The following is a 144,179-nucleotide window of genomic DNA, read 5'->3' as shown; positions in this document are numbered from 1 at the left end:
ATATAGTTGTGTGAATTAGTACTGAATGAAATTGTAAACCTTTCACCCTGACATTTTTGAAAGACATGACTTCATCCATTTAAATATGATTCTTTAAAATGAAGTACAGAACAACTTTTAAAAAGTTCTCTAAAAAAACCTGAAAAAACAACTTGTAAGTTATACATGACATTTCAGCTGTATTTGTATGGAGAAAATCAAGAACAAGGACTGTCCTTGCTACCTCCACACTACAGCTGCTGCTGAGACTATAATAGAACACAGAGAAGTGCCCCATCTGACATGCAAGTCAGATCCCATCAGCAACTTTGTGTGGTATCAAACAGAAGGCAGCTACTCAGGGAGGAACTCCAAGCATGGCATCTCTTGAGCAGGTTTTGTACTTCGTGCCTGTTCTTTTGTGAAAAGCAGCACTGAAAGCATGAACATGGCAAGTAAAAGGAATTGTGAGAACAGAAAGAACAAAGAAACATGCAAGTTTCACCCAAATGGCAACAAGTTACTGCATATCGAACTCATTTGAAACTATTTCTTTCAATTATGCTCAAATTTGAAATATGTTTAGAGAAAACTCTGCAGTGCATTAAAAGACTAAGCTTAATTAATAACACGGCACATCTTAAAGGGATGCTTACCATTGTTATCCTGCCCTATCTCAATCAAAAAGGTGATTAAGGTAAGTTGTCTAATATAAAAGTAAAACCCATGCAATCAATTACAATAATTCATACTCTTCTCTTTCTACCAATCTAAGGTGTTACACCGTATCTTCAAAATTTTAATTAATTTAAATCGAAAGATCCAACTTCTCAGGATAATTCATTTAGAATACACTGACTAGTTTCAAAAATACTTCAGGTCAACACTAGAGCACAAAATCAGACTACCACAAGTAGTACACTTAGAAACCTATTTATGCCAACTGATTAAGACAACAGATCTGATGCCAAAACATGGCTAATCAGAGTGCCAAGGTACAAGACACTGCTCAACAATACAGAAAAGTAACTGCAGTTGTCCTAATATGTTCACAGATTTTTCCCAAAGGAATAACTTGAACAGGAGAACCAGTTACTACAAAAACTTCTGACCAAGGAAGAAAGACGGTACTTTGAAGTGCTCATCTGGATTTCTTCACCTCCCACTTCTCTGATGCCATGGTTTCAATCTGGTGCCATGATTGAAAGTATAGGCACAATATCAGATAATGATTGAAATATGCAGAAGTAAAAAAATTATCTAGAGGAAACTGATCAGTTATGATTCCTTTTTTCAGGCCAAAGTGGGGAAAAGCCAAATAACTTCAGAACAGTACTTAAAACAGACAATCACTGATGTTTCATCAGAGAACAGTTTCATAAGAACAATTCTGGTAGCAAAAGTAATTTAAAAGGTGCCTACTTCTCCCCAAATACTTATTTTCTGCTTTATTCTACACACTTTATGTTGGTTATGTCAATGTGACTACTTGGGATGATGCTGCAAACTGAACCAGTGGAGTGACTCGGAGAGGGAAGAGGAGGGAGGAAACAGCTGTTTTTTCTTAACCCTGATCATGACATATTTTATTTAAAAGGAAGCTGCATAGTAATAGTAGATGGTAGGTTCATAAATACAATATTTCCTTTAAAACGGCATGTATCGTTGCTATTCAGACACTCTTCCAGTCAATTTATTTTCTGTTGAAGGTTTCCAAGGGAGTCTGAGGTTCTGATCTGGTAAACAATTTCAAAGTGCCACACCTACGGAATGAGAGAAAGCTCAGAAGACAATGAGAGGCAGTTTCTTTAGGTGAGAATATCCACTGAGTCGTGGAGAGGCAGGAAGCATATTCAAGTCAGTGTGCCTTTCACCACTCAAAAAAATGAGGGAAACTTCCACCGCAGCACCCGAAAAATGCAATCTGCTCCCTTGTTGGTTCTAGGCAACGTTAAATGAAATACAGGAGCACCTCTGCTGCCACAAAGGGTGCTATGCTATGACTTTTTCCAGGTAACTTTATGGCATCTATCCTCACAGGCATAATAATTGTGTAGCTGCAACGATCTCTCCATAGAGGAGCTCAGCTACCCATGAGTCATGCAGTGAGAGCTCTGAAGAAACAAGTAGCTCTCTAAACCACATCCTCATATACTACTACCAGGAAAGAAGACATCCCTCTCATTCGAGTTATTTGAGAGCAAGTAAGAAAGAAGAAAAAGTTCTTTGTTTTAGAATAGAATTTAAAATATTTTTCTTAAGTAAATTAAGGGAAAAAAGTGACATGATTACAAGTTTTAATTAAGCATAATTTTAAAATTAATACAGTCTGAAAAAAAGTGCAAACTAAAAGGAGAATTCCCTCCCCTTGATACCTGTTTCCAAAAAATGTGCCTGAAATTTAAGAAAACTTTTCCCCTCTTGTTATTTTCATGAAAAGGGAAAAAACATTCCCCAGTTTCACTAGCTTATTTACTTATTAAACACATTAATATTAAAAATTAATATTAATTAAAATAAAAAATAGAAACACATTAAAATAAAAAAAAATCAAATATAAAATTTGTGGCAGACTGGAACTTCTAAATGTAAAATCAGCACAAACAAAACTAGTTCTAAAGATGTTGAATAAGTGTTTTGTAACAGTAGCTATATCCAGACACTACGTTTTCAGGAAACCATGGAACATTTTCCACCAATAACACTTATATAAAAAAAAAAAAAAAAAAGAAAAAAAAAAAAAAAAAAAAAAAAAAAAAGGAATACATTATTCTATTTTTTCTGGATTTCACATAGATTACCTGTTTTCCAGTATAAACAAAGGCAACAGAATTTAAAGCTATCCTATTTACAACTATCCCAAAAGGAAAGCTTAAGTGTTTGCAGGATTTACTTCCCTACAGGAACAACAATTTTGGAGTATGTGCCTGGGTAGCTCTGTAACTGTAGCACCCTCTGCTGCTCTTTTAGTTCTAAAACATATAACTCTATACTCAACCAAGTAGAAAATAAAATGAATATGTGTTGAACACGTTGTTCCTTGAACATGGTTATATTATTAACTAATCCTACCTGCAGTCTACAAGAAAATGTTTTGCTATTACATATAACGTATTTGCAATTTTATACTACTTGAGCATTCTGGAATATCTTGTTTCTATGTTAACAGCAGGTAGATACTAGATGAAAGTCCCAAAACATGCTGTATTTCATTTCTTAAAATTCTCCTTTACATACTCTGTAGCTTGCCTAGGCTGGTGGCAATTAGTGAAGAGGCTTATATTTTGGACCTTGATCATTTCACTTAATTTAAAATTATTACTTCAGGAACATAGTCATACAAGCACTTCAGTCATAACTGCCTTCTCCCACTTGAAAAGGCAAGGGAAGGTGATAATCTCAAAAGCTCATCCTTGTAGAATTTTCCTTAATTTTTGGACAGTTTCTTTCTGCAAGAATGAGCGTGGCATGTGGCTCCTGGGGCCAACTTGTGCTATCCCACAAAACTACCACTGAACCTTCTGCCTGCGATCCATCAGTTCTTTTAAAGGACTATCTTAGGACTAGAGATGGTGTCAGGATGAACCATCTTTTTAACAGATGGCATATTGTTGTCGAAAATCAACAGACTAATCCTTTCCTTCATTCCAGTCCTCTTTTCCCTGCCTCCTGTTTTTGCATAGAATTAAAGCTGAATGAAGTGCATTTAGCATTGCATCCTGTCTGTGTGGAGAATCCATTTAGAGTTGTCATGTGGAAACCACTCTCTCACAAACAGGAGAGGAACAGGAGAGGAAAGAAATTTCACATTTTTCTGGGACAGTGAAAACTAACTGCAAATCATAGTGTGGATTTTCATTTACAGAAGCAATCCTACAATGAAAATGCAAAATCTTTTCGAAAAGGACAGAATACAAGTGTGGGTACCAAGTTTGAACAAGACACTGTACAGAGGCAATTTTCAGAGTTAACACTTGGGACCCTGCAATACACCATTTACAGCTACTGCAGCTGGCTCCACTTTTGTTCTGAAGTCTTACTGGGATAAGGCAGTGCCTTTGGAAGCAGTCATGAGTATTCCTCAAAAGCTGCTTATTGATATTTTATATAATGCTGCCAGCTAGTGGCACATCTTGTACTGAGTAGATACCTACTGGGAGTTTAGAGAAAAGTGGTATTAACTAGATTTGCTCTACCACTTTTCTTTTGATGGTGTATGGTGATGTGGATGTTAAAGACAATACGAAGAGAGATCAAAATGTGAAACAGAAAGACCATAGAAATGCTCCATGAAAGAGCTTGTTTGAACAGAAAATACTTACTAGAAGAAACAAAAAAACTCCCCCCAAAACCACACAAACCATGTTGTTTGAAGAAAATTATGTTTAAAAAGGATGTAATACGCAATGTGTTTCAGTTTTTACAACACCTAATCTTTTTAATACACAATTCTTTCATAATCTAATATTCATTAGCAAAACATTAATCTTGCTGATAAATTTGCTGTATTGCAGCCAAAACAAACACATAGAAAACTAAAATATTTACCTCTTTTCTGACAACTCAGTCCAAATAGTTTAAGTGAAGTTTAGTGCACAGCACTGGCTAGGCAGTGTCCCAAAAGAACACTGAAGTCTGTAATTTTTCAATGTGTCCCCTCGCAGAGCACGCTGTGGTGATAGTATGTTCAGTACTGGGTAGCTCTGTTAGTATTAGGTATTAGAAGAAATAATCTGATACTGTTAAAGACCAGTTTAGAAATATTTGGAGCTTTTTAAGAGTAGGTTATGATTTGATAATACAAAGTTCTTACAGAACACTACAGCAATTGTAAAAAACATTCAACCTACTTTTAGAAATAAAACAGTAGTTACCTTAGGGGGGAAAGGAGGCGACCCCCCCTGTCATTTCCACAGTGGGTTAACACAAAGAGAGTCAAAAAATACACAGGAAAAGGTCAAAGAAAGAGACAATTCAAATCAAGTGATAATGGGAGTGCACAAAAATTCAGTCAGGTATGAGCCAAATAGAGTAGCTCAGTAAACACATGGCTGGGGAAACTTTACTATGGTGGTGTGACAGACGCATAGTTACTCTGGCTTGGACACTGAGAACATTTATTCCATACAGGTGGTTGCAAAAAAGTATGATTATTACTCTCCAAGCTAATACTGCATGCTGCCAGAAGATAACAATTATACCATTACCCTTACAGAGTGTAATCTAGAGTGCATAGCAAAATAGGCATAAATCATCAATACAGACATTTAAAAATGGGGAGCAGTGAATCTGGAAATGACTTAGCAAACACTGTATACACTGGCAGAGCATGAACCCTCAAAGAAATACTGAATCCAAAAGGACAAATGTGAATCTTTGTATATACAAACAACCAGTAAGAAGAAGTACAAATGTCATATTACGCCTCTGTTAGCACCGGTGGTGTGCCTATTAGAGTGTAAGTCTTGTTCTACCATCTGCAATCAATAAGAAAGTAGCTGAAAAACTGGAAGAAGTTAACAAAAGAGCTGACAACACACCTATCAATAGGAAAGCATATGAAAACTTTAGTGGAGTAAATTATTTGTGTTAACAGGGAAATTTGTGTAGAGTGAGCACAATCTAAGCACTCACACAAAGAACAAAGATTAAGAGATCACGCTAACAGAGTAAAGGTACACTGTCCTGATTCACTGTGTGAAGCACTTCTAAACACACACACAAAATATTTTCTCTGCTATTCAAAATAAATACCCAAGTTGTGATCTAATTAACTAATATAACAACATTTTTTCTGGATCCAAAGCCCTAGTTTTTTTCCTTAATTATTTTGCTTATTGAGAACAGTTTATGAAAATAACATAGCTTCTTATAGAATTCTCTCTTACAGATCCTCTCCTGAGAATCCACAACATTAAATCTCTCTAAATGCCTCCCATAATTTAAGCAAAGCATTTTTCTTCCAGATCGTAAGATGTTTTTATCATCCAGCTCATTATGCCTACACCTGTAGCCAAAGTCAACCATAATCACAAATGTGAATTTTCTTTCTTAGCCTTAATATTATTAGTTTGAATATTCATATAACCCTTAGATATAATTTTCATTCAGAAATTAGAGAACAAATTTCTCTTTGGTAACAGATACAGAATATATCTGAAGTATTTTGTGGCAAGACCACTGAATTATCTTCAATGTTCGGAACTGAATGAAGGCTAACAAATTTTAAAAAGAAAAGCATATAGTTTATGACTATTTTTTTCTTTTGAAGGCAAAAGTTCATTAAATGAATTGACCTTTTTGCAAATGAAAAGCCAGTATTTATTGAAACATAGCTTTGGTACACTGAGACTGCAGTTTTGAGATGAAACATGTATATATCAGAACAGTTTCTGTATCTTTGCTCTGATAAGGAGAAACATATGTGCACATTTCTTGAGTATCTGACAAACTTTACCAACTTTATTCTATCAGTTTGTTTGAAAACAAATCAATCTGAAAGATAAAGCAGAATAATCAAATAAGAATGATATGTATATAATTCTATAATAGTAATTACTCATCACATCAAAAGTATTTCAATATTATTGCTCAGCTTAATTTCCACAGTCTACCACAATTTTATAATTCAAGTCCATTAACAGCACAGATAATTTTTTTAATAAGTATACTGAAGCAGAGCCATAGTGGGTCAGACACTGATGGCCCACTTACAGCTCATCTTGTCTCAGGTTAATGCAGCCAGTAACTGATGCTTAGACAAGAGTGAAAGATCAGGACAAACATATCATCCTACTGCCCCATTAATTCTCCTAAGACCCAGCATTTCCTAAGCCATAAGTGATGTCTTCAATGGCCACAGTTAATTTTTTTTGCACAATTTTTTTCCCCTTTGCTTTTTTGAACTCATTTCATGTTTTAGGAACCCCACCATTCTGTGGAGAGCAATTTCACAACTTGAATGTGCGTCTTCTTTTGTGTTTCTGTGATTTGAGTTTGTCCACTCCAAGCTGGAAGTGCCATTGTTTGCTTCCCATGGTCTTGCACTGTTGTTCCCCACATAGCCACTGCTGGCCACTGGCCAACACAAATCAATGGGCTAAACTAATTTTTTTGTCCAACCCAGTTCAGCTGCTCTAATGTTCCCACCACAGTCACAGAACCAAAAATAACCTGCACTGGGATGACTTGAGGGTGTATCCACACAAACAACTGTGCAATGTAAAACTGTAACACATAAAAAAGGTTATGGTACCTCTGACCACAATTATGGAGTTTCTCAGCTAAAAGAAATGGTTATTGAGGGCTCATACAGAAATATTTTACACTGATGCATTTAGATGTCTATCAACATAATACTGTAGCTAAATAGACAGTGACTTACAGACATTCCCTGTATTGTCAAAACTTGTAAGAACATCTTTAACATTTAAGAGACCATTGTGAAATCTGGAAGGAAACATAAAAGAAAACATAAATTGTGATTTTACCAAGATGTAAACAATTAAAAAAAACAAACAAACATCTTGTCTCTTCACTCCCTTCTCATCAACCTGATCACAGTGAACTAACAAACAGGTACTACTGTAGCCACCAGGGGGAAAACAAGGGGACAAACACTAGTTTTCAAAGTCCCATCACTGAAAATCCATGAATCGGGAATGTGTTTCTCGGAAACTAATATCAAGAGGAAAACATTTCTACGGAGCATCAAATTTTGTTTTGTTCTGGAAGTCACATATAGGAAATAAAGAATTTTGGTAAAGCTTTATCAGTAGCTTTATTTCTTTGAGGAGGAAAACCAAAGGTCTATTTTTAAACAGCAGCTGTACACACATTCTTATTTTCTCCCACAAAATCAAGAACACTTAATTAAATTAATGTGAACAATGAAATTGATTAATGTGTTCAGTGAACTAACTGCATTTTCTTTGGTTTTACATTTGCATAACCCAAGTGAAATAAACATTCAAAACTGGGGATAATAAATTCATTAACTAAATTTCACACATCAACTGCAGATTTTAGAATACAGTGAGCAAAGCACTGACAGCAGGAGAAAGAATATACATAAAATTGAAATAAAAATTCAAATGTTATAGATGTCAGGCCAGATGAATTCACATTCACACACACACAAAGCATCTAAATTCCTTTCACCTGCTGCAAGCTAATCTAGGCCCAAAATAAAAAATATTAAAATCTTTTACTTCACAACAATCAGATTATATAGTTGTTTCACAAAGGCATTTAAAAATCTAAAAAGAATTCAGCAAGGCAGGAAAATACAAAAACACAGGTTTTTAACAGCACTTCAAATATAGCTTCTAAGGCTGTTAAGGAACATGCTAATTTGATATACCAAAAAAAATTAATAAATCCAACAATTCTAGCACCTACAAAATTAGTTCTCATTCTCTCGTTTTGTTTCCTGAAGGAAATTTGTTGTAAGAATGGAAAAAAACCCAAAAACAAAACAAACAAACAAAAACAAACAAATAAAACCCCCACAACAATCTTTTTGCAAATAAGAAATTGTATATTTATTTTAAAATTCAATATTTATAGCTTCTGATAAGCATAAACATTAAATAAACATTAACAGGTTAAATTTTGAGAAGCACCAAACAGCAACTAGATTAATTCTTAAAAAAATGAAAATCAAACGGAAATCAAGTTAACAAACTGAAATGAGCTCATAAACAGGGGCAACAAAATATATGAAAGATGTTACAGAAGATTCAACTGGATATTAATGCTCTTCTCCCAGCTACATAAAAACAAACCAAAAACACATTTCCTCAGTGCAGTGGAAGCCTACAAGAATTCTGATGGTTCATGAGGATTTTAAATGCACTTTTTCTTCCTCTTTTTTGCAAGTTTGTTTTCAATCAAATTGGACAATGATGCACCATGGCTAGTTCAAGGGAAGTGATAAGAAAGCAGACAGGATCTGTAGTTCTACCAACCACAGACGTTGCCCTTTAAATTGTCCCCTGCTGAATCCTAAGCATCCTACAAACTCTGTAACTGTGCAAATGTCTGAGGCACTTAGGGTCTCTCAGACAGCTGTGAATGTCTCATCTCTAAATGAATGTAAGATGGGGGAAAGAACATGATGACAAAGAGAAGAAATATTTTAATCTTTGTTGGCATGTCTTGGGATAGCATGCTTTGGTTTTGGCTTTTTCCCCCTCAATTTCTTTATGTACAGAGTTCATATATAAAGGAGATTTATCATGTAACTCTCCAAGTGAAGCAAACAAAGGTAAGGATAAAATATTTAGTAATCCAGTATCAGGAGTTCAAGAGAAGGCTAGAAAGAAATTAAAACAGAAGTAAGTGAATTGTCGTGATCTAGAAAAGCATACAATTTGCATGCTTCAGGGTCAAAGGGTAGACAAACACAAAAAGGAGAAATGATAAAACCATACTTTGCAGGTCTAAGTACAAACACGACACACTCCAACCTTTGCTCTCTTGGCCTCTAGAGGCACTTTGCACCGACAGCCTTCCCTGGCTCCCTGCAATATTCAAAGTCTCTAACTCTGTCTCAGCAACAACCTTCTTGCTTTCACAAATATAATTCATGATAGTCACAGAAGTGAGGCATAATTTAATAGCAAGAAGCATCCAGATTTGCTATCGGGCACATCCTCTTCTCCTCAGTCTTCCAAAAGCCCACTCCACAGTCATTATGAAATGGGACAGGGTTTGAATTCAACAACTATGTCCTTTAGTCTGATCAGCTTATGAAACCTTCACTGAACAAAAGAAGGAGCAAGCCTGATCTCCTAGAATGAGAGGAATAGCCACTATCCCAACAGCGAGGATAGCAAATCCACTCTCATTTACTCCAAAGCTCACATCTCAGGTCCAAACTATATTATCTTTATGGATGATGTTAGAACTACTCCACATGAACATCATCAACAGTGAGTCTTCTGGAGTCAATTAGCACGATAGGAAAATATCTCTTTGTATTGGGTCTGGCTGAGACGGAGTTCACTTCCCCACAGCAGTGCTTCCTCACATTGCTATGCTTTGCATTGGTAGCTGCAAAGGTGTTGATAACACACCAGTGTTTTGGCTACTGCTGAGCACAGCACCAACACTGTAACATTCCTTCCCCAACTGAGGGCAGGATTCTGGGAGGGCACAAAACCAGGCCAGCTGACCCAAATTAACCAAAGGGTTATTCTGTACCACATGACATCAGCTCAGATATAAAAGATAAGGAAAGGAGCAGGAAGAGGAGGCACTCATTATTTACATTTGCCTGCTGAGCAACTGCTATGCATGCTGAAGCCCTGCTTCCAGGGAAGTGGCTGGACATCGCTTACTAATGGGAAGTGGCAAATAAACCTTGTTATTCTCCTCTTCACTTTGCGCAAACTTTCTCTTTTCCTTCAGTAAACTGCCTTATCTCAACCTACAAGTCATTTTCCATCTTATTTGTCTCCCCTGTCCATCTGGGAAGGAGAATGATAGAGTGGTGGCTTGGTGGGCACACAGTGTCCAGTCAAGGTCAACACACCACACTCTTCCTGCTGATAAAGCTTTAGTCTATTCCAGGCTAAAGAAGAGGCATGTAAATCCACCGGTAACCACTTAACAGTTATGGAACCCAAACCATGATGAATTGATCATGAGGTCTGTTGCAAATAAGTTTTAGGACTACAGGAAGAAACATGCCAACAGCTGATCTACTTGTGAAAGGAAGAGCTCACAGAAACACACTTCCAAACAGCAATAGCCACATGTTTCTCCATTTGGAGGTCTGTATTTGTAAAGCCTCCAGACAAACTCTGCACCAGCTATTCCTCAATTCTTTTCCATCCCAGACCTTACCTGCAGACTAAAAGTTACTGGCACCTGTAAACACAGGTATTCTCTAACTCCAAATTCTGCCATAAGTATCATATTACTAATCCTGCACCTATAAACCACAGCTTCTAGTTTGGAATCCACTGTTCTGAACACCTTCTCAGCAGTTCTGTAACAGCTGCTGCTCCGCTGTCCGATCCCATCAGCTGCTCCTCCATTAGCAAGCCCAGAGAAAACTGCTGGGATATGACAGATCTCATTTCTGTGGCTGCCTGTCATAATCACAGCTTTCCACAGTACCGCTAACAAACTGCCCACAGAGAGTCTGTAAGTGGAATGTGCACTGAATTATGGAAGTCAAGGAAAGGAACCACAGAAGCTTGTGGTTAAACCCCAAACCCAAATTCCCATAAATTTCCACAGGCATTTCAAAATACAAAGGAATATTAGTACTCAGTGTTTCAGAATATGTGATGGATGTTGTACAGTTCAAAGAAGTTCAAAGCTGTGATTGCTGAGATCAACAAAGTGCTTCAAACAAGCACAGGTAAGCATCATGGAGAAAGTGAACTTCAGGACAGCATGGTTAATCTGATTCACAGTGTTCTTATAAATCTTCAAGGTACAATGGGCAAAAAATTCTGAGTTATAGAAGACAAATCTAGGAACGAGAAACTAATTCAACTCATGTTTCTCCTGATTCAAAACAAAGCAAAATTCCTTAATCTAGACTACATATAAATCCACTTTGGATGTATAAATAAAATCGGAGAAAGATAGAGTGAGTTCAGTCTTTGAAATACATTAATGTTCCCTGTCCAATTCAGGCAACACAAGTGGTAGACTTTAACATCTATTTAAGAATAGCCACAGACAGTAGAATAAAAAGAGCCTTCAATAGCTCCCTATTAAGGTATGGTTTTCATCAACCATTATGAAACAAAACTAAGTTTGTCCTTTTATATTATTCTTAACTGAGTAAGCAAAAATAATACAAGTAACTACATGCCTATACAAAACCTTAAAAACCTACAAAAACTAAGACAGAATACATTTCCTCATAATATGGGAAAGAAAAAAAACCAAACCAAACCCACAACACATCACCATACACTATTAACCTACACAGAAACTAAAAGTACAATTTTGGTGACAAATGAAAGACAGGATAAAGGTAAAAAAGTTACTATTAAGAGTACTTTACAAAAAGACTTGGTGAGTATCACCATCAAATGTCACAGTGGCCCACTAAGAACCTCAAATCTATCTACAAACTTTACTATCTGATCAGATGCTTTTCCTGGGCCAGAGCACAGCAGAATAAGTCAATTCCTCTTTCAGTCCAGTTCTAGACTGCAGCTTAATACAGTAAGAAACCAAAACAATGCTTCTTTGACTACAAATTCTTGTTACAAATACACGTCTTGGGCAATATGATGGAACAGCCATAGCTTGATCAGTGAATGAATGAAATATGTTGGCAAATCACTTTTTCTTTCCTCAATTTCCCACTCCTGTGGCCAAGCCTTTGTGCTGCTAAACCCACACATTGACTCTTAGCATCCAATAAGTGGAAGAGAGCAATTTTATCACATCCACACAAACTGTCCATAAGAAGTAGGCAATATTCCTTTAACATCTGCTTCCCTTCACTTATTTTAGGTCTATTCCTAAAATAAAAAGCCATTGAAATTTCAAAATGTTTTTAGCAGAAATATCCAAGAGGAATAGCCAATGGAACTCAGTCCAAAACCATCTTCTAACATACTACTTGCCACAGACAAATAATATGCCCCATATTTCTAAACCAAAGGTCTGAAATCATCTAATAATTTCTTTCATGTTTTTATCTAAAGGTTCATTCATATTCAGAATAAAGCCATGACATCTTGCAAAGTACACTTAACACTCTTTACAAAGATTGAACCCTTCCTGTAAGCTGCTGATATTGTTCTTTTCAGTTCTGCACTTTTCTATTGGAAACAGCAAATGACTGATCAATGGAAAATATTTTAACACAGAAACAACTTATTTCCTCTCTATTTTCTTAAAATGAGCCTACAATTTAAAAGTAAATCCATATCCTGAAACAGAAAATTTGAAGATATTGATTGCTCCTTTTTAAACTCTAATAAAAGAATAATTTTCCTGTCTAAAAGACAGGCACAATCTCTCCAGGGAGACACTGCATCTTTATAATCTATAATCACTTCAGTGCTAAAACTATTCATAACAAATTTAAATTTAAAAGCATATTCCTGATTAAGAATAGAAAGATTTAGAAGTGTAATATTAAATAAATATTTTTAAATAGCTCTACTTAATATATCTTCCTTTTCCTAAGGAAACACATATTCAACACACGCATAATTTTTTAACAGTAAAGTGAAATACCTCTAAAGTTAAATAGAACTTGGAAAAAAGCTAACAAATACACATAAAAGTTGTATGAACAAAGAATATTTTGATGGAGAACAGATCCAGGAGGTCACATAATCCAGTAGATGCCCAGAGCCTGGATCACAGGACCACAGAATTCCAGCCACTCCAGCCAGTATATCAACTTCACCAGTAGCCCAACTTAAATGCCTCTGTGCCAGTGTACATAGCACAGGGAATAAACCAGAGTTAAAGATGTGTCTGCAGGGCTGTGATATTACTGGCACCACACACAGATGTGGTGGGACGGCTTCTAGGAGTGGAGAGTTGGAATGGAAAGATACAGGCTCTAGAGGAAGGACAGATGGGGAAGATGAGGAGGCAGTGATGCCATCTATGTCAAGTTGGGAGTCCATAGAGCTCGACATAGGGATGGATGAGACCACCTGGGGATGGATGAGAAGCTATCCTCATCCTCCAAGAGCTTATGGGTCAGGGATTAAAGAGAGGGCAGGGACAGATGGTTTTATAGTGGAGGTCTGCTACAGGCTGCCTGGTTAGGCAGACCAAGTAGATGAAGCCCTCCACAGACAGACAGGAGCAGCCTCTCATTCACAAGCCCTGGTCCTCATGGGGAATTTCAACCACATCCATATCTGTTGGAGGGACAACAGAGAGGGCATAAAAAATTCAGGATGCTCCTGAAATGCTTCCTTCTCCAAGAGAAGCCAGTAAGAGATGGACTATGTTCTCCCCATGGACTATGCTAGACTTTGTTCTCTCCAACAAGGAGGGGCTGGTGGGGAATGTGAATCTCAAGTGAAGTCTTGGCTGTGGTGGAGTTGGAGATCCTTCGGGCAGCAAGAAAAAGGCACAACAAGGTCACTACCCTGGACTTCTGGAAAGCAGACTTTATCTGGTGCTGGGACCAGTGCTGTTTATGATCTGTGATGGTGACAAGGACAGTGGGGTCAAGTGCATCCTACGCAAGTTTGCCAATGACACCAAGCTGTGTAGTGTCATTGACACACTGGAGGGAAGGGATGCCATTCAGTAGATCCTTGACAGGCTTGAGAAGTGGCCACATGCAAACCTCATGAAGTTCAACAAGGCCAACTACAAGGTCCTGCACCCGGGTCAGAGCAATCTCAAGCACAAATACAGGCTGAGCAGAAAATGGACTGGGATCAGCCCTGAGGAGAAGGACTTAGGGGTGTTGGTTGACAAGAAGCTCTATATGGTCCAGCTGTGTGCACTTGCAGCCCAGAAGGCCAATAGTACCCAGGGTTACATCGAAAGCAGCATGACCAGCAAGTCAAGGGAGGTGATTCTGCTCCTCTACTTGGCTGTGGTGTGACCCATCCAGCTCTGGGGTCGTCAGCACAGGAAAGACATGGACCTGTTGGAGTGAGTCCAGAGGAGGGCCAGCGAGGTGATGAAAGGGTTGGAGCACCTCTCACATGAAGACAAGCTGAGAGAGTTGGGATTGTTCAGTATGGAGAAGAGTAGGCTCCAGGGAGACCTTGAGCAATATTCCAGTACTTAAACAGGCTACTTTTGACAAGGGCATGTGTGATTGGAGAAGGAGGAATGGCCTTAAGCCGAAAGAAAGGCGATTTATATTAGATATTGGGAAGAAATTCTTTACTGTGAGGGTAGTGAGGCAGTGGGACAGGTTGCCCAGAGAAGCTGTGGATGCCACATCCTTGGAAGTGTTCAAGGTCAGGTTGGACAGGGCTCTGAGTAACCTGGTCTAGTGGAAGGTGTCTCTGCCCATGGCAGGGGGCTGTAACTAGATGATCTCTAAGGTCCCTTCCAACACAAACAATTCTATGATTCTGTGATGACATCTGTAATGAAAATACCTTTTTCCACATCAAACTCACAAGAAATTTTACTGAAAAGGAGGTCTGTATTTTCACCTGCAGATTAGATTACTCCAGTTTACTCTATCCAACTCTGAATGTGAAACCTGCAAAAAGATTCCAGCTTGGACTGAACACATCTACACTCTCCATGCTAGACTAATATAAACATTCAGCCTGATTCCCAGGATGACTTCATGGCAATTCAGGGATTTGTTTTTTTAACTAACGCTAATTGCAAACAACACTAGAGAGCAATTTCATGTACTTAGCCACTCAATTCACACCATCAAGGCAAAGACTTAGTGTGTAGGAATATCAGGTATTGTACAAATCCAAATGAGGAAAGACTAATTGAATGAGATTCTGGATTATAAACACAAGAAATTAAATTTTGAAACACCTTTCACTGCTAACTCCTTTTGATACCCAGAGCTACTGTGAAGCTCCTTAGTATGTATTATAACTTCAGGAGACCATGTGCACAACATGGGTAATGGGTCTGCATTTCATTAAGCACACTAAAAATCACTGTTTAACTAAAAGAGTTACAGGAATTTCTAAAAGGAGTCAATGGTGTTGTCACTTCAAGGATCTAGTCAAAATGGCACATAAATTCAGCTTAAATTTTTGACACAAAAATTGCCTTATATCGGTGCTTCTGACTTCCTGCTTTAGAAGATTTGTTATTAAGAATGGTCCAAAAAACAAACTAGTGACAGAAAAATATGGCATGATCCCAAATGTGGATCCAACCTGAATCTGATTAGAAAAATAGCAGCTTACTAAAACAACAAAGTTCAGAAAAGCATGCACATGACTGGTAGTTCCTCTCAAAGCTTCTATTTGCCTGACAAAGCGGTTCCAAGTCCCTCTGGAGCAGTAATTCCAGCTAGGTCATAGCATATCTGAATATACAATTTGATCGGTTTTGATAGCCCTTGAACTGATATAGCTTGACCTTTATACTCTTTGCCAAAAGCCACTACCAACCTTATGAACTTTCCTAAGTATTTAGTCTTGTCAAGATGTTATCTGACAACCCTTTTAACATCCAACATATGCAATGAGCTCTTCCGAGAAGATGCTAATGCATAAGGAAAACATATGTAGATGAAAATTCAAAAGCACTTTTGTCAAGATTTTAGAGGGGCCATAGCAACATTTTTTTCCCCTCACAAAAAAGATACATAAAGGTTCAACTATGCAAGCACACTGTTCTGGATTTACCTGACTGAAGTTATGGTTAATAATGTGCTCCTGCTATCTTGTTAAAATTGTTTCTACTGTTTAATATTATTATAAATAATATTTTGTCAACGGAAGGAGAAAAATTAAAGGAAAACTGTCAGACATTCAGAAAACCCTTAAGCTTCCAAGACATGATAAGTTTCCAAAGATCCAAGAACACTTAGTCCAAGACCTCTCCTCTTCTAGATATGTTAGTTTTCAGCAATAAGAACTGTTGCTTTGTTACGTATGTTAAACTGTTATGCTTATCACCTTAAATTACTGCTTCTTCAAAAACAGAAAAGAAACTTTATTTAACACAGACTCAAGGTAAAAAGCATTTTGTTGCAGGCTATTTATACTTTGTTCCTGGAAAATACACAGAGAGTATTTTCTCCTTCCTTTCTTCACCATCCTGGAATATTCTGAAAGAATAAGTGTACTCTATCTATTGCCACTGCCTTAGAATGGAAAAAACATTTTAATACAGAAGGGTGAGTTCTGATAATTATTCCTAAAACAATCAGTGATTACCATTTTTCTAGGTCACTGAATATCTTCTGGAAAGGAACAAAATGCAGGAAAAAATGAAATAAAAATCCCCACCAGGAGACAATGCCCCTACTCTTTGCAATATTCAGTTTTTGAAAGGCAGTGTGAGTCTGCTGCAGCACAGAAACTGTGCATTTCCATTGGACACAATCAAAGGAACACAATAAAGGAATGCATAAACAAACACACTTGTTTGCAGTCTACAGGCTGAGCTGTGTCCGATTATCAATGAAACCACAATTAGGCAAATACATAATTCAAAATGAAATGGTGACATAGGAAGTGGTGGAAACAGAAGCACACAACTATCAGGGGCAGAGCAAGATCAGTCTGACACTCCCTTTGCTTTTGCACAGCCAGCACAGGTAGCTCATCTCCTAACTTTAAAACTCCAGAACTAATAAATCAACCAAGTGACACCAAGTGTTGCAAACCGCGGCAGTGAACTAAGGAGACTGACTGAAGGAGTTCAGGACTGCAGTGCAAAGGACTGCAGCCTTGTTCAGCCCAAATCCTACCTAAACAGTGTACATTTCCTATCACCAGGGTGCCTCTGAAAACCTAAAAACCAAGAAATACACTGCACAAAGAGATTATGTAGGCTGTGAGCAGTTGAATTAGTACATAGATCATTACCCAAAAGATTTTAGGACTTTATTAATAACATCAATGTCATTAAAATTTTTATTAAGACTACACATAAATGTGTTCAGGTTCTTCTACATCCTGTTTAAATCTGAAGAATGTAAACACAGAAAGTTATTAAAAATATAAAATAAATGTTTATATTTGCATTTTGGTTTAGCTACAATCACTAGTATTTTCAGTGAAGCTCTGCCACTTCAGTGAAATGTACCAGAGGAAAAAAAAAGAAAAAAAAATCAGACAAGCTGCTTCCTGTAACAAACAACTAAAAATAACATCTAACAGTTTATTTGTAAACCATGCCGTAGTTATAAAAAACACTGGAAGAAGGACTAATGAGTTTTATATTTGAGGCCCACTCAAGATCTTAGAAAGTACTTAAAACTCCAACAATGCTTACCTTAAGGACACACTATACTCAGGATAAAAGATGCTTTTATATTGAACCCAAGTCCCGGTTTCCTCTTCCATATTCTGGTCTTCTACTGAAAAGAGATTGAACGATGCAAACCTTCTTACAGATACTTGTTGGAGATGCACATCTTTCAAGTGCTTTTTCTTCAGAACCTTTGGAATGAGGAACAAATTAAACATTAAGAATAAAACTTCAAAGAAAAGAACAAACACAGGCCTATTTAAGTGAAGAGGCAAACCATAATGGCTGTGCTATCAGCTAATAGTTATGAAAAACTACTCCAAGTATGTCAAGCCTGAACAAAATAACAATGGTATTAATGGTAAGGGTCAAGGGAATGGGTTATGAATTATGTCTCAATAACTGTAAAGCAAATGTACTGTGTTCAGAAGTACACAAAGATGGGTTTTTAACTCTTGCTCTAACAGACCCATGCAAAAATTAGAGAGGCAAACTGGGTTCTCCCCATCCTCTCATTTCACAAAGTTTCACAGTCCAAGCAGTGCCCTCACCAAGAAACTTCCGTGCCACTCACTGTCCCTACAGAGGAGTGGGGAGAGGGAAAATGAAGCGAGAGTATCATCTATAGAATTTAAACAGCTAAACCCAAAACATGATCCTCGGGTGTCTGAGTACTGTGTTTCCCTGGCAGACCACTTCCTACCTTACAAGTCGTCTTCGAAGTACTACATATGTGAGCAGAACAATCGTGTTTGCTATGCTGTTAGCTCCTAGCAGCAGGTTTGAGGCATCAGGCTTCCTGTTTGGAACCCTTGGCAGGTCTCAGCATATGAAAGGCACAGGCATTTTCAACAAAGTATGAAAAATGGCTGTGTGCTGTCCACACTACTTGTTCTTCTGTGACACATGAAAAAAATACATGCATGAAGGAAATGGCAAAAATATCAAAACAGGAGAACCAAATGTAAAGACCAGCAAAACTGAGGCCTTCATGTAATAGCAGCAGGCCTGGAAAGAAAATAGACCATTTTTACAACTAAGGAAAACCTCCAAAACCTAATTTTCAGAAAAGCGTGTTGTTTGGGGGCTTCTTTAAAGCAATGGCAAGCCAAACATACATACAGGGAGTAACCTAATGCATGCCTATTTCTCTAACTTTGTTGCTAAAAACTACAGACTGGGTAATGCCATCAGCTGCACAGACTGGCAGAACTCAAAAAACAGCATTAGAGAATTTACTCTGGTCATTTTCAAATGCATTTTCAAATGAATAGCTAACTTCCCTTAGCACTGATTCAAAGCAAAAAGTCTTTTCCTTGATTCTGACAGGCTACCTTGGAAAATGTTGGCAAACTTCAAACTCACTACATACATAAAACATTTTATTGATAAAGAACACATAGGTAATTATGCAAACCCCTGGTTCTTTATGCTAGCTTCATAGGATACCTCATAAAAGGGCTTTTTTCTTAATTAAATCAGCGAGCATGCACTCAAGCATCCTTACCATAGTAAATCAATTTGTGTGAGCATTGAATGAAAGCAAATTCAATATATAAACACACCACAGAACCGATTTCACGTAAGCCACTATTATAAGCAGTATGAAATGTGTTTTTAAAAGCACTGTAAGAAACACTTTGACAGTGCTCCTTTAAAGATAGATATAAAGGGAGGTTGATACCTTCTTCCAATCCATAGATATATCTGAGCACTTCTATAGTAAAGAGTGCAGAACTCATTTTTACTTCAGATGTACCAGTAAGATTAAATTGATCCTTGCTCATTGCACCGTACAAAAATCAAAAGAAAAGCTAAAGAACATGGGAAAACCCAGGGAATCTGCAGAGGAAAAGGTCACAGATACATGTAGTTTGAGGAAGAAACAGAAGCCTTCTCCCCAGATACCTACACGCACCCTTCCACAATCCCATTCTGTTGCTATGAAAAGCTTCTTGTGATTTTTAAGAGACAGGCATATGCCAAAGGCAGTATATATTGAAAACAAGTAACAGCTAGTACAGCCACATAGCCCATCTTACACAATCTGCTAGAACAGGAACCTACAAAGACAAACCTGATTTTCCTACCAGTAACTTTGACATTTCCTGCTTTAGAGTATAATAAAACAGGATTTGGTCCTGTTGAACAGAACTGGCAAATCTACAAACCAAAACCACATACCAAGTGCAATATTGATGCCCTCAGGCCTCTCAGTCCATTACCCAACTGCAGCCAGGTGGCCCTTTCAACCCACTGCTGCCACTCCACCTTCTCAGGGAAAGCTGTGGATGGGCAGCTCCAGGTGCCCGTCTGCAGAGAACTAAACATTGGAGTTAGGGCTGTAAATATCACACCCCATAACAATAACAACTAATTAAGCTGATCTGGGTTTTTTAAGCCTTTACACATACACATGCAAAGGAATCCTTTCCAGCCTTGCATAGCTCCTAAAAGGTCTAAAACAGTGTGGAAGGCTGGAGCTCAGAAGCTGCTGGCACCACAGCACAGGTGTCACCACTTGCTCCTTCTTCCTCCTTGCCCTCCTCCAGGCATGGCCCCGCCAGCCTCACCGAAGTGCAATTTTCACTGCCAGGTGAGTGGGGTCTTGCTCCAGTTCCCCATGAAAGGCAATTTGGGGAACAGGGAGCAAAGAACAGGAATGAAACAACCAGCCACAGCAGCATCGATGGAAAGTGTCAAACCCGAAAATCCCAAGGAAGTGCCCTCAGGCTATGAGGTCCCTTCCCTTAACATTGGCCACAGACTGTTTTGGGGATCAACTACAGGCACACTTTAGAATCACAGAATGTCCTGAGTTGGAAGGGACCCATCTCTTGGCTCTGTGCAGGACTCACGAAGAATCCTGAGGGCATTGTCCAAATGCTTCTTGAACTCAGCCAGGCTTGGTGCTGTGACCACTTCCCTGGGGAGCCTGTTCCAGTGCCCAACGACCCTTTGGGCAAAGAGCCTTTTCCCAATATCCAACCCAAACCTCCCCTGACTCAGCTCCATGCGGCTTCCTCGAGTCCTGTCACTGCTCACGAAAGAGAGCGGTGCCTGCCCCTCCGCTCCCCTTCTCTTCAGAGAGCCATGGGCGCGTATATACACGTACGTATCTTTATTATGACCACATTTTCCAGGCAGAGGGCTGCAAACCTCTTTGCAAACCCCCCGCACTGTTGCCGGCAATCCACCCCCCAGAGGTGCGGACAGCGCTCCGCAGCCCCGCGGCAAGGCCAGCGCTCCAGGGCCACAGCCCGGCCCTGCGCTCCCTCGGGCCGCGCCGCCCCCCCGGCCATGCCGGCAGCCCCTCCCTCCCGCGGGCTCCCCCTACCTGTCCGAGCAGCCGCCAGCGCGCTCGGGCCGCCCCCGCACCTCTCGCCTCGCACTTGTCCGCGGCGGGGCGGCGCGAGGAGCTGGCAGTCTCGGCCATGCCCCAGCGGGAGCGCCTGGAGCTGGCGCGGCGGGAGGGAGCGCTGGCCGAGCCGGCGGGGCCGCGCCACCGAGCATCCAGCGGCTGCGGGACCGGCCGGGCTAGGGATGGAGCGGGAGGAGGGGGGCGGCCATCTTTGATAGGGGCAGTGCTCGGCCGGTCTCCAAGCGGCCGAGGAGTTCCGCGCTTTTCAGGCCCGACACCGCGGGGGCGGGAGCGCGCCTCAAGACAAGTCGCCTGTGGGCTCCGCGCCTGGGCACGGGACTGTGCGTGGCATGGCAGCTACCCGAGAAAGCCGCGCCGGGAGCCGGGCCAGCCCGCCCGCCGTGGCTCCGCACCCCCGCGCTGACATCAGCGGCCGAGCTGCTGAAGCGCCCGGCCGCCATGTTTGCTGCGGGCAGCGCCAGCCGGGAGCGCTGCCGCATGCCTGGCATCTTATCCCGGGCAGCCCCGGCGGAGCGGGACCGGGACCGGGAGGAGGAGCGGGAGCGCCATGGCGAGTCCTTGCGCGGGCCGCGGCGGGAGGGACAGCCTTGGTGGGGAGCGGGGCCGCGCCGGCTCCTGCGGCCCCGGCGGGACACGTGGGGCCCGAGCCCGCAGACGGGGTCAGCTCCTGCTGCCGAGGGACCCTCTGGAGAGAGTGTGGTTTTGGCGTTGGATGATGGGGGAGCGGGGGGGATTCGACTTCTCCAAACTCTCCCAGAATTTTGTTCTTCAGCGTTTGAACGTGCGCAGTTGCACTTTTCATTCCCCTCATAGTTTCACCGGAGTTAAACTTGAGCCGCCAGGAACGTGCTGGTTATAATGCAAGTACCAGTTGATAAGAGACAGCCAAAGTTCTACTGTGTCTTCTCATATGATTTACCTAATGAATCAATCTCATTTCTGTCAGAGAGGAAGTTTTACCTGCAGTTTATCTTACGTTTATTTCACACACAGTGTAAATGTTCTGCAGTTCGGGATTTTCAGAGATTTCAGGTTGGCTATCAAGAAATGAAGGCTATGATGTCCTACGTTGGACTGCGAAATCTTCTCCAAGGGCTGAACTTCAGTGTCAAGTACTACTCTAGCATTAACCATCTTCAAACAACGTGTCCTTGTAGTAAAATTAAAGCAAAAAATGCCACATCCTGAACTGTTCAAGATGTACAGGCACACGCAGGACTGCACCACCTGAAAGCATCCTGCCATGGAGATTCTTTTCCTGCAAGGTATGCTGTTTAAGTATAGACTTAATGTCCACAAGCACCTTGGTATATCTCTTAAGGAAGCCAGCCATACTTTTCGAAAGCATGTTGAAGCAGCATAGTTGTCCTGGAGAATTTGATGCAGAGGGATAAATACCAGGATATCAGTTACATTCAAAGACGTGTACTGTTATTAAACTTTCCTGTGCTGCTTTGATGTAAAGCTGCATTTCTGTTGGTCTTCCTGAGTACTTTTTAAAAAACTGGTATCTTCCAGAAATGATCAGGTAAAGTTCAGGAGAAAACTGCAGGGAGGTATCAGCTAGTGTAGTGGCAAAGTATCCAAACTGATGACACCAGACTTAATCACTGTGAGCTGGTTCAAGAAAAAACTTGGTTTTTTCTGTGCTGACCAGTCAGTCATGGTTTACACCATATTAAATATTAAAATATAATATTGATACAATCATGTTCACGTGTTATAAATTATACTTCTAAAGGTACTTGTATTGATTTCTTTATGTAAATAGTGAGCAATTGGATGGTAGTATATCATGCACAAAGTCAGAAAACAATCTGAAATAATTTTAGGTCTTCTGTTCCAGTATTTTTAATATAGATTTTGTTAAATGTATTATAAAAATGTACTGTAGTATGACAGCCTGGAAACTGATTTATATGCATACTGCAAGTGCATAAGTACTGTTTTAAAATACTTTTGGTTTATTTGATCTTAAACATGTTCTCAGATGGATGTGATGTTGTCCTAAAATTGCTTTTATTTGTCACCATAAAGTAAACAGCTCCTAAGTGTGTGTCTTACATGTAAACAGATGTTTCAAGAAGAACATACAAAGTCTGGATGAATGAGAATGTGTGGTTCAGTTTATTCTTTGGCACTTCACTAACACAGTTACAAATGCTGGTCTGTGACACTGGTTCCAGGATATAAACAGATGGTATTTCACCTGAAGGGAAGCTGTGCCTGTTTGCTTTGAAGCAAATGTTTGCAAACTGATTGTTACTGAGATCCTCTGCTATCTACATGTTTCTGGATTACTCTTTTTCCCCAGGCAGGGAGATGTACAGTAACTCTTCAATATATCCCTACTGTCCTACACTGTGACCACCAGCTGTGTATAATATTTCCAGATAAATACCATGGGAACTGTTGAAAACAAAAGGAGGGCAATCATCAAAGTATTCATAAAGAGTGGAACTTGCCAAAATAAGCTGTGGATGCTAAAATTTTACACAGAATCATAGAATCAGCCAGGTTGGAAAAAACCTCTGAGCTCATCAAGTCCAAATGCCGTGGTTAGTAACCATGGCACTCAGTGCCACATCCAGTCTCATCTTAAAAATCTCCAGGGACAGTGAATCCACCAGCTCCCTGGGCAGTCCATTCCAATGTCTGATTAGTCTCTCTGTAAAAAATTTCTTCTGAATATCCAACCTAAACCTCCCCTGGCAGAGCTTAAGACTCTGCCCTCTTGTCCTACTGCTATTGCCTGGGAGAAGAGACCGACCCCCACCTGGCTACAGCCTCGTTTCAGGTAGTTGTAGAGAGCGATGAGGTCTCCCCTGAGCCTCCTCTTCTCAGGCTAAACAACCCCAGCTCCCTCAGCCTCTCCTCGTAGGACTTGTGCTCGAGGAATAAGTATACAGGAAGATCATACAGACATGAGAGAGAGTTTTTAAATATCCAGAAACCACGTTCAGCTCAGGAAATGCCTGAGCTAAAACAGTTGAAGGCTGAGGGAATACCTGTAGAGGAAAATAATCTGGCTTGTGCCATTCTTATGCTTTCCTAAGTGTCTCCTTATGGCCACTCTGAGTTTTTTATTTGGTTGCATCTAGTCTGTGGAATAGTGTTCTCTTAAAACAGTTTTTCCAGTGACTGGGAAGAGGGTGGTACAACTTGGGCATCCTGCAGTTTCTTTACCCTGACCAATTACACAGTTGCTCCAGAGGTTCTCTAAGGGCTTTCACAATTTCTTTGCCTTGTGCTTCCAATTTGATGTACCAGGTAAGAGGGACTTACTGGTCTGAACCAATAACAGAAACTCGTAACTCCTCAGTGATGTGCTTTATGTTCACAGGGAGTTCAGTAAATGGAACAAATGGTTTCTTGTCTACTGGTAATGTTCAGATTTTGGTTCTCATGCATTTGTGAAGACAAACTAGGAACAAACCAACAGTTCTTCATGCAAAGTGAGGATAGGGTATAAAGCACAGGCTGCTTTTTAGGTTTAGACACTATATCATAGTTCATATCATACACTGAATGTTAGAAAATGCTACTCTGTACGATCTCTGTGATGTAGTGTAATATATGTTGTTAAGCTTATTACTTGATCAAGTGAGATTTCACATCATGCAAGAGGAATTAGCATTGTTCTAGCAGTTTTAACACATTTTTAACATTTTTACAATAGAACACAGCTTTGTTGGCAATGAGGTAGCAGTAGTCTGCTCACAGGTCATGGAAAACCAGATCCTTAAACTTATTCCTGATAAAATTGTCGCAGAACAACAGTTCACTGCTCCACTTCATTCTGCACCTTATGAACATTTATATTAAGACTTTTGAGGAAGTGGAGCAAGAACCTGAACAAGGACTCCTAGGTACTGGGACAGAGGTGTGGGTGGTATTGTTGTCTAGGGAAGGAAATGAGAAATTACACTCTAAAGACAGGAAATTATGAAAGAACACCTGTGAAGAAGGGAAAATAATAGAATTCCATAAAAATTAACTAAAACCTAGTTCTAGAAAAAGAACAGATATTTTTACTCATAATCAATTAAGAGCATATATTAATAGTACCCTAAATTTTGAAGAGACCACCTCAATAAATGTATCAAGAAAAGCACATTTGACAATGCCTCTTCAAAAGATCAGGAAGAATTACAATAAAAACATAATATCAACTGTGGTTTTTCTTTTTTGTGGCACATACTATTGTAATAATGCAAAGTTGGTTTGGGGTCTGTAGCTTAGGAAATACTCAATATGTTCGTTTTGATGTACATTGTGCTGGCTTGTAGCCATTGCTGTCTTTCCTCACGTAGCAGGAAGGAACAAGAATCTCCTCCAAAAGGAAGCAAAGTACATCTGTAGTAATGCCAGAGCTTTTGCACAAGAATCTTCTGAAATCAGAGCAGGAAAACTGGAATGACATTTCACCAATATACAAACCCCTGACAAAGAGAATCAAAGAAAAACTGGAAGAATTGCACAACAAGTACACATTCAATTCAGAAAGCCCAAGGGTAAGTGGCAAAAAATACATTTCCCATTGTTAACTGCAAATAAAAAGCAGTGAAGCCATTCCTTCTATAAAATGCTCGTTTACTGATTATTTTATGGTAGAAGTTTTGAATATTTTAGTAATTGTGAGTAGTAGCAGCGTGTGTTTAGAACAGCTTATTCCTGTTATGATAGTGAATTTACCTTAATTTCTCCATAGCCAAAAGCAAGTAAAGATACAATAATCATCTGACTTTTGCATAAAGAATACAAGACGTAAGTTGCAAGAGAATTGCAGTGATCTGAGGCTTTTGTTAAATTTAAAGCAGGTAGAGGAAGCTTTAGTACCCTAACTTTGAAAGAACCTTTGTGATGTGTGCAATTCCTTATTCAGTACCAAATATATGTGCTATATCCTGTCATTTGTATATGGCACAATTCCATTGTACAGAACAATGAATACAAGGATTCTAAGGAAATAGTCTAACTATATGTTGGACTTGAAACATGCTTGTTTTGTATTGCACAGATGAGGTTTGGAGAGAATGTGTACTTTGAAGAGAATGGCTGCATATTTCTTTCAAAAGCAGATGATGGTAAGGGATTTATCTTCCTAATACGGTAGGACTCTTAAAAATGGTATACATGTATCACTTAGTATTCTTTTGTTACATTAAAGCTGAGTTTCTCTGTTTCTCAAAATAACTAAAAATACTTTTATACAATTCTTTAATGCTTGATTAATAATTCTAGAATCCTGAATCTGAAAAGGTGAGGTGAAGAGGGTTAGAGAATAGTATATATTGATACTAAGGCAAGTTGCTGGAGAGGAAAGAGAGAAGTGACTTTTTTTCATAGCCCTGATGCAACATTTTGAAAAGAGAAAAGAACATTCATGCTTTTGTATTTCTGAGGGGGTGGAAAAAAATTACTAATTATATTTATTGAAAACAACCATGCTTTTAGCTATCTGAGCTGTAAACTTCCGTGCGTCTACTAGACGCCAGGATCTATACTTTTAAAATATTTTTAGTAATAACTGCAGGACTTTTTTTTTCTTCTGGAATTGTAATTTTTTGTTTATTTTTATAAAAAAGTTCATTTGCAAATATCTTGTAAGACAGATGTGTGGTGTTGATAAATTCCAGTAGTATGCTTGTGAATGTTGCAGGCAGATTTGTTAAATACAGGCGTTAAAAACCACCGTTCATTTTGGCAGTGTCTTAGTTACAGGATTTTTTGCTCTTTTTTTTTTAATGTAGATGAAGGAAATGTTGACATTTTATTCAGTACTGATGATCTTGGCTTTTCTGATGCCTTTATTCAACGGATCAGAATTTCACCAGATCAGAGATACATGGCCATCAGCTTAAAAAGTGAAAGTTCTGAAGAGGCAACCTGCGTTATTATGAAACTTGGTCATTTTCCTGTTGTGAAAAAAGTAATTCCAAGCGTATTTAGCTTTGGTAAGTTGCTTATAAATATCCTGTGGATCAAACCAGCTTTTAACACAACATTTTTCTTAGTCTACAAATAATATTAAAATTTTTTTTTAAAAAAAGTAGGCAGCATTTAATCCTATAGCTGTCGAATTGTTTCTTATTTACGATTTCTTTCAGACTACACAATTACAAGTTATCTGGTGTGAGTGAAAGGGGCTGCTTTCTTGATACAAATTTTCCTTCATTGTATAAGTAATAATTTATACATGTTAGAACAGTCATGCATATATTTTTTTCTATTGAATTCAATATGCTGCTTTAAAAATTTACTGACATAACTGTTTGTGATATAAAGATTTTTTTGAGAAATGTTCTAGTTGATAAACTATTACAGCTACAAGTGAAGTCATTGATAGCTGTAGACAATTGGCTTTGCTGGAAGAGTGTGCAAGTACTGCCTACTGTTGGGTATTGCCTGGAATTTCAACTGGAGTCTCCGATGTGGATCCCAGTTCAAAGCCCAGTGAAGTCAGCCAGTCTTTCAGAATACATTACAGACCTTTACCTTGCTGTTAAAATAAGCAAAGGTAAACTGAAGTGAATGGGAAATCTTCCTTTTTATAGTATGTTAAAGAATATAGTAGAAAGAGTATAACAGTATGTATACAGCATTCCACATCTTGTATTTTGGGTTATATTGTTGGATGTCATCAAATTTATATAGTACAGTAAGCAATTTGCCTGGGCAGGGCAGAAAACTAAAATCTAGGTAAAACTTCGTAGTTATAAAATTGAAGAGTAGCAAGAATTTAGTGTTGTGTTTGCACAACAGAAGATTAAAATGCCTGTTGAAAACTAAGCCTGCAAACTTGCCAAAGACGTTTTACTCTATACTTGATTTGAACATCTGTCTAGGTCCAGAAGAATCTGGACCAACAGGTCCACAATAGGTGTAGCAGATAATAAGAGTACAAAAGATGACTATCAGAATTGTAGAGATTACAGTCATTTTGTAAATTTAGTCAGGTGTGAGTGAGGTACAGACGTGTCATGAAGTACAGAGGCGCATCAATCATGAGCAAGAGAATTAGATCATATTACCACTTGCAAAGTATGTGCTTGTGTTGAGAGAGCTGCAATAGCAGGGAGAGAAACAGAAGTTCTTGAAAATGTACATCTTGGTTTCTTAAATGCTAGGCTATAGAAGAACTTGGATTTCCCTTCTAAAGGCTTGTCTTCATTGTGAACCCTCAGCTACCTGTGTCCTTCAGAGCCACATTGCTTTTCAGATAGCAAATTGTATGTGTTACTTCAGTGTGGTCCTTCCTCAGGTTTTGTATTGAAAATTAATACTTATATATAAAGCACCATACAATAACTTTTTAAAGCATAAGTGTTAAACATCATTCTGGTGGCTGCAGGAGCAATAGAGAGAGCAGTAATGTGGCTGGATCAGTCAGATTGCTGAACTTCAGAACAACAAGGTTGCTGTATTTGTACATCTCTAATGCTGGTGAACACATATACAGGCATAGAAAACTGGAGAATTTTTATCTCAGCAGTACCCACAGGGCACATGTATCATCTCTTTTCTCTGAATCATTTGTGTGCAGTCACATTCAGCAGTGCAGAGCTTATGCTGCCTTTATTATCTCGCTGACTCCATGTAAACCTCTGTTTCTCTGTTCAGTTTTAAACAGCCATATCTTGTATTTTCCTGTGACCTCCAGAACCCCCACAGGGTCAAGAGCTTCCTGTTACTGGGCCCCATAATATTGTCCTCTGCCTTTTTTTTTTTCAATATGTTGTGAGATTCTTGTTGTGTGGTGTTCAAAGAAACCATGGGGAAAAGGTTTCTGTAGCTTACCCCAGTCCCTGCAGGATGTAGAAGTGCTGTCCTCAGTTCATGTCAGCTGCAGCCCACCATTTACAGCATTGGGTCCAATGTCCATGAACTCCATTTTCTCTCAGTAATAGTATACACTGTTCCAAATTTGATATGCATTTGTCTTTTTTTCCAGAATGGGCTACAAGTGATGTTCTGTATTACACAACTCAGAAGAACCTTAAATGCCAGAATGTGTTTATGACCACTTTCACTAATCAGCAACATACTAAGTTAGTTTATACAGAACAAGATGCAAGGTAATACTTACCTAAAAATATAACAAGTCCTTTATGTATTTTAGAGTGTTTTATATGTAAAATATAACTGGTTCAGAAAACAAAGTGTTCCATATCATATTTCAAATGGTAAAATGCATTTTTAAGTTGTGTTCCATTGTCAGTAGTGCCTTATACAGTCTGTGAATGTGCTCTGTTCTCCTTTTGATATGTGATCAACAGAGATTTAACTTTCCTCTCTTACCTCACGAGTTCAATTGAGTTTATAAATGTCAAGGTCACTCTCAGGTCAGGGTGTCCTTTAATGAATGTGTGACAGTTTCATACAGGGTAAATCAGACAGTAGATTTCATTTTGTTTTCTCTGCTATTGATGTCTGATACATCTTTAAAAAAAACACAGAAGTTCAGGCTAATCTTTGCTCTGGGTAATGGATGAGGAAAATCATTACAGCATTCCCAGAGATAGAACTATTGTTGACTGAATACCCTCTCAATAACCTTTCTTTAAGCAGTGGTTTAGGAAGACAAGAAGGCTCTTTGCTAAACTGAGTGCAGAACTAGTTTTTCAACCATGCGGAGTGTGGTAGATTTATACAGCATTCCATAAATGTTTGTGATTATTCTTAATTCAAGTTACATATTCAATAAAGAAATTTCAATTACACTTTCATCTGCAATTGAAATGGAGTAAATAAGATCCTTTTATTCCAGCTGCATTTGATGCGTAGTTTTGGAAATCAAGTTCCACTGACCTGACTCTTCCCCACAGGGAAACTGTTGCCATAATTCTGAAGGTCACAGTCATTACAGTAAATCTACTAGAAACTTACTCTAAAGGGTCATGTGCTATTGCAGCTCATAGCTGAACTCACTTCTTCATCTGAGATGGCAAGACATTCTTTTGTACTGCCACTGAGCAGTTCCACTCTACATCTCACCAGCTCTTCTATTGCAATCAAGTATATTTTTTAGAAGTGGAAAATTTCTTTACTTCCTTAAAAAATAAAAGCTACAAAGATTAAAAAAAATGGCATATCAAGGTCAGAGGCCTTGGGGAGAAGTGTAACCTGCATTTCAGCTTGACCCTCTTAGAGGTAAGGGTCAGCGGAGCTGAACTGTTGGAATCTCTACTGAATGCAGTGCCACATTCCTGCCAAATTCATGGCTATTAGAGAGGCAGGAAGCTGATTTCTTGTAGACTTTAGATCCCTCTCTGTGCCTGTTCTCCTAAAGATGTCAAGAGGGTGCAATTAGAGGAAACAATAGTACCAAAAAATTGGAGTTCTCCACCTGCAAATAATTAAAGGCACTGAAAATGCTATCTAAAACATCCTTTCCTTCACCGGTCAAATATTCTGAATTCTAGAGATATCATTATTGCAGTCATGTATCTGATCTGTTTGATGCCAGTTATGGTACTCAGTTTCGGGGTGAAATTTGGATCTTTGTGCTGGAGAGCTTTCCTTTTATAGACATCCGGCTTTAAAGACTCAAAATGCCAAAGAAACTGCAGTATCTCAAGATACGACATTTCAGTTAATTAGAATGACTCACAGACAAAACCACGACAAATTTGAATCTGAATTTCAGCCTGAACTTCTCTAATACTAGTGTGCAGTCAGTGGTTATCATTGTTTTCTGTTTCAAAATTTTAGAGGCATTTAAAACCAGTAGATAATTCCTGGTTTCTCAGACAGTTCCAAAACCAGTTCCTAGTTTCCAGCTTTATCACTGCAACACTGTCCATCTTCTGTCATTTTTTTTAAATAGTATTTTTTGTCTTACTTGCTTCAACATTATGTCAGTAGCACATAGACATTTTAGCAATTTATCTGTATAATAGCTCTTTTGTTATTGGTTCCCACATGATGTCCTTTATTAATCTTAATGTAATTATCTATTACTATTTTTAAAAAACTAGAATTACAAGCTCAATAAAAAGTTCTTCATTTTGCCTGAATTTTAAAGCCTATATAGATCAATAAGCTTCCAGTCCACCTCAGTGATGCAGAAACCTGAATTCAGTTGGGCAGCAACTGAAATGCTTTCCTTGCAGATTTCAGGTTCCACACACAAGATTGCAGGTTTTTGAATCCCAGGATAAATGCAACAGAAGTGGGTTTGGGAGTCAGGTAGCCTGAAATTTCTCCAGCCTACTCAGAGGCATGTTGTTTCTTACCTTGCAGGTGGAAGCCCATGATTCTGACACAACATGCATTTTTGAAATACTAATCAAATTTAGGCTCTCTCTTTTTTTTTTTTTTTCCTAATTATTCCCTACAGATTCTTTGTGGACATTTATCTCACAAAAGACAGGCGCTTTCTCACTATCAACAGCAACAGCAAGACAACCTCAGAAGTCTGGCTGGTTGACTGTAGAAATCCTTTTGAGTCACCTGCTCTTGTACAAGCACGAACAAAAGGGGTCATTTACCACATCGAGCATAGAAATGACGAGTTATATATTCTTACTACATATGGAGAACCTGCAGAATATAAGGTAATTCTAACTGATAATTAGAGTCATAGGATTCAGTCAGATCCCTACTGCAGATCATATAGAAATAGTAAGGCTGAATTTTCATTTTGTGCTTCACAGCTTACCAAAATAATTTGAGAATTACACAGAGAGCCATATGGATTGAAAGACTGATAGGACAGGAAGTCTTGCCTGTAGCATGCCAGTTTGATTCTAACTCCTTTGACAGCATCAAGAAATGAGTATGCTTTAACAGTCATTTCCCCTATATTAAAATTTAAGTTGGTGATCTCAGTCTATATAATCAACCTACCTACAGTTCTGCTGGCCATGCTGAAAGCACTTGCTGCATTAAAATCTTTAGATTTAAAATCTATAGATCAATCTTTGAGACTTGATCTTCTTCAAATGTTACTGAATTGTTCTTCCATTTTGCCTAAGTAAAGGGAGTTTAAAAATCTCCAGTTTTAGTCAGGCAAACACCCCCAGTACAAATCAGGTGGTTTTTTTCAATAAAAACATTGTATGAGATCACCGATATGCCTGTACCTCTCATTTGTAACTCTTATTATCACTCATTAATACAAGGTGGTTTATTTTCTTTTTATAGTTGATGAAGGCACCAGTAGCTTCCAGCAGCAAGGAGAACTGGCAGTTAGTTTATGCACTGGAAAAGAAAACAAAGCTAGTAGACTTTGAGATGTTCAGTGATGACTGTATTATGTTCCTGAAGAACGCTGGTCATCTTTATCTAAATGTGATTTCTTTTGTTTCACACTCAGTTCAGTCAATAAAGGTACGTTTTAGTTTGGCTTAAGCAGCATATTTTTCCAGCACTATCTCCTTTTTTTTAACATAGCATTATAACGAAAGCAAAGATAAATTCCAAAAGTAAAAGTGGTTTGAAAACTACAATAGAGCAAAGTTTGTCATTATGACTAATTGTATTTACCTGTGGCTGTTCTTTGGGATTTCATGTGGTGGCTTATTGCAGCATTTAGAAAGTTAAAGAGCAGCTCTCTAATGAGTCAGTTCTTCAACATACTTCAGTCAGGCTCTTTACAACACAGATGATTTCTTATGTAAAATGGGACTGGATTCCCTAAACACTCTACTTAGTTCTACTGGGCCTATTTTTGGTTACGTGCATTGGTGCAAGGAAGGAAGTAAGCCTGGCCCTCGCACAGAAAAAAGATTAGAACGTTCAGAAGACACTGTGCCATAATAAATGGGAAGAGGTGACATTGCAGGACAATTGGTGCAAAGTATTTCTTCTCAAGTTCTGGCTAAATACTTGAGGATTAAAACCCAAGTGACTCAATTCAAACCCATGATTTCTGGAGACCATTCAGACAAAATAATTAATTGATTTGTTTGCCTGAAAAATACAATCTGAACTACTTAGAAGTCTGTTGCAACAAGCTGCCAATGCTGCATTCTATAAAACTGCAATGGAAAAAGGTTTTCAAGAAAGTACACTGTATGGTCTCCAAAATCTTCATTTTTTAAAATGATCACAGTTTATTTATTCAGAAAGGGTCTGCAGTTACTCAGGAGAACTTGGACTTCTGCTGCCATTTCAGAAGTCTCTAGCAACTTAACCCGAGTAAGTAATGGTCTGGCAAAGGGTTTGGCTATGTCCCTGCTGCTCTCAAAGAATGAATCTTGATTTCTTTCATTCTTAGCAGAGTTAAAAACCTTAAATATAATAACAGTAAGTGTCTGAGGGTGAATGTGCCAGAAAGAGGTTTTGTTCTTCACAATGGCTGGCACCAGGAACAAAGTTAAGAGGCAGGGGTTTTCAGCGGCTAGGCATTACTGAGCTAACTCGCAGTAAAAGCATAACAGCTGTCATGGACTTGGCTGTATAACATGTTGAAGTAGAACTGGAAATGCGATGAGAAATAGAGTCTAAAAAATAAAAACCAATGAGGAATGATTTCAAATAATGTTTCAGTTTAAAAAAAAAAAAAAAACACCAGAATCTGCATTAATGCCCATTTTAAACTGAATTTGAATTTGGTTTTCTTTTTTATTTCATTGTTGAACTTCATCCAATGGCCTCAGGAAAAGTTCACCAAAGTCTTTCTCTTTTTGACTCTTTCACGACTGAATTGAAAAGAAACACAGATTGTGCTACCTACAAACTGAAGATAATTAGTTAATATCCAAAGCCTTTTCCTCTGAAGGACACACTAAGCAAAATTTTCAGCAGCAGTGTAAGGGTCTCACTTGAAATGCCGTGTTTTCTCAGCTACCTACGTGGGCCTGTGAATTTGAATTGGAATCTCATCCTGAACATACCACCAGCACTTGCTATTTTCAGCTGTCCTCCCCAGTACACCCCCCTAAACGTTTTGCATATTCATTTAAAGAAAATAATCTCATTGAACAAGCTGTGCAAGAGGTACCAATTATTACGAATTGTCACACTACACGTTTACTAGCTAAAAGCAAGGTAAGAGTTTTTTCAGTCCTTTCCTTTTCCTTTTATTCTTTCCTTCCTCCCCACCCATTTAAAGAAAGTGCATTTGGCAGGGAATAGAGATTAAAAAATGTAAAGAGCAGTTGGTGCTATAGTTACTAAACAGTGGGTGTTTTCTTCAGTGCTATAGAGAAGAACAAGAAAGAGTCGTGATTTTTTTTTCCATTAACCTGGGTACGCCAGAGGAGATAACAGCATACGATGAGTCAAGGATCTTAGTATGGTATAAGTTAGAATTGCTGGTTGATGCACGGTATTGTACTCTGTATAATAAATGAAAAAGATGCTCTGTTGAAAAGAGCTCCCCACAACCAGCTGCACGATCAAGAAGGGAGAGTTTTAACAGCCTGGGTTTTAAAATTTGGAGATGTTAATAAAGAGTTTGTACTGTGGTAAGTGGTAAACTATTTTGTTAATAACATATATTCTTGGTGTTAGAGGGGGAAGGAAGACTCGGGTGCTTTGGTAGTTTAAAAACTCCTCAGGTGTTGCACTTAAATGAATTTATACTCTGCCCACACAGCAGAGGTTCAGTCTCATGCTTTATTTTTCAAGAGTGCTTTGAATATTCTAAGTGAAAAAAAATTACTGTAATCAAAAAAAACACATTTTAAAATAAATAATTGAAGTTTTCATTGCCATGTGTCATTGAGATTTCTGCAGTGTCCCTTATTGTAAAAATACTCCTTTTCCAGGATGAAACTTCGGTGCCAATTACAGTTTTTCATAATATGAATTCTAAAGAACTACACAGGAAACCACTTCTAGTTCATGTATATGGAGCTTATGGCATAGATTTGAACATGAGCTTTAAAGAAGAGAAGCTGATGTTAATTGAAGAGGGTTGGATATTAGCATATTGCCATGTTAGGTAAGTCAAATATAAAAAGGAATTAAGATTTTAATCTGTGGGATATACAGGTATTTCTTGATGAGCAACTGAAGATGTAGAAAAATATTTCATGTAGCTATATGTAATTATTCATCTCTCTATTCATCTATTCATCTCTAGATTTCTTAAATAGTTTGTAACGTAAATTTACCTCAGGGAAAAAGAAGACGAGCACATCCTGCATTTAGGTTTCTTAGATGTGCAGGATGGCTGTACGTAACTTGCAATCGTTTGAAGTCTCATTACCTCTTGTCCCATCTTTGCTCAACAAAAATGCTGACAACATGTTCAAATTGCAGTGACATGTTACCTCCCCCTCTTTCTGAGGGCACTGTGTGCTAGTGATCAGTCTGTGTCTTCTGAAAACCATTTGCCTTCTACACAGCAATAACTAAGCATTTAACCCACATCTCCTGGTCTTTTATTGGCTAAGTCCTCTGTCTCCAGTTTAGCTACACTTCTACCAGTTTTCTAAAACCAGCATGTGCAATAGGTTTGACATTTTCAGGGAGGTAAGCAGGTAAGGAAGACAACAAAAGAATCACTTTAGGGGAGGGGAAGGAAGGAGGGGAAATGCGTAATTGTTTGAAATACCAGTCCCAAAACAAATTCAGCATACAAACATATCTGCTGTACTCAGTGGCAAGCACTGTGCTGTTGTTCCTCCTGCCCCCGAAGTATCTTAAGATGCAAGTCAGTCTTAGATGAAGATGGATTCTTCATCCAAAGATGGCAGACTAATCAGTTAATTAATTTTAAACTTGAAACCAGAAAAGGAGGCTTCAGGTGGCTTAGAACCAAAATTGTGGTTGTGTAGAAATAAATATAAATTCATTCTATAATCCTGTATTACAAAATAAAACATTTCAAGTAGTATTTGAAATTCAAAAACTAGGGGGAAGAAAACCCCAAACCCACCTTTCTAACAGTCTCAGAATTTAAGCTATGCAGAAGACAAATAGTGAGAGTCTGATGTGGAACTGAGACATACTGTTTTACTGTTTTTAATAAATGCTAGTGTTCGTGATGTAAATATTGAAAATGTTTTACATGTTCTAATAGTTTCTTGGATAGAAAGATAATATTGTCTGATTTTGTATTGCCTACAAGGACAGAGTCCTAAAGTGGTGCTTTCCCTGTGAGTTCCAGGACACAAGCACACAAGGGCACAGAGTGCCCTTACAAGAGTTAGTATTTTCACCAATCATCATAGATGGATTTATTTTGTCTTCATGTTGTGTCTTTTAGCCATAAATGAGGGTAAAGATAAAAACAGAGAAAATAAGAGTTAATTAGGAAGGCAAATTATGATTTTGCAACTCTTTGCTGCTCTTTCATTACCTGAAGCTTTGCCGTGAATTATTTTCCAAAGAGACTCAAACTTGAATTTCTTTAAATTTCAGGGGTGGAGGAGAGCTGGGCCTTAGCTGGCACAAAGATGGATGTCAGCATAATAAGCTCAAAGGTCTCTATGACCTGAAGGCTTGCATCATGCTGCTGCACAAACTGGGGTTTTCTCAGCCTAAACACACAGCACTGGCAGCTGCCAGTGCTGGAGGAGTTCTTGCAGGAGCCCTGTGCAACAGTGATCCAGGACTGGTCAGAGCCATGGTTTTACAGGTGAGGTGCTGCAGACCTTTTATGGATTATAACATTAGGCTGTATTTTCTGTTTCGTTCTACCAGTTTCTGAACTCTAAACATTCCAATTCAAAATTCACTTTGCTCTTTTGTTTGAGAACACATTGACTCACCATTCAAGGTCCCCTGTCCTATTTGCCAACTTTTTTTTCTTTTAATGACTTCTAAGGCTCCTTTTGTAGATGTTCTAAATACAATGATGAAAACTCATCTCCCACTGACAATTGAGGAACAAGAAGAATGGGGAAATCCATTAGAAGATGAAAAATGTATGAAGTATATCAAAAGCTATTGTCCATACCAGAATATTAAGCCACAGGTAAAACTATGCTTTCTGTGTGGAATACTACAGTAATAAAGTGTAGTATTGACAACTTTTTGTGGAAAACAAAAACTGGATAACAAATTTAAAAAAAACTCCAATATGAATTATTTCAGTAATAATCTTAGCAATATTTGGAGTCACAAGTGACTACTGAGATTAACCGAATGCCTTGTCCTAAATAATCAGTGTATTTCAAAACATGCTTTTTAGGACTCCCAGGAAGTAACAGATTACTCAGTGGTATAACAAACCTCAACATGCAAAATATCTTCTCCTTTTGTGGGGGCTTTCTGTTGTTTACTGGGTTTTGCAGACTTTGTCACAGAAGGAAGGCAGTATTTTCAACTGATTTAATACCTTCTGAGAGGCAAACACCAAAATGGAAAAGGAGCTATAGCTTTGACATTGTCATCTTAGGGGAAATCTTTCTTTATTTGAAATAATGTGTTAGCTGTGTTGCATAAATTCATTAAGTAAAATCTTACTATTTAAAACCAACTTTTTCTGTGCAGAAAGATAGCAAGATTAAAGCTCAGCTATTGATCTAAGGTGAACCATTCCATGACTACTACTCCCTTTTTTTTTTTTTTTGCAATTATCAGACTTTTGCCAGTGGGAGGAGGATGTTTTTGATGACCTTTTGAGTAGATAATACCCTACTATGAAGTCATACTTCAGACCAAAATGGTTTTTTGCAGTTAGTGATAAAAGTGAGAGTTTTAAAGTAATTATGTAATACATGTTTTTAGATAAAGCCTAATGAGTTGTACAGTAAGAAAAAAATTTGTTACTCTGTGAGAAAAAACAATTGTCAAGTATTTAACTGATTTTTGGTTTTTAATCTCAGTGTTATCCTTCAGTTTTTATCACGGCCTATGAAAATGATCAACGGATACCACTAACAGGAGTCTTACAATATGTTCAGAAACTCAGGAAGGCTGCACTAGATCATGCCAGCAGAACAAATAAGAAAGGTAAGGATAAGAATATTACACATAAATGGAGTTGATTAAACCAAACGTTAATAGTCATGTAATTAAACACCATAGAGATTGACTCCTCCTTAAATGAATTCATTTGTACAACACAATCCCATATTTTTAGCTCCCCAACAGGCTCCGAGATGCAAAAAAATATAAGACTGGGAGCACACGAGTGGGGCTCACTCTTCCTTAGCCCTCAACATACGGCAGCTGTTGGGTGGTGCAAGGTGAACCCTTACCATCAGTCCAGCTACCAACAGGCCAGACTGCAGTTCTCAGCAACACTTGGATAAAATCTTACCTTTGCTGCTCTACTAAAAACTACTTTTCTCACTTTGGTAAAGCTGCAGGTCTTAACCCAAGGCAGAATGACAGCAAGGCCAAGGCACAGGTGCTTTTATACCTGAAATTTAACACTAGCTTTGAGACACTTTACAGCAAAAGGTACATTCAAACCTTACCATTTTCTAGTACTGTCTCATCTGGGGAGAGGTTTTTACCATCAGCATCAAAAGAGATCTTGAATAACTTTTCTAAATTTCATTATGGCAGGTATCTGCAAGCAGCACAACTGTGATGGTTGAGAAATTACAGCAGATGCTGCAGTTGCTGTTGCGGTCTTTGCTCAAAGAAAAAAACACGTCTTTCCAAAAATACTCAGAGAGTACAAACACACTAAATAGATAAATATTTTCCAAACATGCAATTAATAGAAATACAAATAATTCATTCAGAAAACCCTTATATTATCCCTTTTTTCTCCTTTTTTAAGGAATAATAGGAATTCTGTCAGGACTGAAGGCAGAATTATCTATACCGCAACTCACATCTCCACTTACCTTTTTCATTGTTCATTCAATGTAAAGTGATCACTAGCTTCATTGTTCCAGGAGATTGGATTCCTAATATCATCTTAGATGTCCAGGCAAATGGCAGCCATTGTGATTCATCGTGGGAGCACTCAGTGAGTGAGGTATGTTCCCTTTATTGTACGTGTCCATGACGTGTTGGAGGGAGGTGTCCCCTCAACTGATACTTCAGCTTCAGTAGTCATGCAGTCACTGATTGTATGTTTAAAGTATAAAAAAGAAAAACTCCAAGAGCAACTGCTGGTTTTATATATATATAACACAGCAATTCATATCTATAATTATATATATTTATCAATATATATACTTATATAGATAGAAAAGAGACAGTGACAGGGCCAGATTATTGAAACAGCCTCAAAACAGTTTTCAATTCCCACTGTAATGTGTTGAGAGCATTGAATGAAAGGTTCTAAGTTGGGCAAAACATTATTCCAGCAGGAAGAGTCTTGCACCGTAGAGTATTAAGTGCTTAAAATTGTCATACTATTTACTTCCATCTTCCTCACGTGTAAAACATATGATGGGTTTGATCTTTACGTTTTGAAATGCATGATCTATCAAAGCTCTTACAATTAGCTTTCCAGATTCTGCACTTTATAGAAGTGTGTGTGTGTTAAGAGCAACACAGAATATTGTTTTTGACGTCTGAGACTGTCACAGTTGGATACAAATTTTATTACTGTTATTTTGAACAAATCCTAGCAAATGTTAAGTTGGTGGTTGTGGCGGTAACTCCCAAAATGAATTCTTTCAGGAAGAGCGTCATTCTGTCTTAGGGCAAGATATTTCTTAGCATTAGTCTAGGAAAGGAAGATTAGGATAGCTGCACAAGAGCCTGAAGGTTTATAGTGCAAACAATTTTACTTACGTAATTAAATATTTTCATTATTTTAGGTCGCAAGACACCTTGCTTTTCTGAACAAAGAACTTGAGGAAGCATGCCATCTCCAACATCATAGCAAATCCTGCAAATAGCTAATAAACACAATGACCACCTGAAGAACTTCAGGTCGGATTTTTGTTTGTATGGAAAGCAGACACCCTCTCCAGAGGATCTCTGCTCCTGGATCCCTGCTTTATGGGCATAAGCACACAAAGCTGGGTGTGGCATTGGCTAATAAACAGTACAGACCAAGAACTGAATTCCTCTGCTGCCTGGTGGTACAGAAGTAGCTGCCAGCATAAATCAGTTTGTTCAGTAAGTCCTGTTCACAGAAGCCAGCGGTGCAGCCCCACACGAGCAGAGCTGAGCACGACTGGCACATAAAGCCTCACGTGAGTAGCACACGCACTTTGTACAGGCAGCCTCTCCATCCTAAGGGATCTTTTAAGACCACCTTTTACACAAGGCAGTAAAACTCCTAAGTAGTATTTGATGAAAAAGTCTCACTACTTTTAAAACTAATTCCCATACTTAGGTGGTGATGACTGTTGCCCTTCCTATCTACACAGCAGTCATAGTGTACTGATCATGTGGTGGGATTGATCAAATTGCAAAAAAATGGACTCTAAAGAACAGCAACTTTAGCAGAACTCTTTGATCTGAGTAGATTAAAATCTTGCAGTTACCTTAAATAGTATGGTAATCTTAAAAAGTAGGTGCCAAAGTCCCTGTGGAAGACGAAGATGAATGCTCCAGAGGATGATGCCAGAGTTTCTCCAGAGGATAAAACAAAAAGAATGCCCCCTCTGAAGCAGCCCAATTCTTAGCTTAGCTGCCCTCTAAGCAAGGCACAAACCAGCTGTGCATTGGTTGTTAAAATACATGCTTGGTGCACACTTAGGGCCCTCAGGAGGTGGAAGATGCACAGTCCACACTGTCCTCAAATCAAAACAAAGTTCCCCAGACGGACCCCTGTGCCCACAGCAGACTGCACCAAGTCAAATGCTGACTCTTCCTTTGGGCCACATCATCCACTGTAGGTGCAGCAAATGCAAATCAAAGCACAAGTGTGACAATCAGCCTCAGGTGTGACAGTTGCTTCAGCTGCTTACTCTGAAATAAAGTACACACCCCTCACCTCAGCCTTAGGGTAGGAAGAGAAGTAAGAGAATGCAAGTGTATTCTAACTCAGCAGGGAAGGGAAGAATCAATTGGAAATGCACTCCAGAGTGTAGAATTAGATATATTAGCTATATTTTGTTCTTTTTCTTACTGACTTTGAGGATAATCAGAGCTGTTAGAGTTGAGAGAAGAGGTAAGACATCACAACCATTTATATCAGTCCTGCTTGCGATTACCTGTTTTAGCAAATACAGGGCTGCCCCTTTAGAATAAGTTTCACAAATCTACAGATTTGTAAACATTTATTATGAACTGCCACAGGCTTTGGAGCTCTTAATAACCAGCAACTGTAAGGGGCAGCACCCAAAAAGCAACTGTTCTCTTTCCTCCCAAAATACCCACACTTTAACAGGACAGTTTTTTATAGGAGTGTTTACTTTTCTTCTCCACAGACCCTAAGGGGGAGTTTATACCATACTTTTTCCTTTTCATCACCACCAATTCAGATACAAGGCAATTAGGTGTCCGTTTTAGTTTTCAGGTGGTTTATTTTGTACAAAGTTTGAAAAGCCAGACAAAACTGAGTATTTTTAGCATTTCCCTGAAACCAATATCTTCCAAATTAACACAAAAGGTTAGTTATTCTACTCCTGTACTTAACAGTTCATGTAGAGTAAATTTAAGGCCATGGAATAACAAGCTTTTTCTGCCACAAAACACTTTCCTTGAAAAGCTTTCATAGTATGGACAGGCTTTGCTGTTTTATATTCGAGGACCAGACCTTCTCCCATTTCAGTTTTAATTAGTTTGGTAGAGACAGTTTTACCAGCATTGCTAAAATTAGTACTTAGCCTTATAACAGCTTCAGAGGGAAGATTAGGAACTATGGCTTTCAGGTCTATTGTCGATTCCTGCCCGAAGTTGAGGACCATCATGAAGGTTCTGTCTAACCCATCCAGTTCCCTCACGTAGACAAACACGTTACTGTCACTCCAGATGTAGCACATCCACCCCCGATTCATGGGGAGCTCGTTGTTACGAAGTTGCGTCAGTTCTCTGTACAAATTCAGGGTTGAGTTGGACCAGCTCCTCTGGATCTGCAACAGCCATAGCGTGAACAGGGTCAGTTCCTGCACTGCATGTAGGGAATGCAACTTCCCTCTAACACCCACTCAGTCCGCTGAGAACGTGCCTATTGGATTTTGACAATTATCTCGCTTCAAATTTGTCCACAAATTTCACTGGAAAACTGCTTTTTCTCATAGACTTGTGAAATGGCAGAGACACAGATTATCAGGCACAAGATTCCCCAGCACCAATGCTATTGCTTTCTCCCACAGCTTCATTTTAGCACTGTTGATTCAGGAGAAAGCTACAGCCATTCAAAGCTTGACGCTGAACCTTTTTCACTGAGTTTAATCTACTGAAGTCACAGGTTTATTTCATGTTTTATATTTTTTGATATCTTAGGTTTATTTTTCCTGTCTTCAATTCTGGTCAGCACTGTAGGTCAGCAAAATCTGTTTGATTCACTCCTCTACATATGTTAGAGACAGTCTATGTTAAGTTCTTGTTACATAGACTAAGTTCTTCTTATTTTTGTGGCAATAGAAACGTGAGGAAAATAAGACCTGTTTTCAGTTTAATATTGTCCTAGTTACAGGGGCTGGGACCAGTTGATTGCTATGTGAGTAGAACCAAAACTGTGTATTCTACACCCTCTATGTAGTTTTGGATGGACTGGTAATGATTGTTTGCAGCAGCTGCCCAGGGCACACCTGACACCTCAAGCTACGAGCTGGGTGTTAAAGAACCCCTGCAGAGGCAGGAGAGTTCTTTTGTTTTCACACCAATGACTCAGCTGTGGTAACTCCCCTCTGGAAAGGCACTAACACTTCACACACCCAGCCTGAGGGGTCATCTCTGCTAATGGGCCACTTTGAACTGGTGGCCCATGGACATCAACAGCTGCAACACCTAGACCATCAAAGATTCCAAAAATATCACATGACTCACAGAGTTAAATCATCCATTGTGAAACTCTTGACAAGACTGGAATTGTTACTTCAACAGAACTGCGACCATCATCTGGACCAACAGCTTTTCATTTCCTTTTGCTTTGCACCCAGGGAGGCCATGTGGTGCTCAGCACAGGGGCCAACAAACACTGTTCTCTTCTTGTCCCAGGGTGCTGGGTTACACATCTGTCTTTGGGGGTTAAAACCAATTTTCTCTGTATCATCATATTTATCGTAATCTTCTTAGTCAATGGTAGCTCTGACTTGTAATCTTTCGAGTTGGGTTCATTTCTCCCACCGCATTTAAACCAGCACAAATATTAAAAGGATTAAAAGGATGTTAAAGAGCCAAACTGCCACATCAACATCACAATTGCAGTTGCTCTGCTTAAGTGAATATAGATGAAGTGGTCTCCTTGCTGGTACAAGGAAGTTCTTTTCTAAAAAAAAAAAAAACTTGTGAGGATTCAGTGCTTTTTTTCCCCCTTGAGTCTGTTCTTACTGCCAATGCCCACTACTAAAAGGAATAATAGATATATTAAAATATTTTTAGACCATTAATTTGCCACACATGCAGATACCTACTTCCACATTTACACTTTCGTAGTTGGAGTTAACAGGTAACCAGCTGCTGTTGCCTTCAGTAAAACCAGCATTAGCTTTCCCGTCCCACTGCATGGGGGATTTCTCTGGAAAGGTCACCTAGAAAATAAAGTGCTGATTAAAGTATGGAAAAGGTATTTTTTGAATAGCATGTTCTTACATCTCCCAAATTCTCACCATTTCAGTATTGATTTCTTCAGTTTAAGTTAAAATTTAATAAGAATGTAATCCTGCTTCAAATCTAAGGAGAAAAGAAGCAGCAAGACAGTTCCTGAAATGGAGGGGAGTGGATGGTCTCAGATACAGCATCGCTGGGTAAAATGTGGAATTCCCAAACAACTCTACCAGAGTTGTCATCCTTTGCAGCAGATGGCTGGATAAAAGTTTACTAATGACAGCCAGGATATTCTGATAAATATCTAGATTTCCATTGAGTGAATATATGAGGAAATGAGTCCTAAGAAGGGATGCTGTTAAAATAACAGTAAACAACTAATAAATGCTGTTCAGTGTCTTGTTCTTTTGTAACCATCACACCTTTCTCCTTAGAACTCTTCAAGCTTACATTCACAAGGGATACAATTTGGACAGGATTGTTTGTGTTAGAAAGGTAAAACTATTATTTCTAAGTGCAAAACTATTGCAAGACAGCTTTTAGCTGATTAAAAACTGTCGATATAAAAAGTCTGAAGTTCTCATTTTGAAGAATTCAGAAATAATTCCGAAAAAGCTTCCTCATTGTTATTGAAGAGCTGCCAAAAGATCTGACACTTAAATTTAATGATATAAGAGGGCATAAAATATTTTGCACATACTTTGAGTGTTTGTTTTCCATGAAAACTGTTTTTCATATAAAGGGCACTTTTCAATACAATCTGTCAGAACAGCAGCCTAACAAAAGAAATTGTCACTTTGCTTTGTGACATTACAAATAATGGGTTTCTCCTTTTTAGCATATTCTGAAAAGCAGGGGGAAAAAAAAATCCTAAGTTTTCAGCACTGGTAATGCTGCCTCTCATCTTTGCTTCTTTCCAGTGTCTCCTGAAGTGTTTTAAATGCTGGGGCTAAAGACTAAATCCTGAGCAAATACTCTCCATCTTTCAAAGACACCCAGTAATCAGGGAACCTTCCTCTCCAGAGGGAGTGAAGGGTGGGTTTGCATTGTTCCAAAGCTGTGACCCACAGGGTAGTCACTAAAAGAGAGTGAACCCTGAGGAGCCAAAGGCGAATGAACCACTTTTCTGAAGAGAATCGTTCTGTCGGCAGTAATCAGCAGCGGCAAGAAAATGCAGGAGTCTGACCTAGGTGTTTCTCAGATGAAATGAGATTTCCTTTTAAATTGGAGAGTCATTCCCTCACATCTGAATCAGACAAACCTGGAGATGATCCTGTGCTTCAAGTACCTCTCTCCCTTTGATACAACACCATTTGTAACATGTCAGAGGCTGTCTCATTCCCTAACAGAGGCTTTCCGCAGTGAAACCAGCATCTGCCACAGGACCACATTGTCATGGTGCTCAAAAGTGGTCATGAGAGGCAGAAGTGAGCTGTTCCCTTTAGGAACAGGCTATGCATGACAACCAAAAGTCACTTCTGCTTGCCACCAGGCACCCTCCCCTTTGTGCAGATCCCTTCTTCACCACTGCAAACCATGCAAGACTGATCTGGAGAAGGACAGAAATCAGGAACCGTAATTGAAATCTAGCAGTTCAAACCCACACCCAGGCCTTGGTTCTGATCTCTGACCTGGCCATTTGTGCGTGTGATCCAATGGTTTTGCAACGAGGAACATGGAAAACTAACTAAGCAGTGAAAGAGACTGGGTTTGGTTAATGAAACAAAAGTTCCTGGGTTTTTGAAAGTTCTGTTACTTGGAACTAAACAATAGGATCGGAGTTCACGTGCTCTTCACTTACATTTTCCGATGCAATATTCTCCATGCCTATTTCTTCACCATAGTAAGTTACAGGAGTACCAGGCAGGGTTAAAAGCAGAATATTCATAACATTGACATACTCCTTCCCAATCCGAGATGAAATCCGAGCAGCATTAGGGCTTCCAGCCTGAAGAAAAAAAATCCCTCTGTTAAATATACATTATAAAATTTCATGCATATGTAACATTGATTAACTAATTTTAACATTGGAGTAGATTATTTTTTTCTTCTATTTCTTTCCCCTCCAGGGCTGTGAGGTGCTTTATCCTTATCTTGATGCCATTACAAACTTCTGTCCCAAATAGTGTAGTACCCAGAAGTCCTGCCAGCACCACAAGGCAGAAGTGATGGAGAGATAACAAGTAACAACTCTCCACAATGACAGTCCCTCGGATTTCTGCTGTTTTCTCTGCTGTGTGAAAACTGCTCTGCTTGTTTTGAAAAGATGCCTTACACATTCCGAACGTGCTCCCTAACAAAGACGTGCAGGTTTTAAGTTAACTGCCCTCAGCTGCCTGCTCCGTTCTGCTCTGGCCCCAGGAGGGTTCCAGAATCCATTGCAGTGAGTCAGTTTATGGTCAAAGATAATTATACTGATTCCATTCTCACTAGTCTTTTAACCCAGTGCCCATCCCACACTGGAGACACTGAGGGAGAGGCATGGTCATAAATTCCTTTCTGTCACCATTGCATGGGGAGTGTAATTGTTATTGATGGGCAGGAGAGCCGGCCGGTCCAATGACCGCAACTGCAGCAGCTCAGAGCTTTCACATGGATAGCAACTACAGCCCAGCGCCGGGCTTAGGCTGCTGCTGATCCCTCTGAAATCAGTGTGTGTGTCTGTGGGGTGGGCATTCTATCACCATAACAGGAACAAGCCCTTCCTGGAAGAGTCAGTCTAGAACTTACAGCCCAGTTTGGCCATTTTCCCACAGGCATGTTTTTCATCCACAAGTCAACAGCTTCAAAAATACTGTTGCCTGACAGATTTTTCATGTTCATTAGGTTGAAATTCAAGGGAAAATCTGCTTCTTGGATGAAAGCTGTTCCATAATACATCATTGTTGCTTCAATGTCTTCCTTTTCATCATCACCAGAACCCATAAATCTACGGATAAGTACACAAATATCTTTTTTGGCTCATTCTTGGTTGCACAGAAGAGAAGGAAGCTAGAAATGGTTGGATATAGAACATTAAGTATTACAATCCCTTCCCTCCTCCCCATCGAAAAAAGATTAATACAGAAAAATAGTGTTTTGTAAAGCAGAGAAGGAGTCAAGGAGAAACATTTCTTGGAAATTGCAGATGAAAAATCTACAACAGTCAACACAAGGCTAAAGTATCTGACTGAAATCTTATCTTTCTGGATTCACATCCACACAGTCCATTCCAGCAATTTCCAGCTTTCCTTCACAGAACAGGACCTGGTGGGCCCCCAAGTTGACCATGAACCATCAATGTGCCCTTGAAGGTGGCTTAGGGTATCCTGGGCTGCATTAGAAGTTGCGTTGCCAGAAGGTGGAGGGAGGTGATTCTCCCCCTCTACTTGTCACTGGTGAGGCCACGCTTGGAACACCACGTCCAGTTCTGGGCTCCCCGGTACAGAGAGACATGGACATACTGGAGAGAGCCCAGCAAGAACCCACTAAGTCCATTAGGGACTGAAAGGTCTCTCCTTTGAGGAAAGGCTCCTTGTAGTAAAAGGTGGAGTTTCCATTCCTGGAGATGTTCAAAAGTCATCTGGACAAATTCCTGGGCAACCAACTCTAGGTGGCTCTAATGAGCAGGGGCTCTGGACAGAGCACCTCCAGAGGTCCTTTCCAAATTCAGCCATTCTGTGACTTTAACAATCTCTGTGTGCCTGACTTGAACTGCACTATGAAAACTATACAGTAGAGCAGGCACAGGGTTGATTAATTACAGAGTCTCTGTGATCAGAATGGTTGCCCATTCTGCTTAGTCTTGTACAGTCCATAGATTGAGCAGAGCTAACAGGACCAACTCCTTTCCTTTCCTCACACACTGGGGAAGAGTTAATGTAGCCTATGCCCCACTATTTGCATTTGAGGATTTGCGCATTTTTGTGGCGTATTATATTAAAAAAACCCCAACATTTCATTGCTCTCAGGAGGTGATGAATATTGGAGAAAAATTCATCAGGTGTAATAATGATTACCTGTATCGACCAGGCTCTCTGCTGAACTGATTCATGGTCTGACGGAAGCTACGGACGATGTCGTGCATACCAACCTGTGTGGTCGTGTAGTCATGGTAGAGCTGAGAATAGGCTGTGATAGTCTCCTTAAAGAAGGACAGAGTATTTCCCATTAGTTCACCAGTATTTTAGATTTCACAACTCTCCGAATTCTTCCCATCCCTTCCTGAGACAGTGTATCAGTCCACATAGATTTTAACTGAAATTTCAGGATATTAACCCTAACAGTGCAGAGCTGAGCTGCACCTGAGAAACTCTAAAGATACAACAGCAGAAGGCTGATTAGTTTGGGTCCCATCCTCCAGGAGGGGAGCACTAACCAACTGAGCCCATCTGCAGCAGCGAGCACAGCAGGTGCTGTGGCCACACATCGGGCTGGAAAGAGGGACAGTGCCTTGATAAGGTACCACAACAGCAACACTTGCGGAGCTGACCAGTTTGATGTGATCCTCACCTCCACAGGGAAACAGCATTTTCATACTGAAACTATCTGGGAACATCACCAAGTTCACTACCACAGCAAAAGCAAATAGCGTAAGTAACAGTGTTCATGCTTTTGAGTGTGTCTGCCCATCTCTCCCTGTGACATACTGCCAATAGGAGGGGTTTTCTTTTATTTTTTTCTCCAATTCTTACTTGCAATGTAGAGGAAATACATGGTAGTAACTACTACAGAATCCCAAGCAGGCAAGATTTCTGACCTCACCTCTGGTAGTGAGCTCCCCAAAGACAACCAATCAACTACTAAAAATCACAAGATTGGGCTTTTTAGAATGTGAATTGAAAAGCAAATTACTTTAAAGAGAAAATTCAAAGCAATGGTGCCAGAACAGAAAAACAAAGCGTATATGGGCAATTCTTCCACCCACAGAGCTCCTGCTTGCAGGTATCTCACTGACCACCTACAGCCTCAGCCCAGCAGGCTTCTGTCTTGTGAGTGCCCACCCACTTTCCAAGGGACATGGCTGACCCCGTTTTCCTACAGCCACAATTAAGACCCAAAAGAGTAAAAACATACACTCTCTTGTCTCCATAGGAAATACAAGAAAAAAAGCAAAGATGGAACATATACATTACTCCATTCTGAGACTTGTTCACTTGAGGCTCATCTCGGAGGTGCGTTGCTTCTAAGAGAAATTTAAGAGTGCTGAAACTAAATCCATCAATCCCTTTGTTGAGCCAAAATTTTATAATATCCTAGACAAAGGCAAAAATTGAGAAGTTCAAGTGAGCCCACACCATTCGAAACAGCATACTCTGAGAAAGAAAGCTAAACCTTCTAAAAAGTATTAATATGTAACAATTTCTCTTTTAATTGGTACCTCACATTTTTCAGGAAGTCAAAATGAATCATGTTGATCTAATGTCAAATAAGATCTAAACAAAGTATGTCTTATTATTTCATCCAGTATAAAAAAGAAAATGACTGGTCTCTAATTTCTCCCATCATTCAGGAGGCCTAAACCAGGGCATGACTTGCTAAAAGACGTCTCTAATCTCATCCATCAAAACAACTGGGCTCATGCTAAGCGCTGTTGTTGGTGAATACTCGTTCATGGCTGCACACAATTAGAACACATTGATTCAAATATGCAAGAACATGTTGTTCTGCACAGACCTCGTGCCACCAATTTTCTTTTACACAATAGAGCTCTTAAAACATTTGTTCTCCCTTATTTGAGTGATGTGAATTTTTTTTGTATTTTATTTTCAGGGTTATTTATTTGCAGGAACACAAAAAATTATTATCCAACAATAACAAATGCTATTGATCCATAATTTCAATATCAAATTGAGAGGTTAGTCACTCTCAGTAAAATTATATCCTACTTCAATAACCATTATATTACTACAGTTTTAATTGCTCTAGTTTTAACAAAAAAAGCCTAAAGTTCAGTCCCTCAAGTGGTTTCTGCAAATGTTCTTTTAGATGTGATACTTGTCTTCATCTGAGGAAAAAAATCTTTTTTATATATTTTTTTTAAAGACAGCTATTGAACTGTCTTTTTAAAAATGTATGAAGTACCCTTGCCTGAATAGGCTGGACTGGAACTAGTCCACACTCAAGCTTTACAGATTTTGGATTGGCAAATAAAGACTCTGCCTCGCTGAGCTGCACTTTCTTGAGGCACCATTCTGAAAGCTGCAGCTCTCAACACAGTGTCTGTCCAATACTGAATCTACTCAAAAACATCCACACTTACGCCTGTGCTCAGCACAAAAGCATTACCAGGTATCAGCACTGCAGTCATCAAGCACTGACATGGTTCTCACTGGGATCAATCTACATCTTTTACACAGGAAAGCTACAACATGCTGGCTGCTAAGTTTCCCTGTTCTCGTGTGCCCTTGCATGGCTTAAACCAGAGACTTAAGCTTCTCTTCAGAAGTCCATTTGCTTCCTACTCAGTCCTCTTAACCTTCTGGAAACAGGATTTTGAATTAAAATACACAAGACAAAGATTCTTCTTCAACGTGACATTCGTAAGCATTTACCAAAGGCTGGTGTTACCAGGCCAAACTTACTCGTTTTCATGTCATCTTTTTGCTACTGGAGCTTCAGTAATGTGTAGGGTGCCATTAAAAAAATAATTAGCCAAGACAATTAAAAAGTAAGCTACGGGAAAAAGGTTCATATGGCAACACATGGCATTGAGGGAAGTATCAAGGCACAGAGAGGTTACTAGCGGAGTTCCTCCAAGACCCAGTCTCAAAAAGCAGTCTTGTTTCTTGCTTTAGTTAAAAAGTATGACCAGCAGTGATTTGTTTCTCCAAGTGCATGCAGTACTCATGTGGTGATAGGGGGAGGCCCCACAGAGCTTGTGAGACCATTCCAGCAGGGCTGGGCAGCTGTGGAGACTACTGTCCAAGAAACGTATCAAAATTCAACAGTTCACAGTAGCAAACACTTAAGGATTAAATTGAAACACTTGAAGTAGCTGTATACAACCCGATAAAGTACAACTTTAGGAAGGGGTTTGAAAAAGAAGCAGCAATTGTCAGACTCCCCATGTTCAGGCCCACTTCCCCACATTTCAATCAAAACTACATTGTCTTCCGGGAGACGATGCCGACAGACATGAGATTCCATCTGAGCACCACCACCTTGCCATAGTAAAAGCATTCTCACTGTGAAAGCACTCTCATCACTCTTTTTCCCCTATAACGTCATCAGACATGTGGACAGATGGAAACTCTCTCCCTTATCCACAAGTCCAGGCATTCCTTGTAATTCAATAGCATTGCCTCAGCTTCCTTGAAAATGCAAACATCTTTCTGCTAGAACAAGGTGCCATTCCCACATCTGACTGGCTAATTAACAGCTCCTTGTATCAACAGAGATAGAAACTTCTCTCCACTTGAGTAAATCAGCTCTGCACAGGCTTCAGTGCAGGAGCAGTTTTACCTTCCGTGTCAATCCTTCCATTAATTGTTGCCCCGGATGCAACATGAAGTGCCTTCATCCTTGACTTTCGATGTAACAACTTCCAGGCAGCAGTCACATTGGATTATTTGAGTACTAGCACCAACGTCAAAGCAAGAAACAGATATCTTAGGGCCCAGATGGAGAAGCAACTATGCAAATGTCCAAGATTCTGCCCAGACATCTCTTCAGGTCAATTTGTTAAATTCTGGCCATCTGCATTTGAGAAAAACCTCAGGATGGAAGTGATGCAAGGACTAAGCAGCAGCTAAACAAAGGGATGGAGAGTCTCTCTCCAGGGAAGACTGGAAAATCCCACCCTATTTAATCTACCTTAGCAAGACCCAAAAACCAAATAAGCATAAACAAGGGTGGGAAAAACCCCATTAAGCTGAAGGACAGGGATGATTCATAGGCAGCTAAGTATGAACAGTTTGCACATAAGGTTAGGCTGAAAAGTAGAAGGGTCCCGAAGCATCAAAGCAATTTGAAGACAGACTTTAGTGGGAAGGGACAGGGAAAGGAAACTCTAAACTTTTAAAGTGCAATAAAGTGTTCCAAAGAAAAACATCAAGATCTTGCCAGGCTCTTGTTAAGAGCAGGGGAGTTAAGTCAGTAATAAAAAGCAGCAGCTGTACCTTCTCAAAATCCAGAGGACTTCAACACCACCTGTACTACCACTAAAGGATGATTTTATTCAGATTTTGTTGCCAGTTCCTTGTTTGCTTTTAAATTAAAAACACTGGAGTAAAGTAGATGCTGGAAGCATTACAGCGACATTATAAACTTAATGTTTTTTAGACAGTTTTTTGTTTCAATTGTTTACATATGCTACAATCCTTGAATTACTTACAACGAGACTGCAAACTGTGCAGTACAAATAATCAGAGAAACCAAGTGCAGAAACAGCTGCTTTGCAGTGCGTTATATACTTACATGGATTTCTTGTTGGACATCAAGGCTGCGAAAATTTAAGTCTGGTTGTTCTTTCCCAAACTGATGAAAATAACATTGCTTTCTCACATCATCAAACTGCCAGCTGGAATTCCCGAAGACACTCACCTGTTCATGTAAGAGGAGGAGAGAATAAGAACTCCTCATTTAACAAACATTTACTTCTGTGCATACTTTAAAATGTGGGGCATTACAAGCATATAATATAACGCACAAAATGCCTAATCAGTGGACTACATTGTGAGTAGATTTTGGTATTTACATTTTTAATTTATTTTTCCTATTAGCTGTTCTCCCTTTAGTTGTGCTTTGCCACATGTGTTTCTTGTTCAATGTTGTGGGGATTTTTTTTATTTATTAAGTACACTCTCATTGGGAATTATTTGGAATAGAGGGGGAAAACATAGCTGGGAGCATTTATTTTGGAATTGTTTTCCCTAAAACTTAGTAAAAATAGCTTTAGTTAACTTAGAGCTTTCTGCAATCTGTTATTATCCCTTTGAAGTGCCAACAACAGTCAGCATGTTAAAAATGTTAATTTTATCATCATCTCTGTAATAGATCCCAAAAGCTAAGATAGCTCTCAAGACTCTTAAGTTTAGAGAGAAATTATATTAAATGGAACAAAGTATTAATTCTACTTTGAGTTTTTGGAATATACAAGTTCTTACACATGCACCCATCAGTTCAAATTTCAAATAAACCTATTTGAAATAGGCAACACATTTTCTGGCCTGATCACCTTCCAGATCAAAAAAAAAAAAAAAAAAAAAAAAGCCAAGAACACATTGTTTTGTTTCCTGTCCTCACCAACTATGATTTCAGAGGAGCTGACATGAAGTTTCTAGAGCAGAGTACCCAGACACAGAAAGGGGCACATGTGAACAACTCGTGCACAATTACTCTTCTCTGTGTTTGTTTAATGAAGGAAGATTAACCCTGAGGTAAAGGAACACAAGTAATTTTTAAAATTCTGTTTAAATTAGGAACTTCCCCCCAGTCTGGTTTAAATGTTAATCTGCACTAGCCCGTGTAGTAACATCAGTTTGTACCTCTTGACTGTCACTTATAACCCAATGTACATTGGGACAGTCACGCTACAGTTGCTTTAGCTCAGTGGCAGCCTGCATCCAGCTTGGGATTTGCACCTGCCCCATCCCATGTTTACCCAGTTGTTTGGAGGAACGACTGCACCAGCATCCTCCATGCAGTCCTGCCAGATGTAGTAATCTGTGTACTTCCCAGTCCGATTGCGACTCAGCTGAAACCATCGGTGTTTGTCACTTGTGTGGTTTGGTATTAAATCCATTATCACCTTCAGCCCTTAAAAATCAAAACAGTTAGACTAACTAGAGTTTGCCAGTAGCTGGAAGACATCTTGCTGGTACTGTTCCCCCCAGCACGTTGCCTGGGAGGGAAAGAAGGGCAAATTAAAAAATCAGAAGAGATTTCTGCTGTTATGAACCACTTCCACTAACTCCAACTTCAACATCTGTCTCATACCTCCCAGGTGGGAAAGGTACTTCACCAATCTAGCATCAAGGAACACACATTCTTCATCACCCTTCCTAAAGGCTAGACATTTTATTGAAATCTCAAACGTTTTTGGACTGGCAAACCATTTTCCATTCAGCTCAACAGCTGAGCACACATTTTGCCTAAGGCAAAAACGCACCAAAGCAAGGATGCAATTAAGGGAAGGAAGCGTATGTTCCTGCATGTTCAGCCAGAAACAACTGCACCTCAGCCTTGATCCCCAGACTTAGGATGCCCATAACACATGCACAAGGGAGCATGGATGGTGTGCCAGCCCACCACCCACACACGCCCTCAGAGGAGACCATGCCTTGCAGAGGACAAGGCTGCTGCTGCAGCTCCCTGTGCCTTGTCCTGCTCCCAGCACTCCCCTGGCACCAAAGGGCAGGACACTGCAATCCCAGGGCTCATGCTGCTGTGGAGCTCACTTGTACCCTTCACTGGCACCTCCATCTGCTTCTGCTCAACGCCACCACAGGGGGCATAAACTGAAGTCTCAGGTTATAACCTTGCACTATAAGGTGAGTCTTTTTAACAGAGTTACTTTGCTCAGAGGTGCAGCTTACCTCTGTCATGTATGGCTGAAATCAGATTCTCAAAATCACTCATTGATCCAAAAATGGGATCAACAGCATAGAAGTCTTCAGCTCCATATCCGAGGTCTTTTAAAGGGGACTTAAAGAAAGAGGTGATCCAGATGGTTTTTATATTCAAATATGTAACATGGTCCAGTTTTTCCTGGATACCTATTTAAAAGAAAAGGACATAATCTGTTTAGAAAAGACAAAAGATTTTTGTTTAAGTTCTGCATGGGCTCTCAAAGATGGTGCACAGGTCTCCTCAACATGTAACAATCCCTTGTTTTCACTGAGCTCAGGTAGCAGGACAGTCTTGATGTTTCTTCAGGGATAGCATGAGATCACAGAACAGAAACCATTCAAAGCCAATTTTACATGGAAAATAAAGCAGGAATCAAAAAAAAATAGATCAAAACAAATTTACATTCTATATGATAAAATATTTACTATTTGATTTAACAAATTTAACATCCACTTCTGAAAACAAGCTCCTATATTTTGTTAAAAAGCAGTTAAGAGCATTGCCTTCACATTTCAAAGAACATCAGTTAATCCTCAGACTATCCAATGGGAAGCAGTTTTAATGTAAAGATCCTATTTTTTTCCTGACTCAGGAAAAATCCTTACAAAACACAACAGAAAAACCCCATAAGTGACACCTCACTGCAGCTTCCCCTAGTATTTTTAAACCCAAATATTTTCACTTTCCTGACGTGTACTACTGGCATGCAGACACAGAAACAGTTTCTGCTCTTCACTTGCCAGCAAAGCATAGTGTGGCTAGTGCTTCTTGTTTAGAAATGTATTGTCCATTTTGGTGTTAAGCCTTCTCTTTCTACGAGGCAGTCTCAGCTAAGCTACCAGCAAGTGGCATTGTCCATGCACTCTTAAGAGCAAAGAAGCACCTAGACCACGAGCAAAACAAGAAGTAACACATCTTTCTCTCCTCCTTGTCAGTTTTAGTTTCTCCTCTTTGCTGCTGCAACAGCAGCAGCAATTACGAGCCAGAAGAAAATCTTTGTCAGTTTTAGTTTTCTGCAGGAAAAGCAGCCAACCAAACAACAAAGTGCTCAGCACCACCCATCCTCCCGACTGACCTCAGTTCTGTGGAGACATTTCACTCTGATGGCAGCTGAGTTGCTGCTTGCCCTCAGCCCCATTAGAACATCCCTTCTAACTCCAGGCTTAACAACTTAAGCAAGGAACTCCTGGATTTATTCATGACAGTGTGAGTTACCATTAATGCTGTCAGACTACTTTTCTTTCCCCTCTCCATTAGGGTGTCTTTATCTATTGGACTGTATTTTTCTATTGCTTATGTTCTTTATATACACACACACAGCTTTGAACATACCAAAAATGAAAACTGACCCACCTTTCAGATCCCCATTCCCATCCATGTTGCTGTCCTTGAAGGAACGAGGATAGATCTGATAAATAGGACCAGCTTGCCACCAGTCAAGGCACTTTGGAGAGAGAGCAATAATTGCAATCGTAGCACACACCAGTGCAGCAGCAGCAGCAATTATGAGCCAGAAGAGAATCTCCCTGGTGACTCTGTACCGGGCTTGGCTGGAGAACTTCAGCAAGACCTCCTTAGGCATCCCGGCATAAGGCTTCAGCACTGTCTCCTCCTCAGCCACTGGGTCCACATCAACAGTGCACGGTTTTGGCATTTCTTCTCGGCTACTGGTATCTGTTTCCTTGTCATCAAAAGCCTCATTTTGAACAAATCCATTGTTTTCCACACCTCCCTTCTCACTCAGCTCCATAGGTAAGCTCTTAGCTTCCTCCTCGACCATTTTATTTCACGGGTCTTGTCCTGGAGACTCGGCCAGAGCAAGAAACCTTGTCTAACACACCTTTGTTCAGTGAAATGAGAAGCACTGTAGTTAGCATCTGGGTTGATAATCAATCCTGACCAATCCTGGTCAAAGTTCAAAAAGGGACAAAAAGGGCAAAGTGCTCCCAATTTTTCGCGGAATCGGCACCTTCAGCAAGATAACAGAATAGTACTGTTCATACCGGTGGAGCACAGTTACCTTTACTGTTGCTCTCTCCGGTACACCAAACTTCTCTTCCCTTTGACAGCGGGGGAAAATTTGGATTTTACCAATAAAAGATCTAGTAAATATGCAGCTTTCAAGACAAGCCACAGTCTCCCTCACCTAAAGCAGTCTGAATATGGGTAATTTAAACACAGACAGCAAGACAATGAGGTGTTGACAACTATTGGCCCAAAAGCAACAAGATAAACTAAGAAAAAAGATACAAGGGCTGGTTGTGCTTCTTTTTCTCAGCTTAGAAAAACAAAATAACCCAACCCAGCCCACCCGCAACTCTTAAGCACTAACAACTGCTAAGGCACATACCGATCCTGGGATTCACAGTATGAGACATGAGAGGGATTGCTACACCCAGAGCTAGCCCCGGGTCAAGACAGGATAGCTCTGTACAGGCACAAGCAAAACTTGAGAGAAAAACGCACAGCCCACTATTAAAATCCATCCCTCCACCCTTAAAAAAAAAAAAAAAAAAAAAGTTTAAAGGAACCTTTCCCTTCTCCCTCTTTCCCGCTTTTTACAACTCTAGGCAGGAAAAAGCATTGCCCAAAGTCTGCACAACATGAACATGTATACACATCTGCATGGCCCCAGCCCCAGCTGCCCTGAAGCCAGCGAGCCTGCTTTTGTCAAGACAACGCCTCCAGTCGATGCCCCCCTGCCAGGCACACCAAAGGACACACAAAGCAATAGGTATTTGCCAAGGAGCTGCCTTATCACCTGTAAAAGTAAACACCTGCTCAACGATCACAGGGTCAGGGTCCCAGGGAAACTCTCATGGGCAACTGCAGCGGACGAAAAGGTTGGGTTTGACTAAGACAAAATGTTTATTGTGTTTGCCTCAGACCATAAAATAAGTTTATAAACTAAGGACTGTAAAAAGTCGAGCACGCAATATCTGAATGACTCAAATGCATTATCTCTTCAGTAGCTGAGCTAAGAAGAGGTATTTTATGCTGACATATTTAAACCTTTTCTTTCCCTTCCTCACAGCAGTGCCTGGCAGCAACCTCAGCCTGTGCAGCGTCAGGCGGGTGCCAGAGCATCTGAGATAATGGCAGTAGTTTCAGTGCCTCTAGTTCAGTATTGCCAGGAAATTCAGAAGTGGCACATTATTTGAAACAGTCTCACTCCCATCTAATGACTCTACGGTCTTAGCATCATCATACCAGTAAGCTGTAAAAGTTTCCAGGCAGACACGGTACGCTCAGGGCATAAACTTATATTTAGTACAGTGTCAATCACTCCCCACCTCATTTCAATTGTTTCATTTTAATGATTTCACTTTCCATTAAAATAGGAAGCATGTAAATACAGAATTGTGTTTAGCTTGCATCACATACATCTCAAGATGTAGTACTCCCCACCTTGCTTTTTTACCCTCAAATTCAGAAGTTTAAACATGCCCATGGCTTCCTGTACTACCTAAAAACTCCTTCAAGCACATAAAGCATGTCAGAGGCAAGAAAAAAGGATGACCAAAATGCAGCTGCCTGCCACAGATGGATTGGTCAGCCAAGCCAATGAGGCACAGGATGGTCAGGTGCAGAGAGGGCTTGGTGACAGGGCCAGGAATGTCTGAGGACACACAGCACCCTGTCCTGCTCTCGGTTTGCTTGGTACCACATCACGACTGCACCAAGCAAAACTTGCCACAAACCATGGTGAACATCTCTTCTGAGGAATACAGCCCAAAGGAGGATCCTGACATTTTACCATTTTGCAGCATGGGCATACAATGACAGAAGGTGGGTGTCAGAGCATTTACATACTTTAGACACAAATCAGCACTTCTGCAAGTCCCAAAAAGCATCTCTGGCACATCACTGGGACACAGACATGTAACTCAGTATGACAAATAGCTGCTCAATAGGCAATGCTACATGACTGTGACCAAAGTTACAGTTCTGTGTCTAATTCACCAGCATTTAGTGCTAATTTAATCACCTCCTGACAACTTGCTCTGGCCTTGCATTGCTCCTTGCCTCATGCCAGGTGAAGTACTTAGGCAGATGGGCAGTGAGCCAGATTGGGAAACAGATTTGGCTAAAAAAAAAAAATATTTTATTCTTCAGAAAGTTCTATCCCCAGAAGACCACACCAATGCTTCAGCCAGAGGAGGAGGGCAGCAGGCAGGGAGAGGGGACAGGACACAAAGCCCAACAACTTGACTGAACAACACTCCAGCCAAATCATAGCCTTCGTGTCCCAACATTTCTTTTAGTACATTCTCATCTGTCCCTCAGAGAAAGTCACATAATCACACAGTGCTATCATTTCATTTCTGGGAGTAGAACGCAGTTAAGTTTCACACCCACCAACACTGCTGGAATCAGAGACAGGCAGAGGGTTTAAATTCCATGAAGGGTTTATCCCGACTCATGCATGAAATCTACAGAGGATCAGGGACCTAACCCCAGTTCACCACAGTACTACATCACCATTACACAAAACACTATTGAAAGTCTGGTTCCAAGCGAGAATTTCAACTCCCCCCTCACCTCTTTTCTTTAAGCCAGTAAACTTACTGATAATAATTGCCTGCATGGACACTACTTGCTTGATCTAAAGGTAGAGGGAGATTATCCTTCCCCTGCATATGTTTTACAAGGGACAGAGGCCAATTTAGTATTTCAGTAGTCAGACGCTGCCACTGCTCTCTGTATGCACGGTTTGGAAACCATTACTTTTCCCTTATTTGAACATCTTGCAGGAGCACAAGGGCCAATGCCTGCTCTGCAAATCCCGCTGTGCGAAAGCCGTGCCTTCAAAAGAGCCCCTCTTGTCCTAATGTAATCCTCAAGTAATATTAAAGGTTTATTTATACCTTAAGTAGGACAGATCGTGTCTTAATTGCCAAGCGCCTGGCTGAAAAGAGGAGGATTATACTGCTGGGGTAGATAAATGCAGCACGCAGGAGGCGGAGGCCACGGATAAGACACAGCGACACAATTACTGTAAGGTTAAAACAGAACATAAACCATCCTGGAAACTACCAAGTGGCAGCCTTGGTGAACATGAGAGTTCTTAGAGTCGGACTCACTGGGCTTACAGCCAAACTTCAGTCGTATTTCAGATCAACTAACTCCACGTTGCTACATACGAAGAGCTGAAGCACAAGCAGGTACCAGCGGAGCACAGGTACACTTAGGATAGAAATCTGGACCTTGAATACTAAAAATTCTTCTAGAAAACCTGCAGTAAATATACAGCCAAGGAGCTTAAAATAGGAGAACAAACCCAAGAATCTGGTATTGTCTTCTATATGTTTTTCCTCATAGACTAAAAATAAAACCACACAGGTATTTTGTTGTTATTACAGACCTTTCTTTCTCTTCTCCTAAACCTGAGGAGTTGCTTGCCTTAAAATTATTTGATAAAGGAAAACTGTAAACTTCATCTTAGGAGAGGCAGATCACCAACAATTCCCACTGAGCTTTAACTTTTTCCTTTTAAAAAATATTTTATGTATGCAGGCATTATGCTTCTGGCTTGCTCTCAAGCAATTCTCAAATGGTTCCCTCCTGAGCAATTTTATAGTTTAACAGGAGTAACTAGCCAATGCAACTGCGCTAGCAGAATCCACTGAAAAGCATTAAGGAGTAAAGAAAACACTTCATATTCTCTGCCAGTTACTCTGTTTACCTCAGGGTTAGGTAGGGAAACAAAACCAATCGGTATGTGGGCAGTAATAGCTGCTATCTCCACACAGATTGCCATGGTTATTTCTAAAAGATGGAGGGGTTAATTTCCACAAGTATTTCTTGTATATAATTATTTAGATGCACTGACTGACTTAGCATCTACTGTTTGATGCTCTACAAATGCCAAGTAGCTTGCCAGTTACTCAATACCATACATATTATGCTGAAAACCATGGAGAGGGGTGATTATGCACCCTAATGTGCTAAGTGTAGGAAGACGTTTATTGTTAAAAAGTTCTCTTGCTTAATGCTTTTTCATTAAAAGGTTTGTTGCCACTGGAACTGGTCTGACATAATGCACTTTACCGCTAAATATAACCTTCTTATTTTCAGAATCAGGGCCAGCTTTACACCTATGGAAAAAAGCAGACAGGACAGTTGTCAGTTCTTCCTCAGCTGCTCCCTCAAGACTGGTGGATAATTTGACCTTTAAAGTTGCCTTTCACTCAGCACTAAGAAAGTCCTGTCTCGACCCGGAGGGCAGCTGTCAACAGAGAGATGGTCTCCAGGAACAAGTTTCTGACACAGTATCTTTTACCCTGGGAATCCATGAGCATGTCTGAAGTTTCTGCCACCAGCCTGAAGTCCTGGGGTGGCAAAATGTAATTGCACAGGACACTGTTACATGGTTTGATTGGGGGGGTGTTACTTTTTTTAGTGCTCTTAGTCCACTAATGGACTATGCGATTAAAGGTTAATGTCATTATCAACGCTGTAATTAGCTACTGCTTGGCCCCTGCCCCCCACGGCTGATCAGCATGGCTGGCTTCCCCCACTATTTTTAATGAAAACAATTTTCCACTAATTCTTGCTGTTATTGTAGCTGCAAGAACAACGGCACGCAGCGTTGACTCCTTCTGGATGCCCTCCCTGCAGAGGGTCCAACTCTGTCACACCCCCATAGAAAATCTTACTTAAACTCCAGGTTTGTTACCTCTCCAGGAGGAAGCTCACTCGCATAACTGCACCCTTCTCAATTTACCCTCTTCCCTTTACGGTACTCATCCGTTACATTTCTATCCTAGGAGATGACAACTTAAAAGGATTTTCTTTTCCAGCCTACTCCTGGAAACCTTTCCCAGCAGGAGACATAGACCTCGATTTTACCCTTGTGCGAACCGAGAATGTTCAGCATAGTACTGAACCCTGTCAGACTGTTGCTGAAGTTTTGGTGGCTATAAACTCAAGAGGGACTTTGCATTACTGAAACATCCCTGAAATGGGAGATCTTCAATACAGACAGCAGAGCCAGGCAGGAAGCCAAGCAGAACCTCAAGAAAATAAAATGGCATTGCACTGCATCACCACCACATCCATCCTTTGGGTTATCAAAAGGCAGCACCCCACAAGCTACATCTATCCCTGCTGGGGCTTATCTCTGACAAAAATTTACATTCACTCAGTAGTAATCAAGGAGCAAGTTTTGGTCTGTTGAGCACAAAGCATTTCATCACGTGGCAGGATGAAAGGACTTATAGGAAGGGGCTGTCAGGCAGGGAATACTGTGTTCTGCACAGCTGTCACTGCATGAGCACAGCTACTGCCATACTATACAAGCTGTGCTGCTTTTCACAGTGCCTGCTTCCCCACCTGCAGGAATTACACACAGAGTATCACACTTATATACGGTGCTCCATATGAATTTACTCCTTTCCATGGCTCTCCAGGTGCATCCAGATAGGCCTTCCTGCAAATAATTTGCTTTTTCACATATATCAAATTGGTGACAGGCATTTCATGATCAAGCCTACTCAGGTTGTGCTCCTGTGAAATAATTTCCTGCTAAAAGAGCTCAGTTCATATAAAAAATTCTTTAGTCTTTGTACAGAAAACTTCACTTACTGGCACTGAATTGCATCCCAAGACTTTTAAAACATCTGCTTGGGACCAACAATCGGTCCACATGGTTTGATGGATTCCATATCAAACCATAACAGTCCAGCAACAGTTATGCAAGTGAGTGTGAAAAAAAATCAGTTGAACATTGGGAGTAAAACAAAGAACTGGACGTATATATTTTATTAAAAAGCCCCCAAACCAACAAAACCCCATTTCTCCAATTTGAGTGGAGCGATGTAGCTGTGAAACAAGAGCTGGCACACGCAAGGTTCTGCATTCAAGGAAGGGATGCTGTGGCCAGCACAGACTAGACCTGTGCATCAGGTAAGCACTCCACATCTATAAGGAATCATTTCCAAAGATACACCTACCATTCACTGCAGACATAAGTAGCAGAACTTAAATTTCATATTCACATGAACATAGAAAGACTGAAATTGAAGACAATCCAAAGCTTTTACCTAATTCAGCTCAAAGCATAACGGCTACTAGGATGATATGAGAAGTTACAAGATATAACTTTGGAGGAGTGTTTTTTGTTGTTTGTTTTTGTGGTTTTTTTCCCAAGTCCACAAAAACAGTACTTGAAATATAGTAACCACATGTAAAAAAGTTGCTGCAATTAGTCACACAATTGGATCTCTCTGTTTTCCTCTTTAATAAATTAATTGAGTGGGAAGTGAAATGCAACAACTAATCTCTGAAGCAGCAACATGGAACTTGCTATGTTTTTAAGGTAAGGGCAAGTAGGACTGAAGGGATGAATGTAAAACATATTTCAGCATTTTAAAATTTCACAGCCAGCACAATGCAAAAAATACTACCTAAAAACAGAGACTGAGAAGTTCCTGTAAAGCACCACAGTTCCAAACATCACACATTGTGTTAGCAGAGTATTTCCTACAACGACATCCTTCCAAATGAATGCAGATTTACTGGAGCCACAAAAGGTATTTTGGTTTGATTTCATACATTCTCTGCTCCCAAAGGTGAAATATTATTATTTTAAATGTATTAGAAAAACACATCTGCTTTACATATCCAGGCCAAAATCTTTATTGCACAATTAAACTCAGATTATGTTCACAAAGATGGCTAAAAGATTTTTAAAAAAATATATCTCAGAGGGCATTATCCAGTTTCTCCTAGGAACAACAAACTACATTCTGTAAATTACTTGTCCAAGATTAAGCAGACATCCACCATTTTGCACCTGAGTAACCTGCCAAACAAACCAAAGAATGAATTTAAAAGGGATGGCATTAAGAAGTTACTTTATAAAAATAATAGGAATTCTATTTTCATTAATGTAATCATGGGGCCCCTGGTGGTCTAGTGGTAAAGGCGCCGCGCTATCACCGCCGAGACCCGGGTTCGATTCCCGGTCAGGGCCACTCCCGGGCAGGTGGGGCTCGTTAGCCCTTAAAGGCAACCCATCTACGTCCTAAGGACCTCGCTGCCACCGTCCAAGCTCGCTTGGCCCCGGCAGATGAACCTTAGGATTAAAGGGTGGGCTCAGTTCCACGCACACTGTGTCTCACCTAAAAAATCCAATGCGCAGGCTGGAAGGTGGAAAGACCTTCCCCAGATCTTTGCTCGCGAAGACTGGCCATTATTATTAATGTAATCAGACTTTAACACGTATTTTACTTCATAGTTAAAATGCATTCACTTCAATGTTTCCAACTAACTTCCGAATGTAGGATATTTAGCTAACTATGTTTAACATTCACCCCCCAAAGAAGTAAGTAAAATATATCGATGTGGAGAGGTGCATTTTTACCAGAGCTTCTCTTTCAGCACATATTTAAAAAAGACAATTCAGATTTTTAAAGGAAAAAAATAATACTCTTGCAAACAATACAACATACACAAACATTTTTGGATACCCTTTCTAAGTTCTGCGTACTTGCCTCCTGAAGGTAGTGTTTTATCTCAAAATACAGAATTTTCATTCATAGGACAGGATTTTCAGTATGAATTTCTGTCCAATTTCTTTCATTTAAGCTTTGCAGCTATTTCAGAGTGACAAATGCAGTATTTCCGCGTTTAGAGATCTGAAAAACTTGCAAGATTGTCATTAGAGGACTCATGAATTTCATTCTTTCCGGCTTTTTAAAGGTGAATGGCATTGTCCTTAAAACACTATTACACAATAGACTCAACTTTCCCACAACTCACCTTAAATTCCAAAAAGTCCGAGAAAGCAGAAAACCAGGGTAAAAGTAATTTCTGAAACAGACTTGACACCACAGGAAAAATTACTTCCAACAAGACTGTTTCAATTAATTGCCACAAGTCTTCCTACTACACAATGTTTTTCTTCCTTTACTGGGAAGGGCAACTGCTTTGGACATTCCCCATCAAAGAAAGCTGACGGGACATGCCCATTTTTTTTCTCTCTCATCAGGCCATCCCCATGACTTAAACCCTTCTCAGTCTTTGTTAAAAAGCCGGTGCTGATGCAATCATTAGCTAATTTACAGTCACTAATCGCAGTATCAGCACAGCAAAGACTTCTTCTGTTGGAAATTCCCCATCAAGCTGCACATAAACAAATAAGAACAGCCGAGGGCAGAAGCAGGAAGTTACTCATCAATCAAGAAGGAAGATCTCAATAATCCCCGGCAGCCTTTAAATCCAGGTATCACAGCAAAGGAGAGCTTTACAAATTTCTAGAAGTCCAAATAGGGTTTTTAGGGGAACACGACCTTTCCAACACAGAGCCAAGCACAGCGGTACTGATTCAATGTGTAACAGAGTGAATGATGGAAACAACAGGTGACGACAAGCAGTGAGCTGAACACCAACAGGAGGCCCAGTCTTGCTAACGTGCAAAGGTTGCTCATCTTTTGATCACCACAGAAACAGCCAAGTAGGAATATGAGAGGTATAAGCCACACATAGCTAAGTCAGGTCTGTACAGTAACAGTCCAAATAAACACAGGCAGGACAAGTTCAGATTGGCACACAGGAAAACAGGTTACAAAGACACGAGACTGCTGGTGGAGCTTCAACTGCATGAGCCCCATACTCACTTGGATTATGCTGTGCAAATTCAGTGACTTTGGGTACTTTCTTGTGGATTTGTCAAATTGCCTTCATCTCTGGGAGCATCCCATGCAGTTGCTTACCTGCACCGATGCAGCCACCTTCCTCTGACTGAATTTTAGAGCTAAAAAAGAACTATAAAGAATCAAAAGCAACATGCCTTCAGTAGACAATCCTTAAACTTTAATATTTGCTTTTTAGCCCATCAAAACACAAACTAGTTGACAGAGTAAAATCTGCTTAATACTGTAGTTTGGTTTTTTTTCCTTTTTGCCGGTATAGACCTGATACCTAATGTCAGGCAGCATTGCTTTTTGCTTCAGCTTAAAGAGGTAAAAATGGCCCACTACAGTTTGGTTCAATGCTGTAACTAATCTCAAGTTCATACTGATGTTGATTTTCATTATGAACTTTTAAAGTGCCAAAGAAAAATGACTGGTTTTCTGGTGCTAACTTTACTTTTTAAGCCGGTGATGATGGCTGACAGCATACAAAAGCTCAGAGGCTGACTGGACTCCACTTTATATATGATACCAAGAACCTACCTAGCCACTAATAGCTCGCCTGTAATGTGTTAAAAGAACTGACAACAATTTCAAGTGTACAGTTTGTTTGGTTTTGTGGGTTTATTCTTCTCTTCTTGCTTTTGTGTTTTGGTCTGTAGTTTGTTTATTTTTTTTTTTTTTTTACTCCACCCAAAGAGCCACATCAGCATCGGATTCGCATAAGAAACAGGAAAAGTACGGATATTTTGGCCAAGTCTTGCAAAGGTTTGCATGCAGGCTCAAATAACGACCTGAAGATCCAGCCTATTAAGAGGGGACTGTTATAGTAGTTAACTACCTCATAGGAGACTCCTGATAAGGTCAGTGACATCGCTGATATTTGCATCTGTTTTGTTATACCCTATTCTATTTATCAGGTTAATGAGGACCAGTTAAAATAAATCCTCAGCAAAACAAAGATCATCAGAGAGCAGTTTTGAGAACTGACCCGGACTACTTTTTCTCCGTAAATCAAGTTTAATTTTGCACATCAGAAAGACCCGAGGTGGAAAAGGTACTAACCACTCTCAGCTTTCCACAGAAGTATTTTTACAGTACTTACCAGGTGGAAACACAATTAAGAAAACATAATTTTAAAACAAATGTTAAAATTGACAAGTTACGGCAAATACATGAACTAATTTTATCAAACATCTCAGACTAAGAACACAAGTCAAAAAGCACAGTTTTTCTTTTTTTCCAGGCTGCTGAAATCTGCACAGTATTTTGATTAAACTAAAAACATAGTTAGAATTCATAACCAAGTGAATGTGTGAATGGCAAGTAGTGTTAATTTAGAGGAAAAGAAGCTGCCTGGATTTACATTTTGATGATTCTGATGTAGCTGTGCAAGCTACGGTCCTTCTCTTTGAGAAACCTGTGCCCATGCTTCACTTCTATACAACGAAAGCATAAACCCTTTTACTGCCTTTTACAGGGAGACTATCCACGTAATGCAAAAAATCCAAACAAATCAAAGTTCATAGGATAGGAGCCTGTGGAGTACAAGAACTCTCTTCAGTGGAACAAAGCATTAAGATTTCAGCTCATGAGGAAAGCATGCAGGGATTATGCTGTACAAGCAGATCCAACCAAAAAGCTCAAAGAATGTACAGATTTATAGACTCAAAAATCTACAGCTAGTCCAAAAAGACATCAACTCTACAGTAGCAGTGTTCAGGCAGGTTGTTACCCTGCAGTTATCAATATCATAGACAATTTCGTTCTCCTTTTCTACTCAGATAAACAACTTCAATAATAAGTTGGGGAAAAAAAATCAGTAAAAGTTCTAAAATGAGAGCATTAACATCAGAGAAACTTCTATCCAAAACACTGCACAAGAGTGCAACTTTATAGGTCTAACCCTAGACTTTTAGGAAACTTCAAGAAATGAGTTGACTAAAAAGTCAAGTTTATTCTGAATTTTTAGACTTTAAATGAATGCTCTCCTGTAGCCAGACTAAGACTCATTCCAGCTGAACTTGGGATAGACTTGCCCTAGGAGTACTAAATGTTGTTTGCACTCTTCTGTCTCCCATAGAGAAGCTGACTTTGAGACTTCTGCCTTACTGTAACAAAGGGTCACATTTGCTACAGAACAAACACAAATCCATCAACTAAGAGAACCCAGTAGGATTTATGGGGGTTATCTTTTTATACAGAACATTTGCATCTTCTTAGTAAGTCCTTGTCAAGAAAACAGACAACATGTCACACTGTTTTAGCAATCCTTTATTGAAGATAACAAGTTGGTTATGTTCACTGTATTGTATGAAACATCACAATATCATACTGGGAAGGTACTATCAGTACAGGGTTGGACCAGAGCGGACAGTCTGAACAATAAACCATTTTGCATTCTTCATTCCCTATCTTTTAACAACCCCAAAAAAACCAGTAAAGGGACAAATACCTGTTAACATCATCATTTAAAACACTTTAACTTACAAGGCTAAAATCTAATGAATAAATAAAATATATTGTGGCAATAATCCTCTCTAGACCAAAAAAAAAAAAAAAAAAAAAAAAAAAATCAGATACACAGTGAATCAAAACGACTGGGAAAGCTGGCCTTCTGGCACCAGTATGAAAGAGCGTGTGGTTTTTACAGACTCACCATGGGGATAAAGTTACAGAAAAATACCATGAATTTCATTTCACACAAAACCAGTTGATGACTGTCATTAGCTTAAAACTACACACAAGGGCAATTACATCCTCGCTGAAACACAGTTTAAACAAATAGGAAAATGTTTACAAGGCATCCACAGCATGTAAATCATGTACAGATGGATACATTCATTGTTTCCCCTCCCCAATAGCTTTTATTTTAGATAAATACTTTACTCTTCCCCATTTTCAGCATTTTCTGGACTCATTACATGCACAACTCAAAGAAGTCAGAAAAAAAGTCAAGGTTATTGCAAAAATAGAATTAAACTAAGAATCTTCAAGTACCTTACATGACAGCCACTCTGTACCATGCCCATTGCTTATAAAATGAAAGGTCATTGAACCCATGAAAATATCTCTAATATTTTCTTAATTTAAAATAGATAATTTTAAGTGTATTTATAGTAATCTCAAAGTGATAATTTCAACTTTGAAAATAATGCAAACAATTAAAAATTATACCCATATTACACAAGACTTCTGTATCTTAAGCTGAAAAAAATCAAAAAACTATAGAAAACCACATATAGAACAAAAAAATAATCACAATTTACATTATAATAAAGGCAAATTTTCAGCATTTTAAAAAAAAACCTGCAGCTGTGAGAGATGTCAAAGCAAGTCACTACTAACTATAAATTCACCAGTTTGGGATTTTTTTTTTTAAAGATTTTCTCTAGCAAGAGTTTAAGGGTGTGTTGTACACATGCGTAAAATTCTTACTGGTTTTAGACGCCTAGAATCTTCATATATTATTGCCAAATACACTTATCTTCAAGCAAGCAGTAGGCAACGTATCACAATTTGGACACCGCAGGGAAACCCAACGGTCTGGTAATACAGGTAAAATTGGAAAAATTTAAAAAAAAAAAAAAAAGAAGAAAAAAAGAAATAAAATACACATCTGATAGCGTATTGCCCAATTAAAATTACTTTCCAAGCCACAGAGCTGCAAAGCCTTCCAACTCGGTACAGTGAAATAAGTAATGTCTCAAACAATTACTTGTACTCTCTCATGCTTGTGTGTTGCACGTTTCATTTGGCCAAAGTGTATCTTCAGAGTACACCTACAATCCCATGCACCTCAGGTACATACACCGATCTGCTGAGAGACTCCTTCCTTCCCTCCTTCCTTTTTAGGGCCAAAGTTCATTACAGATGTAATCAGTATGCCTGAGGCTGGTAAAAATACTGTAGTACAGGCAATGCTAAGAGTGGCAATATCAGAAAACACAAAAATGAACAAATGATGGAAAATTCTAATATCTTTCTGCCCATTTCACAAAATGTTGGAAATCCACCAGAATTTTTCCCTTGTATTGAAGAAATCAGATTTAAAAGTTTTTTTCCCCCTTTCAGAATCAAAAGCATTTTAGTAGATTTGTAAGGCTACCACGGATCTTCTAGATCTCCAGCACCCTACAGGAAAAGAAGAGGAGAAATATTACTACTCACCAATACAAATGAAAACATTTTGTTGCACTTTGGATTTCAGTGGCATAATTAAGAACACTAGTGTAAGACAGAAAACATTTTCCTTCTTTTCCATACCTGCCCTCTTCCATACACAAATATTTGCTGTTTGTCAACATCATGAGGGAACTTAATTTTATAAAACATGAATCCACTAAAGCTATTATAGCAAAAAGACTTAAACATCAAGATTTATCCAAAATTGTACTAAATCACAACTATCAACACATACTACATCTGTGGACAACAAAACAAAACAAAAATTCTACAAAATACTAAAGAGCTCAGCTCTTCAGGTATTCCTGGTCCACAAGAAATTCCCACAGGCTCATTTTCATTGAAGCAGTGAAATTTGTACCTATTTTGAACAATTATATTTTTGTGATAATGTTATATATTTTGAACTGACCACTGACACAAGAATTCCAGATTTCAATTATTAGCAAATGAGTTACCACCACTGCAAATTCCCAGTGTTACCACTGGCCTACCAAAATGCATATGTGTTGCACCCCAAAAAAAACAAGAAAAAGAGTTGGTAGAAGGCAAGCTTTAGTACAAGTGTGTATTTGTTTATATGGCTGATGTGTAACTTGAACCTGAGAAATGATACCCAAATAGAGGATTAAGATGAATGATCCAAACCAAAAACTACTCAAAGATTTGTAGAATCTAATGAATGTCATGAGTTAATGTGAGAAGCTAGGAAAAGTTTCAAGTCATGTCAGAGTGATTACACTTCAAAGAAAGTTTATTATTTGCTTAAAAGAGTCAATATGCATACAGATATTATTCCACAGCATATGCTTTATTTTCACTTGAACACAAATTATTTTAACTTGAGACTAGGTACTAAATCTAAGTACATTTTCATTTCTGGATATATGTTGTACTACAACCTGGGATGCAATAACACAGTTGTCTAGAAAAATTGGTATTTACTATGAACAGTGGATACAACCTAAATGGGGGGGGGAAAATCAAACACATTTCATAAGTGACAACCTAAAATGTAATAGTTTAGTCATAATAGAAACTATACACAATTCAAACACAAACATGCAGTATATGATGCTGGGGGGGGGGGAAGGACTAAAGAATTTGTATAATTCAATTAAATTGCACAAAAGATACAACTAAGATGTGAATTGCTTTACAATGAACAAACATAACCATCAAAAATATTTAAAAACATAGTTAAAAGAAAAAAATTTAGAATTTATTTTTGCATTACCATGTTAGATTCCTGTTGTCGGTGTCACAGGATTTAAAAAAAAAAAAAAAACAAAACGAAAACTAAAATCTCAAATAGCAAGTTAACTGCTTGCTACACAACATAAGATGCAATTACTATTATATACCACAGCCGTTGAACTTCTATGGAAGTAAGAGCTCTGTATAAACAATCTGTACAAACAACTAAAGTAAAACCAAACAGTCTTCTAGGGTAGATGCGACAAAACGCCGGGATACAAACAAAGGAAAACACGCCAAGCGAAGCGAAGCGTTCGATCCGCTCCGTCACAGATCAGGAGTGTCCATCAGGGCTCATGCCATCGCTGCCCGCATCTGGGTCGTGGCGCGGCGCTGCCGGCGGGCGGGCGGCGGGCCCGGGGCGGGGCTCCGGCCCTGGCGGGGCGGGCTCTGCCGAGCGCTCCGGCCCCGGCCCCTGCGCCAGCCTGAAACTACTGAGCATCTCCTCCAGCAGGTGGCGGTAGTTCCCCCTATGATTAATTCTCATCTGCCTCAGCGCCTCCACCAACTTGCCCTGCGTTCCGCCTTCCTCGGCCGCGCCGGGGTCCTTGTGTTAAGATTCAAGACCCCAAAGAAATCATGTAGTTAAACTGGAATGTTTTCTAATGACATGAAAGAAAAAAAAAATCCCCAAACAAAAACCCACACAACCAAACCCTTTTTTTTTTTTTTTCTGATTGAGAAAACACCACCTTTGCTCTATTTTAATGTAACACACCTTATTAGGAACATACATCTTAGAATGATATATTTCATGTTCATCTTTTGATACAACACAAGAAACGATAACTATTAAACCAGTATTTTTAATAATTTCACTTCATATTGAGCCAGTCATGGTACCTCCTCATAATTAACTCCATATTTATTCAAAATGTCTTTTGATAAAAAATAAAGCTGATACTCCCCAAAACTTTGGTCATTTGTCAGTGGAAAATTTTGAAAATTTACGCTTCTTTAGCCACCAGGCCAATATATTTAACTATGAATTTCTGCACAGCCAATAGCAACACAGTTCTGTGAATAACTAGGAGAACAGTTAACCCTACTGACAGCAGTTTAGTTCAAAATAAACGCTCAGTGTTTTAGTAAACAATCTCTGATTTTCACATGCATGCTGCTGCCAGAAAAAAAGCAAGCAGCTACCCCTTAGCACTGGGAGTGATGGTATTTGAACATAAGACACACCTTTGGCAGACTGTGTATTGCCTAAAAAAATTAGCAGGTAAAACAGTTATTTAAAGTCAAGCCTAAAGAACCTACACAGCACAAAAATCTGAAAAACAAGTGCTGGTTAAGGAATGGAATTTTCCTTAGCAAAAGACCTATTTGGTTACAAGCCTTCTGTTTAAAAAAATGTTGCTTGTTTGTTGGGGTTTTTTGTTGGTTTTCTTTGGTTGGTTGGTTGTGGTTTTTTGTGATAGACTTATACTAGATATTTTCAAGAGCTAAAGCAGTACTGTTCCTTTAAGGGAATAGTCCATTTTACATTATTAATATCTAGTAACTTATCAAGCTAGACAAATGGAACTGTATCTCTGGAAGTTGGCAGATTTTGCAAGCCATTAGAGGCACAGTCCAGACTGCCTTGTTCTCATGCTGACCTCATTTTATTGTCATGTAGTCCAAAAGCTTCCTAACTACAAGTATTGCTGTCACTCATTTACAAGCTTAATAGCAGTATTAAGAAAATATTTGGGGGTCAGTAAGATTTTGCATGCTGTATGTAATGCTGCTGGAATAGAAGCCTCAATACTGATTAGCACAGTCCAAGTTAAAAAGGGGACAATTTTACTACAAAAATTAATATCACTGCATATAATGCTGTCCCTCTAAGTTTGTTACTTAAATAAGAGACATACTTTCAGGGTGGTTTGCTGGTCTCAGTTTGAGATGTTTTGACTCCCATATACTAGCATTTTCATATTCAAATATGAAAATATTCAAGAGAATATTCAAGGATTCAACATTCTCTTCAAGAGCCCAATGAGGAGAAGCAAGATAAAGGAGGTAGCTTTAATATATAAAGTGGGACTGGTTTAATGCCTTATTGGCACAAAGTCAGTGAAAACTCATGGCATCAAGATGAGGATACAGATGCATCCTGTTTCTTAGGTTTTGGCAAAGAAATAACCTCAAGTTATTTATTTATCTAATACTAAACAAGGCAGCATAGCTGAAGACTTTCCATTTTTTAAAACTCAAAGCATATCTAAATTCTATATTTCATCTATTCCATCACTTTGCTCTGAGGTTGACATTAACAAATACACACTCTGAATTTCCACAATACCGAGATCTTTAAAAATTCCTTTGGCAGACTGAAGTGAATAATTTTGCTCCCATGCAACACTGAAGAGTAAAAAAGCAATAAGCAATATAATAGCAGCCCTGAGACTCCTAAACAATTCAAATGCTAGTAGGAGATGAATTAACAGTGCTGTTAGTGTTTGATATTCAAACTCATATCCTGCACCCTATTCTATGGCAGGCTATTTTGTGCTTCATGTGTGTCCCTCAGTGCTAAGAGACAAGAAACCCCACAGACAACAGCAGGACAGAAACTGCCTCCTTTATATATTATACACTATATAGACAGAGGTTTCTCTCTAATGATGTATAGCTAGAACAGGTCCCTGAAAACTCTGGTTATTGTGCAAGGTAGCATTTGTCTTCCTTCATGTTCCAATTCAACTTAAGTGCTACTGACCATAAAAACAAGAATAAATCTGTGCTGACTATGTTAGCATGAGCATTCACAATTTTTACACAAGTTCTGTTCTATTATATTATGTGTATAAAATGGGCTAGCATGTATTAAGGACTGAATTTACAATGTTGTGAGACAAGCATAAGAATTGTGTCCATTTACATTTTTTAAATTATGTGTAGCAGCCCTTAATGACATATGATTTGGTTCAGCAAAGTGCCAGAGTATATTATTAGGCAAAGTAAGAGAGAAACACGATTGATTTCAAACAAGATGCTCGAAGGCAGCTTTAAACGAATACCACTTGGAACTATTAACACGGCCACTGTAATTTTAACACTGTTCCTTGTGTTTAAGGATATATATATATATATATATATATATACATACAGCAAAGTAGTCTCCTCGGTTAGTATTCTCCTAGTCTTAGGGGCACATCAAAAAATAAAAATGGTTGAAGAAGTAGTCATAGAGAAAAAAAGCAGTGCTTTTTTAACACATTAGAACAACTTGGTGATATTATAACATTACAGTGTAAACAATTATTTAGCTATGAATAATGCCTTTTAAATTCCCTTTAAAGAACTGAAAGCACCAGTCCCCAACACCTAACAGATTTCTGTGCTTTCACTCATATATGTAAAGACACAAGCCACAACATTTACAGCAGAAGTCCCTCTGCTCAAGCACTGGTAAAGTTGTTCTTTGTGACCTCAGAGCAGGGCTCCCTCCAGCTCTTGATATACAAAATACTTGTACTCTGAGATGCCTAGCAGGAAAAGCTTTGGACTGCTATTCCCTAAAGCCACACACTAGTGATCTCTGAATACTGCTGTAGTAAGGACCCTTTCACTTTTCAGTCTCTTGTTCTGATCAACATCTCCTTATTTAGAGGCTCCATGTTAAGAATTCTCACAAAAGGCACATGTGAAGAATAGAAAAGTTACTCTACAACCTCTACGTTGGACAACAAAAAAAAGTTTCTAAGCACAAAACTACCTGAAGTATTTACAGTGCTGAGTAAAACAAAGTTAATCTAGAAAGACATACAACCTTGGTTTTAATTTATACACTTTCTAAGAACTTGCTTGCAAAGCTATTATGATCCAGTTCATCACAGGAATTCAGGTAACTATTTTAAACTCTAAAATGCTTAAAAGTATACTTTTTAGAAGGAAGTCATATTCTCAACTGCAAAAATTAATTAGATTGTTTGAGGGAGTTGTTTTTGTGTTTGTTTGTTTGGGTTTTTTAATTGTTACACATGTGCATTAATACTTTTAGCAGCTAATTACATTATTATTTTGCCAAGGTAATAAAAATAGTTCTAGCCTTATATACAACCGTAAGATGAAGATGACTGCTACAGGCAGACTTGCCCTTCCAGCAGTATTCTGCACAACACCCACACTTGACACGTGTGCACTGTTAACTACACATGGGGAAAGATACTGAAGTGCAAGTCAGTGCTCTTCTGTGCTCTGCAGACTCGGCATTCTTGTCTCTAGCTCCTCATTTTTCGTATGAAGATCTGCTCTTGCTTCCAACTAGTTTAAACAGGGGCATTATTAGCTACATTTCAATCTTACTTGGCAAGTCATCATTGGGATGTACTAAATCTTTCCTTCCTATCTTTGTTTCCTGTTACTGTAGACCTGTAGCAATGTTATCATGTGTGGAGACATTTTCTGAAGAGTTTGATGCTGAGTAACTGAACAGCTTCCTTCCCTTTTACCCTCCCCAGGCACCAGAGCATTCAGTTCAGAAGGCTACAACATCACCACATATACACCTGAAACTGAGTAAGACCAGCAAGGAAATCACATTTCCATCATCTCAAAAGTGAGCCCCACTAAACGAATCCACTTCAAGGATGGTAAGATAACTTGCTGGCAAAGTGCAAACAGGAATTGCATCCTTCACCAAGCAGGAGATCATCCTCTCAAACTGCTCTGGGTCAGTATCACTTGGGATGGGAAGAAGAGAAGGTGCTGACTGGCAAATAACATCACAAGATCAAATTAAAATTTAATCCAGTCTACATAAAACACATCATTGTTCATATTTGCACTTATATACCAACATAAGAAAAGTTTACAAAGCAGACTGGAGTGTACTGTTCACATCTCCTATTAAAGAAGCCAAATTAAATGCCAGACCAGGGATTCAAATGGCAAAAAAAGTCAAAGCAGTTAATGGTATATTCTTTAATGAGTAAAATGCATACTTAGGTGAGCTACCTCATTTTACTAAACTAAAATGGACGATGCACAAACATTTTGTGAAAGGAGCCAATAGACAAAAGGATGTTGTGCTGCATGTTAGGACTTTCAGCAAGCTTGCATGGCTATTGAAAAGTAAATTTGGACTTAGATGCATCATAAATGTGACTATGGCACATGACATTTCTAAAAAGTAAGCATTAGACAAACTTTTAGGTTTTTTTCTTAAAATACCAATCAATTTGTAAAACCTTGGTTGTTCTTTTTAAATAAATCACTTAAACCAGTAACTTTTCCCAATAAAGCAGGAAAAGTTCTGGTTTAATATAAAAAGCAATAGCAGGCTGAAAGAGGTGCAGAGTTTCCTGAAGGACTAAAGAAGCTGAAAAGAGGAAAATGTTGTCTAGCTTGTTTTGGGGTACTGTTGCAGTTTCTTGAAAGTGAAATGAAAAATGTATACTTTATCACTTTCAAACTACAAAAAGGAACAAATTCTAATAAAATTGAGAAGCTAGAGGTTTCTTCTCTATTTGTGCTCTAACAAAACAGTGGCCCCTTCCACACACCCGAGCTTTCTAACTGCAGAGTATAAATCAAATATAGGTAGTTAAGAGAAGATGACAATGGGAAAGACAATAATAATTGTGGTGAGACTGTATTTACAATCTCAAGGTACACAACTGATAATTCTGAGGTATTTCAAGTAAAAGTTGACATCTCCTCAACACCATTCACTGTAATGACTACCTGACTGAGGGCCCTGTAGCCATCTCATAAGAAAAAAATATTATAAAGTATTTACCAGAATATGAAGGGTACTTTCACAGATCACTTCACATAAACTGTACAGAAAATATGTGTACAAGCACTGATGTTTTTTATCAGTTATTCAGTTTTCCACAGTTTTTAAACAAATTTGAACATAATTGATAGGAACACCAGTTATTACTTATTTATACTAAGAGCCACCTAATAATCAGGCTTAAAGCTACAGTAAACCATATTTCAACATACTATTTAAAAATTCAACTTAGTAGGAAATCTAAGCCATTTCAGAAATCAAAACTGATGTAAACTAAAATCACTTTACATTTTCCTTAGACCAGCCCATATGGGATATGAAAAGATAGTTAAATGCTAAAAAAAAGAGTCAGTATTAGTCTCATTGTCTATTATTTCAGTGTACAAAGGTCTTCTACACATACAGAAGACAACAGGAAGTGTGTCTGCCCCCTCTTGTACTAAATTTCCGGACAATAGACATACTAGCTAGTTAAGCAATGAATTTGCTGACCACAATTTCTTACAATAATGAACTGTAATTTAGAAAAATCCTGCATTTTTTTCTCACAGGTTTGACTGAGAAAACGGTAGTCAGTTAGATGCTTAAAAAGCCTTCAGAATTGGGTGTCATTTTTCTGTCTTTTTGAGGATGAACTTCTACATCAAATCCATCCAAAGCAAAGTAAAAATTACCAGTATGCTACCACAGATATCCTGTGTTTATAACACTTTATTGACAGTGATGTACACTTCTGCTTAATGTATGACACTACTTCGATGTTCACATTAAGAAAGAGATATAGCAAAAAAAATGAGAACTTACCCCCTCATTCTCTCTGTGTGGATTCAGCCTACTATACACAGCTTCAATAATATTACGCCTAAAAAAAGAAGTTTTTTAAAAAATTAAGCACAATAAAGGATTTCAAAACATTGTGAAAAGTTTGAGCATGGCAGTCACTTTAAAGTGTTGAAGATATTTTTCTTTTAATCTGACTTTTAAAAAGATGAAGCCCACTCTCAGTGTCTTTACTCACTTTCAATATATTTTGGATCTAGCAATTCGTCAGGATTTGTAAAGACTAAGCAAAATAAAACATTTTCTTGCCTTACTCTCCCCATGGTCTATCTCTTTATGTCTTTAGAGCTGCACCTCAGATTTTGCCAAGAGTAACATTTAAATTCATATTTCACTTATTTTAACAAAATTCTTCGAGTTTGCTGGGTTTCTTGCGAAGACAGTTCTGGTTTTCCCCGTTTTTATTACGTATTTTAAAGTGTGGTGCCCAGAACATACAGCCTCTGAGATATGTTGTCTGCTATTCATGCTGTAGAAATTAGAACCCAAAAGCCACTAGCCAGACTAATTCTGGCAGTGCCACTTAAGGTCCGACCTTCACAGGCAGGCAAAATAAGCACAAAAATCTTCCCAGAAAACAAAACCCAAGGTATAAACAGATTTTTGAGAAAAAGGTTATGTACCTACATCTTCAAATCAAAGTTAAATCTGGGAAACGTTCAGAAAACTATAATAAACATGATCAAAGTTACTGACAGTTTCAACAAAAAAAGAACTGCTACACGAACTAAGACTCCTAAGTCTGAAAGTGGTCAAGATCTAGCAAAATTGTCTTACAGAATGCAAGTAAGCACCAACTGTTGACCCCTCCAAACCAAAGAGCACAAGGGTATCAGATGAAGACAGCAGCAAATGTCTCAAATACACAGTGATGGCTCTTGATCTGACAGAACTTTCTGCCCCAGAATCATGAGGATGCTACAAAATTTCATGAGGTTCCTTCTGAACATTTAACATATTTAAGAAATCTAGAAAGGTTTCTTGGCTGAGCTAGAATGGGATCCATCAGCCTTGATGGAAGATCTTCCTAGAGAAAAGAAACTGAATCTTTTTGCAGGTGATACTGGAAATGGTTCTCTCCACTTAGCTCCACATTTAGTGGTGGAGGAATGGCACAATTCTGACCAAATGTCTGTACTACAGAAAGCAAAGGCACCTCACACCAATGTAACTGAAAACACCTGTACAGTCCAAGCAAGGCTGCCACAGAAGCAGCAGATAGCCATTACAGAGGGTTTAAATCAAGACTCTTTTTCAATCACTTTTCTTTCCTTGAACAGTGTATTTCTCTGTGCTTTCCTTTGATGGTAAAACTCAGGAGCAAGATGTTGAGTGGTATTAATACCCAGGTGACAGGGTTGCTCAGGACTTTAGTTTACTTCAGCCCAAAATAACTCTTCTTGAGGAAGTACTTGAAGTTATAAGAAGATCAGAGCCAAGCCAGAAGCCAGTCTTTGGAGAGTAAGATTTTAAAGGATAAAACAGCACCATCAAGTGACCACAGCAGAGCTGACACTTGCAGACCTCCTGTCTCAAAGAATGAGCCAGTAGGGGCTTCTACACAAGTGAGAAGCTTGAAAGAATCATACAACATCAACAGAAGTGGAGCTACTTCAGAGGTTCCTAAGGTCTGCAAACATTCTCCTGGTCACAGTAACATTGCATTGCATTTCTTCAGCTCAGACATACATCTGGAGCAACTATAACTGGTGCTAAAAGCATGGATGTCAGCCACAGACAAGCTCTTTCTGCAACCTGTTTGAGCCAGGCCTTAAGAGTTCAAATGGAAGGACAAAGTGTGAGTTCTTCATGACCTGGTAACATCACAGGATAAAAACCTCAAGACAAAAAACATTCTCTTGTTAGGACAAAAGTTTTAAGTTATGCAGTATGTCATTTTGGGTTGTGTAATAAGTGTTTTTTTCAGGATTTCCATTCAGGAGCTCAATCCTGCAAGTAAAGTCAACTTAAATATGTCACTGGCTGTCTTTGCCCTAAGTTTGAAGGCTAAGAACAAGTTATTAATACTGTATGACATTCTCTTGCAAGAAACTGCAAATACACTCCTTGAAGTCAGGGGACTTAAAATACAAAATGGAGAGAAAGGTATCAAAAGGCAATTCTGAGTCAAGCCCCTGAAAAAATGTAACCTGAATGACAACAAATTAAAATAGACTTTATATGCAGAGGTTCTGGAATAACAAAGCAGTACATGATGCAGTTATTAATGAGCAAAACAACAGAACACAGCAGTTGGGAGGGATCAGTAAGAACAGGCACACACATCTTCTCTGAATGCCTGGAATGCACACAAGAGGAGAAAAAGGCCCATAACATACAGGTACTTTCAAGGCTACAAAGATATAGTCATGGTAAACAGTGCTCATTAGTAAGTACATGCAATGAAAATAGATGTATATACAAATGCTCGAAAGACAGGACTTCAAGTTTTGTAAAATACAAATATTCCAGAAATATTTCCCTGGTCTACATCAGGGAACAATAATGAAACCTACTCTCTGGGGAGTTCTAGATTAACAACTGTATATGCACTTCTAAGTTATTTTCATTAAATTACTTAAATTATAATTTTCTAGAACAACACCATTAGCCTCTCCAGAATACCAATGTAATTTCTGAATATTTATTCCAATTAGCTTTTAAAATGCATATCCTAGTTCAATATTCTTGATTATGTAACATTCAGTTTTAGACTAAACAAAGAAGAACAATTTTTTTATGAGAATGTTTGTTGAGCAAGTAAATACTGTCCCAAACTTATAATGGACACTAAATGGTTGGGAGAACACGACATCAGGAAAACTGATCTGGTATTTTGATTTTCCCATTATGTTATTGACAGCTCTTAACAAATGTAAAGAAGTAAAAAGCCAAGAACACATTTATTTTTATTTTTTAAAGTGGATATATAGAAATAGTTCATTAGTAGGTTATGTACCAGAATATGATCAATGTGTTCGCTCTTACCATTCTGGAATGGGAATAGTGACACAACTGTTTACGTACTGCAAAAGGTAAACTAGCTTCAAATATAAAAAAATTTATTTGAGTATAGCTATTAGAATAAGAAAGCTTTAAAATATTTAAATGAAAGAGTTTCAGTGAATTTAACGGTTCCAGAACTTCTAACAGTGTACTCACTTGCCAGCTAAACCACCTCCTGGTGGTAAATTAGGGATATTCTCCGCAGTTAAAATACGAATAACATGAGCAAGATCAGGCATTCCTTCTTCACCCGATTTTTCCATAATTTCTAATTTAAAAACAGAAGAAGTCCTGAATTAATAACACCCACTGGTTAACACACTGACACATAAGATATTATCACTTTTTAGTAGAGACATTACGAAAAAGTTTGATGTAAACAGGAAAACATTCTTTACATTTTAGATTAACAGTCTTTGCATGGTGGAACAGAGCAATTCAAATTCATAGTCTGTCTTTCTGGTATGCTTCAAGCCTTCCTCTCTCAGAGAAGCTCAGAAGTAGACTGTGAACTGAATGAAACACCCTGAAGATAGCAGCCTGTTCTCTTTGAGAAAGACAGCAGCTGGGAGTCTGTTTCAGTTACCTACCCATTGCAGTGCAACACATAATCAGAAGTCACACGCCATAAAGCCAACGCTTCCGAGGGATTCTGTCACGCTTTGATGTGAGTAACACCTTGTATTCTCAAAGGCCTGAATCTCTAGTGCATAAACACTATGCCCACCATTTAAGCAATGGGATATATAAAGGATATAAAATATTATCACGCAAGTGGCCAAAAAAGAACACAGAAGGGATGAGGAATAATTAAAAATAGGGTATTCATTTTCAAAGTAGAAGTATGACACAAGTCAAGTCCAGTGCTAAAAAGTTCTTCTACCTTGGAAAAGAACTGCCTAAGCTGAAGTAAACCTTCCTACGTTCTTTTTCATCAAAAGAGGTTCACCAAGTTATCTACAAATTGTAGTTGTATGCATGAGTCATGTATTTTTAAGAGAGGGTTTTTTTTTTCTGAAAATCAACTAAGTTAAGGAACAGAGTGCCATTTCCTGTAGACACTCTTCTAGATAAAAACCTTTTCTTTGAGCCCAAACCCAAAAGGATTAAGAATGAAACCTCTCAAACATCATCCTAAAAAGACTTTAGTCAGTCTCTATCTTGGCTACTATACAGAGATAGACAGATCACTTAAATTTCTTACAATTGATTATATTCTGGGTAACTGATCTGGAGACTGCAACTTAAGCCAGCAACAACTACAATTTGAGTTTCTTAAGTCAGTAGAAAAGCACATCACCTAGCTATTTTATACCCTTCATCCCAAGATTCCTGGTATTTAAACCTCTCTTAACGTCTATCACTCATCTAGAAAGCAAGTTATATACAGGCTTCTCTTAGGGCTACTAAAAATCAAAGTGCTTGGCAAAGTACTCACTCTGTATCAGGGAGATCTGTAGGAAATCACCCCAAAAGTAATCACTTGTAGAATAGTTATAATACCCCGTAACAAATAAGGCACTATGCTTCAAAGTCCCAATTTTAAGCCAGCACCATACAATCTTTGCAATGAATAAGACAGGTACTCTACTACTAGAAGTGATTAAGCACTGCTCTGTGAACCTTGATGTATATTCTCATCCATCCTTTAAGGATGAAGCATGGTTAGCAAAGGAAATGACAGCTGAATAAGTATGCCTGAATCTTAGGATTTTGATCACTCCTTCCAGTCACATTCATACAAGTTAGCCACAACTTCTTTGCTTTGATACATTGCATCCTTTTGTACAGTTCTACCTAGTTAGAAGTAATTGTACTGCTATAATTTTGCTGAGACCCATTTGACAGGAAATACACCTTATGCATACACTACTTTTTATATCGTGAGCACATCTAGTTCTGTACATAGAAGTAGACAAGACTTAATAAGAAGAAAGGCTACAGAAGTAAGTAATTACTAAACAGTAATGGAAGCATAAGTTTTTATATCTTCATAAACACGAAGGAAAGCAATCACAGCTAAGGACTGATGTATGTTTCTTGGTAGTGGAAATTTCTACTTTATACTGTATAACTTCTCATGGAGTACTGAACTGGACCATGAGCATCTTCTCTCCATTTCTAGAAGGTGTCAAATCAGGAATTCTGGTTGAACTGACCATCACTCTTTTTTTCCTGATACTAGAGTGAATATTTCATCTGGAATCTGTCCCTCTCATTTAAAAAAAAAAAAAATCCTAATAGAAAATCGAGAATAAAGCAAAAGACCAAGCATAACCCTTTTTTCATTACACATCAGTTAGCAGATACACACTGTGGATTTGCTTGACAAAGGCCACTAGAGAAAGAAACCACATGTTTTCAGAAACAGATTTATGGGCATTTACAAGGTTTTCACCTTCATCTCGATGATGTTAAGAATAACCCTGCAATTAACTTTGCATTGCTAATGTAATTCAGACACTTAAAGAATCATTTCCTGATATTATCATGTCTGTAAATCCATGAAAGTCCAGTACAAAGTCTACTGCTTTAGTCCTAAAATACTTGTCACTGAAAGCCTAACACTTAACTTACAGAGAGGCATTTTGAAAATTCAGCTAATATTTTATTTCAATTTTATATAATACAAGTCCCCACCAGATTACAAGTTCTCTATGTTCCAGCAGCTCCTATCATGCCCAGCTATTATGACAAATCAGTTTTATATACAGTATATATTCCACACATGTAAAATGCATCATTCAACTCACTGTACTAACTATTTACTAATAAGACTACATTGATCATGTGCCCTATTTATGATTTACTAGGTTTTGTGGGGTTTGTCTGTTTGTTATTAACTGCAACTCTGATGCACCCTTTCAAATAAAATGAAACATAACAGAGAACTGAATTGACTTCTGTGCCTAGTTTTCTCTTCCTGTGACCAAACTTTGGATCTCTGAAACACAGAGAAAGTAGTGTTTGCAAGTGGCAGTAAGAAAAGACTGACCCAGCACAACTTCACTACTGTCCAACACACCTTTATGACTAGTGGAAGGTGCCCTACCCATGGCAGGGAGGTTGGAACTACATGATCTTTAAGGTCCCTTCCAACCTGAACTATTCTATGGCTCTGTGATTCTGCTTTGGAGTTTGACCAATTAAATGACTCAAACCAGAAGCAGGGCTGTGCTCACAGTCATAAATAACTCAAGCACAAGCTACTGACTACAACCTCATCAAGTATTTCAGTATACTCAGAACTGGCAGCTTTGGAATCCACCTTCTGTCAACCTCAAGACCCTCAAACTAGCAAAACAGCATTGGTATATAGTTCTTCCACTAGAAATCTCCATATAGTTCTTCCACTAGAAATCTCTTCCACTATTAAACTCTGACTTGTTGAATATGCTTTTTAATCAAATCTGTTACAGTAAATAGATCTCTTTTAGTACTGAAACAATAATTCTCTTTTAATAACTCTGGAAAGATCTTATGGAACTACTAACTCAACTCATTATAAAAATACACAGAAACTCAGCATGCTACTTAGGAATGAACAAATACAAATTAAAAATGTTACATACGCAAGTATTAAACTGCTTTCGAACACAGACCTTTTTTTCACTTTTTTAAAATCAAACAAAAGTATGCCTCAAATACAATTCTTTAATCTGAGCCAGAGTTTAAAATGCTCAAGTACAGTAGTGAAAAAAAATCAGCTGCCTGAAAGGTTTGATGGGTTAGTCCAGTCAACTTGACATTTAAGGTCCACAGAAGAACAGAAATAATAGTCCATGCTGAATAGTGTACATTCATTAAAAACAAACACCAGTGATCAAACTAAAATTGCTTCAAGAAGTCCCAAGGGATTTTATAATAAGTTCCAGTGTTGCCCTGATTTATATTAGTCACTTACTCAAAGACAAGAGTATCCAAGAGAACTCATAGCTTCTATTTTTGACAACATCTATCTTTGCAGCTTAGTAGTTCTAAGACAAGTTTATTTTTTGCAGAATGTTTTTACTGCAGGTATAAATAAAACTGTTATTGGCAATCAACCAACTGCTCATAACGTGTGGGCTGTTAACTTTTCAACAGATTAAAGAAAAATGTCATTCATGTTAATTTACTGTGTTCAAAGGCCATTATTTCCTTTTTGAAAGGAATAGTCATCATCTAGAAAAGCATTTTAAACAAATCCATATTGTCATAACGTATCTACCAAGCTTTAAGTTTTTAGAATTAAGTTAGCTTAAACCTTTGAGGTACAGCTCTTTTATGCACTGTTTTCTAGACTACACTTACTCTACAGATGAATGCAAAACTGATTAAGGCAGTCGTCCTCTCCTATCAAAACAAGTTCCCCCCTGCCAAAACTTCTCTTTACTACTCCAACACTTGAGATGATACTCTTCTCCCACTTCTTTTTTGGTTTTTAAATTAAAAAAATCCAACATATTTCTAAACAATTTTCCTCATGCTGCTTAGTGGTTTGAAACATTTTGCTAAAGCTTCTCTCTATAATTTCTGAACTACTAATACTCAAGGCACAAGTGCAAGGTAAAAACTTCAGTCCAACAACCTCTTTTTTTTTTTAAATGAGGAAGACTGTATCAAAATTACAATTTCATAGGATTTATTAATAAAAAACTTTATTAAAAATCAGCTAAAGTTCTTCTGAAGTCTGCTTCCTTGACTTTCTCCACTTGTTGACACAATTTCCTCAAATATGCTAACTATCATTCCTTGCTAAATACTTGACATTTACAGGCCTTGCACTCTGTCCAATTAGTAGCACACAGAATGAGACACGTCATGCAGGAGAAAATAAAATGAAGAAAAAAATCAAGAAGAGCTGAAGCAACAGAAGGTTAAGCTTTGAAGCAATTAATTTCTCTGAAGCACTTAAGCTCAACCATCATTTTGAGTTATATTTGGAATGGCTACACATCAGTTTAGACTACACACTCTACAATGTTGGGTTTTGTCTTGGCGTGTGTAGTATTTAGTTAAATATGACAATAGAGCTAAAATTCTCAGTTTATCAACTCACTTTGATCACAAGTTACTTGACAGCTTTTCCATTAATCTTAACATTCACTTATGAAAGCAATAAAACACACTGCAGTTCCCTTTATTTTTCACCTATTTGCTAACAGAGAGGAGCCACCAAGAAGCTGGGAATAGTAACCTGTAACCACTGTGCACACCTGAGTGCTGACAGTGGAGGTAACTGCCCCTGGCTCTCTCCCAGAGCCCATTAACAGCTCCTCTTCTCTACTCTGACACAGAAGGTAACAAGTATTTATCTTAACTAGTGTCATCTAGGAAGCCTGGGATGTAAGCCAAGTTCCAAGAAACATGCCTAGAGTTTGCATCTGAAATGACCATTAGTGTGCTCTCTAATCTCAACAGAAATTACAAATAAGCAAACCATTTCAATTTACATCCCATTTAAACAAGAGGAAAAGACACCACATACAACAGCTGTGAGCTCAGAGAGAACCTGCATCTGAAGGCCTTATTACATATATATCTAAATTTAGGTTTGCTACATCAACTATCTAGATTACTGGGACATTGACACAAAAACCCAGTACAGACTTTTCTTTTTGTCAAAAACTTTCACAGGAAAGGGAAGAAGTAGTACAAGTAACCCTTGAATATTTTATAAGCAGGACATTAGCAAGATCACATTTTACTGAACTGATACAACACTTTGCAAATTTGGTAGTTGCATTTTGACCTGTAAAGATAGTACTAAAAACCCTAAAACTTACATTAAGAAAATGCTTGCAGAATACCAGGATAAACTAAGCACATGGCCCAAAACACTTTTCCCGACAGACAAAAAGTCAGAGTTGTAACCAGGCCTGAACTTGACCCAACATAAGCAGGAAAATGGCTTTCAGAGTTTTTGTTTTCATGTCCAAGATAGTTCTGACACTAACATGCTCACTATCACAATCAAGTTGTTATTTTTTCACTATCTAGTGAACAAAATGGATTTCTTACCTTCAACCCGTGATTCCAAGTACTTATCCAACTCGGCATCTTTTTTCACTGCCTCATCTGAGACCTTAGGAGCATTTGAAAAGCAAACTAATACGATACTCATGTTATCACGACTCCCCTACACGACAAAGAAAAAAGAGAAGTCAGTATCTTTAATCTTATTTTTCATTTTTCTACTCTAATCACATTTTTACTTGTTCCAAATACAGCAAAACTACTATTTTGAAATTAAAATCTTAACTTTTTTTTTCTGTCACTGCATATTGTTTCTATGTAAACCCAATCTACCAGATAATTCCTAGCATCTATGACAACAAATCCTTCTCCTGAAGCAATTAAGTAGGAATTTGACATCAGTTCCTTCAGAAACACTCAGGAGTTAGTCTACATTCCCCTTTGTACCAAGCATATGGGGACACCTATCAGTTAGTGTTATGTGGTACAATTCACATCCTGAAGACAGAAGACAACATTCTAATATTGTTACAAACTGCAGAGATCTAGGACAGGACTTTGAAAAATAAACACGCAGTCACTGCTCAGTTTTACTGGAGTGACCATCCTTTAACAAGGCTGGCTTGGTCAGACAAGCCACAGCATTTAAACCAATCATACACTGTATGGTACATGCTGGAATACAATCCTATTTCTGGAAAACAAAAACAAACAAAAAACCAAAACAAAACGCCAAAACCAAAAGAAAAAAAAAACCACCCAACAACAAAAACCAAAACCCAACTACTTACCCTTTTTAGTTACCATTCTGAATTTTACTATTTTCCTCAAAATTGCATGTTTTGTCTGTGGCCTAACAAAGGAACTCTATTTGCACTAGCAGGAGCTACACTCTTCAGGAAATGCTGGAAACAGTATCCCTATTTACCATGTGTAGGACCGACCTGGAGTTGCTCCAAACTCTAAATCTGAGGAGTGCAAGCAAGCTCAGGTGCAAAAGTAGAGTTTCTCCAAGTAAGCTACAATGAGCTGAAGACACCACTTCAGATGACAGACAAGCCCTACCATGAAGAGGAGATGGTGCCAGCGCTGGTTTTAGGTAAAAGATACAAACATTACCCAACTTTAACTCCACAGCATGCGTTCCTTAGACTTGATTACTTTTATAAATGTTGTATTTAGAATCAACGTTTGGAGTTGGAACCATATGCAAGCATTATTTGAGAACCTAATAAACCTTTAGTTTTGCAATTGCTATCACCTCTCCAAATATAAAGGATGAGGCTGTATATCCTTCAGCAAGGGTATATACTCAAATTGGCACAGAATTTTGAGGAAAGGAAGATGGAGAAGTGGAACAGTAGGCCAGGAACTGCTGTTAACATCTGTACCCCTCTAACCAGAAGTTAATTTTAGAACAGCTGCTTGGAGAAAAGTTACATACCTTATGTAAACAAGTGTCCACTACCCAATTGCACACTTTTTCCAGGTCATCTGATACTTCAAGTCTAGACTTTACAAATTCACAGAGCTCTTCATTGCTCATTACATCCCAGATTCCATCACAAGCCAAGATGATAAACTCATCTTCTTCTGCCCTTAAAATTTCACACACCTCAGGCTCTGGAGAAACAAGTTGTTCTGTAGGGCCTTTACCATCAACACATTTGTAGTCATAGTCCCCCAGAGCTCGAGAAACTGCCAGTGAACCATTAACACGCTGAATCATTACACTGCCTCCTGCATTCTGGATTCGCTCTTTCTCCCTTGGGTTGCAAGGTTTGTGATCCTGTGTTGAAAAACAGACTTGTCCATTCCTATAGAGAACAGCACGTGAATCACCACAATTGATAAAGTATACATGCTCAGGTGAAATCATAACTCCCACTGCTGTTGAGCCACTTCTGTCCATCCCATTTCTGAGGTCTGAGAAATTGCGCATATACTCATCAATTTTCAAAAAGCCAGTTCTGATTCCACTCTTGACATTTTCCACTGAAGGTTCAAGAGCAGATCCAGGTTTTTCTGTCGCCCTAAAGTCTTCATTGTTAGTGATGTGTTCTAATAAGTGCGTGGAGCAATAATTTGCAACACGAGATCCTGCGTGACCATCATAGACAGCAAAAAAGGACCAGTCCTCTAAGCCATGGGGAATACCTACAACAGCTGTGTGAGCATCTTCCATTTCCACTCTCCATCCCTGCATACTGCTGAGGCCGTAACGTAAGCCATTCCCTGCACCATGAGCGTTATGTTTTTCAGTTTTTGGTTTATCCAAAAATGCACCCATGTTTATGCAATATTGAATCTGGAAAACAGAGAAGAAAAGTCTTATTTATAAAACCACCACTCCATATAAGCTTTGTTCTCCCTTTCCTCTATTTCTCCTTTATAAAACAAGTGATAAAGCATGTACATGTGCGAAAGTCAACAACTATACTGGAGGAAAAATTAGTTAATACATGACACAAATGAACTGCGAACTTACAAACTCCTGTTTGCATATTTAGTGGTGTGTTGTGTTGTTTTTGGTTAGTTGCTGTCTTTTTTAAAGAATTACTTCATAAAAATTCAAGTATCTCCATATGAAGGCAAAGTAGTTCACATACCTTTGCAGCCCTGCCAATTTTGTCATCCTCTGCAGAAACTAATTTATGATGGAAAAGTAACAACCATATCACTCCCACTCTCTTTCCAGTTTTATTGTCACATGAAGAAAATAAAATTCATGTTCATGAATAAGGACTGCTTTGTATGTACTGTGCTACTTCTGTATTCTTGTAAGGCATGCCAGAAGTGACAATAGGGGGAACATAGACCATTTGCCAAAGGAAACAAGGTAGCAATTCCCACTCCAGTACAAGAAAACTTCTCACAGGATTCTCTTAATAAATTATATTTAGTTCTTTGTAGAACGACATTTCAATTTTTACTACAGAATCATAGAAGGGTTTGGACCAGAAAGAACCTTAAAGATCATCTAGTTCCAACCCCCCTGCCATGGATTCCCTGCCAAGGAACACCTTCCACAAGACCACATTGCACAAACCCCCATCCAACCTGGTCTTAAACAACTCCAGGGATGAGGTATCCCCAACTTTGCCGGGCAACCTGTTCCAGTGTATCATCACAGTAAAGAATTTCTTTCTTATCTCTTATCCAAACCTACCCTCTTTCAGTTTAAAACCATTAGCCCTTGTCCTGTCATGACACCTGGTCAATAGTCCCTCATCAGTCTTCTTGTATGCCACCTTCAGGTACTGAAAGGTCTCCCCAAGCTTCTCCAGGCTGAACAACCCCAACCCTGAGCCTTCCGTAAAAGAATGTCGCATGCGATTTTAAGTTCAAAGATGCAGTGATCTTGATGTTGAAATTTATTTAATTACAAGAGAGATAAGCTATTTAAGGGAAGAAAATCATCCACAGAAAGTTAAAAGTGTTTGGAGACCTATTTCAAAAATATATGAGAAGAACCATCTCCAGGGAGCAAGCTTGCAGGTAAAATGTGAATCATCTACATTGAAGACTTAGAGAACTTCTGATTTCCTCTCCTGTATTAGACTCAGGTGTCCTACATAGACCTGGAAAACTATCCTGCACTTCAGAAAGTTAACAGAGAATACATTCTTTAAGACACAGATCCAAAAACTCAGATACCACAACTTTTGACCATGATTTAAATGACCACTCCATGAAATCCTTTGATGTGAAAATCACAGTAACCATCATCCAAAAAGAACTGGAGAGAATTCTGCCATGACTGACCCTGTGCTGTCAGTCACCAGGTGTCTGACACAGTAGTACCCACCAAGTCTCCAGAGCCATGCTAATTTAGTTCTAGTTTAAGAGTTTGTTACTAGGCCAGAAAGAGGTTCTGCCTCATTTCCCCTCATCTAAACACTTTCTAAGTATACACAGGACTACACAAAGATAATCCAAACTTCACACTACCACTGTACCTCAATGATCTCTGTCAAGTGCTGAGGATCCCCAGCACTAGAGGCTTTAACAGCTTACGCCTCCTTTAAACTGTGTCTCACACTCTTAGTTTAATACAAATTTTGACAAACTTCCCCAAACACTGCAGCAACTCTGTATCTTGTTTACTTTTTAGTCCAGTTTTACTGTCTTAGTCTAGGCTTAATGGCCTTTGATTCAAGTGTTAATAACATTATGCAGAAGGAGCAATGTGGTTCTGTAAGAGACTGATTACCATATAACTTGATGTACTTTTAATTTGGTAAAAAAAAAAAAAAAAAAAGGTAGAGGAAGCACCAGGCTAAGCCAAATCAGCTGTGAAGTGCCAGAATCTAAATAGCTCATGTTTGAGTACTACGCAATGTTCTACTTACAAATCTTCAAATTATCTGTTCTGACATGGAATAAAACACTGATAGGACTCCAGGTTTAGAAAGATTTGCTGGAAAAGATGATTTCAGAAATAGTCACTATAAACTGGGGCTTTACATGGACAGTACAAATGCTGATCATCACTGTGCAACTGCCCTGCCCAGTTGAGCCACAAGTACTACCAAGAGTTCAAGTAGTACCATTTATTAGGGAACACTATACTTGAGTAACTATCTATGTATCAATCTCTGCTATCAAGTCTGATGTTACCATACACAACTCTTGTACTTAATAAACTGTCTTACGTAGCTATTAAAGAATAGGAATTGTGTGACACCCAAGAGTATTCTGAGATTTTTTGGCGCTTGAGATGGGGCATTTTATGTACAGGGTACATATTCTTACCTGCAGAATCTATAATACAACCAAATTATTAACCTAACATGCTCAAAGGTTGTTGCCAACTTGATTTTACTCTATAGAAGCACAAAAATAGTCCTTAAAATGGATTTTATAAAGCAAAATCAGATGTACAAATCACAACTAATAGCACATCTAATACAAAAAAGTTAGAGAATTACTTCAAACCCAAATCTAACCTTCTCAAAACACTTTTTGTACTTTCAACAAGTTTAAAAGTCACTAAGCCCTGTCAAACACATGCAAGCCATTCTAAACTTCCCTTACTCACCATTTCAATTTTGTTATATTATCTAAAGAATTCCACACATAGGAAACCATAAATATTTTCTTTATTCCTTATCTCTGTATTTACCGGCCACTGGCCTCCAATTATACTACTCAGGAGAGCAAAGATGACAAAATGGCTACACAGGCTTATGCTATGCATTGTAAGCTTCACACTCTATGCATTTTGCAAGTGAAATTAGTAAGGTACATTCTATTCACAATTATTTTGTATCAACATTTTTCCTTCTTGATTCAAAAAGAGTATTTGCAACACTGCGAATCGGTGGAAGCGACACACAAAAGGTATCCTATCACGGAGAGACACAGCCAAAACTATTCACAACCCTTCCTCTCGAAACATCTGATTTTGCTTTGGAAAAAAACCCAAGCAAACAAAAAATAATCTGTGTCAAATGGTGTCACAAAAGCAAAGAAAGGCAGTTCAATATACCACTACAAGTGTTTACAGTAACTGATGTTCTCAGTTAAGAGCTGAACAAGGCCCCCAGAGTTTAACAGTTCAACAAACATCAGTAAAGGAGACTCGTGTAAGGATTCTAGTAGCTCATGATCACTTATTCACAAATAACACACAATATAATGCTATCTTGTAAGCACATAAAAACATTTTTACCAGTAAAACTGTAGTACAGGGCTGAAATGCTAGACATCCTCCAATACTTCAAACCTTCTATGAAATTCTTTGAACTGAGTCAAGTTCATACTTTTGACCTTAAGATCAAAAATGTGGAAGAAATCGTATAACTGAGTAAGAAAAAAAGATCACAACCTATCTAGTTGCAGAAGCCTGTGAGTTCACTATTGAGTATTGTGTTTTATATACGTAAAATAAAAAACACTGTTTACAAAAAAAACACCAAATGCATTTTTCATACCTTAGAGCTTTACCCATTTCATAAGTAGCTTTGCTTTTTTACAACTCAGGAGTGAGAAACTGAAAGAAAAGATCACACTATTCAAGATTATGTTCTTAATGTTCTAAATATCCCATTTTATATTGCAGATCTTCAATAAAGGATGCAGAGATTGACTCCAGAAAGTCAGCTCTCACCTCTCCTCATACATCACATGCTTCAGCCCCTAAGTAGGAGAGTTGTCCTCTGCTCCACTATGTCTATGCCTTTCCTATAACGGTAGGCCAACACTCCACACTGCATTCCAGATACAGCCTCATGAGTTCCAAAGGGAGGAAAATAATCACTCCTTCCAAAATGCCGGATACACCTTTTCTAACACAGCCCTAACTTCCATCACTACAGACACACTGCTCTCTAATGTGCAACTCACTTGCCCTTGTTCTCCACCAGGACACCACAGTTCTTTTCTGCAAAGCTCATCATTCCTAGACAGTTACCACACAGCCTGTATAGAGGGACAATATTTCTTTATTCCAAGTACATGACTTGATTAACCTTCTTCAGGTTACCATCAAATCATTTGTCCAGCCTACCAAGATCTATCAACCGTTAAGGCTTATCCTTGGGCTTATGGACCACTCCCCCAATATGGTATCAAACATTTTAAGAATTAATACCCTTCCACTGTCCAAGTTCTTAATGAAGACTTCACCATGCTTCCACTCAGTCAAAATATCTCAACATTTCTTGAGGGACTTAAAGCATTAAGCCCCAAACATCTTTGTATAGCAAGATTCAATCTTAACAGAAAACACAATCAACAGAGGAAAAGAGGAAGCGCCCACCTTCAAGCCAATAATTCAGTCAGTTTTAATCACTATATGTAAACTCAAAAATACAGTACCCTTCAGCTTGGAGATTTAATCTCTAAAGATCACATTTTTTAATAATATTAAATTGTGTAATACATCAGTTTGAGAAAACAAATAAATTAATTAATTTAAAAAATAAAACCAAATTAATTAATTTCCTTGTGGTGAAAATGTTTACCTCACATAAAATTATTAGTTCAAATTTTCAAAATCTGGATGACCCTATCTACTGTAGTTCCCAAAACTTTCTTGGAAACATAGAAGGCATTAGTTCTCCTTCAGGCTCCACACTAGTCTTTAAAACAGTATATATTATTCAGATCAAGAATGAAAACCTAGGATTCTCTTCTCCCAGCAGTCTTCCCAACTCTGGGAAAAAAGTAAAAGACAAGTAGTTAAAATTTTAAAAAATCTAATGCCTGGCAAAGACCAATAATCACCAAGGCTCAAAGGATTTTGGAAGGCCTTTACAAAGGAAGAAAATATTGGCCTTTGCCCCTCTCTGGCAATGAAGAAACCGAATCTGAGCAATACACTGCTAAAGCAGAGGCTCCAGCTACTGCTGTAGCTTTACATCAATAGCTAAGCCCTTTCCAGGAGAGTTCAGGGCAGCAAGTCTCTAACAAAAGCTGACATCCATTTCCCAGAGAAAAAACCTAACCCAAGGCTTAACTTCTCTGAAATCCCAATATACATTCTTCTCTGATATTTGTTACCTGATACAAATCCTACCTGAGGTCCTTATCTCATATACAGGCAACATAAGCAATAATTCAGGCTCAGGAAACCAAAGATATCTAGCCTTTTGAGGTATGGAAGCACAAATACAAAAGTCATGTCCTCTGACATGCAAAAAAAATTCACGTCCAACATCCTTTTTGTCCCAGCTACAGGGAAGACTTTCTTTGGTATTAGATTCAGCCATATAGTAAAGGGTTTTAAAGTCATGTCTGTGTATAAATTGCATTTATGTTTAAAAGACAAACAACCATACCTGCTACTTACAAATCGGCAAATGGTTTTTGCTCAGTTACAGATATTCATGGCTTTCTACTATATCACAAAGGGGAAACAGGTAGCTACTTTAAATGAAAAGTTTGTTCCTTTCCATTTAGATTTATATTTGACAGGCAGAAATACTTACTTGATGGCTGTAATGAAGGCAGCTATCCTGATTCAAGCTAGGATAGAGTTAATTTTCTTTCTAGTAGCTGGTATAGAGCTGTGGTTTGGATATAGTATGAGAATAATGTCGATAACACACTGATGTGTTCAGTTGTTGCTAAGTACCGTTAGTTATACTAAGTCAAGGACTTGTCAGCTTCTCATAGCCTGCCAGTAAGAAGGCTGGAGGGGCACAAGAAGTCGTGAGGGAACACAGGCAGGACAGCTGGCCCAAACTGGCCAAAGGGATATTCCATATCACATGACATCATAGTCAATATATAAACTGGGAGGAAAGTTGGCCAGGGGCTACTGCTCAGGACCTGGTTGGGAACTGGTCAGCAAGTGGTGAGTAAATGCATTGTGCATCACTTGTTTTGCATATTTTAACTCTTTTATTATTACAATTTTCTTCCTTTTCTGTCCCACTAAATTGTCTTCAACTCAACCCACAAGTTTTCTCACTTTTATACTTCTGATTCTCTCCCCCATCTGACTGGGGTTGGGGTAGTGAGGCAAACAGTTGCTAGATGGGGTTAAACCACGACAGTCATTTTTGGTGCCCAACACAGGGCACAACAGGTTGAAATAGTAACAAATATGACTAGAATGCATCAGAAGAAATTTGTTATCATCATTCATTATATTACTTTAGTCAGTGGTCACAATGGTGATGTGTTTGCTCTCAAAGCTGGTGTGCTTGTTTGTAAAGTCGTGTTATATAATACTTTACTTGTATATATTGCCCCATGTGCTGTTTATCACCCATGGGAACCAGCCTAAGGTTATCATGTTGTTGTATTCCATAACACTGTCTAATAATACGACAGAATTGCTGGTCATGAAACTAATCTGGTATTTGTACTCGGCACTGCTGACATCTCCAGACTTCAGGAGCCATCTATAGGAAACTATTAATAATTACAACTTTTGCCTTTTCTCCTCAGAGACCCAATCCATGGGGCAGACTGGCAACTACCTTCATCTTCCCCTTCGCCTCCAGGCTAATTAAAACAAGACTTGAGAATTTTTAATATCCTTGGGATGTTCAAACTAGCATTCCTATTGCTATGTCTTCTGGACATGTTCAAGATCTTGTTTAGGGGTAAACAACTATTTCAGAGCCACACAGAGTTCTACCCTGAGGCTGGACAGTAATAAGTGGTAGGGTGTATGGGCAAGTGCCTAGGACTGAGGGCACCTTCAGTGGTTTGAAACTTCAGCCCTGAACAAGTGCAAAATCTGGAAAAACTATGCTGTCACCCAGGCAATTCCAGAGAGAAAACAAGTCAGTCAATGTGCTGGGTCCTGGTCCAGGCCTACTGAGCGCTGTCGAACACTATATAGCACCCCTGAGGGCAAAAAAAGTCCCTGGATCTGATGGCAAAATGACAGGCACAGCAGCTACTCCAACTCCAGTGACAGACACTGTGGTTAAATCAACGCACCAACTTCTGTCAGCATCAGCCCCTCTATAGACAAGGAGAGATATATATGGAAGAGAGCCAATTTAGGAAGGGATGAAGAAGCAGGGCCATCACAAGAAGAGGTAGTGGAAGACGCAGAACCCATAAAAAAGATGGTAGCTATTTCATGTTTTGTTAAACAGCACACCCCTGAGTGAGTTGCAGTATATGCAAAAAGATTTCAGCCATCATCCAGGCAAGGACATCATCACCTGGCTTGCTCCAATGCTGGAATAAGAGGGCTAGTAGCCTGGAATTAGAGGGTAGGGAAGATAAGCATCTGCAATCCTATTCTACAGAACAGGGCATTAACAAAACAATTGGAAAAGGGGTACAAGCCCTCAGCCCCTGGAAGCAACTCCTGCCAGGTATGAAGGAAAGGTATCCCTTCACAGAAGATGTTATGCCACCCAGGCAAGTGGACTCACTTTGGCAGAGCTCGCTGCCATATGGCCAGTGCAGACTAACAGCAGACTATCACAGCCTGAATGAAGTCATGCCCCCTCTGAGTCCAGCCATGCCAGACACACTGGAACTTCAATATGAAGAGGAGTCAGAGGCAGCCAAGTGGCATGTCAGCTGATATTGCTAATGCAGTTTTCTCAATTCTTTGGCAGCAAGAGTGCAGGCCATCCAGTATACCTGGAACTGACAGGTGGAAACACAGACCTACCATTTGCCATGGACCGATCCAGACTGTACTCAAATAAGGCAAAGCTCTAGAACACCTAATACCTTGATCACGATACTGTGGGGGGTGATACAGCAACAGAAGTTTTTGAGATAGGGAAAAAATAGTTTGAATCCTTCTGAAAACTGGTTTTGCCATAAAACAAAAAAGGTCAAGGAGACCTGCACAGGAGATCCAGTAATCACCCACAGGATTGCATTTGCTCAAGGACCTGGGTGCACATGGTGGGTTATGCAGAAGGACCAGGAAGTCCAATGTGTACCTCAAGGGGATTTGATTCTGGGTAAGGACAGGTAATGATTTGAATCATATAGCAAATAATGTAATATAATACTGTAAGTTATCACTATTGCAGTTGTTAAATAATATCAAGGGTATTATAGTAGAATTACCCAGACCAATGAAGAACCAATTTCGGTGACAGAACCAGAAAAGTGCAGCAGTTATGGCTTTAGCATGAAACAATCCAACACTACGCACAATCTCTCCTGCTATGACAGATGAAGCCCGAAGTCATGAACTAAATAAACTCAGACATTGTGGAGGGATGGCCCATAGACTGGTAGAAAATAGTATTATAGAATGATATCTGTGTGTATATATCAAAAGAAAGGTGACTGATTACTTGGGATGTATTGGAAAGTGTGGGACCTGGGTATGATACAAATGGTATAGAATAAGGAGGGGATATTGTCTTCCTTTCAGGTGGGATAGAGTAAATTAATTTTCTACCAGAATTGTGTTTGGATACAGTATGAGAATAATGTAGATAACACACTGATGTTTTCAGTTGTTGCTATGTAGTGTTTATACTAAGTCAAGGACTTTTCTGCTTCTCATACCCTGCCAGCAAGAAGGCTGAAGGGGTACAAGAAGCTGAGAGGATAACAGGCGGGACATCATTTTTTTTCCTTCCTTTTCTTCCCCACTAAAAAGTCTGTATCTCAACCCATGAATTGTCTCACTTTTATGATTTGCTTTCCCATCCCCCTTGGAGAGGGAGGAGGGGGAAAGAGCAAGCAGCTGTGTAGTGCTTAGTTGCTGGCTAGAGTTAAACCATAACAGCAACCAACACATAATTGTATTACAAAGGTCTAAAAGCTACAATCAAAGTTTTTATAGATACTATAAAATAATTTTCAGATCACATGTCAGTTTCAAAGAGAACATCAGAACTAAACTAATACCTTGATGGCCAACAGTCCCAAAGGCAATAATGTATCTTTTCATAATATGAGAATAGTCCAACATCAATCTTTTGGGCTTAAGTCATAAAAGTGTGCTGTAAAATGTCTTTTCCACAGAAGGATTCACTCAACAGGCTAGTCACTTTTAATAAGTCAGTGCCGTGGAAAAGAAACAGTGCTAGAGTTTCCTGTTACAAAACACATGTGCTCCTGCTATAAAAAAAAATGATGATTCAACAGAAAAAATGCTGCACTAGATATTAAAGATGTAAATGACAAATAAATAATCAAAGCACCTATGACACATTTTCAAAATCCACTGAAAGTGCAGGAAGAAGTAACTTCTCTGGTTGAAGTAAAAAAAATCAAACTTAGTCTTGGTAGAAAGCTCCTCTGCCTCCACCTTCAATCCCTCACTAGTGTGTATTATGTGCACACGCAGACTTCTCTGCCGTACGTGTGTCTGCACACACTGCAGACAGTTTTGAAACTGGTTTGTGCCTCTTCAATTTACACAAGAAATACTGATATTTTACTCATCTTGTGTTCACTTACAATAGACTATTATTATACTATCACTACACTCATAGTATAAATAGGTAATATAATGTATGTATACATGAAAATTCATTTGATGAGTGAAACCAGCTTTAAAGGATCTTGATTTTTGATCTGAGAAAACTTGGTCTTGCTTCTTACTTACTGGCCTTAAAAATGCTGGCATTATACGAATTTACATTAGGCAAATAGTTACTGAGGCTTTGAGCAAGAGCTCTACTTGAAGCTTGGCTGTAACTGCTACTCTAACTTTGTAGCCAAAAATACTGTCAAAGTCAAACAGAAATGATTGCAATCTAAGAATAAGATCTGAATGTTTTACTTCCACTTAAAAATGAAATTAAGTACCACTATAAAACTTCAATATAGAGCCTACTACCAAAAAACTTTTCATGCCAGGATATCAGCAAAGAATCCCAAAAGGCTTTTAAACTAGATGTTTCCAAAAATTTTGCAAGTTATCCTCATCACCAGGTAGCATACATGCCTAGAAGCTGCAGTTGTAGTTTTGAAATTAATTTCAGCATCTCCATTGTTGCAACAGTTGGGGAAAAAGAAACAGTAACAAAGACAAACAAAACACAACTTTCTCCTACCACTACTTTTCAACCAGCAAGTTACAAAGAATGTACATTACTTTGAGAATCTATTTGAGCTACTTTAAAAACTGGTCTGGAGCTACAAAACCACCACAGGCACAATTTAGCACTGTAGATTCACATCTATAATCAACGTCAGTACCACTACCTGAAAACATTATCGCTTCTGCTCTGCCTCAGCTACACACCACTACATTGTGCCAGCAATTTCTTTTCTTTCAGAACTGCTGGCTGAGATGGTTTTGCCCTTACTCTTTGAACTGCTTCACTGAAGAAGTGCAAAGTTAGCTTTAGTATTTTGAAACTTTGTCACTTTGACTGCAGTGGGTTTGGAAGCCAGAGCTTAGACAGCAGATTCAAGGGGGCTCTAACCTTCAACAGAAACGACTGAAAAAATAGAAAGGAGCACCAGGAGTGCACCTTTTTAGCTATGCTGTTAACACCAGAAAAGCATACACACTTGTGGTCTTTTCAAAGTTTTATTTTATATTCTGCTTTCTTACTAAAACATGGATTAAGCTAGATAACTACAGATCTTCAAGCTCAGTTTATGCAGCAACTGTGTGTCTCTCATGCACGCTTCTATGCTGAGGCTTCTTATTTTTCTGGAATGCAGCTTCGTACATACAAAGTTGGAGATCATACTTCAGATATTCAAGATGAACTTCACAAAAAACTTCAAAGGGGACTCTGAATCTACCTTTCTAATCACAGCATACAGTGCAAAGTCACCAGAGCACAGGTTGATGCCTTTTTAGTCAGGAAACCTTTATCAGGCAGGTTCCCTCTTATTCAAGTTGCAGAAGTCAAATTCACACAGTTTTGTGGCCAAATGAAAACTTTAAAAAAATGCAATGCTTTTCCTAGTTAACTACAGAAAATTCTGTGCTTTCCAGTATGACTTTTGATAACAGCCCTTAGTTCACATTGTACCACTACTAGGGAGTTTAAAGAAATATGCAGTGGCATTCTCAGTAAGAAAGACTCTGCTGTAGTCAATGTGTCACTCATCTTGGGTCTTCAGGTAACCGTTTCAGTTTTTCCTTACCAAGACTTCCTCCAAACACTACAAAGTGTTGGAAATTCCTTCCCCTTCGCTATCTGCAAACAGTTTATCAGAGTTACAAGAAGTGATACATAAGATAGGTAAATACCCAGGCTGGTTCATCCAATACAACAAGGCTGGGCCTGGACAGTGCAAAGCAGACTACTGCTGCCAGCAGCTGCATGGGACCAGAACGCAGGCTAAAGAGTCAAGACAGCTCTGCATAAGCCACCATTCATGCTCTTCCACCATTTTCTTGGAGTAGAAATTTGGTGCATTGGCATTTCAGTGAAAGGGGCCTACCTGGTTAATTCAGATATTACCTGTCCAGGCTTATTAACCCTAAAGTCACATTCTGTCCTTAACTCAAACCCTGCAGCTCAGTGTGGTTTTATTATACCACCCAAAGACTGCACTGAACTGCTGCTTATCTCTCCTGACCGTACTGTCACAAGATTTACATCCTATGATATTAACTGAAATTCTTTTTGTTTGCCCACATCCACTCATATTTCCTTAGCCAATAAGAATGTTCTCACTTCTTTACTGGGCTGTTCAAAACAGATGCACGCATGGCCCTTGGATACTACAAAGCATTGACCTACTATAAAAGTGATCCTTCACTACCCAAGTTTATTTCTATGCAGAATCACTGTTTGGTTCTCTAAATTCAGTAAGAGACCAATTATTTTGAGTGTAAATTTAGTTTGTTGCTTCTTAATCATCAATTTAACAAACAGTAGCCAGGTTTTTATTAAAGAAATAGCACCTCAGATTTTGAAGAAAAAGAACCAAAGTTTATCCAATACACTATTGACATTAAAACTGAAGAATTTTACTCGTTAGCATGAAGCAGCATGCCACTAGGAATGAGTCCTCCCTTATTCTAAATTTAGGCATTTCAGATAATTTTTCTTACCTCCTCCAATTTGTTTACAAAAAGTTTCAGACAACCTTTGGTGAGAATAAGGCAGTAATGAATCACCAATTCATATAATCAATAAATTGTTCCCAAACAGGTCTGAAAGACAAGAATAAGTGTCCCTGCAGCAGGTCTGCAAAACCAGAGTAAACCAATACCCGTTTATTTACATAATTGAGGGATGACTTCTTGATTCACACAGAAATCTGAGGAAGCTGGACACAAGGGCTGGGCTACATGAATATTAGAGGTCCACTCGAATTAAGTCTGACTGGCACAGCACAAGAACAGTTGTGCCTTTATTTGACACGTTACATCACTGCAAAATAAGTATGAACATTCAATCAACACAACACTAGCAAAAAAACCCTCAAAACAAACTATGTTTGAACCCTTCTTTCATTGTAGAAGAAAAATCAATGCCACCTCCTTGGCACAAACCTGTCACTGACTTATGACCCTATGCATTCTTCAACTTGAGAGTAGGACATATTAGACCACTTCATACCAACAGTCCAGACTCTTTCCTGCCACTACTGACAAGTAGCAAGCCACCCTCCCTGTCAAAGACACCAAAATGCAAAATCAAGACTGGAAGGCCTTCACTTGATCATGATTCTGCAGATTGGGCACATGCAATAAAGCTATTTCACAGAGAATCTTCAAAGCACATAATCCTTGTTTAAAAACTGAAACAAATCTTTCAGAAACATACAAGGTAAAATATGCAATCTCTATCACAGCTATTTGCAGAGGATATGGGGTTTTTTCCCATTATTATAGTTTTATACCACTGAATTTATATTTTTTTAAAGAAGTCAGAGAAAAAGAACATTGACTTTTAGTTCCCTACACACAGGTTCAGAAGAAAGTGACAAACAGTATGACCAGTTATCTCCCATCACTGTCAGATAAATTTAATGATAAAAAACCAGCAGCCAAAACATTTTCACTGACCTGGAAAAAAGAAATCAACCTTTACCCTTGAAAAGGTGCTTCAAGAGCTGAAGCTACAGGGGACCTTGTAAGGAAATTGAGAGATTTTCTCTAACTGATTAAAACAGGTAATTGAAGCAGTGCTGTTGCTATCAGGGCACCTACAGAAATGCAGACCTTGCGGGGAAAAAAAGCCACACGCAGACAGTAAGCTGATCCCGAAGTGGCAAAACACTTCATGACTTTTTTACTGACACTGTACAGTCTTCTGTGTGAGAACATACCTTCCCCAAAATCTGGGTCAGCAGACATTTTAGGTGGTGAACTATTACTTTTTTCCCTCCAATTAATTAACAGTGCTTTGTATAACAGAAAGAAGCTATACTTCAAGTTATATTTCTTGCCTATTAAAAATCAGCATTAAACAAAATTCTAATATATCTAGAGAAAAAACCCATCATTTTATCTAACATGTTCTGAAATTACTGTTAATCCATAGTCAACTACAAATTGCAAATTAAAACACAGTCCAAGTAAAAGCAACTACATGTTCCCACAAATTTCAAAGTAGGAGAATTTGTTCTTACCTGTATTTGTAACCTTGTCAAGGTTCTAGTTCAGTGCTGTAAGAATTAGTTTACATTCCTGCTGCCAAGAAGCACATAACAGAATGACGTGCAAAACCTTGAGATAACAGTACAGGACACAACATCTGCTTTATTTTGATATTTCCTAGAAAGAAACAAAGGAAATAGTTAGCTACTCCAGATGGGGTACAACGGATTTTTACATTATTTTTGTCATGAATATAACTTTTTCCTAAATAGAAGTGCTTGAACTAAAGTGACACCTGGATGTCAGAAGACCTTTCAATACACTCTCTGAATGTAACATTCAAGATTCATGCTAACAAAGCATCAGATTAAATTTTTCCCCATTTCCTTCACCAACACTGACTAGCACTTAAAAAGTCTTTAGCCAATTATTTGCCATTCAGTCCCCAGATTCAGCAACAGAAGGAATAGTTTTTGCATGTCTCCTAGCATCACACTGCTATTTCTTAATTTTATTCACCTACTCAAATGACAGAGTACACTCGTTGAGTGCTTGATAAGACTTAAACCCATCATGTATAGCACATGTAATTTCTAAGCTTTTTATGCTGCTTTGTTAGATGTAAAAATGCACAAGAGTTTAAAACAAAAGCAATATGCTTCAGTTGCAAATGAATTTCAGGTCCTCTGAAATAAGAATCATATTTCTTTAAAAATAGTTTCTATAAAATTAACCATAAATTCTGGTTAAATTGTAAAAGTAGCAAATAACTAACAATTCAGATGTGTGGATCTACAAAAGCATCATCTGAACAGGATGCAAATGCCCAAACTCCTTCATGGATCAGGGACTACACATTTAATCTTATAAAGCACTGCATCTTACAAAAGTTACCATGACAGTACACTGGTAAAAGGAACTATTGCAGGAAAAATTCTGCATATCAGCCAGCTTTGTCTGGGGCATGAGGGAAATACAAGCCTTATTGTGACACTGAAGACTTAAAACTGATTACAGCACTCTGATGAGCTGAATGAGTGATAAAGGGGACCTACTGCAGGTCTTGACTTTAAGCCCACTGATCAAAGAATGGAGCTACGATATTTCATTATGGTTTGTCTCTTCCAAACACTAAACAGTGCTATTCAACTACTAAAAAGTGTCATAAGCACAAAATTGTCCAAAAGGACTACTTTGCTACATTTGAAGAACTGTAAGGGTTCAGTAAGTTTTACGCTCATAACTTGTACACTGCTGTGAGCTCTGTATTTTCACCAACATTCTCTCTTCTTAGGCACTAACACAGGATGGATGCTTCAAGCAACCAAACTAATCCAGAAAAAATCAATTATTTTCTGCCACTCTGAGGTCTCCAAACCAGCTTAGGAAACACAAATGCCAACGACAGAAATGCAGAACCAGGAGCTGCTGCCAATTCAGATTTGTTCGAAGTATTGTGAAACTACACCTTAAGCAGCATCCACTAAATCATTAACGAACTTTGAAGTTCTAAAAAAAAAATATACTAAATCATTGTATTGGACTACATGGCAAAAGCCCTCCCCAGGAAGTAAAAAAGTTTCAATAAAAATGTTGTTTCCACATCCAAGAACCTTGGAGAAAAAAACCCAAAACATAGAGAGCACAGACTCACAAAGTTGCACAAAACAGCACTGCCTCCTCCCAAATACAGGTTGTTCTAAGACACAGACACAAAACGCATGACCAGAACGCAGCTCCCTCTGTGCACTGTCTCCCACCTTCAGAAGATCCCCCCAACTAGGAGGATACAAGGTGCTTGCAGGGTAGAGTGCTCAGGAGCCTCAGTGCTTCTGATGTTACTCCAGTGGCCTTTAGAAGAGAACAACTCACAAAAGCAGCCCAGAAGATAAGCATCATGCTTTTCAGAAGCATGAGACTTGACCCCTCCCAAATGCTACTCCACAGAGGATTGGAGAGAGTGTTCCTTATAGAGGGATGACTTTTAGCCAGGAGACAGGTTGCTTACAGCAGGGCAGATTGAAAAACAGGTATTTTGGGCTAAGAGCATTTTTCTCCAGAATATGCTTCTATTTATATAAATTCTACTATACCTACAGTTATACACAAGTGAGAAATGCAGTATTCAGTATCCCAAAACACAAAAGCACTTTAAGATGCATACTCCACCCCTGAACATAGCACAAAGAGAGGACACTACTTCTACTTAATTCTGCACAGTAGTGACTCTTACCTCTCCAAACAAGCTCCATGCTTTTTTCCTTCACACAACATTTAGATTCACGATTCAGCTTCGGGATAACAAGATATTATATACAGCCCCTAATAAGTTTTGTGCAGAAAACACTCACATACACAAATGCAAATGTTTTGTTCAGACTGCCCATCATAAACTACATCACAAGAATAAGCCTTACTAAAGGTTTAGCAAAATTGCAAGATGGATTAAGCATTTTATTTGCGCTACTTAAATCTTTGGAGTATGTAAATGTAAATACAATAAAAATATTTGAGTAGGACTAAGTCAGTTCAGTAAACTTTTTTGCTACTGAGACACCAGCACCCTACAGTAGAATAGTTTTTCACTGAACAAAAGTTAAATATTCCTTTGCTAATAAAGAATTTGAATTTCACCACATTTAGACTATTTTCTTCTCAAGGTTAAGACCATACAGTTGAAGTCAACATAAGTAATTCATTACTAAAGAACTAAACCCAATATTCCAAAATAAGCACATGCCAAAAAAAAGAAATCCAGAGAGATTTGAAAAACCCTACCATATTATTTTACAGAAGGATAGCCATCAAATGCTGGTCTTCCTGATGATTAAATATGCACTTAATAATCCTGGTAGCAAAGCATTAACGATCCTCAAGCTGAATCCTAATGTTTAAACAAACAAAACCCACTACTACATCCAGTCCTTTGCAAGTTTCCAGACTCTGGTCAGAGGAGCACCAGATAAACACTGGGTTTATTCTCCCTCACAACCAGCTACGACTCTGACCTTTCATGGACAACCAAATCACTGCTGCTTTAAAACAAGTAAACAAACAAAGCACCTCACTGACTGAACATGAGCAGAAAGAGCTATGATCTAATGTGCCATGATTGCCCTTATGACAGCACAATACCACTACCACCGATATCATCCTCCAGAACTGCAAACTCCCTGAATCTCTGTGGGTCACACAGACACTAAAAGATTTTGCAGAAGTAAAATTCAGCAGGAGGGAGAAGGAACAGAGCACTAACGTGTGCCACAGGCCACCCAGTAAACTGCAACCTCCCGACTGTATGTTCCCAGACTGCATGTTCCCAGCGTACAATAAACGTAAGATAACATCACTCTCCTAAGAGGCACTCATTAGCCTACCTGATTCTTCTGAGAAGGTAAGAGCACAGACCAAGGAAATGCACTAGTGCTCCAAGTTCATGCAGTAGTTCTTCCTACATATATGACAAATTCCAAACTAAACCAGGAGTTAACTGCTACTTAATTACTTGAAAAAATGTACAACTTTCACCCTCAAGAGAGAGTTGCTCATCCTCAGTAAAAAAAGGCTAATTAATTCTTTTTTTATATTTGCTAAGTGATTTTTGGTTCTTTACAAAAACACTGCGAATCAACCAAGACTAGACAAAGTCCTGATTTGTGTTTTTGTGGGTGTGGGTTTTTTTTGTTCCCCACCCCTCTTTTCAATGGAAGCTGCACTAAAATATTCATATTAAACAGTTAAGGGAAGCAGAATGAACTAAAGTTCAAAACTAACACCCAGGACTTCTTAAGCTAAATGTCTTGAAACATATACTTGGGGTTCCTATGAAAGTTTAGTTCAGCATGTTGAAGTTTGCAGTTCAAACTTCCATTGCTGGTTAGTCATTTGAACTATTAAATGCTGAATTCGCAACAAGAAGCCACTATTATACAAGTATTTTACACTCACCTAAAAGCTTGACAATACCACAGGCTTAGTATTCTAATTAGGTCCGTACTTTTAAATATCACCTCAGAAATGGTGCACTTTTTGATACATGTTACAAAAGCTATTCTGAACTCTCTTCCTGCAGACCTGTCTTTAAAACGTACTTGTAAGGTACCCTCTTAATTCTTAAATTCTCTGTGACTCACTTTGAGGTAAGCTTTAGATCAGTAACTTCACATTACAGCTGCGCAGATGTCCTGGCAGCAGTGGTAGCTTAAGTGGTATTTGCTCCCAGCAGCTCATTCCCGTTTCCATGTGTGTGGCTGAGCAGACGTACAGACAGTTACGCTGGTACAAGCGAACGCCTGAAGCGCAGACTGCTCATCCAGCTGACGAGTAAATCAAACTTCATTGAATTATACATATACAAGCAGAAGATGAAGGAATACCAAAAGCCAGCCTTACTGGAATTCAGAATGCATGTATGCAATCTGTATTTGCCTACTGGGAGATCACTGGCAAGCACTTACTCCTCTGTTCTTCTGTAAGAAGATCAGATCTATGCTCAGTGTAACTCAAGCAGGGAAATGTGGAATCATCTCTCCATCAGTTATGCTGGAGAGCTTTTCAAACAGCCAACTTTAGGAAGAGATGAGGCTGAAGAGAGAGGCCATTTAACATGCTTCAGTAAAAACATCCAAGTACAAAACTCTCATTTTCAGTGATCTATCTTTAGCTGAATTAAAGAGAAGGAATTATCTTCAAGAATTAAAATGTATTCCATTTATATGTTAGCTTTCTTAAAAAAAAAAAACCTCAATTAAAACAACATAGGATTGTAAGCAGAGGACTTTGAACAAACATGTTTATTGGGGCTGCTAGGAATTTCAAGGGAAAAGCTTGCAGAAGTTTCTAACTAGCTTTTATCTTATTGTACATAATAGCTGCAGTGTAATTAAAGTTCTAGATACACATTATGCTTTCCACAGCAATCCAGCAACTGCACATTGAGAAAGATGCATTTGTACTCTGTATGGGTTTGTGTTTTTTCTTAAAGCAAAGGGCAGAGTTGCAAACCTTCATCTTCCTGATAGGGATTCAAAACTCCAGCTCAGACACAGAATGATATGCACAGGCAAGCTAAGATGTTCACTATTACTGCTTATCATTTGAGCACATTCCTATAGCGTTTCCCCATGAGGTAAATTTATTATCACATTACTAGCTAGAATACCTAGATAGGAATAGCTACTTAGTTTGAAACCATCTGTCCATTTGCTGTCTTTGTTAACACTTGGCCTTCAAATGGATGTTTTAAAAAAATACAGTCACTTACAGGTGGATTACTTAAGACTTTGTAAATATCCACCTGCATAAAACCAGCAGAAATCTCAGCCTGAGCACCGATTAAATGTACTGAGAAAGAACCCACCACACCTGTCACCTGATAACATTACAAGGCACATCTCTTCTCAAGTCCTCTGGGCCAAAATAGCACGTCCCTAAATCACATCTCACTTCAGTCTCATCCACTCTACCTACTATAGCAGTACTAAGGACATCCAGAGTCTATCACTCCTTTCCCCAAAAGAGCAAAGTGTTAGCAAACTATGGTATTAATCAAATTCAGAAGTAATCTTGCAAATAAAAACCTTCTCTGTTGATTATGCAGTAGAAAAGGCTTAGCCTTTTCTAGCTAAGCCTTTCAAAGAAAGGCTTTAGTGTAAAATCTTTAAAAAACTCCAGCTGAATCAGTCGTCAGAAAAAAAAATAATTAAAAAATTCTACAGGATCAGCTCTCATGAAAAATCAGAGAAAGCTCCATATTTCAGATCAGCTAATTCAGTAGCAATCATGTGCATTTAGACAATAAAGATATTTCATTACATGTAGGTAAGAAAATTGACATAATTGTATACTCTGACTGCTAAAATACCAAAGGGGACAGCTACAAAAATTTAAGATGCTTTAGCTGTAGGATACAGTCAAAGACTGACAGTTTTCAAAAGACTAATATTGTTCTAAGTGTCTCATATGAAATGGTCACAAAGAGGGGAAACAGATTATCTGCAGAGAGTTATCTTGACTAATTCTTCTCTGAACAGTATTCAGTGATTTTTAAGCCATCTAAGAGCCAGAGTCCCCAAAATTATTTTTTCATCAGCATAGAGAACCTCACCCTAGTTCCTAGTGGCCAGTAATGCACCTAGAACAAGTCAGTTTTTGAATCAAGTCTTGCTACTATCACTAAAGCCTATAAGGAATTCTTTATCCTTAATACCCAAATCATATTTCTGCTGTTCCTGAAAGAAAAAAAAAAAAATCCTCAAACCTGGTTTATACATGTCTTTCTGCAAAGATCCTGTATTTAGAACAAATATCCCACAAAGGATTCTCAAAGGCACAATAGCATCCCATTTTGTCTATTAGAGGAATTAAACCATTACAATATACGCATGCCAACTCATCACATTTTTCCCTATCTTACACATATAACACACACATCCCTAAGTGGGACCCCAAGTACATCCAAAATTTAGAAGGCACTTAAACTCCACAAAGTGGGGTGGAAAATAAGCAAAAACATCAAAAAAAAATCCATCAAAATTTCACTTAGCACCAGGCACAGAAAATTCACCAGCAATTCCCTAATGGTGACATGTTTGACAATGACAGAAATCAAGTTATATCAAATTTATAAGAGACAGCAAGAGTGGTTTTTCATCTCTTTATATATGATACTAACAATTAGAAGAAGGACTTTCCCTCTCTCCAAGAAGGTTCTTCCCTCATCCTGTAAGAGTAAATCTTCAGGTACAAATGCACTAAAACTGAGTCATCGCAGAACGAAAAAAAAAACTTGGCCACTGCTGATGTGCAGACAGTTACGGAAGGCATAAATTCTCTGCCACACTGCTTAGCCACTTGGATCTATTTATGGCTTTTTTAAGCCATGTTACCACTTGCTAAATTTATACACAACAGGAGTTAAATTAAATGTAAAAGAGGTCGTTCAACACCACAATAAAATCACCATCACATTCTAATTGGTAACATAAGAACACCAGTAGTACGAGCTGCCCAATATTAACACTTATGATGCTATAGGCATTTTAATGTTTACTGCACAGCACACAACTTGGAAAGAGAGAATTCAAGCATCTGTTATGTCAACTCACAGCCTACACACACACAATCTTCCAAAAGAACTAACTTAAATAATACAGGAACTGAAGGCTCCAAATAGGAATTGTTAAAATACATAGTTATTTTTATACCCCAAATACAGTTTTAGAACATTTTTTTCCTTTGTCTCCTCCATGTTAAGACAATTTTTCTAATTACTAGTAAAGTTACTTCAGTAACAGCACTGTATTAGTATTAAGAAAATTAGCACTTATAAATGTAAAGGAAATTAAAAATTTTTAAGAGGATCCATCTGTTTAGAAAGTCACACCCTTATTACTAACACAGATTCATCACCTTCCTAAATCAACCTGGTTGAACTGATTTAATTCATGTCAAATAAGGCATATCTCAAAGCATTTTTAAGGCAGTTATAAACAAATGCTGAAGAGAGGCAGCTGATCCTACATGATATGTAATTATATACTCCCATACTGTAACAGAACCAATACACCTGCAATCACATGGTATTCAGTCCACAGCATTGTATAGAAAGTTAGGTTTTGGATCACAGATGACTTCTCAGACTACTTCAGAAAACACACTACTCCCCCCCTGCTCTTTTACAGCATGCTCTACTTTTCAACCAGGCTAGAGAAACTTTTTAAGAAAAAGCCTGAAGTCTAATCAAAAAAATTGCTATCTCTAGAAACTGCAGAGTGAAGCATATTTCCATTACCTTTTTTTTCTGGCAGCAGGCTCCAGTATCGTTGCCTGGACACATGGAATCTTTTTCAGGTGTCTGCATTGAGGCTATCTGAACTGCTTCACTTGTGATCTAAACAGAGGAGTACTCGGCAAGAAGCAGCCATTTGGCAACTTTCAAGCCTAAATACTCAAAGTTTTGTCCAATTTGTACTGCAACTTCAGTTCCACAATAAATCACTTGGATTCACTTTTAATCAATACAGTTTAAACTCTCAATTTGCAATATATATTTCAATGCTGAACTTTCAGCTATCTCTATTGAGTAAAAACTGTATTAGTTTTGCCACTATGCAAGTATCACAATACGTGTCGAACTACACCTGTAAAAATTCAAAGGGTAATTTTGTCAATAAGAATGTTAAAACTAACATGCAAGAAGACCATGCCAAGTTTCAAGAAATCACTATTAGAGAGGGTGCTTAAGGACATTAAAGGCAGTCAATGCAGTAGCGATACGTCCACATAGACTTGACAGCAAAAAGGATTCCGGGAAAGCAAGCATGTTAATAATTCAACATTCACTTTACGCAACTCATCATTTCAGACATCAGCTGCAGGCAAATCTGGATAACATAGATTAAGACACCATTTCCATCTCCACCAAAGGTTACTACTGCTCCTGTACACTGTTGGCTGCAAGACATGCCCTTGCTGGACTGCATGGTGATGGGAACATCTCAGCACAAAGACGTACTAAAAAAAAACCACATTAACTGTAGCAAGGGGGCAAACACTCCACTCTGTCATCCCATTTATAGAGACAACACGTCAAGACATTTTAAAATTATTTCTACATTCCAAAACTCACATCTCAGTCTTACCACTTTACTCCACACAAAGCTTACCCTGCACATATTCTATACTAGTCTAACAAACTATCTGGATTAAACTAGGTATCCATTAAATAATCATGGCACACAAAGTATTCAGGCTTTTGCAATGCAACAACTGAAAGAATGAGATGAATTTAGCAGTTTAAAAAGAAAAGTAAGACATTTAGCTTGGGGATTACACAAATAGTTCAGGAAAACCTGCTACATAAAAAACAAAACCACAGTCACAAAAAGACAGAAATAGGTACATGAATAGAAGACTGCTGATTCAAGCCTTCAAATAGGTGCTGAATGCAGCACAATGAGTGCCAAGTTCGGTAGGTTTCCACCCCCCCCCTAAACTGCTAGCATTAGGCAACCAGCTGCCTTTATTAAGTGCTACTTCTACATTAGTCCCCAAAATATCTCTTAGGTCCTTCTGAGTGACTACATGTGAATGTCTCCAACATCCCAGCTATGACTAGATAACATGGCCCTGTATTCCCCTTCTTACACAAGTACTATCTCTGCAAGGGACAGCTATGCACCTATCCATTCTTCATAGAATGGTTTGGGTTGGAAAGAACCTTAAAGACCCTCTAGTTCCAACCCACCTGCCATTGGCAGTGACACCTTTCACTAGACCAGGTTGCTCAAAGTCCCATCCAACCCGTCCTGGAACACTGCCAGGGAGAGGGTAGCCACAATTTCTCTTCCTACTATCTAATCTAAACACCCAGTCTTGCAGTTTAAAGCAATTACCCTTGTCCTATCACAACACACCCCGGTCAAAAGTCCCTCTCCAGCTTTCTTGCAGCCTGCTTTAGGTACTGGAAGGCTGCTACAAGGTCTCCTCTCTCTCCAAACATTAATAACATTCCATCAAACTGTGCATGTAAGCTGAAGGCAATGGCATCACCATTGAACAATGTTAATGGCTCCTACCACTTGATCAGTGCTCTAGCGTGCAGACAGGTGCCACCTGTGCATGTGCTTGAAGCTATGGCTTTACTGAAAGAAATGCATCTACCATTCCCTCCAAAACGCAGTAAACCTGCCCTATGACTCCCAATTACTTCCCAATGTTTTGAAAATGACAAAATATCACTCAATATCACATTCAGTGCATTCATTCTCTGCATTCACAGAGAATTACAATAAGCTCAGCAGAGGACCAAAAAGTAAATGAAAAAGTTTACTAAGACACTGCCAGTTTAGTAAGACATTCCATATTGTATCATGCAACTTAGTATATCAGTTCTAGAATTAGAAACACCTATGCTACCCAAAAGGCAGCTCTGCATAGTAAACACTAGGTACAAGTAGCAAGCTACTTGACCATTTTAGTTAAGGAACACAGCCACTGCCAGCTTGTATGCCTCTGATCATTAGTGCATTTCAACAAAGTATTTAGTACTTAGTAAACAAGCATAATAGTCTGCAGGAACAGTATAATGTGCAAGAAGCCAGGAACTCAGAAACAGTCCCATTTTGCAGGTCTCACTATTCATGCTTTTTGTCATCTGATCATGGACAATTTTGAAAGTCTTACCTTGAATGTAGTACAAAAGCAAAACTTCTTTCAGATGTTTGTCTTTCTGATAGAGATTCACTTTAGAGACTCTTCCGTGTATATTAGGGGTGAATAAAGCAGAAGAGCCTGTGAGTCTGAAAGCAGTAAGATGGAAGAATTGACCAATTTGTCTCCTAGTTCAACATAGTTTTCAGTAAAATCTGTAACTCAATAGCAACTGCTAAACTGAAACTAATAAACTCAGTGAACCACTGGAAGAGGCTAAGTTAGTCAAGAAGTTACTATTTGCCTATGGTAATGCAGCAAAACATCACGTGAATGCTTTTCACTTGTTAGAGATGAAAGTATGAAGCGATTTAAGACATAAACAATCCAATGGCCACTACATGCCAAAAAACTCCCACTGTAAATACACACTCCCTTCACAGATATCGTGTAACCAAATCCATTTCCTAACCAGTAATACATAAACCACGTGACAGACAGAACCCGCATACAATTATGTGTATGCATGCATGTCTAAGTGCAGAGATAATGGAAAAATCTGATATACTAATGCAATAGTTCACAAGAATATATCCAGATCCTGGATGCAAAGGAAAAGAAAGACTACAAGCTGAGACAGTAACTTATTCAAAAGCACAGAAACCACGACAAAGAAGCCTGTTACTGACCACTACAGACTTTTTTTAAAAGCACAAGCAGAAACACACAAGTATTCACTAAGCTCTCCTGGTTACAAAAAAAAGTAGTGAAGTTGCACTTTTCACAAACCCATGAGAAGGGCTATCACACTTAAAACCACCCAATATGTAATTTCTGCAGCAATAATCTAACTAAAGCCTTGTCCATTTTGGAGATCTTAATATGTAGCATCTAAGATAATAGTTTTTTTCACAGGCCTGGACAAAGAGGGAAGGGAACCAATATCAGAAAAACGACAGTTCCACTATCCAACATGTTGCTTCCTCCTCCTTCATAAATTCAAATGCTCTACAAATTGCTCTGTTTTACCACAAGGTTCAGAATAACAAAGGCAAGAGATATTGTTAACTATAATATAGTTATATTATAACTAGAATATATTTTTGACACTGAAAAAGAGTATTTTTCCTTTCTTTCTTAGATTAAATGAGTCTATTCAATGAATTTATCTTGCTTATTCCATGCTTACTCAGTAGGCAGATTCCAAGTCTTGATATTAATGCTTAATATCAAAAACAGTCAACATGAGTAAGTGATTATGGTAAAGCTACTTTACTCAGGAGCACTAGAAATAAACACCATTCACATAAGGAATGAAGTTCCCAAATAAAACAGAAAATATTGGTTAGTTTTGCTACTTAAGTCCCATTCCGTGGGTGATTCTTCATAGAACGATTGAGAGTGGAGGGGACCTAGGAAGTCATCCAGCTCCATTTCCTCCTCAAAGCTCCGTCAACACTGACCTCAGTCCCAGGTGCTTAGGGCTTTATCTACTCAGGTCTTGAAAACCCCTACAGAGGCTTACAGGTTATCACTTAAAATCTCTTAATCCTCTTTGTAGCAAAAATTTTTCAACATATATCTCCCAATTAAAATTTACGGCTACTGTCTCTTGTTTTCCCACTGTGTACTTCAGTAAAGAGACTGGCTCCATCTTCCTGACATCCATCCTTGCCTATACCAGGATGGTTGCTACTACATCCCTCCCAAGCATCTCTTCTTCACGGTAAACAGCCACAAAAGGCTCTCACAGGTCACATACTCCAGCTCCCTGATCATACTGGTGGACCTGCTCTAAGTTTATCAATGTTGTTCTTCTTGAGGCTAGGGAGCACAGGAGCAAAACTGGAGACAGTACCGCAGATGCAGTCTGGGACCATGTGAAACAAATACCAACTAAAAGGAAATAAAGCTGTTTTCATGACTAGCAGGGTAAACTGCTGACTTCTTTTTAACCTGCTGTTCACCAGTATCAGGTCCTTCTCAGTAAAGCTACAACCCAACCATTCTGCAGCACAGTTACCAGTCCTGGAAGCAAGCCTTGGCATGAGCCCTTGATGAACATTTTAAGACTCTGACAGGCCCCTTCCTCCAGCGTGAGTATTTCAGGATGGCCACCTGCATTTGAGCCACCCACGTCTGTGACTACCACAAACTGATCAAGGTGCATTCCACCTCTCTCTCTGGGCCACCAATTAAGACATTAAAAAAAAAAAAAGTAAGGGTAGGTCACAGTAGACCCTTGAGGAGCTCTAGTTTAACTGCTGTCCAGGTAGAGTATGAACCATGGGCCACCCTCTGAAATGACTCTGAACCGTTTTTCACTTGTTCAGCCATCCTCCCATTCAGACTGTAAATTGGAGTATGCTGTGGGACACTAAAGTCTTGCTAAGGTCAAAGTAAAGAAAAACATCCAAACTGCTCTACCCTCACTTGAAGACCTAGTCATTTGACAGAAGGCAGTCAGGTTGGTCAAGTGTGACTGACCCTTAGTAAAGCCAGGTAGACTGTTCCAGTCACCTTCTCCTTCAAGGACTCAAAAATGTTGTGCTACAGGTTGATATAAACTACTTACTGATAGGGCTATTCAAATAGAGCAGTATTTAATTCTTTTATCAGGTGAAACAGAAGGTTTTCTTTATTATATAACACAGCAAGGATGCCTGAAACAGTGAATAGGAACCAGCTCTATGCTTCAACAATTTGCAGAATTCAAATGCTCCGAAACCTAAATACAAGAACTTTGTGCATAAAAAAAGCAGATCTCAACACGTGAAACACAGCATTAAAGCAATTGAGTTTCTGGATAATTTTCAAGGTACCTTGAAGTATACAGTATATACAGTAATAGCAGAGATGATAAAAGGGAAAACATGGTCTTTGTAACTCTGTCTAAAACTTACTACAGAAACAGGTGGCTGAGAAAGTGAAAAAAAAGAAGTGAAAAATAACAGGAAATGATCAAGAAAAACTCAAACATGTTTCATTATGGACATTATAATGAATTCCTGGAATTCGGATTGCTTCCATCTTTTCCAATAGTCTGAATTTTTCCCCAACTGTGTTGCAAGAAAATGTATTTTACTGACACATCTGAAAAGGAACAAATAGAGGAACTCCTGGACACAGAATCTGTCAGTGCCTGACAAACAACTGCAAACTCTATTCTTTACTAGTGATGACATTACTCATGTTTCACCCAAAATAGTTCAGTCAGTTTGCAGTTCATCAAAACTTATGCTTGAAACAGGCAGCGGATAAGATACTGTAGCTGCACATTAAGCAGTGAACACCACCACAGTGGATGAGCTTAGGCAGTCCTCTCATCCCATAAGCAAATTTGCAAATGTGACAAAAAGCACAGAAAAACAGCCTGACTTGCTCAGGAGCTTTCTGGTAAACTCCTTACCATGACCTTCACTATGCAAAGTTTTAGTTTCTGTTGTATTCTCGTGCCTACAGATATTCTTGTCAGCAACTGCTGGTATTTAATTAAACCAGAATGACTACTGTGAAGGGAGTCATATAAACATCTACAGCAGGCTATGCGTTTGGGGAAAATCCAAAAGAGGAGATGGACCTTTTAATTTAGTTATAATAGATGTTTTGATGTCAACATTTAATTGTATGACCTTTTTTCTTTAGGATTGCTTTAGGATTTTCTCTAGGACCACTCTCCCAGTTATGTGACTTCTCTGTGGTCTTCTCTTCATCAGCAGTAACATTCCAAGTAAATATAGTACTTCCATTTACAAGATACGTCACCAGGTATTCAAGAACCAACGTTAGTAACTACACAAGAACCTCCTTTGAAACATCTCAAGGTGCAATCTTAAAATCAGTTAGGATAAGCTAAACTGACAACTGCTGTAAGCCCACCTCCTGCCACGTGTATTTTCTACTCCAACTTTTGCATCATCTCATATCCTCATAGAGCAAGGTGATTCAAGAAGCTAAACTAAAAGAAAATTAATCTAAGCAATATATACCCAACATATGCGCATGACCTAACTTTCAACACGAGACATAGCTGAGTATCAGCATGAGAAGGAAGAGGATCCTGCACAAGGTCAGAAGCAGAAAATTGCAGAAATATAGCAGCACTAAGATACTCAGGTCATCATACAAGAACCTCTTCCCTAATGAAAGTCAGGATTATGAGTGAATTCCAGAAGCAAACGCCTGAGTGCATGCAGAGGTCTAACAAAAACTCTCTTTTCTGTACTGTATCAACAGTGAAAAGTGGTGAAAAACCAAACTATTCTAAGGACCTTTAACTAAACAGAGGGATACCAGATGCTCACCAACTAGGCAGCTCGTAGCAGAAATCTGTTTGCGTAGAGAGAACAAACTCCTCATAATGAGAGACAAAACCAAAGCCATATTATGTACAGTGAGTCAGCTTCCAAGAAAATGCTATATCCATTGTTTTTAAGTAGCTGCAAAGTAGTAGTATCAGATGTGTCTAGTACCCAGCACTCTCACCAAGGTAACATAAGAGTTAATGACTAGAAACCAACACAGAAGAAATTCAGAATTAAAAACTCATTTTCAACTGAATTACATGCTAGCTACTTGAACTGTCCTTTCTCCAGGATTTTGAAGGCACTACCTTTCTTTGCTGGTTGAACCAAGGAAGTCTTATTGCTTTTTCCTTTTTTAATTTAAAAATAATTCTGCATCACATCAGCTCACTCTAACTTTGCTTTTCTTGTCTAAATTGGCAGTTTAGTTCCAGTACATACTTTTAGTCATCCAAAGACCTTAGAAGAATCTTTGCTTCCTCAGCAACAGTGAGGCAAGTCTACTAATTCCATAACACCTTACATCCAAAATATTAATAGATGCACTAAGTTTTCCACTATCTGCAGGACTTATATAATTTGGGATGAAAAAACCCAGCAACTTGCAAAGTTCAGGAAAAAGCACCATAGACTAAATCTTCTCTCATTCCCCCCAGCCCTTATCAAGAGGGGATACAACACAGAGAAAGAGCTCAAAGGAACCAGACATAAACAAAAAGGACAGAGAATGAAGACTAATACCAAGAAGCTCCTCCCCATCTCACCCAGCAATGTCAGTGGTCAACTTACACTTGTTGGGTTTTACCCATGCTAGTATCAAAGAGTCAAGATACCTCTGAAAAGCAAACAGTTCCAGGAGGCAGAGGCAGGCAGCAGCACTTGGTAATAAAAGGCTGCATATCTGCTGATAGAAATCTTTCACATGATGAACTGACAAATGAACAGAAAACAGAACCCCGTGATGAGAATAAGAAAGAATATCCCTCGATGAATAGTGTGCTCTGCCTACTCAAGTATTAGCTGAAGTTATTAATGAATTCATGACATAAGTTCTTTCAAAAGCATTGTAGTTTTCTTCCTTACTAAGAACCTTTCATATCCTCTTCTGCCTTATTTCAGTCTCTCTTGCAGTAACAGTAGTAGACTTTGACCCAAGGAAAGGACAGGATAAACACTAACTGTTAGTGTTCTGAAATCGGAACAAAATGAACAGAAGAAAGTTTGCTCACAGGTAGTCCTGGTTCACCACTTCTTTTTGCACTAGTGGTAGCTTAAAATGACTACTAAAAGGAAGAGAAATAGCAAAAAAGGATGATGCAATCATTCCAGTCCAGTGGTGTAGGACCATTACTTCAGAAAGTTTCAGGCACAAATCTGACAATTCATGACAGATCTAAGCTGCCATGCCTGCTTTGTACGCAAGAGCTTCTGTTTTAATCAGTGCTTCAATAAACAAACAAACAAGAGCTATTGAGGAAGGGACAAAATGGAGAGACATATTAACAAGTTTTCCAAATTAGTTTCATATTCCTTGTGAAACTGACAACATAACCAGGTTTCAAGTCTGGACCAACCTAAAGAAACCTTTCCAAAAAATTATCTACTTCAGTTATGGCATTCCTACTCCAAGTTTTTGTTTATACAAAACACACCTGAATCTGTTAAGCCTGAACAAAAGAAAACCGTGAAAACAAATCATTTCCAGTAGTAACTGACTAGTACTTTTCCTAGATGGGAGCCCCATATTCCTTCTGTACAGATTAAGAAATACGTAAAATTTCAGATTGAAAATAGTATGGTCATTAAATACAACTGAGAATATATGGTTATTTTTCAAGGAAATTTTTTTCCAAATATGAATTAGTAAAGTACAATTGCAGAGTACCTTCCACAGTGACATTTTTCTGACCATGTGAAATTCTGTTTCCTGCCACTGGCAACAGCAGTACACAAGCTTATTTCAAGAATCCTGAACTATGTTGAAATTTTATTTCTTCCCCTCTGACTCCAGAAGTAAGGCACCATTTTCATTTCATGATAAAAAATCAGAAATGGTTTTGACTGTTTGTAACCTTATCCTCTGCCCTCTAAAAGTCAGATATGCTAAGTCGACAGCATTCCTTTTTTTTCTTTAGATTAAAATAATACTGCAACAAGAGTCAAAACCACAAAATAAGCTGTTTTGGTTAACAACAGCTACTATTTTGAGTTCATTAAATATTTTAGAGAATTTCTTCTCTGGCACAGAATTTTGTTTGGTGCATTCTAGTTAAGAAAGTGAGAAGTCATCCTACTGTAGGTAATGTTACAAGCCAGATACTGGTCTTCAACAGCTCTTAACCTCCTAATCACTTTCATGCTCAAATACCGTAAGAAAACACATAGAAGTATAGACATGGTTCCGCCTAAGACAAACCAAAGGGAAAACAGGAGTAAAATAAATTTATTGTTTACCATGATATAAAAGTAGGATACAAAACATCATAATCATTGTGGCGGAGTCCTAACAATCCTTTCCTTCCACATCGCATACAAACCTAATTATTATTTCCATTTTAAAACTCAGGAAAAAGTTAAACTATCGCTTTTACCACTTATGCAAACAGAAATGAGCTCTCAAGGCCTGCCTGCAGAGGACACTGAATAGCTATTTGACTCTAGCAAACACTAAGAAACATCTCTTTTCAATGGAACCATCCACAAAGTGGTATGTTTGTCTTTTCCTTGATCCCACAAATTACTTGTAAGAGACAGACACATTAAACTGCTTCCAGTGTCTTTACATTGCAAGAGATGCACAGAATCTAAAAGAGGCCTGGTTGGAAAACACCAGAGAAAACAAACAATTGCTATTATTAATACATTTTTTAAATGACTGAATGCTTATGAACTTGAGGTTATCTTTTGAACAGCAGTTTGAATTATGGTACACTTATGGAGCATTTACACAACAGGTTTCACACTCCCCTCTTCCCCCCAGCTCTACCTATTGTTTTCATAACAGTGTTCTCATCTTGTTTATGTATAAAATCTCTATTATTTGAACTCTTATGTACAACCTTCTACCAGCTCAGATAAATTACTCCTCAGAGTAATATAATCAGACACAACCTAGACTTTGCATGACTCTATCCACCAGCCTAAGCAATCAGCAAAGAGTAGGAAAGAGATCATCTCAGAGAAAAGGAAAAGTGAAACAAAAAAACCTCTTACTGTAATATGTCTCCTGAAAAAGTTATAAAGGCACAGAAAACATGACAAGTTAGTAAATGGACAAACATCCCATCTGAGGAGTCCATTTGATACATCTATAGGCAGTAGTCCTACAATTACTGAATAACACTCACTGGGTGTAAATCCCACCTGTAATTAGACATTGGTAATAACCTCCTTAGGGGCGTCACTTCAGTTCTTACTGACAACACCCAAAGTGAGACATCCATGAGTCTTAACAGACTGTACTGTGCACTGGGACTCTATGGAGCTAGATGGAGCTGCTTTATCTTCTAAGATGAGGGAATGAACACTACCTGGGGGAGTCAGTGAACTATCTCTGTTAGGTCTGGATTCAAGTTTTACAGCCGCTGAAGTAAGAAAAGAACTTAGTGTTTCTTTTGACTATGCACACCAAAAATAAGTAGCTTTTTCCAGAAAAGTCAGATATAAACAATTTTTATCAAATGTCCCACAGAGAATCAAAATTAATCTCAGACAGTAGAAACCAGTGCCTGCAACTAGTACCATATATGAAGTGAGGTCCTGTGCACAAGCTGGTATTTAGAGTACTTTTTGACCAGGATAAGATTTTCCTGTCAGGAACTAGAACAAATAGAACAGACACATATTTTATTACTATACCAGGAAAACAGAGAGCAGGACCAGACAGAACACAGAAAAAACCCTGATATTTGTGCTAAATTCACCTTTCATACCTTTAGAGAAGCTCTCTGAAGTCAGTGCTTTGCATATAGGCACACTTCAAACAGAAGCAAAAGGAACAATTTCTTTAGCTTTATACACTGAAGACAGAACTCTCAAAACAGCCTGTAGTACCACACAGTTTCAGTACAGTACTTCTCATCTGAAAAGTTTCAAAGCACATTACAGTTTCAGCAGTTTTGCAAGGTCACAAGGGCAATCACAAACACAAGTCCCCGCCCCCTCCAACTGCTAATCCACCACCCTCAAAATCCAGCCTAGCTCTGCTCCAGAGACTTCAGCACAAACATTTTCAAAACCCTCACTCACTTCTCTCCTAGAATCATGGTCCCACACTACTATATGTGGTACTTTCTATACATCTGCAATATACAAAGGCAACTTCACACCTGTCTACACTTATTTGGAGGTTGTTTAATAAGCATGCTGAATACTCTTGAGAATTTTATCTATTCTATGGAGAATAGATTTTTAGTATCCCTTAAGAATCTGCTGTAGGAACATCATTTCCTATTTCTAGATATGTTACCTGAAATGTTGGGGGGGATATTTTTAACTGTTCTGAGAGACATTTTGAATAGTGTTAATTATTAAAAAAACCAAACAAACATAACAAAAACTACAACAGTGAAACAAGAGATAGGATTAGTGGAAAACAAAACCGCAGCAAGCCAAACTATACGTGTTGTATTTCCCCACAGTTTTACTGAAACTGGCCAGAACTCATAAGTTAACACAAAGGTAAATATTTCGCAAGTAATCAGGTCCTGTGAGTTTTTTGGAAATAAACAGTCAGGTCAAGGAGAGACATCCAAACTAGTGCCCCTTGAGGACAAGTGCAGTAGAAGCTCAAGCTATGTTAACAAAACCAACTTCCCATACAGGACAGCAGGACAGATAGTGTCCCACACATGCAAAAATACTTTCAGAGTTCACAATACAGCATACACAGAAAAATCCAACCACAAGACACAAAGTCACAGGAAGTCAGGCCTCATAACCTGCTGCTCACACAGCAAGTTATATTCTTGAATAACTGAAGAAAAAACATGAAAAAACTACTTTCCACAATTTACAGTAGTTTTAAGGCCAGTCATTTTCATACAGAATTTCAAAACTAGGGACAATAATTTGGGAGTAGACATTCAGTTACCAGTCAAGATAAACAAGCAATCTCTAGTCAGAGAGCAGCAAGACAACCTTTGCAGTCCTGACAACAGCACTTAGGAGGCAGCAGAAGGCGGAACCCACTCCCCTGCACAGCTCAACACCCTCTGCAATGCTCGAAGATCCAGAGACCCAGTTGGTACATCTACGCTGCCACTTCAGTTTGAATCAGTAGCCTGCTTTTGAAGTAAACTTGTCACCCCACTTCTGCACTTTGGTTCACATCTCATAGAAGTTCCTGAACACAGTATCTGGACACCTCCAAGATTAACCTAAACCAAAAATCTGGGAAAGCACCTAATACCCACTAACGTTTGAAGCATACACAGTCCACAGAATCAGACTCCAATAAAGAGCCAAGAAGTAGACACACTGTGGACACTGAATTTGCCTAAATTAGAGTTTCACTCTACAACCTTCTTCAATTGTAGCATATTGCTTGCTAATGTAAATATAATCAATGCAGTAGATACTGTCCATTCATTTATGACAGCTCCAAGACACAGTAACTAAACCCACAAACTTAAGCTGTCAACACACACATAAAAGCCCTAACAGGGAGGGCTGCACTGGGAATTTGAGTGTTCCTTTCCCTAAAATAACAATAGAAGCAGTGTACCACTACTCTTTGTTTCCACTCCTTTATAGGTTAGGAGTTTCAAAAGCTAACGGGATACTTCTAGAAAAGTTCTCCGAATAAAGTTAAAAAACAAACAAACAAACAAAAACAAACAAAAAAAAAAAACCAAATCAGAAAAACCAAAACCAAATCCCAAGATCTACACACTTCATGCATCACCTACATTTACTCTTTTATAAAACTTTTAAAATAACACTGAAAACCCAACCCAATAATTCACATCAATGGCTTCACTGGAGGTGGGTATAGGGAAGGAAGAGCAGCATGTGCCCAATAGTGCTTTTTTACTTACACATCAGCTTAACCAACAAAGCTGCCAGAAAAGAGCTTTTTTTCTTTTTGAGTAAGCTGACCAACATAATATTAATTGTTTCACTTGAATCAAAACATCACTTCTTTACCAATAGTTTCATTAAGATGTTCTCTCCAGTTACCAATTTTACTTTTTCTATACCACATTTTAAATACAAGATGATGAGTTTTGAACACACAATACCTGGCTTTATCAGGACCAATAAGCTGGTGAGAACAGACCAAAGTAGTACTGTATTAATAAATTACAAAAAGGTGTTACCTCCTCTGCTCGACAAGTCACCATCTTACTTCATTACCTCCTCGATAAAAACAATTAATTCATATGCTAACAATGCAGAACCATGTTTGCTCTACATTCAGTAAAGGTCAACTTCCTACACTGGGGTGCAGACACAAAAGTAGGATTATTGAAGACAACGTTTTCTGTTAAGACATTAATCCCATGAAAACTGCCAAGAACAAATGAGGGTTTCCTTTGTGATTTAACTGGAAGTTTGTGGTTATTGACCTGTCATTACCATACACACTGAAGAGCCATCTTAAGCTTTCCAGTAGCCTAGTATGAAACATGATGTTTTTCTGACCTGTTTCCTGTTAACTCTTGTGAAAATAGACTGAAGCACCTACTTGTACTATTTATTTGAAAGAAAACTCAATGAAAAAGTTATTTCCCATCAAAGATGAAGAGAACCTATGGCATGGGATAGCAGTGGCATTATAGGAACATTAATGATGAACTAACGGTGCATGAGAAAGAGTTGTCGATGATATTTTTCCTAGCAGAACAGTAACACCTGGGCCTGAGTAATTTCCTTCAAAACTGTAAGCAGGGCTGTTTTCTGATGAGATATGGAGCTTTCCCTTCTATAATTTTCTACATTAAAATATCTTTGTGCCTTCTCTCCCAACACAGGGTTTTCTAAGAGACGGAAGACTAATTTAACCTACACTCACTGGCAACCCTTACGTTTCAAGATGCCAATAATGTCTCAAGAAACTGAGATGCACTGAACTGCTCATCTCAGGAAACTGGAGATGAGCTACCCCAGCTCAGTGAATTTCCTACCATCTCATGTGAAGATTTTCAGACCAGTATTTTTTTCAAGTGACGTTCATTGATTCTTCAGAATTTTATTTGACTTTAGCACATAATACAAATATGAATCTGCACAGGATTGGTAAATTTTAAGCAGTTTGACCGAAGTTTCCCATACTAGATATCTGCCCAAAGCTCAAAGACATCATCCGAATAGCTAGGGAGTTTGCAAAGTTGTCTGTTAAAAAAAACCCAGTTTTGATAACCTTTTTGGAAACTCAGCATCCTTATTCTTACTTCAGGGACACATCTTTCAGTTTCTCTTTTCTGGGCTTCTATAGTCAAATGTCATTCTATTTGGGTGATGCTTTTTTTTTTTTTTCTTATTAATAATCTGCAATATCTGGTCCAGATTTTGACATTAAATTCCCTGAATATTATATGCCTACCAGATATGTTGGAGACCAGGGCTAAAACAGACCCCTCTTGAAGTTTCATAGAAGATTTATCCTGCATTCACACTGCTAACAGCCAGTGAGAAGGAAGAACTGACCATTCACACCCTGTACAGCTGTAAGCCAGATCTTGAAGACCATCAAGCATAAATGGAAGCACAGAATGAAAAAAGTACTAAATAGGGAAGGACCCAAGATAGGAAAAAATTTTACTTCAACAGTTTTCTAAAGAAATCACCATTGTTCTCCTTCAATTTACTGACAAAACCAGTATTCACATCAACTCACTTGGATTTCTAAAAGGCACAAGATCTGAAGGATGTGTCTTCATTTTCACAGAAAAGTGAAGTGAAACGCTAGTGCAGCAATGAATTCAGAGAGATCAGAAAACTTGTTGGACAAGGCGGCAAGAACTGAAAAAAACAAAAGCCAAACAAAATAGAGCATATTTGATTTAATTAAGGTGGTGGGTAGAACAAACCAATACTAGAGAAAAAAAACAACTATGGGCACAAAGATAGACATAGCCTATTTACAATCATCACTCTCCACAATCCACACACCGAGTCTAGAGATTGGATTCCTTCATCAAGGCTTTCCCATTCACTTGGAAGAGACTGCCAAAACCCAACAGTTAGCTACTTATCTCCCAGTGCTGACTGGAAAAGAATAGCCATTTACCACTTCCTAAGCTCCAGCACTAGGCCTTCATGGCAGATTTAAGCATTCCTACAGGACTGGTGATCCAAGACACTAACAAATTTTCATTTCTAGTATTTTTCTGAGAAGTAAAAACCAAACAAAACAACTGAAACCACACTGACAAGAAAACCCCATCCCTGCCCCCCAAACACTATGGCATCCAGGTGTGCTGCAGTTTGCTCAGTTCCAAATGGACAGTACTGGTTGTACACTGTCCTACCCCATCCCTTGCTGCAGCCTAAATAAACCCTGCTCCAAAGAGCAATACAAATACTTCAAAAACATAGATTTTTAAATCCACTACTAAGAGTGGATTTTTAGTGCCCTTCCCTTTTTTAATTTGGAGGCAACACATTCATGTAAGAAATACTCCCTACTCTCCATCAGCCCCCGCTTAGAGCAGTAGTTCTTGACACTGAGAACCTCAAACACACAGATTTCACAAGCTGTAATTTCAGTTGTGATAGGTTTGTATTTCCTGGGACAGCATCTCAAGTCTAGTAAGTCAGAAGCACACATCAGTTGATCATCACTGAAAAAGTGTAAGTGAGCAATGAGAAATGCACACCAGAGACAAGAAGAGAACTGGATTGTCCAGGATAATTACAAGACTACTCTTCTCTTTCTCTAGTTCTCTGCCTCACTAACTGATCACCTCATGGCTATCACAATAAAACAAAAATGGATTCTCTGCACCCTCTATGCAGCCCTTTCCATACTACATTAATTACATTTCCCTCATCTGATGTTATGTGCCGTAATTAAATCACTATTCTATCTAACAGCCTCCTCTAAATATCTGTGCAGAACAAGAGATGGGCAGCTATGGAAACAAATAATATATACTAACAAACTTGCAGAACATGGGATACACACATGCAATTATTCCTCATTTCCACCTGAGCCAAGCAGCTTTCCATTCTAAATGGATCATCTCTTCACAAATCTCCAACCCCCATGTGTTTATGCACTAACCCTCTCTCAAATACAAGCATGTGTCCAGTACAAAGACTCCACACCTTCTACAGACATGCACTCAGTTAAGTGTTAAGGTCTAGAAAATGCACGTAATAAATACATATAATAGACACATTGGAACCCCTGAGCCCACACATACATGGAGGCTTGTCTATACCATATTAAGTGCTTTTAGTGAGCTGCTGACCTGTCAACACCATTATGAGTGCTAGTTTCAGCAAAAGTTTACTTTTAAAGTTAATGGAAAATTTACCCAGTGAAACAAACAGAACAAAATAAACAAACAAAAAAGGGCACACTTTACCAGAAACCCCTTCACTGTTCAGTAGCCTCCTTTAATTCAATAACATTTATAACAGTGATAAATTGTCTCATATTTATTCACTTTTTTTTAGTTTCACTAGACATCACAACTGTAATATACTTCTCTCCATACTATGAACAGCAAAGAATCCCCATAGCCTCCAACCCACTCAGGACCCACCTGGGACCCTGGACCCAGTCCATCATCCCTCCCCCACACCATTTCAACTTTTCATAGCCTCAGCCAAAACGCCTGCCTCCTCTCTCTATACACAGGCTAACTAACTCAGCAATACGAAAACTCCAGTTTCCCTTTTGCACAAATACCATTCCCCTGATACACACATGTATACATAGCCTAACATAATCTTCACCCTATATATGCATAATGCACACAAATTCATCCTTCCCCCCTTTTTCAAACGTACCCAAATACCTACTCAAGCCCCCTCACTTTCTTATAATCCACAATAATCCTTGCAACCCATAAGAAGAGTGCACTGACGTCCTCACAGACAGAAATTCAGACTGCCTGGCACCTGTTACAAATATATACACCTACGGTTCTACAGCTTACCAGGACACGCACAAACTTTTCTCTGAACAACACTATCATGACCTCAACACGTGGCATTTGCTACACATCTTCCCATTTGTATTCCACGGACCAAACCACAAATACCCAGCCTTTCCATTTCATCACAGGTGAGACACCAACTCACAGCCCCTCTCACGTTCCCAGGACACAGATCACGGTGGTTGCTGCATTACCCCATCTCCACAGACCGAACACAAAGATCTCTGTGCTGCTGACAGCCAGGCATCTCCCTCAGCTCCCAGTGTGAGCAGCAGACAAACCAATGCACAGCAGTAGGAACACACGCATGCCTTGCTGTCCACATACCAGCTCATATTACACACGAAGGTCTCGCACATTAAGTCTAACCACACCGGCCACCAAACAAAACAAGTCCAGAACCTTGTAGCAACCTGTTACCACTGTGCCTGTAAGCTGTACACAGCTTTACCTACCACCCAAAGACTCCCTCCTCCACAGTCTTTAGGAGCCAGCCAACTTACCACCTCAGTTCTCACAACAAGCCTGTTTACCTATCGCTCCCAAATGTATAGGCCTTCATGTACCACTACTCCCAAATACATGTGGTTTCACCCACCGCACGTACCCTCACGGTATAAACACATCCCTCAACGTACCGCAGCACATAAAGCAAGACGGGCACCGATTTTTCCAGCTGCCTCCAGCCCACCAAAACGACTCCCTCCTTTCGAAGAAGGTATTATTGTAAATTATAATAAAAATATATCAACTGGGTTCGCAGAGCCCGCAAGCTCCAAACTACGAGAAAGAACTGCCTTCAACTCCTTTCCCCCAAAGTCTCCCAGCCACTGCCCATCTGCCCAGGAGTTCATCCCGCCAGAAGCACCCAGGTCTCACGGTAAGCTTCTCGCCTCGATCCCGGGGCCATGCCCGCCACCCGCCCTCCCCTGCCCGCACCCCCGGCTGGTCACACCGGCCTGGGCTAACGCACGTGCGCTGGCCGAGCCCTCGGCCCTGCTCCCTCCGCGGCCGCCGCCACACGCCGGGCACCCCCGGCGCCCTGCCCGGCGCCACCTCGCGGGGCCCGGCCCGCAGGCTCCCCGCCGCGCCGGGCCCGGCCCGTGTCAGCGCGGCCCTCTCCGCTCCCCCGCCGGGAGGGGCCGGCGGCGCCCGCTCGCTGCCCGGGGGCGAGCCCGCCGGCGCCGCAGCCCCGGCCCCGGTCCCGGTCCGCCCGCTTAACCCCTTGCCCCGCTCCGCCCCGGCCCCTCTCCGGGTACCTGCGGGCCCGGCGTCCCCGGCGGCGCTCCGGGGCCCGGCGCGGGTGCGGGGGTGCTGGCAGGGGCTCAGGCGCTCGCCGCCCCGCGCTGGCCGCCGCCGGCCGCCGCCGCCGCCCGGTCGCGCACTCGGAGCGCCGCCAGCAGCGCGGACATGTTGGAGCCGCCGTGCCCCCGCCCGCGTCACCTCGCTCCGCACGGGCCGCACCGCCGCGCCCGCCCCGCACCGCCCCCCGCCGCCGCCCATTGGCCGCCCGCCCCGCCGGCACCGCCCCTCCTCGCTGCCATTGGTGAGCAGTCAGCCGTTCCCCCGGCGGCTCCGCCCAAACGCCCTTCCCTGATTGGGTCTCCCCGCTTTGTTTTGGTAACTATTGGCTGCGTCTCTTGTCAATCAAGACACTAGAGGACGGGCTCGGTCTTTCTCCGCACTTTTTTTTTTATAACCGGCCTCGCAGCCTCGGGGTACAGCTGACGGAAGCGTCTGTCAGCGAGCGTCCTCGCCCCTCCCCGCCTCCCTCCCGCCGCCACATCCCCTCCCTCCCGGCGGCGCGGTTTGCCTGCAGGCCATTGGCTCCCACCGCCGCCACTCCCGGAGCCTCTCTCGACCCCGCCGCCGCTCCGCCAAGTAGGCGGGAACCGGCCCGCGGGTACCTCCTCCTGATTGGCCGCCGCCCCTGCCAGTCAGGCGGGGCCGGCGGAGCCGCAGAGCGCGGCCCGGCCCGCGCGCGGCGCCGCTCCGCACGCCGATTGGTCGCGGGGCGGGCGAGAGGCGCGCGACCTCCCCCGTGCCCCACGGGGGGCGGTGGCGAGTACCCGTATGTGCGCGCGATGACATCACCGCCAGCCAATAAGCGCACGCGGGGGTCGCTCGAGGGAGCCGCTGCGCCTCGCGCGCCCCGGGGGATGGGAAGCTGGGAGCTGGGAGCGGGAGGCGGGATCGCCGTCGGACCCGGGACGGTGTGCGGGGCTGCCGGTGCTACCGCAGCAAAGAGCAAGGCTGGGGGTGTCTCGGCCTTTCGTGTTCCCGTCCCCCGGCGGGGCTCGAGCGACGGCCCCGCGCGGGTGCCCATCGGAGGAGTCTCGGGACCGCCCTGGGTGCCCCACCGAGCCCCGCGGGCACCGCTGGCACGGCGCAGCCCGAAGAGTAGAATCGCGGAATCAGCTCGCTTGGAAAAGACCTTTGAGATCATCAAGTGCAACCTATGTCCGAACACCGCCCTGTCAGCTAGACCACGGCACCCAGTCCCGCGTTCAGTCTTTCCTTAAACACCTCCAGGGACGGTGACTCCACCACCTCCCGGGGCAGCCCATTCCAATGCCTAAACCCGCCTCTGTGAAGAAATTCTTCCTGGCGTCCAACCTTAAATCTCCCCTGCCGCAGCTTAAGACTATGTCGCTGGTTGCCTGGGAGAAGAGGCCGATCCCCACCTGGCTGCGCCCTCCTTTCAGGCAGTTGTGGAGGGTGATGAGGTCAACCCTGAGGCTTCTCTCACCCCTGATCCCGGCAGGTGCGGGAGCGCAGGAACGGGCGCTGCTCCCGCCCCGGCCCCTGGGCTGCGGCGGGGAACTGCCCGCGGGAGGCGTCAGTGAACCCCCTGCCTGGGCTCGCCTGCCCCAGCTTCTTGCTTGCCCCAAACCAAAACTGTTTATTCAGGAAAGAACATGAAAATCTGTCTGATCCCTCATAATCCCGTGCTATTCCCACCTCCCTCAGCCAGTGGGCTGGCTGGTTCATCTCGCCGGAGAGGGACCCACTCTTGCCTCGCTGTGCAGCTCTGTAAGGCTGTCTGTAAGGCAGCTCTGTTCAGCTGCCGCAGATTTCCTTGAAAGCCAAAAGGGAAGTCCTGTCCTTGCCTTGCACTCCCGAGAACCCAAACTTTAATATACTATCTGTAGAAATGGCATACTAATTCCCACACCATTGTCTACTGATGCCCTTGTCCTCTTCCTTAAACAGAGCAGTTTCCTCCCCACACACTGGGGGATCAGCGTGAGTGAACACGGGACTTGAGATCACAGGCCAAAACACAGTCTGCATAGCACTTTTATTTATTCATCTGTCTTTTCTGAAGGAAACTGACCCTGAAAGAACTGAAGGAACTGACCCTGAAAAAGATTGGAGCTTTCACTTCTGGAGTTGACATTCTCTCCCAGTCTTCCACATAGGCACACAATGGGATTATTTTCCCAGGGTCTCCAGAGATATGCCCACAGTGCAGAAAATACTATACAGCTTTTACTTTTAAGATCATCAGCATCACCACTCACATTAGAAAATCCTTGCACACAGAGCTCTGGAGGCACATTTTCACTCAGGTAACTGATGCAACTACAGCTCAAAGAGCTGAAGCTTTGCTTTCTGTGGGTTCAAATGGATCTACTCCACACCGAGAAGATACTCGGATACACTCTAGTGTGACAGTGCTGCTTCCCACAACTCCCTACCAGTTGATAGAGTTGAATGAGAATGAAACCTAGATTGCCTCAGCACAGGCACTCGTGAGCCAGTTCAGAAACAGCCAGAATGCTGAGACTGCGGTTACCCTTCTGTCATAGAAAACTTGCTCATAGACAAGCTAATTTGAGTGCCCAGACCCAGCTGCCAATCAACCTAGTTAACTTTGCAGTGTCCACATGATCTAGGACTCAAGATACTTTTTAATATATCTAGCTAGGGATCTTTTTTTTTTTGCCTATCCTCAGGCTTATATCTCATAGTAATTTGAATACAATTCATTTATTATTAAAGCAATGACAAATCTGGCTAAAAGTTACTATATCTTGGGGTCGATGGATGTGAAATTCATTTAGCCTAGATATTTTTTTGACTTTTGAAACAGTTTTTATTTCAAGAGATTCACCAAGAATTTTTGAGAGCCTGTCACTCTTCAAAGTAATGGTATATCCTGCACAGATTTCAGCAGGTTTGGAACTGGGCTATAATTTTATCAGGTTCCTGTTTACACCCTCTACTTTGATTCTTGGCTATCTGCCAGAGAGATATCCTAGGCAGCATTAGATAATTCTGCTCAGTATGAACATTGTATACTCAGCTGCTACTGATTCTTCCATCTAATTTACTGTAGCAGCCACTCTTCCCACAGAGACAGCTAAAACTGTATAGAAATACTGAAAGAAATCACAAGTTAGTCTTTCAACTGTCATTCAACCCTTCTGACCCTGCCTTTCTCCTTGCTTCTAGGTTTTACAGTTTTGTTCTGATCCCTTTCATTTAACCTTCAGCTCTAACTGTATATATAATTCTATAACAAATTTAGAAAAAATAAAATACCTCCTTATCATTTCACTTCACTACCAGTACAACATTTACAGAATTGACTTCCCAAAATAATAAATGTTACCCTTTCTCTGTCTCTGAAGTAATAAACTATATCCCCTATTGCTTCTCAAACACGACCTGCTTAAATGTTAGAGATTAACTAAAAACCTACATCGTGCACACGAATCCTTAACTGAGTGTAAACAGCGTATTCCTAATCACTAGAAAATGTGCATATCTGGCTGGTTTCTGTGGACTAAAACCAAACGCTGGCATTGCTCAAGAGGTGTGTGTGGCAAGAGGCAAGCGGCACAGTGACAGGCAGCAGGGGCGGTGGGTGAAGTAATAAGTAGGTGAAATAATGGTTGTATGTGGCAATGTGGAGTTAATAGCTAATCTAGAGATTTTGTGCCTTTTCATGGCTGGCCCCAGTTAAGCTTCGTTTAAAATTACCAAGGCAAGATATTTGTGAGAATAAGTGTGTGTTGGATAAACGGGGATGTGTGCATGCCTGAAAGGTTGGGCTTTTCTTAATGCATGCAATGTCCATCTGATGCTAAGTGATGGTGAAAATAACTATGAGTTATGGAAATTTTAATAAATGGCAAATAGTAGTGGTTAAAAGCAATTTGCAAACAACTTTGATACTGCACTAAAGAGGAATGAAGGTGAGTTCTTATAATACAGAGTTTTTAAAATTCCCAATTTTTAATGTTCTATTGTTATTGGTGAGGAGATTTGTCCTTTTAAAAATAGCTGTTGATGAATCTCAATAATTAAATTTGTTTGATGTTCAAAAGAATGAGCTGTAAAACAGGACTTGACAAAATATTGGTACCTTTGGGAAGCTACTTGATCTGACAGTATTTTCATGTCATTTTCTCAAGTTTTAACTCTGTTTTTTAAAAAGTTAGCTTTTCATCCAAACCATGTATACATCTAGTGTTTTAACTGGCTGGCCTTCATACTGGTTTGACAAGTGGCGACTGATCTAGTTTCACAAGAAGGCATTCTCAGACACTGAGAATATTCGTGGTAAATGGATATTTTTTTAATCTGTAAAGCAAACAAGCTCTTTCATTTTCATCTGAGTAACTTCCCATGGAAATTAATTCACTAAACAACAGCAGTTAGTTCTTCACCACTTGCCTGCATACCCCTTCTAGATTACACCATCTGCGAAGAAAGGAAGGAAATCACCACAGATAATAAGGTCATCTTCACATTAAGAAATGAACAGAAAAAATTTTGAAAGATTCACATAATATTTCACCTTGGTTTTGCTCAGCAAGAGGAAGATTAAATGCTAATACATCAGTGGGGACTAGGAAGAACATAGGATGGGTAGCAAAAAAAAAAAAGGATAGATATAGACAAAGGCAAAAAAAGTAATGTTACTGTGTCAAAATGAAATAACTGAAATGTGGACATACTACTTCTAGCAGTTTGGGGAAAAAAAGGAGGGAATTTCATAAAACAGTTCAGGGCACCCTCCTTGTGATGAAAGAAAACACAGTGTTCCTAATGAGAACACGTGGATTAGAGTGAATTTGCAGTTGAGGAAACACAGAAGTAAAAATAAAGATGTGTAATAACATTCTATGTTAAGGAAGCGATGTTCTGCAAATAAAACATAAGTAATAAAACAACTCATACTTTAGTTCCAATCTATTTTTGGAAAAGCTGGTTACAGACTGTACTGAGAGGAGAGTGCTCGGAGATCATTACAGTCTCTGGATGGAAGTTTTGGAGGTAGCTAGAAAACTCCATATTATTGAAGAGATGGTACTGCTTGGTTACAAAGAAGCAGTCAGTGAGATTTCAAATTCTCGGTTAATAGTTTGGGGAATACAAGCTTGTCCTAGTTGGGCCAGACATTCTGGGCTATGGTAGCCAATTAAATCCTTCTCCAAAATGTCACTCAGCCTGTAAAAAGGAAAGCTTTTGGATGGTTCAGGAATATGCCTGACAGTAAATAATAGCCCTGGAGTAGGCAATCACAATTTGTGTGATGAAAGGTAGGGATGAGAGAAAATAGAACATTCTCAACTTCAGAAAGGGAAACTGTGATAAATGAAGGAACCTGGCAATAAAATCCGTCCGTATAATGAAAACAGAAATTTGAATGTGGAAGAAGCCTCAGGTATCTTAAAACCAGAAGACTGGGAACCTGTATCTCACAGACAGCAAAGCAGTTTACAGGTAGAGGCTTCAAGGCATAAGTGGAAGAGAAGTGGCATCAAGAGGTAAGAACTATAAGCACAGAGCATATAACAATACAGAAAAAAAGGTCTGGTTTGGGAAGGATCTCAAATGTCAATAAATCTGAGAACGAAGGGAGAATTTATCTGGAAAATCAGGTTGAATTATGGTATCTGAAAAAACAGCCAGATGTTATCCAGCTGTGGCATAATATTGTAAGAAGGAAGAGATATTGCTTTCCAGTGAAGAAGTGGGCATTAGAGATAGTCTACATCTGATTCTAAAACTAAATGCATATTTTTGCCACAATTTTCACTAAAGATGGTGATCTTCAACATGGGGTTAGAGGACAGGATGGCTAATAGCTAAGAGGGAAAGGAAATTGCTAGTATTACATATAAAATGAAAATAAAACACAGGCTACAGCCTCTGGGCAGAAAGAACAGATAATGCCCATTCCAGGAGTCAGAAAATCACATCAAATGAAATCACTTGTCTGGCAGTAAGCTTTTTAAAGTAAGTATATCAGGAAATGAGAAAGTGTAATGTTTGTTTACAAAAGGTGGACCTTACCAGATTAACCTAATATCTTTCTTTGATCATATCATTCAACTTCTAGATAAAGGAGGAGATGACAGGAATTAGCACAGCAATATCAGACACTAATGGAGGTGATGGATTATCCATATAGGATAAAGCAAAATCTGATGATCAGTGGTGAGGTATCTGAGTAAAGGTTGTTCTCTTCCCACCATCACAACCCCCCCACTCCTTCTCCTCCCCCCAGTCTCCCTGCCCAAGATGGGCTTAAACCTAGTAGATATTTTCCTTAATAATACTGACACAAGAAGGTGGTAGAAAATAAATTTGTAAATGACCCAGGGTACCAACAGTAAGGAAAACAAGGAAACCATACACATTTAAACTGATGGAGAAATAGAAAGGCAGTTAAGCTCAAGAGTATAAAAGCAAGACCTTTGGGGATTAGTATCAGGAATTTCCTCTAGCTGCTGGGAGCTGTTCACTTCAAAAAGATGACAAAGAAGGACAGAATATTCTAGTTTATCACAGCGTGATATGAAATGCCATTCAGCTACAGCACTAGAATGACAAATACAATCTTAAATGTGGCTGGGCAACAGGTTAAGTGCCTTCACACAGGCACTTAATTGGCAGTGTGGAAGTACTTATTCGGAGTTGCACACAGGCAGCCATGAGCTGGCTTTTAGATGTAACCAACTGGAGGGATTGATGTGCCATGATTATTTCTGTTGTCTGCATTTGAGCTTTGTTCACGTTGTTAAATTGGGTAGGGACAGACAGCCACAAGCTGTCAAGCCAGTTTGTAATTAAGCCATGACTTAGCATAGCTTAATAAGTTACCGCTCCACAGACAATGTAATGACTGCCTGTGTGCATGCTCACAGCTCATCCAGCTGCTGAAGTAAAACGTGTTCATTTAAGCTCCCATACGCTGCCATAGCATCCTAGCTGATAAGCAATTCACCTTGGTAACCCAATACCTTGTGAGCATGTGTTCACACTTTTCCTCTCTGCCACTCAGAACTCAATGCAGTATTGTAAGTAGCATGGGAGAGAGATCACAAGTGCTAGTTTTCTTAACTTTTTGTTGAGATGTCTCCTCTTCTAGTCTAAAATCTTGCTGAACATTTTACTTTATGTTAGAATATTAATTTTTGTTTAGACTACTCTCATCCACCATCCCCAGTGTGTCTTCATCATTTTTACTACCTGCTTTGTTCTTCATTGACTATCTGGACTTTAAATTGTTTTTTCTACCTTTTGACTGAAGTATTTTAAGAGAGCTTAAAATATTTTAAGAGAGTTCAAAAGCTTAAGCATATACTTATGTTCTTATCATCTTTTAAGCTTATGTTATTGAACAAGTCAATCAAGTTTGTCTAGCAAATTTGCTTTTAGGTTCCATAAAATAAATTACTTCTGGTAACAATATTCTCTGTTTTCAAACATCTTTCAAATGCTATATGGACACAATGTTATATAACAGAGACCATTCTAATGAAAATTTAAAAATAAGAATGAGAGTAAAAAAAAAAGTCTGAAGAGATTATCATTGAAATACACAGGTATTAACTGAGATCTATTACTGTCAATTCAATTCCATTGCTACCTTTTGCTGCCCACTTACACTTCTTTCCTAAGCATGTCTCTAATAGTAATCTAATGACAAGTTAACAGCTTCCTACTTAATCTTTATGATATTTTCATAATTCATTTGGAATTATCATTACTGTTAATTCGCTATTTTACCCTTCCTTACTGTAACTATGAGAAGTAATTACCTGGGATAGTGGCAAAGGTTGCTTCATAAAATCAGTGACACTTTAAAAATACCTTCCCACATAAAATCAGTAGCACTTCAAAAATACCTTCCCACATTTCCATTCACCATCATCTCTCTTTCTCCCCATTGCTGAGGAAGAGCAACAGCTTGAAAACCCAAGTGAGAGTTTGGGCTTGTAGCACACGCTGTTCTCATCTACCCATGGATAAGTGAAGGTACCTAGAATGGGGCAACAAATCAGGCAGAAGCAATCTGATCTGTGTGAGTGGTCTGCATTATACAAGGATGTTTCTGGTGAGGGCATTCTGTTAAGATCAGACGAGCTGTTAAACTGGAATAGATGTGACTCATCATTCTTCTGAGGGGAAAAACACCAGCAACCAAACTGTGCACAGTGTGAAGGGTTGCACTAACACACATTTTAAACATTAACAATGAGCAGAGCAGATCTCGAAAGGCCTTTTTTTTTAAAGACTGAGGGAGAAAAATGTCTTCTAACAGAAACTTCATGCATATCAGTAGGTCACTGAACCTTTTCCTAAAGAGCTGAACTGCAGCAGGGGCTGTTGAGTAATTTATACATGCATGCAAATTAATGAATACCAGTTTAAGTAGAAAGGAAAAGTGGCAAGAAATCAATCAAATTAAGAAAAGTAAGCTCATGGCAAGGAAAGGGCCTCTTGTAGCATCTAAGCAGTGCTGTCTGGTATCCATCCCAGCGGTGCACAACCCCAGAAGTGGCCCAGAAGGCCAGAGCTGCAGACGTGGCTGGTTGTGAACTTGCTAATGGAAAAACTTGGCAGTGACTCAGTTAAAGACAGTCACCAGTAGCCAACCCATCTGGTAGGACCAACATGCTGCACACCAGCCATTTTGAGCTCTGAGCAAAGAGCTCAGTCTTCTGCATGCAAAATCCAGATAGATCCCCTGCATTGTCTTGCAGTATCCACAGTTCAAAAATTAACATTTTTAGTGTTAAAATATACAAGCATATAATGACAAAGAACAGCAAAGCAGAATGTAGGCCACGGTCCATGTTGTTGTTGATTAACAAGTTTTTCAATTAACTGTGGGATTTTTTTTTCCCCAACTACATACTAATAGACAAAACAACAGTTTTAAGTTTTTGTAAGTATTGTTAAATCCTTTGTCTAGTTATTAAATCCCTCCAAAAAAAGAAAATGTGTGTATTTCTTACTAGCATATCTACGTGAAGACTATTTATGACAAGGGTATTAATTTATATAAGCTATTCTTCTGGATTCTAGAAATTATATGAGTGTCTGGACAGGAAAAAAACCCCAACAATCAGATACGTTCTCACCATGGTGACCTATGAGAGAACTGTCACAACAGAAGCTGCTGTTGCCACTACAATTTCCAGAGCTCCTGCTGTTCGTGTTGCTGCTGAAGAGAAAATCCACTGCCCCTCACTGCACTTAAAGCTCAGTAAGATCAGATTGCAGCTTAAAGATAATGTTCACATATTACTCTACATGAGTATCAAAGGGAAAAAGACATGATCAAAATATGCCAACCATAATAACAGTGACAGCATTGGGTATGCTGTGTACTTCCTTTGAGGTAGTGAGCTCTCTGACTCCCTCCTGTTACAGCAAAGGAAAACTAGCATCATGATCACAGCCTTTGGATTCAGCTCTGCTCAAGCCAGAGGGCCACTAGTCTTGGTGGGAATACAAGCCAGGTAAGGAGTAGAGGATTGATTCCCCTTAAAAGAAAAATAAAATCTTGTGTAGTTTTTGAAATACAAATATAAATTAGTAGTTACAGTTATCAGAGAGATAATATAAAATAAAAATTGTCATGTGTCTCTGCACGATGAATGTTATGAACTCTGTTCCCACATTCCAACAATAAATAAGTTAAAATAACCATATTGGAAAGGTTCTTTTTGCCAAGAGGAGAACTACTAAGTCAGTGAAATGTATAAAGCATACCTTTTTAACAGGCTACATGTTATCCGCCTAAATAAGTGTATTTCAAATTACTAGAAAATATTTTCTTATTTCAAAGATAATCTAAAGCTAGTGACAAGAGGACACTGGATTTTAAATGTGCCCCACTTTGCAGAAATGAGCAGTTTCATGAATTTTACTCTGTTCAGTACAAAAATGAAATAAAACTAACAAAGTCTGGATGATAGTACTTGACATTTTAAAAGCAGTATTTCTGAAAGTGAAAGGGTCCCCAGAAGACCTCTGATTAGCCTGCTCATGATCAAGAAACTCTGGAATAAAGAACGCTGAAACGGTTGGAATATCTATAATTAACTATGGCTAAGGGAATTAGAACTGGAAGTTAAAATCATAGTTATAAAGCCTCTGATATGATAAAGTGAGGAAGTAAGAGAAATGAAAATTATTTGAGAAAATGCTCCAAACCACAAACTGATCATGATTGTTAATGGCATCTCATGTCTGAACCCTAAGAATAATGTAATCCATTATTCACACCTGCAAGGTAAGGGTCTGATGTACAGCTGATAGTTTTATTATATTTATTATATATATATTGTTTATGTAATTTATGAGTTCTTAAAAAGGCATGAAAAAAAGACTCATAAGGGAAGTTACAGAGTCTTGGAAATGGAGACTCAAATCAAGTTATAATTCAACCAAGGCGTTTCTTAACAAATAGCAAGAGTCCACGCTGCATTATAGGAGAAGTCTTTCCAGTGGGGTGTTTATTGAACACATGGGATTGCACAATTGCAGGTGCTCAACCGAGATTAAATCTTTTGGAGGTTACACAGTGCTCCAGCTCCACCGTGGATGCAACAAATCACAGGGAAGGAGGGGCAGGGCAGAAGAACAAGTGGAACTCCAAGACAGTCAAGTGAGAGTGCCACAGGGTGTACGACTGCCAGGATAAGCCAAGTTAGTATCTTACATCTATAAAAAGATTCAAGAAATGTAAATATTACATTGCATTTCAAAAGGTTGTAAGAACAATAAAATTCTGAAAGCTGGAAAAGAAAGAGTAACAACATAATAACTGGAGAGCACTACTGCGCAAAGCTCTTAGATGGTAATAAGCTCAGCTTTTTCATAAAGTGTTTGAAATAAAAATAATTAAGAAAGGCTCCACAGCTGAACTGTAATAAGCACAGAGGTAAGTACATGGTGAACACTGCCAAACGCACTGCTGGCACTGCCATATCACAGAATGGTACTAAAACTTGATGCCAGCAGTGTATAAGCTACTGAGATGCAGAAAACTTCAGTGCCAGTTTATTCAGCTAGAGACAGACCTTTGAATATAGGCTTTGCAATCATGTATGTTTGTCTGATATAGGCCAATATTAGCTTAAACACTACAAACTGCTTATTTACATTGGTAGATGAGAATTGGGAATTTTCACTCCTTGACAAAAATGTTGCTTTTTCAATTACTAGCAAATCACTTTTACATTGTCATTATATTTTTTGCAAATCAGGAGTAAAATAAAGTAAGATATAGTATTTGAAGAGACATCAAACAGAGCTGGGGCATTCAGTCTCTCTGACCTCTAGGTTTATTTATGCAGTCTGTAGCCCTCTGGAATAGGCTGTAGGCAAGATGACTTGCTCTGGTAGTGGCAGTAGCCTATTTCTTACAACCATTTTTTTCCAGAGGCCCTTTCCTTGCCCAGCAATAAAACATAGGAAGGACAAGAGTCCCTTGAGAAAGAGGGCTTTTAGAAATGAGTTACTGTCAGAACAATTAATCCAGTAATCACTCTTTTCTCCTCACAGGTCTGTAACACTGCTTGGAAAGAAGAAGACCAGCAGTGAGCTGTCTGAATTACTTGGCAATACTGATCTACTCTCAGCTATATTTCTTGAGCACTCATCCCCTCAGCGTGGGAAACTTGCTGCAAGCAACCTGTTGTATATATTCAGTAATTATGGCACTTCCAGGAAATTGCCATGTCCTGCAGCAAAGGATGGACTGCAGTATGTGGTCCTCTCCTGTCTTTAGAGAAAGGCACAGCATGTCAAAAGTGAGCATCTACTACAGAGCACCCATCTCATAGGAGTTCAGCAGAGCACAGTCCTTTGCTCGTGCTTCTTTGATAGAAATCATGGATGGTCTCAGATCAAATGTAGATTGGGACTGGCAGTGCAACAGCAAGAGGAGGAACGTTAATCTGCAGAACATGTGGGGACTGAGGTAGAAACACCTATTTCGGCTTCTATTCAAACCTTGTCATACAGCTGTGTGGTTCTCCTTGTATCATGCTCCATTACATGCAGAATCTTAATGACCACTGAAGGTTGAATTAACAAAAAGACGTTATATTCTATTTTCAAGCGCATTTAACTCAACTGACAAACCCAACAACTTCTGAATTCTAGTGACAGAATTACAAGAAGGCCCTGTGTGAATAATGATGCGGGCAGGAAGATGTGACTAAAGACTTAAAGTCTGGGATTTCTGTTTTCCAAAAGCAAAACAAAGGACTGTATACTCAAAGTACAAGGAAGTCAGGGAAGCAGAAACCACAAGGGATGAAGTGTCCACTCATCCAGCACTTTCAGGTTTAGAGGACAGTGCAATTCAGTGAATCCCAGAGATGAGAAGACAGAATCCTAGACAAATTCTTTCAGATTAGGAATCATGCCTGACTGACTGCAGGAGCAAGAGAAGTAAAACACACAGCCCCAAAACACTGACAAAGCTGACATACTTTTGAGAAATTACATAAAAACCCAGAGAAAGAGGGAAGTCTGTGTGGCCTGGGGGCATCAACTGCTCCTTCAGAATATTGGAAAGGTGGAGAAAAGTTTAGAGACCTCAATCAATTTGCTGCAGCCCTGGATCATTTTTATTTTGGGGGAAGATACATGCATCTCATTTTCTGTTGCATGAACATCCATTAGTCATTTGTCAGAAGAATTTAAAGAGCAAATCATGCAGAAGTAGTCCAAACAAAATATTTTTTCTCTCCCTTAGTCTGTGTGGTGGGTAAAGAATCCTGGAGTGAGAATGAGACTCTTATAAATCCTGATGTAACAAATATATGAGTCTGTATCAAAGAGTACAAGATAGAAGAGAAGTTTTATTTGGTTCCAAGAGAGATCTCACTGGTATTCATCTCTTCAGTCAATGCAGCTTGTACTGTAACAACAGAAATTACTTTTCAGGCCACTACATCATATCAGATTTTGACCAGAACTTGGAGAGAGACGAATAATTGGACTGATCATATTCCCATTAAAGTCTGCCATATAATTCCTATTTATTTCAGAAAAAGCAAAATCCCTCTGAAGATATTTGTGGTATCATTTAAAGAATTGCTTTCACATCTAGTTTTATGCAATTTGATTCTGTTGACTCCAGTTGGGTAATATATGATTTTCAGTCTTAAAAACAGAATCAGGTCAATTTGTCTTTTTATTAATTATTCATTGCCTAAGCCTGGGGACTTATCATAGCTGAGGCCCACAAGCACTGCTGCTAAAGCCAGAGCAGAGAGGCAGTGATTATGTATTAGGCCTTTAGGTCCATCACATCAGTAGATTATCACTGCTTCTATATACCTGCAGTGTTTTCAGACAGACCTTCGTATTTGAAAAGTACAGTTGCCCTTATCCACATTATTTTCAAAATTGATTTCAAAGGATTCTGCAAAACATAACCTGAACACACATTCAGTGAGACGTAAGAACAAATTAAGGCAACCATTAAAGAAGCGTATCTGTCTCTGTAGTTAAAGCCTACTAAATTAAATTTTAAAGAATTCACTCAGACTGGAAATCATATCACTGTGTGTGGGCACAGAAGGCTCAGTAAATTCTGGCTCGGTGGGTGAGTCAGCATGAGTCATCAGCAGACATACCATCCTATGGTTATATGAATCCACAAGGTACATTTAGAAACATGTCAGAGTAACAAAATAATGCCATCCTCCTGCTTTTTGTCTAGATGACATTAATGACAGCCCCGACTTTCCTAAAATATTGTAGGAGTTCTCAGCTCAACATGTGAGGTCAGAAAAAAAAATCCTTTCATTAAGCAAAGCTAACACAAATATGAAAAGCTGTTAGGAAAGCCTTGGGTTGTAAATAAAATCATTTACTTAGTTGCATTACACTGACAAGCAACTGAGCAACATCTGCTTATCAGGTTTCTTATTACTTGATTGAAACATGATGAAACATTTTTTTTTCTCTTCCAGTTTTAATTGTTTCCATCACTCAAAATTTCAAGTGGGTAATAAGTTATGTAGCTGACATCACCAACTGTGTAATAAGCAAAATAGTGTCAATTTTGTTCTGAAGTTTTTAATTGTTGCATCTTACTGAAAGACTCTGAATGCAAAGTATATGAGCATTTGTAAGGCTGACACTATTCCTCTTTTATTCTCTTCCACTTTTCTTAATTTCCATGGAGAAGTTAAATTCTATACTCTATATTTCATTTTCCTCTGAAACAGATTTCATTTTCTTCCAGCCTGTCATTCCATATAGGATATATAATTACTCAACATACCCCAGTTTGTACAGCAATGCAGGAAAAGCATTTTTCACTCCTCCTCGTGTTAATTTTGGGAGCTCTAATATTTACTCTTTCTTTAGTTTTGCTAATGATTAGGGAAGTTTCACAAGTAGTATGTCTGCTCTTAAAATGTAGTGAATGGACTAGGATTGCTCATGGGCATATACTTACACAGCTATTTGGCTGACTGACCACCTCACAGCCCAGTCTGGAAACCAAATCCACTGCCACGATTAGTCATCCACTTGGATCTCACTTATTACAGTGATGCCATACAGATGCAGCCAGATTCACATCAGCTAATCTAGTTACAAAACAGAGGCCCTGGTTCTATCAGATACATTAAAATCTGTGTAAATAGAAATGGCTTAACCTCTTAGTTTAGGCTGCAGACTCTTGTTTCCCGCTCTCCCAAAAGCTTGACAAATGCCCTCTGAATTTGTTCTTTCATTATTCTTAAGGGGAGGATGTTTCCTGGGTTTACTCCTACCTATTACATTTTGGTTTACTAATGAACAGGTTACAGGTTACAGTTGTCTCTCCATCATGTACCTAGTATTCCAGACAATTAATACTGCTCTCCATTTGCTATTGCTATATGCTAGTAGGCTTAGTAGAAACTTGGTTTTTGGTTGTTTGGTTGTTTTTTTTTAATTCTGTGAATTATATGTTAACTCCTCTACACTGCGTAAAGGAGGGTACCCTTGGCAGTGCTGCCTCTGCCTTTTTTTGTACGGCTTTCACCAAAGCTGGAACTTGTTTACTGGCTTGGGCCCTGTGAATGGAGGAGAGAACTAGTGTCATTAGGATAGGAAACCTTATGGACACCTTGCAGAATAACGTAAGCCCCTTGAAGGTTTTGCAAGAAGCTCTGAGGGCAGAGTGTTTTGTGAGTGTCAGAGGCACCTTAATGTTGGACTTGGGCTTCCAGGCTTTCAGTACAACCACAAGGACAAACTCAAAGCCACGTTCAACAAACATCAGTGCTGTTTACTCACTGGGCAATTAGGGTTGCCAGCTCTCCCCTCACAGCTCAAAGATTTCGGCATATAACCTAAGTTGTAAATAAGACCTGTTATCAACATATCCGTTAATAATGGCTAGCATGTTGTAAAAAAAGCACACAGAGAAAATCAGAAATAGTTTTCTTCAACCACGGTCACTCAATAATACTATTCAGTTACAGCTTTACTACAAACATTTTACTCAAAATCAGATCTTGTGGGACATTGCTGCTTTTTGACTGCAAACAGGGGAGAGTGGAAAACATTTTCTGCAGAAAAACTCATTATCATAGATACATATATATATATATATACAGGCAATATACACTTATGTACGTGCAATACATGTAATTTTGGAATATATCCTCAACATGTAGTCTTCCCACAGAAAGTCAAGATTCAATACACTTTGCATATTTTAAGCTGTACGTTATACAGAAACGTAAAGTTTCGTCTATTATCAAATGTTGCTGGAAGCAACACTCAAGTCTTCTGATAGATTGCTCTTTCTTCACTTTTCCTTATGGTTAAAATGGGTTGCTGAACACTAGTTTAAATTATTAAAAATGAGGCAGATTCCGCATTTCCTTATGCTTTCTATGAGGTATTGAAATGAACATTTTCTGTATATTTCCAAATTTGCTACGATCAGGAGATACCCACTCTGGTAACCATACAACAGGTTCAGAACAAAGGCTTTTTCAAAGACAGTTTAATACTTGGCTGCAGCAGATGATATAACAATAATTCTTGAGTTACCTTTGAGGAAGGATCTCTCTGCCAGGCCATCAGACCCTGGAGTAGGTGCATGGAATTTCCTTTTCTTTCACCACAAGTTCTCCCAGGAGAAACCTCAAAACGGAGGTTCACAGAGACTGACATCTAAACACTTCCCATCACACCTACCGAGAAGAGGACTCGTGAGTGAATAATCCAGTGAGCAGCCCTACAAGAGGGAAAACCACAGGTGTATTTACCTCCTTTCTGGCCTTTAAATGCCTTCTAGTGTATTTAAGAGCAAATCCCTGGGCCACATGGAAGGCCCGCTGTCCCTGCTTAGCATGTCACTTGCTTCCACTTGAGCAGTGGAAGCTCCCAGGTGCTCTGGCAGTCTCTGTTCACTGCCATTCAGGCTGCCTGGAAGGGTAGAATGAGTGCATATCCAGGTCTTTGTTATATCTTGGGATAAGGGTTGCTCCTCCCTTCAGCCACACAGACATCTGAAAAAGCGTTTTGATACCTCAGTCCCT

General features: G+C 39.2%; 4 protein-coding genes across 9 annotated transcripts in view; 1 reads left to right on the top strand and 3 right to left on the bottom strand.

The window, feature by feature from the left end:
* Nucleotides 1-21,357, bottom strand: part of CAMKMT (calmodulin-lysine N-methyltransferase) — a 210,934-nt gene extending 189,577 nt beyond the window's left edge. The window contains exons 1-3 of the mRNA XM_050314356.1: nucleotides 21,191-21,357; nucleotides 17,878-18,044; nucleotides 7,364-7,428 (exon numbers count right to left, since the gene is read on the bottom strand). Of these exons, the coding sequence (XP_050170313.1) occupies nucleotides 7,364-7,428; nucleotides 17,878-18,044; nucleotides 21,191-21,289 (331 nt within the window). The 5' untranslated portion in view covers nucleotides 21,290-21,357. The remainder of the gene's footprint in view (nucleotides 1-7,363; nucleotides 7,429-17,877; nucleotides 18,045-21,190) is intronic.
* PREPL (prolyl endopeptidase like) lies at nucleotides 20,932-41,447 on the top strand. Its single transcript, XM_050314351.1, is given in 16 exon segments — nucleotides 20,932-20,964; nucleotides 22,229-22,397; nucleotides 22,400-22,500; nucleotides 25,549-25,749; nucleotides 26,256-26,322; nucleotides 26,989-27,192; nucleotides 29,190-29,313; nucleotides 31,578-31,794; nucleotides 32,384-32,569; nucleotides 34,028-34,231; nucleotides 34,954-35,129; nucleotides 36,554-36,770; nucleotides 36,960-37,109; nucleotides 37,963-38,089; nucleotides 38,989-39,071; nucleotides 39,865-41,447. Coding segments are annotated over 16 exon segments (2,325 nt in total). The 5' UTR covers nucleotides 20,932-20,946; the 3' UTR covers nucleotides 39,946-41,447.
* Nucleotides 41,448-41,631: 184 nt separating this feature from the next.
* SLC3A1 (solute carrier family 3 member 1) lies at nucleotides 41,632-59,625 on the bottom strand. 2 transcript variants are annotated; one of them, XM_050314353.1, is made up of 11 exons: nucleotides 56,613-59,625; nucleotides 55,616-56,102; nucleotides 54,229-54,408; nucleotides 53,295-53,449; nucleotides 52,109-52,234; nucleotides 48,826-48,945; nucleotides 47,710-47,834; nucleotides 46,442-46,640; nucleotides 45,513-45,659; nucleotides 43,579-43,695; nucleotides 41,632-42,072 (listed from the first exon to the last, which is right to left on the bottom strand). In XM_050314353.1, the coding sequence occupies exons 2-11, from the start codon at nucleotides 56,040-56,042 to the stop codon at nucleotides 41,632-41,634; spliced, it is 2,037 nt and encodes a 678-aa protein (XP_050170310.1). In that variant the 5' UTR covers nucleotides 56,043-56,102; nucleotides 56,613-59,625. The 2 variants fall into 2 exon arrangements, with proteins under 2 accessions (XP_050170310.1, XP_050170309.1); XM_050314352.1 differs by lacking the exon at nucleotides 56,613-59,625 and having other exon boundaries at nucleotides 55,616-56,442.
* Nucleotides 59,626-67,152: 7,527 nt separating this feature from the next.
* On the bottom strand, nucleotides 67,153-127,764 carry PPM1B (protein phosphatase, Mg2+/Mn2+ dependent 1B). Of its 5 annotated transcripts, XM_050314629.1 has the most exons (8): nucleotides 127,620-127,635; nucleotides 111,978-112,093; nucleotides 101,825-101,969; nucleotides 87,324-88,187; nucleotides 85,925-86,042; nucleotides 80,078-80,189; nucleotides 76,880-76,937; nucleotides 69,821-70,888 (listed from the first exon to the last, which is right to left on the bottom strand). In XM_050314629.1, the coding sequence occupies exons 4-8, from the start codon at nucleotides 88,167-88,169 to the stop codon at nucleotides 70,616-70,618; spliced, it is 1,407 nt and encodes a 468-aa protein (XP_050170586.1). In that variant the 5' UTR covers nucleotides 88,170-88,187; nucleotides 101,825-101,969; nucleotides 111,978-112,093; nucleotides 127,620-127,635; the 3' UTR covers nucleotides 69,821-70,615. The 5 variants fall into 5 exon arrangements, with proteins under 5 accessions (XP_050170589.1, XP_050170586.1, XP_050170584.1 ...); XM_050314632.1 differs by lacking the exons at nucleotides 69,821-70,888; nucleotides 111,978-112,093 and adding an exon at nucleotides 67,153-69,033 and having other exon boundaries at nucleotides 127,620-127,762; XM_050314627.1 differs by lacking the exon at nucleotides 111,978-112,093 and having other exon boundaries at nucleotides 127,620-127,764.
* Between the last annotated feature and the right edge of the window lie 16,415 nt (nucleotides 127,765-144,179).

Source organism: Myiozetetes cayanensis, unplaced genomic scaffold (assembly GCF_022539395.1).
Source record: "Myiozetetes cayanensis isolate MyiCay16 unplaced genomic scaffold, myiCay2020 scf2-11, whole genome shotgun sequence".
Taxonomy (NCBI): domain Eukaryota; kingdom Metazoa; phylum Chordata; class Aves; order Passeriformes; family Tyrannidae; genus Myiozetetes; species Myiozetetes cayanensis.
Note: the sequence above shows the minus strand (reverse complement) of the source record. Positions and strands in the feature narration are given on the sequence as shown.

Coding starts and splice junctions, on each gene's coding strand:
- SLC3A1 (XM_050314353.1), bottom strand. CDS start 56,042: ATGGTCGAGGAGGAAGCTAAGAGCTTACCTATGGAGCTGAGTGAGAAG. Junction 43,696..45,512: donor AGAATATTGCATCGGAAAAT/GTAAGTGAAGAG, acceptor TTTATTTTCTAG/GTGACCTTTCCAGAGAAATC. Junction 42,073..43,578: donor ACGAAAGTGTAAATGTGGAA/GTAGGTATCTGC, acceptor TGGCTGTTGCAG/ATCCAGAGGAGCTGGTCCAA.
- PPM1B (XM_050314627.1), bottom strand. CDS start 88,169: ATGGGTGCATTTTTGGATAAACCAAAAACTGAAAAACATAACGCTCAT. Junction 80,190..85,924: donor CTTGGAATCACGGGTTGAAG/GTAAGAAATCCA, acceptor TTTTTAAATTAG/AAATTATGGAAAAATCGGGT. Junction 76,938..80,077: donor GGAGGTGGTTTAGCTGGCAA/GTGAGTACACTG, acceptor TTCTTTTTTTAG/GCGTAATATTATTGAAGCTG.